The following is a 137004-nucleotide window of genomic DNA, read 5'->3' on the forward strand; positions in this document are numbered from 1 at the left end:
AGTTTCTGGCAAGTTCATATATACACTACATGACCAAAAGTATGTGGACATCTGTATGTGGACATCTGATCTTAGGCTTGTCTGCAGCTGCTCGGCCATGGAAACCAATTTCATGAAGCTCTCAACGAACAGTTCTTGTACTGACGTTGCTTCCAGAGGCAGTTTGGATCTCAGCAGTGAGTGTTGCAACTGAGGACAGACGATCTCTACGTGCTACACGCTTCAGCACTCAATGGTCCCTTTCTGTGAGCTTGTGTAGCCTACCACTTTGCGGCTGAGCTGTGGTTGCTCCTAGATATTTCCACTTCACAATAACAGCACTTACAATTGACCAGGACAGCTCCAGCAGGGCTGACATTTGCGTATTGACTTGTTGGAAAGTTGGCATTCTACTGCCAACAGGTGTGGCTGAAATAGCAGAATTCACTAATTTGAAGGGGTGTCCACATACACTAAATATACAGAAGTATGTCAAAAATATGCATATTTTATTGCATATCTAAGCATATTCCTTGAGCTGTCTGTTTCCTCCAGAAGAGTTGTTATTTTTTTTAAAGAAACTAAATATGGTTCTCTGCATCTCTGCTAAAATCTGGCTAAAAGATTGAAAGGAATGTGAATTATTCAGTACATTTTGTTATTGCTTGCTTTTCTAAAGTTGACCAATCTTACCAGCAGGCATGCCAGCTAAGATTGATAGCCTGACTTGACTTCTTGGTAGCTAGTTAAGAGGATGGGAGATTAGGAACCTATCTGGGCTAAAGCAAACTTCATAAAGTTCCTAGGTGGCTAGTATTATTACAGAGAGACAACAAAATGAACAACAATTATATATTTTTCAAACAGGACAAATCTGAGGGGGCCACTGTGCCCCCTATGAGCATGACGCCTTTGAGCGTGCATGCATACGTGTGTGTGTGTGTGCAGTGGGTGCGTACAGGGATGTATTAGTGAGTAGCAGTGGCGTGTATTCTTGGATGCCAAGGGAAGCCAGGCTTCCCAAAACAAAATTAACAAGATACAAAATAATTTGTTATTTTCTTTTATCTTTCATCTCTCTGTGTTTCATAAATGTCCTTCAATTCACAAGAGGCTGAATGTATCTCACCGGAGGAAGCATCCGAGTGAAAGAAACAGCGGCCCTCTGTCTCAGTACGTGTAGCCCATCTATCTGATGCTGTCTGGTCAAAAAGAGTATGACATGATTGTCGCTCGTAGCATTGAATGCAAGGAAAGCTAGCAAGCATTTGGCCTCCCTTGAAATTGAAAAATAATAATAATAATAGCCAATCAGCGTAGAGCAACAGAGACAACGTTGACAGCACTAGCAAACATTTGTAAACCGTTGTAGGAGGAATCATGGACCAAGAACAGGAATTTTGGAACAGGTAGACAGAAAGGTGAGTTTCTGAGGAGGAATGGAGGTGGAGTAAGTGGACGAAGACGTTGAAGAGTATGAGGAAAGGAGAGGTTGGATTTGAATCTGAGGAAGATGGCGATAAACATGGAGATGGGGTGTCGAAGAAGATTGGTGTCAAACAGAGTGACCCTTGTGCCAGACTTGAGTTCTGGAGATAAAATGGAAGTGAATGAGGGCAAGTTAAGTGAGGTGGAAGGTGTGGTGAAGACCTCGGAACCTGAGCCTGGCATCAATGAATAAAGAAGAATCTGGTCCAGTAGGAGTGACATTTTTGGAGAAAGTGGACCCTTGCCTTTTGGCGGATCCATTTGTGGTTACAGGGTGGGTGAGAAAGGAATTGGGTGCAATTGAATCAGTGAAGGTAACCTGTAGTGGACTTGTGATATTTGTTTGTGTTTCTTCTGACCAGAGGGAGCAGGCGCTCTGAGTCATGCAACTTGGGTCAAGATCAGTGCTGGGGATGGAAAATGTCTGGTGTGAGAGAGGCAGGTTGAAGTAGCCAGAGTCAGAGCAGTGGAGGAGGTGTAGTATGCTGTGGCAGTGAAGAAAGTAGAGGAGGATGGGTCAAGGGTCAGGGATCCTGAGATCCCAGTGAGTAGTAGATTTGTGCCAGCTTAGAGGGATAGACCAACGAGTGATATATGCTTCAGTAAGGCTGGCTTCTTAGCGTTCTGTCATCAGAAGAGTTACAGGGTGTGTTGAGTGGGGGTGTCCCATCCTCTCAGGCTATTGGCATGGTGCAGGAGCAGACGGGGTCAAAGTAGTGGGTGCAGGTGGCAGCTGCAGAGAAGTACCTGGGTGTATGAGATTTTACTGCAGATATAAGATGTTCTGAGGTATTTAATGTGTATGAAATAGTGGGGTATACAGTTGAAGTCGGAAGTTTACATACACCGTAGCCAAATATATTTCAACTCAGTTTTTCACAATTCCTGACATTTAATCCTAGTAAAAATTGTTGGAAAAATAACGTGTCATACACAAGGTAGATGTCCTAACTGACTTGCCAAAACTATAGTTTGTTAACAAGAAATGTGTGCATTGGTTGAAAAAACTGTTTTAATGACTCCAACCTAATTGTATGTGAACTTCCGACTTCAACTATAGGTGTAGGGTTGGTTGGTGGTGCAATTTTTTAAATACTTTTTCGGTTTTATTTTACTATCACAAATGGAACGTGATTGACACTACCACACAGTAGGTGGCAGCAAGCACAAACAAAATGTGCAACTGCCATGATACCAAAGAAGAAGATGGTCCTGGCTCACCCCCCAAAAAAGTGTCAAGGGAAGCCAGTTTGGATTTGGCTTCACATCAGTCACATCACATCAGAAACCAAACGTCATTGACAGAAAAAACAACAATAATTGTTGCATCTCACTTTGTCATTGTCCTCCGGTGGTTATCTAGCTAGCTAGCTAAAATTGTCCTTTCCTAAATTAGCCATGGATGAAGATAGGGATTATGGACTGTAGTTTTACTTAATTCTCTGTACTTGCCAATGATTATAAGGGTGATTCTGATCCAACCATAGATTCATACATTGTTCCCCTGGCCTGGGAGAATGGAAGTTCAACATGTAGCTAGATGTAAACTCAGCAAAAAAAAGAAACGTCCCTTTTTCAGGACCCTGTCTTTCAAAGATAATTTGTAAATATCCAAATAACTTCACAGATCTTCTTCATTATAAAGGTTTTAACACTGTTTCCCATGCTTGTTCAATGAACCATAAACAATTAATGAACATGTACCTGTGGAACGTCATTAAGACAGGCAATTAAGGTCACAGTTATGAAAAGTTAGGACACTAGAGAGGCCTTTCTACTGACTCTGACAAATACCAAAAGAAAGATGCCCAGGGTCCCTGCTCACCAGCGTGGACGTGCCTTAGGCATGCTGCAAGGAGGCATGAGGACTGCAGATCTGGCCAGAGCAATAAATTGCAATGTCCATACTGTGAGACGCCTAAGACAGCGCTACAGGGAGACAGGATGGACAGCTGATCGTCCTCGCAGTGGCAGACCACGTGTAACAACAGGATCGGTACATCTGAACACCACACCTGTGGGACAGGTACAGGATGGCAACAACAACTGCCCAAGTTAGAACAGGAATGCACAATCCCGCCATCAGTGCTCAGACTGTCCGCAATAGGCTGAGAGAGGCTGGACTGAGTGCTTGTAGGCCTGTTGTAAGGCAGGTCCTCACCAGACATCACTGGCAACAACGTCGCCTATGGGCACAAACCCACCATCGCTGGACCAGATAGGACTGGCAAAAAGTGTCTCACCAGGGGTGATGGTCAGATTTGCGTTTAACGTCGAAGGAATGAGCGTTACACCGAGGCCTGTGCTCTGGAGCGGTAACAATTTGGAGGTGGAGGGTCCGTCATGGTCTGGGGCGGTGTGTCACAGCATCATCGACTGAGCTTGTTGTCATTGCAGGCAATCTCAAATCTGTGCGTTACAGGGAAGACATCCTCCTCCTTTATGTGGTATCCTTCCTGCAGGCTCATCCTGACATGACCCTCCAGCATGACAATGCCACCAGCCATACTGCTCGTTCTGTGTGTGATTTCCCTCAAGACAGGAATGTCAGTGTTCTGCCATGGCCAGCGAAGAACCCTGATCTTAATCCCATTGAGCACATCTGGGACCTGTTGGATTGGAGGGTGAGGGCTAGGGCCAATCCCCACCAGAAATGTCCAGGAACTTGCAGATGCCTTGGTGGAAGAGTGGGGTCACAACAAGAACTGGCAAATCCGGTGCAGTCCATGAGGAGGAGATGCACTGCAGTACTTAATGCAGCTGGTGGCCACATCAGATACTGACTGTTACTTTTGATTATGACCTTGCCTTTGTTCAGGGACACATTATTCCATTTCTGTTAGTCACATGTTTGTGGAACTTGTTCAGTTTGTCTCAGTTGATGAATTTTATGTTCATACAAATATTTACACATTAAGTTTGCTGAAAACAAAACGCAGTTGACCGTGAGAGGACATATCTTTTTTTGCTGAGTTTAGTATGCTAATGTTAACTAGATGGCTTGCGCATCGTTGTCTATATTAAAGTAAGTTAGGCTAGCAAGCAAGCATTTTAGACAGGTAGTCTAGGACAATAAAAACTAAAAGTGTGTACTGTATGACAGTACACACTGCCTTATTCAGGGGCAGAGCGACAGATTTTTACCTTGTCAGCTCGTGGGTTCGATCTTGCAGCCTAGTCCAATAAGAACTGTTTTTATCTCTGTTGTTCTAAGTCAATAGCTGTTTAGTAGTCTGAAAATGTTGGGGAAACCGTGAGGACTAGAAAACAGCAACTATGGAAACTCAAAAATTGGGAAAAAAACGTTGGTAGGACTTGACTGGACAAGACGAACTGGCAACAGACAAACAGAAAATGCAGGTCTACAGTAAATACACAGTAGATATAAGGGACAAATGGGATACACCTGGTGAGAGGGGTGGAGACAGGTGAAGTAGATTACAAGATAGATTACAAGAGAATTGAACACTTTTATGTTTTGACAGGTGTTCACAGTGACTCTGCATTCTACCGTACTTCACCACAGTATGACCTCCCATGACCTCCTGAGGGTTTAAATGTACTGTGATGAGTACACACGGGGGTTAGAAGGCAGGAGATCAAAAGCAAATTGACTCCATGAACCCTGAAGGTGATGAAGAATACAACAAAAATCTGGGGTCAGTCTTACAGCACATACTGGTAATTCACTAAATGAATGGATGGATCAATTCAATCAAGTTAGTTACACAATATTGATATATGTGCTAGAATGCATGTACAGTTAGTGGATGGAGTAGGAGATATGAGATGAGAGCTATCTGATGGACTGAGACTAGTGGAGTCCGTGTTGTGTTGAGATTTTCCACATGAACTTCACTCTCCGTGTAAACTGACATTCCTTGGCTACTGGAGGGGAGTTTCATGACTTGGCAGCGTCTATGGTGGATTCTGTCTCGGCCTGTTTGGGGTGTGGCAGATAGGTTTTAGGGGGGTGGTAGAAGTGGGTAATATTCTAGATAAGGGGGGAAAGGAAGCAGATCAGATGACCCAAAGATCTGATAAAACAGTGAGGGATTAAGAGCACAGAGGAGAAGAACAGGCAGATACGGCTGTCTCTCTGGCTCTGTCTCTTTAGTGATAGCAATGTTTACCCTGCTAATAATACCTAGACCCCTACACAGAGCCATACTAGACACCATAACAGAGAGACAAGGGGTGGGCAGAGAAAATGATGGGAGAAATGGAGAGAAAGACCGAAAGAAAGGGAAGTGGGAAAAAATGAACAATCCCAGTTGGAGAAACTGTGAGTTGTAAGGAAAAAGTAAACATTTTTTTATTTTTTATTTTACCTTTATTTAACCAGGTAGGCAAGTTGAGAACAAGTTCTCATTTACAATTGCGACCTGGCCAAGATAAAGCAAAGCAGTTCGACAGATAGAACGACACAGAGTTACACATGGAGTAAAAACAAACATACAGTCAATAATGCAGTATAAACAAGTCTATATACAATGTGAGCAAATGAGGTGAGAAGGGAGGTAAAGGCAAAAAAGGCCAAGATGGCAAAGTAAATACAATATAGCAAGTAAAATACTGGAATGGTAGTTTTGCAATGTAAGAATGTGCAAAGTAGAAATAAAAGAAATAATGGGGTGCAAAGGAGCAAAATAAATAAATAAATTAAAATTAAATACAGTTGGGAAAGAGGTAGTTGTTTGGGCTAAATTATAGGTGGGCTATGTACAGGTGCAGTAATCTGTGAGCTGCTCTGACAGTTGGTGCTTAAAGCTAGTGAGGGAGATAAGTGTTTCCAGTTTCAGAGATTTTTGTAGTTCGTTCCAGTCATTGGCAGCAGAGAACTGGAAGGAGAGGCGGCCAAAGAAAGAATTGGTTTTGGGGGTGACTAGAGAGATATACCTGCTGGAGCGTGTGCTACAGGTGGGAGATGCTATGGTGACCAGCGAGCTGAGATAAGGGGGGACTTTACCTAGCAGGGTCTTGTAGATGACATGGAGCCAGTGGGTTTGGCGACGAGTATGAAGCGAGGGCCAGCCAACGAGAGCGTACAGGTCGCAATGGTGGGTAGTATATGGGGCTTTGGTGATAAAACGGATTGCACTGTGATAGACTGCATCCAATTTGTTGAGTAGGGTATTGGAGGCTATTTTGTAAATGACATCGCCAAAGTCGAGGATTGGTAGGATGGTCAGTTTTACAAGGGTATGTTTGGCAGCATGAGTGAAGGATGCTTTGTTGCGAAATAGGAAGCCAATTCTAGATTTAACTTTGGATTGGAGATGTTTGATATGGGTCTGGAAGGAGAGTTTACAATCTAACCAGACACCTAAGTATTTGTAGTTGTCCACGTATTCTAAGTCAGAGCCGTCCAGAGTAGTGATGTTGGACAGGCGGGTAGGTGCAGGCAGCGATCGGTTGAAGAGCATGCATTTAGTTTTACTTGCATTCAAGAGCAATTGGAGGCCACGGAAGGAGAGTTGTATGGCATTGAAGCTTGCCTGGAGGGTTGTTAACACAGTGTCCAGAGAAGGGCCGGAAGTATACAGAATGGTGTCGTCTGCGTAGAGGTGGATCAGGGACTCACCAGCAGCAAGAGCGACCTCATTGATGTATACAGAGAAGAGAGTCGGTCCAAGAATTGAACCCTGTGGCACCCCCATAGAGACTGCCAGAGGTCCGGACAGCAGACCCTCCGATTTGACACACTGAACTCTATCAGAGAAGTAGTTGGTGAACCAGGCGAGGCAATCATTTGAGAAACCAAGGCTGTCGAGTCTGCCGATGAGGATATGGTGATTGACAGAGTCGAAAGCCTTGGCCAGATCAATGAATACGGCTGCACAGTAATGTTTCTTATCGATGGCGGTTAAGATATCGTTTAGGACCTTGAGCGTGGCTGAGGTGCACCCATGACCAGCTCTGAAACCAGATTGCATAGCAGAGAAGGTATGGTGAGATTCGAAATGGTCGGTAATCTGTTTGTTGACTTGGCTTTCGAAGACCTTAGAAAGGCACGGTAGGATAGATATAGGTCTGTAGCAGTTTGGGTCAAGAGTGTCCCCCCCTTTGAAGAGGGGGATGACCGCAGCTGCTTTCCAATCTTTGGGAATCTCAGACGACACGAAAGAGAGGTTGAACAGGCTAGTAATAGGGGTGGCAACAATTTCGGCAGATAATTTTAGAAAGAAAGGGTCCAGATTGTCTAGCCCGGCTGATTTGTAGGGGTCCAGATTTTGCAGCTCTTTCAGAACATCAGCTGAATGGATTTGGGAGAAGGAGAAATGGGGAAGGCTTGGGCGAGTTGCTGTTGGGGGTGCAGTGCTGTTGTCCGGGGTAGGAGTAGCCAGGTGGAAAGCATGGCCAGCCGTAGAAAAATGCTTATTGAAATTCTCAATTATGGTGGATTTATCAGTGGTGACAGTGTTTCCTATCTTCAGTGCAGTGGGCAGCTGGGAGGAGGTGTTCTTATTCTCCATGGACTTTACAGTGTCCCAGAACTTTTTTGAGTTAGTGTTGCAGGAAGCAAATTTCTGCTTGAAAAAGCTAGCCTTGGCTTTTCTAACTGCCTGTGTATAATGATTTCTAGCTTCCCTGAACAGCTGCATATCACGGGGGCTGTTCGATGCTAATGCAGAACGCCATAGGATGTTTTTGTGTTGGTTAAGGGCAGTCAGGTCTGGGGAGAACCAAGGGCTATATCTGTTCCTGGTTCTAAATTTCTTGAATGGGGCATGTTTATTTAGGATGGTTAGGAAGGCATTTTTAAAAAATATCCAGGCATCCTCTACTGACGGGATGAGATCAATATCCTTCCAGGATACCCCGGCCAGGTCGATTAGAAAGGCCTGCTCGCAGAAGTGTTTCAGGGAGCGTTTTACAGTGATGAGTGGCGGTCGTTTGACCGCTGACCCATTACGGATGCAGGCAATGAGGCAGTGATCGCTGAGATCTTGGTTGAAGACAGCAGAGGTGTATTTAGAGGGGAAGTTGGTTAGGATGATATCTATGAGGGTGCCCGTGTTTAAGGTTTTGGGGAGGTACCTGGTAGGTTCATTGATAATTTGTGTGAGATTGAGGGCATCAAGTTTAGATTGTAGGATGGCTGGGGTGTTAAGCATGTTCCAGTTTAGGTCGCCTAGCAGCACGAACTCTGAAGATAGATGGGGGGCAATCAGTTCACATATGGTGTCCAGAGCACAGCTGGGGGCAGAGGGTGGTCTATAGCAGGCGGCAACGGTGAGAGACTTGTTTTTAGAGAGGTGGATTTTTAAAAGTAGAAGTTCAAATTGTTTGGGTACAGACCTGGATAGTAGGACAGAACTCTGCAGGCTATCTTTGCAGTAGATTGCAACACCGCCCCCTTTGGCAGTTCTATCTTGTCTGAAAATGTTGTAGTTTGGAATTAAAATGTCTGAGTTTTTGGTGGTCTTCCTAAGCCAGGATTCAGACACAGCTAGAACATCCGGGTTGGCAGAGTGTGCTAAAGCAGTGAATAGAACAAACTTAGGGAGGAGGCTTCTAATGTTAACATGCATGAAACCAAGGCTATTATGGTTACAGAAGTCGTCAAAAGAGAGCGCCTGGGGAATAGGAGTGGAGCTAGGCACTGCAGGGCCTGGATTCACCTCTACATCGCCAGAGGAACATAGGAGGAGTAGAATAAGGGTACGGCTAAAAGCTATGAGAATTGGTCGTCTAGAACGTCTGGAACATAGAGTAAAAGGAGGTTTCTGGGGGCGATAAAAAAGCATCAAGGTATAATGTACAGACAAATGTATGGTAGGATGTGAATACAGTGGAGGTAAACCTAGGTATTGAGTGATGAAGAGAGAGATATTGTCTCTAGAAACATCGTTGAAACCAGGAGATGTCATTGCATGTGTGGGTGGTGGAACTAATAGGTTGGATAAGGTATAGTGAGCAGGACTAGAGGCTCTACAGTGAAATAAGCCAATAAACACTAACCAGAACAGAAATGGACAAGACATATTGACATTAAGGAGAGGCATGCTTAGTCGAGTGATCAAAAGGGTCCGGTGAGTGGAGAGGTTGGTTGGTGATTTAGACAGCTAGCCAGGGCATCGGTAGCAAGCTAGCATAGGATGGAGGTCTGTTGTTAGCTACCTCTTGCGTTCCGTCAGTAGATTAGTGGGGTTCCGTGTGGTAGAGGGGATTAATCCAAATCACACAACAACAACAAAAATAAAAACAATAGATATAGTTATAGAGGCCCAAGAAGAAAACATAATAATAATAATAAAAAATAAAAATATATAAAAAAAAATTGTCCGATTGTCTATTCAGATAGCAGCCGGTAAGACAGCTAACGGTTAGCAGGCCGCAGATGGGCGTTCAGGTAACGTCGCGACGGAGGAGCCAGCCGAATAACTCCTTCGGGTAGATAACGTCGGCAGTCCAGTTGTGAAGGCCCGGTGGGGCTCCGCGAAAGCAGTAAAACGGGTCCGGATAGGTGACTGCAGCCCAGGTGTGATTGATGGAACTCAGGAGTGATTGACGGAGCTTGCTAGCTCCGGAATAATTGATGTTTGCTCCGGAATCGACGAAGGCCGATAGTCACACGGATAGCAGCTAGCTAGCTGTGAGATCCGAGTATGAATGTCCAGAGAGCAGTCGAAATCCAGGGACATGGAGAGAAAAATTGGTCCGGTATGTTCCGTTCCGAGCCGCGCTGCGCCGTACAGAACTGGCGATAGATTTTCGAGCTAAAGGATAGCTGATGACCACAAACCGTGGTTAGCTGAATACTAACGATTTGCCAGTAAAGGAGCTAACTAGCTTCTGAACTAGCTTCTGGATTAGCTTCTGGCTAGTTTCAGGCTAGCTTCTTGGAGTTTCTGGCTAGCTTCTTGGAGGATTACAGATCTGAGGTAAATAATACTTTTTTATAAATATACATTGGTGAGGCGGGTTGCAGGAGAGTGTTTAGAAGATGAGTTGATGGAAAATAAAAATAAAATGTATGTGAAAAAGTTGTAAATATATATATATACAGGACACGACAAGACGAGGACAAAAGACGTCTGAACTGCTATGCCACCTTGGCATACCATATATATACCATAACATGAAGGGACAAGGGAGAGAAAGTAGTAGAGGTTACAGTATGTGGGTCGAAATTGAGCTCAGGTGCATCCTGTTTCCATGGATCATCCTTGAGATGTTTCTACAACTTGATTGGAGTCCACCTGTAGTAAATTCCATTGATTGGACATTATTTGGAAAGGCATACACCTGTCCATATAAGGTCCCACAGTTGCCAGTGCATGTCAGAAAAACCAAGCCGTGAGGTTGAAGGAATTGTCCGTAAAGCTCAGACAGGATTATGTTGAGGCATAGATCTGTGGAATGGTACCAATAAGTTTCTGCAGCATTAAAGGTCCCAGTGGCCTGCATCATTCTTTAATGGAAGAAGTTTACGGCTACCCAGAGCTGGCCACCTGGCCAAACTCAGCAATCAGGGGAGAAGGGCCTTGGGCAGGTGGGGTGACCAAGAACCCGATGGTCACTCTGACAGAGCTTCAGAGTTCCTTTGTGGGGATGGGAGAACCTTCCAGAAGGACAACTATCTCTGCAGCCATCCACCAATCAGGCCTTTACTGTAGAGTGGCCAGACGGAAGCCACTGCTCAGTAAAAGGCACATGACATCCCTCTTGGAGTTTGCCAAAAGGTATCTAAAGGACTCTCAGACCATGAGAAACAAGATTTTCCAGTCTGATGAAGCCAAGATTGAACTCTTTGGCCTGAATGCCAAGCGTCACGTCTGGAGGAAACCCAGCACCATCCCCATGGTGAAGCATGGTGGAGGCAGCATCATGCTGTGGGGATGTTTTTTAGAGGCAGGGACTGGGAGACTAGTCAGGATCGAGGGAAAGATGAATGGAGCAAAGTACAGAGAGATTCTTGATGAAAACCTGCTCCAGAGCTCTCAGGACCTCAGTCTGCGGCGAAGGTTCACCTTCCAACATTAGAATGACTCTAAGCACACAGCCAGGACAATGCAGGAATGACTTCGGGACAAGTTTCTGAATGCATGTGTGCTAAGCTTGTAACATCATACCCAAGAAGACTTGAAGGATGTAATCGCTGCCAAAGGTGTTTCAACAAAGTACTGAGTAAAAGGTCTTAATACTTATGTAAATGTGATATTTCTGTTTTCATTAATTTTTTTATGAATTTGCAAGAAATTCTAAAAAACTGTTTTTGCTTTTTCATTATGGGGTATTGTGTGTAGATTGATAAGGGGGTGGGAAACAATTTAATACATATCATTATGAGGCTGTAACGTAACAAAATGTGGAAAAATCAAGAGGTCTGAATACATTCCAAATGCACTGTATAAACAAGAATTCTGTAGAGATGTCCAGCTCAGTCAGTTTACAAGTTTTACGTTTCCATCCTTGTGGTAAGATGTTAGGCACTAATTGTATCACCCTGTTGCAGGGGAACTTTCAGGAAATGTAAAACTTGTAGTGTATTTGAAGTTTGACAAATCTTCTGACGTTTGTAATTTCCACTTTGAAATTTCAGACTTGATTTTCAATACAAAAAAAAGATATATAAGCCCCCAGTTCAGCTGTTGCTGCCTGAACAGAAGCCTGTAGGTGCAAGGTCATGAGTTAGCCATGTTGTTTACAGCTGATAATCAGTCAGGCGTAGATTAATCTATCATCACCACCCCCCATTTACTGTGTGTGTGTGTGTATGTGTGTGTGTGGTCTTTGTGATGGTTGTATTAAACAGGTTAACACAGAAATAAAGTGAAAAGCACTTCAGATTTTATTATACAAAAATATAAACCCAACACATGAAAACAGATAGTGGAGAGTGGGATAAGTTGAGCCAAACGGGTTAGTTGTTTCTTTGGAAGCCATACACCAAATTAATCATTTGACAAAATATTTAGGAAGAGGTCATAATTTCATGGAGTCTGTGAAAAATGGTTCTATACATAATTTTGGGTCTCTATAAGCTTCAATATGAGGTCCTAAACCTAGCATGAAAGTGCATTCTTGTAGCTGTGTGGGCTGATTTAGTCAAAATGTTTGCCTTGGGGTAAGTTGAGCCAATGGCAGTGGGGTAAAAATGGTTCTATACATCATTTTGGGTCTCTATAAGCTTCAATATGAGCCAATGACAAGTGTTAAAAGATGCTTCAAATTATTACAAGACAAAAAAAAGTGATTGTGGTGGTGTTGAATTGTGTTTGGGAAACAGTTAGTGGTAATATTTCATTCAGTACTGAAATTTGTAGACGGCTTAACTTACCCGGCCCCCGGCTCAAATAAGTTGTGCCAAGAGACCCCTTTTTTTGGGGAAAATTACAATGTTTACATGAATTCAATTTATTTCCAGGGATACACAACATCCTGAAATACATGTAGACATCTTTGTTAGAAAGAATACTATATTTCCCTTGACAGAGTGATGCTGAATGTAAGAAATGGCTCAACTTACCCCACTTTCCTCTACAACAGTAGAGACTCACATCATTCTGTATGATCTGTTCACTAACTCTACCAGATACATCAGATGCTGTACTTCAGATGTCAACATTAACACACAGCTAGGTGGGCAGATCAGCTCAAACACTGTCAAATGACACGTTGTTTTAAATATATACGATAAGTCTTGATCATACAAGTAGTCAGTCTATATCAATGACTTGAGTCCTGACCCGGGACCATCCAGACATGTCAGCACACACAAACCTCCCAGTGGGCACACACTGGTTGAATCAACGTTGTTTCCACATCATTTCAATGAAATGACATTGAACCAACGTGGAATAGATGTTGAATTGACGCCTGTGCCCAGGTGGCTCCTTTGTCTGGGTTCCCAGTGTGGGATCATGTTGTACCGTTCTGTCCTCTCACCCAGGATTAGAGTGTACAAGGACTTCTGAAGGTCTGGAGGCTCACCAGCTCTCCATTCTTACGAAAGAAGAGGGATGGATGCCAAGGTATGTTGAGCCCACCCCTCCCTCCGTGCCCACTTTCTTGTTCCTCTCTACAGTTCCAATTCTCTTCTGCTCTCTCCCACTCTGTCCCTTTTGAAGAGTCTTTGATATCCTCAATACATCCTCATAAGCACATTGTTTGAGCATATTAAATGTCCTGCTGTCTCAATACTGTGAGGTGTCATTGCCATAATATGACAATGCTGTCAGAATGTACCACTGCACACAATGCGGTCAGAATGCCATACTATGCTGTGTGGCTTATCCACAGCTGGCTTTAGCCAGGCAGGGGGGCAGGGGCAGTTCATTCAGTGTGTAGACGTGACAAGGACAGTCTGGTCTTTACCAGTCAACAGGGAGATTAGTTGATGGCACAGCTGAAACACACCTTTCTGTCAATCAAAAGATGCCATCAGATCTCTAAGCAAATAATACCTTGTATAACAAACAGTATGAAATTGGACATGTCCCTAGTATACATGTAATACTAAATGAAACAGGAAAGGTATACACTGTGTGACGGCACTACTAGGGAATAGGGATGGAATAAATGTCACTAGGAATAAATCTATATACATCCCTCCATGCTGTTATCTGATGGGCTGAGCCCCAAAGTTAACCTTTCACTCTAACGTCCATTGTTCCTCTCCTCTTCCTTCACCCTCTCTGGGCCTCCTGTGACACGGAGCGGCCCAGTGCTTTGGGCGCCTTGGCGAACTCCATCCTGAGTGGCTTGGCGGGAGGCAGGTCCTGTGTGATCTCAACCACGGCCCTCTTGCCAGGGCAGGCACCATCTGGGATGGGGAAGGGACGGAGGTCCTCCTGGGTGTGCGGTGCTCCGCGACCCAGCCGGATGCCCAGCTGTGCAGGGGTGAAGATGGGCAGCGGCAGGGTGTTCCTCTTTGGCAGAAGCTGGTGCTCTCTCACACCCCTCTCCACAGTGCCCACTCTGTACACCCCCGAGGGACAGGCCTGGGCCAGAGAGCGAGCCTCCCACTGACGAGTGTAGGTCTCACTATGAGAGTCATCGTTCATGTTCATTGTCTGCCTGTGGAGAGATGAGACCGACACAGTTAGGAATGAACAGTTGGACATTGCTCAGTGATTTTCAAACTCTAATCTCTTACAGTATCAAGCAGAGAGTCCTACCAGCGAAACGAAAATCATTACATTTTACAGTCAGCTGATAGATTAGCCTGACAGTTATTATAACTAAGATACATTATACAGTAGGCTAGTCTTGAGTATGATGACTCACAGGGTAATATAGGAGAACGTCTTGCTTTATTGTTATTGGATATTTTATATAAGAAGAAATTACTTAATGTTGTTCAATATGTTCTATCTACCAGAAGTAATTAATACAGTTTGTCAAAAGGCTGTGTCTCACCTGTCCATGGCCCGGGTCTTCATATTAACACTGTTCCAGTCAGCTTTGTAGCTCTCCCTCCGAGCCTGGTTCTCTTCATGTACGCTGCAGGCCAGCTCAGCCCCCACCACGGCCCCAGCACGCTTCTCAACAACGGTACACACCTGCATTATCACGGTTCTGTGTGGGTGAAGTTCTGTCCTTATATCGGTTTTTATCACCTCAGTTAGCTTCTAGGACTCCTCTATCTATCTGTCTGTCTTGGTGTCTCTGTGTTTGGTGTTCTTCTCTCTGGATTATCTGTCTGTCTGTAGTTGCTAGCCAAGGTAATCTGTGATGGTTCAGGCAGCTCTCTCCTCTCTCTTGCCTCTGTGGTGATGGTGATGGTCTGGTGGTCTCTGCTGTCTGTGTCTGGGAACATGCCCGTCTATCTCCTTTATAGAAGCCCTGCTGCTATTTCTAAACCATGTTGTCACTCCACAGCTAGTGTGTGCTGACACCTGACACCAAGAGCGGCCCGTCCCTGACTTTGTCCCGGGAGTTAGAACTGACTGACTCAGGGCAGCTGTTGAGGAAGAGAGGAAGAGAGAGGGAGGTGGCTGGGGGAGAGAGGAAGAGAGAGGGAGGTGGCTGGGGGAGAGAGGAAGAGAGAGAGAGGGAGGTGGCTGGGGGAGAGAGGAAGAGAGAGGGAGGTGGCTGGGGAAGAGAGGGAGAGAGAGAGAGGGAGGTGGCTGGGGGAGAGAGGAAGAGAGAGGGAGGTGGCTGGGGAAGAGAGGGAGAGAGAGAGGTGGCTGGGGAAGAGAGGGAGAGAGAGAGAGGGAGGTGGCTGGGTGAGAGAGGAAGAGAGAGGGGTGGATGGGGGAGAGAGGAAGAGAGAGAGAGGGGGGTGGCTGGGGGAGAGAGAAAGAGAGTGCGGTAAAGAAATGGGAGTGGGTGTGTTACCGGTAATTGTACTCAGAATCCCCTGATACCCAAATTATACCCCCAATCCCCTCTATAATCACCCTGACCTAACATGCTAAATTGAGGGGCATCCGGTTATCAAATGAAGTGGCAAGTTTCCCTCTTAAGAGCACTATCAGACCCAGTGTTCAGAGACATGTAAACACACACGAGCACACAGGGGTGAGGCTTCTGAGAGCTGGCATCTGAATAGCGCTTAGGTCTTGATGTACATATAGCAACCGGTGGCAGAACACTAATGTGGAAAGAGATCAGCCCATGCTAATAATGCTGGGTGCTGAGGGGAAACTCTATTGCCTCAAAAGAGAATACATAGATTGAGCATAGAAAACATTAAGAACTCTTTCCATGACATAGGTGAATACAGATGAAAGCTATGATCCCTTATTGATGTCACCTGTTAAATCCCTTCGATCAGTGTAGATGAAGGGGAGGAGGCAGGTTAAAGAAGGATGTTTAAACTTTGATACAATTGAGACATGGATTGTGTATGTGCCATTCGAAAGGTGAATGGGCAAGACAAAAAATGTAAGTACCTTTGAACAGGGTATGGTAGCAGGTGCCAGGCGCACTGGTTTGTGTCAAGAACTGCAACACTGCTTAGTTTTTCAAACTCAACAGTTTACCGTGTGTATCAAGAATGGTCCACCACCCAAAGGACATCCAGCCAACTTGACACAACTGTGGGAAGCATTGGAGTCAACATGGACCAGCATCCCTGTGGAATGCTTTCGACACCTTGTAGAGTCAATGCCCGGATGAATTGAGGCCGTTCTGAAGGCATAAGGCATGTTTGGTATACTCAGTGTACATGTACATATACTGTACATAAACATACAAACAGATTTTGAAACTGACAGTTATCTTGATAGCTAGCAGTGTGAAACTAACAGTTACCTTGGTAGCTAGCAGTGTGAAACTGACAGTTGTCTTGATAGCTAGCAGTGTGAAACTGACAGTTGTCTTGATAGCTAGCAGTGTGAAACTAACAGTTCTTTTGGTAGCTAGCAGTGTGAAACTAACAGTTACCTTGGTAGCTAGCAGTGTGAAACTGACAGTTATCTTGGTAGCTAGCAGTGTGAAACTGACAGTTATTTTGGTAGCTAGCAGTGTGAAACTGACAGTTATCTTGGTAGTTAGCTGTGGGAAACTGACAGTTACCTTGGTAGTTAGCAGTGTGAAACTGCAGGGCTTAGGGTTGTCTCTTCCTGTAACCCTGGAGAGCCCTGGCATGTACGGCCTGGCTATATTTGGGGTAAAAGTTCCTTTTAGAGACTCAAGATCAAAGGTGATGTTCTGTAGGCAGGTGGTCAGTCTGTTTTGGATAAAGCAAGGCTATACGTGCTACAGAACAGATACCAGGCTAAGGCATTGACCAAGGGACCAACTCTTGTTTTGTATAAACTACGGTAAGTAGAACACAAGTCATTTTTATTTGACTGGAGTACAGTACCTTGTGAATCTGTTATCTACCTTATTAGCTGTGTTGTAACAGTGTTTCTTCAGTCATGGACTGTGACTTCTATCTCTGATTTATTAGTCTGATGACAGAGACCCACTCCAGCCAAGAGTCTCTCAGGTTACAGCCTTAAAGATTTCTCTCTCACGCACACACACAAAACGCACACAAACAAAACACGTACACACATACACACACACGCACACAGGAAATGTTGCCTAGGTGTCACTACCAGCCACTCTTTCAATGACTAACTCTTCCGCATCAGGCACTGATGTCATCCAATATATAACACTTGCATAGCAAGAATACATGTATCTTTTGCTTTCAAATTAATATTGAAACTAGATATTAATCTATTCTTCAATGTACACTATTTTACACAGCTGCACAGTTATCGGATAATACAAACAATTATTAAGTATTGGATTCGTTCCTCTCCCTCAACTTGATCTAATACATTAATTATGAGTTATTTGTTTCAATTAATATATTCATGTACATCATTTAGTTTAAATGTCCTCAAATAAAATCTTGTAAAAGTGTCCCCCAAGTACAGCAATATATTCCTATTCTCATATCTAAGACATGTACTGTAATGACACAATGTATGTAAGATATCACATTGCAGACGCACACACGCACTCACACACTATGTGTTATGCAGCCATGACAACCATAAAATGTCACTTCAGTTCAGGATTCCAATTGCAGAAACCTAGTACGTCTCGAGGCATACTTATGCAATGAGATCATTCTCCTTTTCAAAAAACAGAACTAAACACATTTTGACATTTAATAAGATAATCACTCAGTATCTGTTTAGACATTTGATACGATAATCACTTAGTATCTGTTTAGACATTTGATAAGATAATCCCTCAGTATCTGTTTTTAGACATTTGATAAGATAATCACTCAGTATCTGTTTATACATTTGATAAGATAATCACTCAGTTTCTGTTTAGACATTTGATAAGATAATCATTATTTTTTTACACTCATTCACCTAGCACATACAGTACATTAGTGACTGTCATATGAGTCAGTGTTACAGCTTTTTTTTATCGCTATGGTGCTATATTCACTAATATATGGTGAATTTGAAAAACTGTTATTACAAAACACCAAACTGGTAACATTTGTAATGCAAGTAAAGAACAAGAAGGCCTGCACACTGTTAAAGCTCCCAATTCATCGCTTTTATTGACAACGTTTCGACCCGAAACGGATCTTCGTCAGGACAAACAAACAAACCGAACACTCACATCCCAAAATATACAAATTTCACCTCACATGACCACTAAGCACTTGATGCACAGTGGGTGCAAAAACTATTTGTGTATCTCTAATAATTCGATATCAATGAGATGGGTACATGTAGTAGTAACAGAAAATAATAAGTAGGAGACCCAGAAGGCAAGACAAATCGAAGTGACATATTCAAGTAAGAAATGGTCTAATATCAAACTCTTGGTTCAGACCTCTAGGAGACATGGTACACAAATTGTGAGTCGAGTACAATTCTCTTCTCAATAATAGATGATCAGTATCTCCACCCCTCCTTGGAGTCTTACCATGTACGATACCAATGTATCTCAGAGAGCTAATGTTGTGACGAGCCTCCATGCTATGCACAGCCACAGGGTTTCTCTGGTCAAGGGTTCTGATAATACTCCAGTGTTATGCTATTCTTGTTTTCAGAGCTTGTTTCATTTTTACGTTAGCTTTTTAATGTATTTTACCTCAGACGATCTGGTAATAAGGTTGCTAACTAGCAATCCTAGCAGCTTACGCTAACATTTACTGTGGTAAGTTGATTTTGAAAAAAGTTGAAATTTTGAAAATTGTAGATGAAGTTAGATCAATAATTGATTTTTAAATATAGAAGTAGGAAAGCCTTAAGATAAATAATTAGTAATATGTTGGATGAGTGTGTTGGGGGCAACTCGCCACCCCTACTAGGGGGTAACTGGCCCCTGGGGGCTAGTTAACCCTTTATGGTTATGAATGTGTTTCTACCTGTCATTTAGACAATGACTGGCACAGTTAGCACTAGTTTATGCTAATTTGCTAGCTAGCAACTTCACTAGCAGTATATGCTAGTCAGCAAGCTAGTAGCATAAGCTGCTTGGAGTGCTAGCTTGCAACCTTATTACCAGATGGTCTGAGGTAAAATACATTAAATAGATTAAGTAACTTAATTGCAGTTGTAAATGTTTCCACTAGGGACGGATAGCTTTACAGTTAATGTTACAATATAGCCTTTTATCTATTTTACACCGCATTTTATGTCATATAGCTAGATAGCTACTTATGTTTTTAAGAGAGAGTTTTCCAATGGGCATCTATCTCCCTGTTTTCAGTCACAGGTGGGGACTGGATTAGGTGTGAGCAATGCAGGATGTGGATCATGCTCCAATTTGAATTGAGATAGTTTTTTTTTGTGACCTACATTGCATTCGGAAAGTATTCAGACCCCTTGACTTTTTACACATTTTGTTATGTTAAAGGCTTATTCTAAAATTGACTAACTGCTTTTTCCCCTCAACAATCTACACACAATACTTGTATTTATTTATTTATTTCACCTTTATTTAACCAGGTAGGCCAGTTGAGAACAAGTTGTCATTTACAACTGCAACTTGGCCAAGATAAAGCAAAGCAGTGTGACAAAAACAACAACACAGAGTTACACATGGGATAAACAAACGTAGTCACTTAACACAATAGAAAAAAAGTATATGTACAGTGTGTGCAAATGCTATTTACAGATGGGCTGTGTACAGGTACAGTGATTGGTAAGCTGCTCAGACAGCTGATGCTTAAATACTTAAATACCCCATAATGAACAAGGAAAAACAGGTTTTTAGATATTTGAGCAAATGTTTATGACATTTACATAAGTATTCAGACCCGTTACTCAGTACTTTGTTGAAGCACCTTTGGCAGGGATTACAGCCTCGAGTCTTCTTGGATATGACACTACATGCTCGGCGCACCTAGTTTCTCCCATCTGCAGATCCTTTCAAGCTCTGTCAGGTTGGATTGGGAGTGTTGCTTCACATCTATTTTCAGGTATCAACAGAGATGTTTATTTGGGCTCAAGTCCGGGCTCTGACTGGGCCACTCAAAGACTTTCAAAGACTTGTCCCGAAGCCACTCCTGCTTTGTCTTGGCTGTGTGCTTAGGGTCGTTGTCCTGTTGGAAGGTGATTCTTCGCCCTAGTATGAGGGCCTGAGCACTTTGGATTAGGTTTTCATCAAGGATCTCTCTGTACTTTGCTCCGTTCATCTTTCCCTCGATCCTGACTTGTCTCCCTGCCACTGAGAGACATCCCCACAGCATGATGCTGCCACCACCATGCATCACCGTAGGGATGGTGCCAGGTTTCTTCCAGACGTGACACTTGGCATTCAGGCCAAAGAGCTCAATCTTCGTTTCATCAGACCATTCATCATGGTCTGAGAGTGCTTTAGGTCATTTTGGCAAACTCCAAGTGGGCTGTCATGTGCCTTTTTACCGAGGAATGGCTTCGGTCTGGCCACTCTACGATAAAGGCCTGATTAGTGGATTGCTGCAGAGATGATTGTCCTTCTGGAAGGTTCTCCCATCTCCACAGAGGAACTCTGGAGCTCTGTTAGAGTGACCATCGGGTTCTTGGTAGCCTCCCTTACCACCTCCCTTGGTCAACTTCCTTCTCCCCGGATTGCTCAGTTTGGCCGGGCGGCCAGCTCTAGGAAGAGTCTTGGTGGTTCCAAACTTGTTCCATTTAAGAATGATGGAGGCCATTGTGTTCTTGGGGACCTTCAGTGCTACAGAAATGTTTTGGTTCCCTTCCCCAGATCTGTTCCTCGACACAATCCTGTCTCGGAGCTCTACATACAATTCCTTGGACCTCATGGCTTGTTTTTTGCTTTGACATACACTGTGGAATGTTATGTAGACCAGTGTGTGCCTTTCCAAATCATGACCCAACAATAAAATTTACCACAGATGAACTCCAATCAAGTGTTAGAAACATCTCAAGGATGTCAATGGAAACAGTGTCACGGCCGTCGTTGAAGGAAGACCAAAGCGCAGTGTGGTGAGTGTACATTACATTATTTTATTTGGATAACGTCACCAACAAAAACAATAAACAATACAAAACGACCGTGAAGCTTAAGAGGGCTATAGTGCCCCTAACAAAGATAACTACCCACAACGAAAGGAGGAAAAAAGGGCTACCAAAGTATGGTTCCCAATCAGAGACAATGATAGACAGCTGTCCCTGATTGAGAACCATACCCAGCCAAAACATAGAAACACAAAATCATAGAAAACAAAACATAGAATGCCCACCCCAAATCACACCCTGACCAAACCAAATAGAGACATTAAAAGGCTCTCTAAGGTCAGGGCGTGACAAACAGGATGCAACTGATCTTAATTTTGTGTCTCATAACAAAGAGTCTGAATATTTATGTTAAGGTGTTTTTTTTAATTTATTTGTAATAAACTTAGAAATTAGACATTATGGGGTACTGTGTGGAGGTAAAAAAAAAAATCTCCCAAACGTTGCTTTCTTGTGTCAGCAATTAGACATTGTTCTTAGGGGGTCTAGTACCCTAATGACGCCCTTATTCTTAATGGCCTTGCCCGTTATATGGTGATTGAACATTGTGCAGTTGTTCGTAAAGTTACACTGGGTACATCGGCCACATCTATAATTACCGTCCGGCACGTTGTCTAAGAATGTACTACGTGGCACTGGTGGAAGATCCGACCTCACCACCATTTGACTGATGTTGGGGGCGCGTCTGAAGACTGCCTGCGGGGGTTCTTTAAACGTCTTTTCCCGTTGTGGATCAGTGCTCAAGATGTCCCAGTGTTTTTTAATCATGTGGTCGAACTGTTTACCAAGTGAGGAGCACTGAAGGAGGCATTGAACGGGGTGGTTTGGGCATGAGGCTGTCATCTTGGGTCATATTTTTATAACGATCCCTTGCGTCATGCAGCCATTCCTCTGGGTAACCCCGTTGTCTGATACGCTCATCCAGACACTCGGCTTGTTTGTCATAGTCACCCTGTGTACTTCAAATCCTGCGTATGCAACTGTATTGGCTGAAGGGGTATGGAGGCTCTTTTTTAGGCATGTAGGGTGAAAGCTGTCTCCGCATAACAGGGAATTCCTCTCCGTCATCTTCCTGTATAGGTCCGTGCTAAAGCCACCCCCCTCTTAACTAAAAGGATCCACCCTTTTTCCCCCAATTTTAGCCTAAAATGACATACCCAAATCGAACTGCCTGTAGCTCAGGACCTGAAGCTAGGATATGCATATTCTTGATACCATTTGAAAGGAAACACTTTGAAGTTTGTGGAAATGTGAAATTAATGTAGGAGAATATAATACATTAGATCTGGTAAAAGATAACACAAAGAAAATAACATTGCATTTTTCTTTTTACCATCGTCTTTGAAATGCAAGAGAAAGGCCATAATGTATTATTCCAGCCCAGGCACAATTTAGATTTTGGGCTCTAGATGACAGCAGTGTATGTGCAAAGTTTTAGACTGATCCAATGAACCATTGCAATGATGTTCAAAATGTTGTATCAAGACTGCCCAAATGTGCCTAATTGGTTCATTAATAACTTTTCAAGTTCATAACTCAAATTTGACAGTGCAGTTAGATTTATAAGAATTTAAGCTTTTTGACAATATCAGATATGTCTATGTCCTGGGAAATGTTCTTGTTACTTAATTGCTAATCGCATTAGCATACGTTAGCTCAACCATCCTGTGGGGGGACCCACTGATCCTGTAGAGGTTTTAATCAGAATGTTAAGAAAACTTGTTTCATGTGCATCAAAGGTGAGGGCGAATTTCAAATGTTCACTAGTTGTATTGATGAAAGAGCGTAATCGATCCAGGAATGTAAGGAATACGTCATCAATGGAGCATTTCCAGAGCCTGATGTGGTGCAAGATTGAATTGTTAGGGCTGAAAAAATAGCGTTCGTCATACAGCCCCACATACAGATTGGCATAATTTGGTACCATTTTCACTACCCATAGCTCTTCCCTTCTGTTGAATGAACATGTCATTTTCAAACATGAAAAAGTTCTTAGTCAGAACAATCTCAGCCAGTTCAACAATATAGTTTGTGCGAGGGAGTGTACCAGTGAGTTGTTGAATAAGACAGTGTGCCAGTGGGTTGTTGACTAAGACAGTGTGCCAGTGGGTCGTTGACTAAGACAGTGTGCCAGTGGGTCGTTGACTAAGACAGTGTGCCAGTGGGTTGTTGAATAAGACAGTGTGCCAGTGGGTTGTTGAATAAGACAGTGTGCCAGTGGGTCGTTGACTAAGACAGTGTGCCAGTGGGTCGTTGACTAAGACAGTGTGCCAGTGGGTCGTTGACTAAGAGAGTGTGCCAGTGGGTCGTTGACTAAGACAGTGTGCCAGTGGGTCGTTGACTAAGACAGTGTGCCAGTGGGTCGTTGACTAAGACAGTGTGCCAGTGGGTCGTTGACTAAGACAGTGTGCCAGTGGGTCGTTGACTAAGACAGTGTGCCAGTGGGTCGTTGACTAAGACAGTGTGCCAGTGGGTCGTTGACTAAGACAGTGTGCCAGTGGGTCGTTGACTAAGACAGTGTGCCCAGTGGGTCGTTGACTAAGACAGTGTGTCAGTGGGTCGTTGACTAAGACAGTGTGCCAGTGGGTTGTTGAATAAGACAGTGTGTCAGTGGGTCGTTGACTAAGACAGTGTGTCAGTGGGTCGTTGACTAAGACAGTGTGCCAGTGGGTCGTTGACTAAGACAGTGTGCCAGTGGGTCGTTGACTAAGACAGTGTGCCAGTGGGTCGTTGACTAAGACAGTGTGCCAGTGGGTCGTTGACTAAGACAGTGTGCCAGTGGGTCGTTGACTAAGACAGTGTGCCAGTGGGTCGTTGACTAAGACAGTGTGCCAGTGGGTCGTTGACTAAGACAGTGTGCCAGTGGGTCGTTGACTAAGACAGTGTGCCAGTGGGTCGTTGACTAAGACAGTGTGCCAGTGGGTCGTTGACTAAGACAGTGTGTCAGTGGGTCGTTGACTAAGACAGTGTGCCAGTGGGTCGTTGACTAAGACAGTGTGCCAGTGGGTCGTTGACTAAGACAGTGTGCCATGGCTTCTAGGCCTCCCTGATGGAGTATGCAGGGATTAAACATCAGAGCAAGCCATAAGCATCTTCCCATTCATATTGTGCATTTTTTTAGTGTTAATCATGGTGTTAATCATGTCTTTAGAATCGCGTACATATGCAGGGAGTGACACCACACTGGGTTTTAGAAAGAAATCTACAAATATAGCAATATTTTCAGTCAATGAGCCAATGGAGGCCACAATAGGTCTCCCCTGGTGGCTTATCCAAACGTTTGTGGATTTTTGGTAAGGCATGAATAACGCTCTTGATTGGATTGTCTACTTTCATGAACTCATTATTTTTGCATAATGTCTCCACTTTCCACAAGAGACTTCAGCTTGCAGTGAATCTCATCTTTGTACAGTGGTGTGGGGTCACGTGACAATTTCTGATATAAAGTGGTGGTGTTCAATTGTCCCCGGATCTCATTCATATAGTCATCACTGTTTAACAACACCACAGCTCCACTCATCAGCATTACGCCCTATCAAAGTGGAATAATTTTAAAAAATCATTCTTTAGGGAGGTTGTTGTAGACTCTGTATTCTCATTTCTTATTCAGAATCTGAGACATCTTTTTCCACCAATCTGTAGTATGTTTCTTGTAAGGGATTTCTGTATCTTGGCAGACAAAAGGTGGATTTGTCTCGAAAAGAGGGACACGTCATTTTCTATTGCGTCATCCATAGCCTGAACACTTGTCTCAACCATACTTAACACATCCACATTTGGACTATTATCATTTATGGGATAGAAGAACTCCCTATGACCGACGCTGGAGATGAGAAGCAGGTATAGGGAGTCAACATTTAATCAGGAACAGACCGGTATGATGGTGGCAGGAGTGTGAAATGCTAGGGAGTCTGGCACCAGGGAGGGGGAGTGGGAGCAAGCATGACAGTACCCCCCCTCTAGGGGCACCACCCGGTGTCCCACCTGGGCGAGCCTGACGGGCCGGCCCGGGTCACAGGCACTGGACAAGCCGGCTGGGCGTAAACTCCAGACAAACCGGCAGAGGCATGGGGGGCCTGGCGAGCCGGCTGAGGCATGGGGGGCCTGGCGAGCCGGCTGAGGCATGGGGGGCCTGGCGAGCCGGCTGAGGCATGGGAGCCCGACAATCTGGCTGGGGTGTGAAAGCCTGACGATCCCGCTGAGGCGTGGAAGCCCGATGATCCGGCAGAGGCGTAGCAGCCTGACGAGCCGGCTGGGCGTAAAAAACTGACGAGCCGACTGGGCGTAAAAACCTGACAATCTGGCTGAGGCCAGATGTGGGATGGGCACCTTCCGAGCCAACCGGGGCACGAACCTCTCAAGCCAGCTAGGGCGTGACAGCCCGACAAGTTGGCTTAGGTACCCCCAGTTCCATCGGTGGTGGACCCCGGACCCAACATCACCACCACCCGGAACGCCAGCACTCCCCGATGCTTCGTATGATGGCTTCAGCATTCTGTAATGACCGACGCTGGACATGAGAAGCAGGTATGGGGAGTCAGAATTTATTCAGGAACAGACAGGTAACAAAACAGGAACAGCGTCAGCACACGGGTAAACAACGACAAACGACAATTAATGCTGAAGCCGGGACTAGAGCGGGGAACCAGACAGATATAAGGGAGGTAAGGACGCAGTTTACTGAGTCCAGGTGAGTGCAATAATCGCTTGATGGGGGAAGGCAGGTGTGCGTAATGATGGTGGCAGGAGTGTGTAATGATGGGGAGTGGCAGGGTGGGGGAGTGGCAGGGTGGGGGAGTGGGGGCAGGCGTGACACCCCAAGTCCCAACGTACAAAATTATTTCTGAAACTCTATTGTGGTGTCAAAGTCATAACACTTAAGGCCAACTCACATCAAGTGGTTATAGGACTTGAAGAAAGGTTCTCACACTCGTGGCATTTGTAACATTTGTAACGCAGCCAGTCTTACATTCAAAACCTTTCATTGTGCGTTCATTTTGTTTGGAGACTTCTTTCACCACACAACCATTTGATCCAAAATATAAGTTTACTGTGAAATATAATGAGTACATTAGTTTAATCACCTAAACACAACATAATGATATCTTCTCAATGTAGTTATTTTAACTACCAGTGAATCCAATAGAAAGAAATGTATTGATACATGTTTCAAAATTGCCCTTTGAATGTAGTATGTCACAGCAGTGTAAATTACAGTACATTATATTGTTTTCACATGAGGCAATACAGTTGTACCACCCATAGAAATTGACTGAACATCAAATGTTCATTATTTCTATCCCATGTGTGTTCAAAGGTGTGATCATTGAAGACATATGTCACAATGTAATCAAATGAAAGAAATTAAATAAACATCATGTTTAGCAGGCAGTAGTTTGCATCAAGCCTGCCTGGAACATTTGGCCATAGGTTCTCATCAAAATCGCAGTAAATATCCTCATTGTTTATGAACCTGAGGAAAAACATTTTGGCATGGTGAATCCAAGCCTGACATAGGTCTGGATTGAAATCATTGTATGCCTCATCCATGGCATGAATGAGTGTGGTACGCTCGTGGGGATGGCAATCATACATCTTCCACCTGTATTGCAATTGTGTATTGTATTTTACAGTATTGTATTGAACTTATGTATTGTAGTGGTCCTGTATGTGGCTCAGTTCATAAGAGCATGGCGTTGCGTCGGGCATAAGAACAGCCCTTAGCCGTGGACTATTGGCCATATATCACACCCCCTCTGACCTTATTGCTTAAATATATCACACTTTTTATGTTTCTACTTTACAGCCATACGTTTTCATGATGTAGCTCTCAAAATCTGTAGACAAACCAATTGACATGTAAAATGTAAAGAATCATATCAAAAGTAGTGTGAGCAATGCATTGTGAAAGGCAATTACTATATACGAACATGTATTGCAATGGGAAACAATTCAGTTCGGTGAAAAAGTGACCGTGTGATTTTATGTGTTGTACTTAGTCAATCGAAAATGCGCTTAGAGCTTGAATCAACTGACTTACTTGATGATCTGTTTTGAGTTTTGTACTAAGAATTGTGAAAATGTACAACATACTTCCATTTGAATTGAAAACAATCACAGCAAGTTACTTAATTGTATCCCAGAAATGCTTAGATATTGAAATAAAAATGGCCACATTGGGCCTTTAAGCACACAACAACAACACAAGTCACATGTCTGGCGGGGACGCAGCTGCCTGACAGTAAGTGTGATAGGCACCCGCATGGGTACTCAAAGTTCCTCTGTTCATGGATTTATTGTCACATCACTATTCTAATGAGGCCTTCGGTGTAGAAGTTTCCTAAGGGAGAGCCGTGATAAGGTGATCCTGGCAGGATGATCATTATGATCATTCCTTCCCCTGGCAGCCCCCTAGAGTGCCAAGGTGATATCTCTCTGTTACATAACTATACAGTCAGCCTCAGCTGCTGGAGGGAGGGAGGGAGGGAGGGAGGGAGGGAGGGAGGGAGGGAGGGAGGGAGGGAGGGAGGGAGGGAGGGAGGGAGGGAGGGAGGGAGGGAGGGAGGGAGGGAGGGAGGGAGGGAGGGAGGGAGAACAGCTTTTAAATATATCTATACCGCTTTACCGGTTCAATTGTCATTTAAATGAACGATGGACATTGATTCTTTAAGAACTTTTATGCCTTAGGAGTTAAGTACAACTGGCACACTGGTATATAGTGTCATAAGCCAAGAATTAAATACATTTTAGTCAATTGTGTATCTATTTATGGTCATTCGATTTTTTAAAAGAACAATCTAAATGTCTGTCAATCTTTGCATGTATAGCTCTGTCTATGAATTTCCAACTTCATAAAATTGATAAGTGGCTACGGAGGTAGGGTCTTAATTTGAGCCAGTTTGCTACAACAGGAATATAGTCCTGAGCAATATGAAATGTAAATTATTATGTGGATTAGGGGTTGAATCGTTTTTCATTAGGGCAAGTCAAGTCTGAAATTTCTAAGTGGAAATTCTAAACTTTAGAAGCCTTTCCTGTTGTGCAGGAAAATGATCAACATCGAAAGAGTAAATCAAATGAAGTATTACAGAGAAACAGCAAACATTTTGGTTTTATTTATTCATCAAAAAAGAATCAATAGGCCACATAGCTTGATTAAATTAATTTGCAAACATACCTCCTGCCCATTACTGGCAGCTAAAATCCAGTGTCACTCTACGCTCTCTCTCCTCCACTGACAATACTGCAACTATTAGACTCTAGAATATCTAGCATCTTGTCTAGGCATCTCTTTGCTCTGTGCAACTTGGAAGGAACCACTTACTTGGGGGAATAGAGGGGGGTACTCTTTGCCTGGTCCAGTCAGTGTGTCCCCTCCACAATATGCTGATTTTGTACATTTGCCCACTGACAAAGAAAGGATCAGTGTATAATTTTAATGGTAGGTTTATTTGAACAGTGAGAGACAGAATAACAACAACAAAAATCCAGAAAAACGCATGTCAAAAATGGATTTGCATTTTAATGAGGGAAATAAGTATTTGGCCCCTCTACAAAATATGACTTAGTCCTTGGTGGCAAAACCCTTGTTGGCAATCAATGTCAGACAATTCTTGTAGTTGGCCCCCAGGTTTGCACACATCTCAGGAGGGATTTTGTCCTACTCCTCTTTGCAGATCTTCAAGTCATTAAGGTTTCGAGGCTGACGTTTGGCAACTCGAACCTTCAGCTCCCTCCACAGATTTTCTATGGGATTAAGGTCTGGAGACTGGCTAGGCCACTCCAGGACCTTAATGTGCTTCTTCTTGAGACACTCCTTTGTTGCTTTGGCTGTGTGTTTTGGGTCATTGTCATGCTGGAATACCCATCCACGACCCATTTTTAATGCCCTGGCTGAGGGAAGGAGGTTCTCACCCAAGATTTGACGGTACATGGCCCCGTCCATTGTCCCTTTGATGCGGTAAAGTTGTCCTGTCCCCTTAGCAGAAAAACACCCCCAAAGCATAATGTTAACACCTCCATGTTTGACGGTGGGGATGGTGATCTTGGGGTCATAGAGAGAATTCCTCCTCCTCCAAACACAGTGAGTTCAGTTGATGCCAAAGAGCTCCATTTTGGTCTCATCTGACCACAACACTTTCACCCAGTTGTCCTCTGAATCATTCAGATGTTCATTGGCAAACTTCAGACGGGCATGTATATGTTCTTTCTTGAGCAGGGGGACATTGCGGGCGCTGCAGGATTTCAGTCCTTCACGGCGTAGTGTGTTACCAATTGTTTTCTTGGCGACTATTGTCCCAGCTGCCTTGAGATCATTGACAAGATACTCCCATGTAGTTCTGAGCTGATTCCTCACCGTTCTCATGATCATTGCAACTCCACAAGGTGAGATCTTGCATGGAGCCCCAGGCCGAGGGAGATTGACAGTTCTTTTGTGTTTCTTCCATTTGCGTATAATCGCACCAACTGTTGTCACCTTCTCACCAAGCTGCTTGGCGATGGTCTTGTAGCCCATTCCAGGCTTGTGTAGGTCTACAATCTTGTCCCTGACATCCTTGGAGAGCTCTTTGGTCTTGGCCATGGTGGAGAGTTTGGAATCTGATTGATTGATTGCTTCTGTGGACAGGTGTCTTTTATACAGGTAACAAGCTGAGATTAGGAGCACTCCCTTTAAGAGTGTGCTCCTCATCTCAGGTCGTTACCTGTAATAAAGTATAAAAGTGTGCCTTTGTTCCCCCTATGGGAATGATGCCACTGTCTATTTTCTAAGAAACATGCTGCTGCCCTGTTGTGAGATGTACCCTCACCAGTGTCCTTCTCACGTAACATTATAGACAGCTGACCATCAACCCATCAACATCCTCATCCACACACCCCCTGTGGACCCAAAGGGACGAGCACGCCCAGGACAGGCCAGATTGGGCCAGGTCAGAGGCTATCTCTGTGGGGCGTGGCTCACAGCAGGCATGGGTGAGCCACAGTGTTGGAGCTGTGACCACACCATGCCGACATGTGACAGGGAGTTTAGAGCTCCCCGTGGACACATTAACCCTGCCAAACACACACACACACACACACATAACTTGGCCTGCAGTATCAGGTTGCCACTTTATTTTCCATATCAACTTTACAATAGAACATAAGACACATGCTGCATCCCCTTCAACTCACCAAAACATCCCAAACACTCTCACAATCTTGACATGTACTTAAAGTGACCATTAGATACCCACATACTGCAACCTCCACTGTTCACACAGACACACACACTCATTCAAAGTTGTCATTTTGTTACTAAACTCATCTCTGTAAACTTCATGAACAAAAAATACACTAGTACCTCTTGATAAGCATGGTCCGTTAAATAAATGGACAACTCCAAATGATTTAATTGGTTTAACACACATTTATTCCAAGGTAATCTTAACTACTGGTTTTAAAAGACTGTCTTGTGACTTGATAAAACAAGTGCTGATAATCATGAGACAAAGTGCTGATGTGGAACAGGACAGCTGTGCCCTACGGGTTTCAGTGCTGTGTTTAACTGTGTCCACTGTGTTCCCTGGCGGAGACCAATAATGAACAGACCCAGGGAGTTGGGTAACTAACACTGTCTGGATGGATTTTAAAAAATGGCAGGGTGATAACCTCCAAAACTCTCCCTAATATACCTGAGACCCAGCTAAGTCTGCCTAAACAGAAAAACAGAATCATATTGGATCACGGTTCTGATGAGGTGAAAGGAAAGCTGTATATTTTTTGTTCAAACCTCGGGCTCTATTCAGTTTGTATGGCGGAAGTTCAGCGTTACAGCGTGATTGAAATGTGAAGGCAATGTTCCCGTGTTAGCAGAGACTGCATACACGGTAAACACGGCATATGTCTGTTCAGTCAGAAATTACCTTAACATTTCTATCGCACAATCTGTAACACTTCAGCAACACAGATTGAATAGAGCCCCTAGTGTTAGTGCAAATTGGGAGTGTATTTTCAACAGAGTATATTCAGAATCAGACATCCTAGTCCTTGTATACTCCCAACTCTGCAACATAAACAACTATTGCCCCCTGTCTACTGTCTGAGGTCATTGCAGCTCCTGTTCCATCTAGAAGTTGTCCTCCTCTCTTCCGCTCCCATCTTCCTCATCCAGCCTCTTGTCCTCATCATCGCTCCCTTCTCTGTTCATGGTGCGGTTCACTCTGGCCAGTAGCAACGGCAGGTTGACTGCTAATGGGTTGTCCTCATCTTCATCATCAGTATCACGCTTGGGGTAGAAGCGTCTAGCCTTCGCCAAGAAGTCCTCAGCAGCATCCAGGTATATGAGACGATCCTATATGAACAGGAGAGAGGAGGGGAAGACGGAGAGAGGAGGGAAAGAGAGAGGGAGATGGAGAGGTTGAAAAACAAAGAGTGAAGGAAGGAAGAGTAAACAGAGGAAGAGGGGAGGTATAAGAGTCATCATCATCATCAAACAGGAAGTGATTTGGAGAAGGAAGTGAAAGACATTATAACCATAATACAAAATGTCCCTCCTCTGTTAGTTTCTGTTCTCACCAGGATGAAGAGGTATCTCTCAGGTGGGGCCTCCCGGGTGTTAAAGATGGATGTCTCAGAGTGGAGCGTGTGCAGTAGTGTGCGTGACGCCGAGGCGTTCTTCATACGGTCATACGACGCACTGGCAGACACCGTCAGCAGAGACTCCGCCTCCGCCATGAATCCTGAGCCAATGAGAGTTCACGGTTGCTGAGATTAGATTTGATCAATTTTGTCTTCCTCTCCTTTTTCCCATTCATTTGTTCTCTATCACCCTCATTTTACCCTTCCATTTGTTCTCTATCACCCTCATTTTACCCTTTCATTTGTTCTCTATCACCCTCATTTTACCCTTCCATTTGTTCTCTATCACCCTCATTTTACCCTTCCATTTGTTCTCTCACCTAAATTCTCCAGGATCATCTTCCACTTGTCTCTGACCTCCCGACGCAGATCTCTCATACCCTCAATGTCCACACTCAGACGCCGGTGCGCCTACAGAGAGAAAGGGTGCAGGGTTACATACAAACAATATTAACCTAGTACACAACTATCACCACAAACACAGGTCAATCAACTAGAGTAAGCCTACTGTGAGATAGCAGCACATTCCCCCAACAAACAGAAGACAACAACGTTGTTGTTGGAAAATTGCCCTCGCTAGAAGCATGTGTTTCAGACATAAGGAAGTGGATGGCTGCAAACTTTCTACTTTTAAACTCGGACAAAACAGAGATGCTTTTTCTAGGTCCCAAGAAACAAAGAGATCTTCTGTTGAATCTGACAATTAATCTTAATGGTTGTACAGTCGTCTCAAATAAAACTGTGAAGGACCTCGGCGTTACTCAGGACACTGATCTCTCTTTTGAAGAACATATCAAGACTGTTTTCCATCTACGTAACATTGCAAAAATCAGAAACTTTCTGTCCAAAAATGATGCAGAAAAATGTATCCATGCTTTTGTCACTTCTATGTTAGACTACTGCAATGCTCTACTTTCCGGCTACCCGGATAAAGCACTAAATAAACTTCAGTTAGTGCTAAATACGGCTGCTAGAATCCTGACTAGAACCAAAAAATTTGATCATATTACTCCAGTGCTAGCCTCCTTACACTGGCTTCCTGTCAAGGCAAGGGCTGATTTCAAGGTTTTACTGCTAACCTACAAAGCATTACATGGGCTTGCTCCTACCTATCGCTCTGATTTGGTCCTGCCGTACATACCTACATGTACGCTATGGTCACAAGACGCAGGCCTCCTAATTGTCCCTAGAATTTCTAAGCAAACAGCTGGAGGCAGGGCTTTCTCCTATAGAGCTCCATTTTTATTGAATGGTCTGCCTACCCATGTGAGAGACGCAAACACAGTCTCAACCTTTAAGTCTTTGCTGAAGACTCATCTCTTCAGTGGGTCATATGATTGAGTGTAGTCTGGCCCAGGAGTGTGAAGGTGAACGGAAAGGCTCTGGAGCAACGAACCGCCCTTGCTGTCTCTGCCTGGCCTGTTCCCCTCTTTCCACTGGGATTCTCTGCCTCTAACCCTATTACAGGGGCTGAGTCACTGGCTTACTAGGGCTCTTTCATACCGTCCCTGGGAGGGGTGCGTCACTTGAGTGGGTTGAGTCACTGATGTGATCTTCCTGTATGGGTTGGCGCCACCCCTTGGGTTGTGCCGTGGCGGATATCTTTGTGGGCTATACTCGGCCTTGTCTCAGGATGGTAAGTTGGTGGTTGAAGATATCCCTCTAGTGGTGTGGGGGCTGTGCTTTGGCAAAGTGGGTGAGGTTATATCCTTCCTGTTTGGCCCTGTCCGGGGGTGTCCTCGGATGGGGCCACAGTGTCTCCTGACCCCTCCTGTCTCAGCCTCCAGTATTTATGCTGCAGTAGTTTATGTGTCGGGGGGCTAGGGTCAGTTTGTTATATCTGGAGTACTTCTCCTGTCCTATTCGGTGTCCTGTGTGAATCTAAGTGTGCGTTCTCTAATTCTCTCCTTCTCTCTTTCTTTCTCTCTCTCGGAGGACCTGAGCCCTAGGACCATGCCCCAGGACTACCTAACATGATGACTCCTTGCTGTCCCCAGTCCACCTGGCCGTGCTGCTGCTCCAGTTTCAACTGACCTGAGCCCTAGGACCATGCCCCAGGACTACCTGACATGATGACTCCTTGCTGTCCCCAGTCCATCTGACCGTGCTGCTGCTCCAGTTTCAACTGTTCTGCCTTATTATTATACGACCATGCTGGTCATTTATGAACATTTGAACATCTTGGCCATTTTCTGTTATAATCTCCACCCGGCACAGCCAGAGGAGGACTGGCCACCCCACATAGCCTGGTTCCTCTCTAGGTTTCTTCCTAGGTTTTGGCCTTTCTAGGGAGTTTTTCCTAGCCACTGTGCTACACCTGCATTGCTTGCTGTTTGGGGTTTTAGGCTGGGTTTCTGTACAGCACTTTGAGATATCAGCTGATGTACAACGGGCTATATAAATACATTGGATTTGATTTGACAGTCATGGTACCTAGTTGGATAATGTAGGCCTACACTATATCAGAGCGCATGAAATCAATTGAAATTACGTGGAGACAACGTTGATTCAACCATTGTGTGCCCAGTGGGTCCCTCTTAAAAACCCAAACTCTGTTGTCATACAGTAAGTGTCCCCTGTCCCCCTTCCCTGGCCCCCCCCCCCCCTTCTGGTACCAGCGAGCCCCTGCGTGTCTGGTTCCTGTTCTGGATGAGGTTGTACAGAATCCGGTCATCGTCTCTCTCGGAGTGGCTCGGGTCGCCTGGCTCACTCCATAGGTTCTGCTCCTGCTCCCTTCGCTTCTTCGCCTCGCGGTCAAAGTACTCCAAAGTGTCAGGACTGAAACAAATAGACCAAAATAACAAATAGACACTCACACACACACAAACGAACACAGGCGCGCGTGGTCTATCAGGGGAACATTGGGATGACTGTGAAGCTGTTATCAATTCAATAGATATAGAGAGGATCATTGTTGGTTGGTTCCACACCTGTGTATTACACTACTGTGACTAAATCTGAGGGCTGTGGATGGAGAGCATGACATTCAGTTGAAGTCAGACGTTTACATACACTTAGGTTGGAGTCATTAAAACTGGTTTTTCAACCACTCCACAAATTTCTTGTTAACAAACTATAGTTTTGGCAAGTCGGTTAGGACATCTACTGTATTTTTTTCCAATAATTGTTAACAGACAGATTATTTCACTTATAAATCAGAAGTTTACATATACTAAGTTGACTGTGCCTTTTAAACAGCTTGGAAAATTCCAGAAAAAAACTAAAATGATGTCAATTAGCCTATCAGAAGCTTCTAAAGCCATGACATCGTTTTAGTTTTTTGGAGGTGGACCTGTGGATGTATTTCAAGGCCTACCTTCAAACTCAGTGCCTCATTGCAGGACATCATGGGAAAATCAAAAGATGTCAGCCAAAATCTCTGACAAAATTGGAGGTGTAGACCTCCAATTGTCATGGTGTAGACCTCCACAAGTCTGGTTCATCCTTGGGAGCAATTTCTAAACGCCTGAAGGTACCACATTCACCTGTACAAACAATAGTATGCAACTATAAACACCATGGGACCATGCAACCGTGATACCGCTCAAGATGCAGACGCATTCTGTCTCCTAGAGATGAATGTACTTTGGTGCGAAAAGTGCAAATCAATCCCAGAACAACAGCAACGGACCCTGTGAAGATGCTGGATGAAACGGGTACAAAACGAGTAAAATGAGTCCTATAATCAACATAATCTGAAAGGCTGCTCAGCAAGGAAGAAGCCACTGCTCCAAAACCGCCATAAAAAAATCCAGAATACAGTTTGCAACTGCTCATGGGGACAAAGATGGTACTTTTTGGAGAAATGTCCCCTGGTCTGATGAAACAAAAATAGAACTGTTTGGCCATAATGACCATTGTTATGTTTGGAGGAAAAAGGGGGAGGCTTGCAAGCTGAAGAACACCATCCCAACCGTGAAGCACTGGGGTGGCAGCATCATGTTGTGGGGGTGCTTTGTTGCAGGAGGGTCTGGTGCACTTCACAAAATAGATGGCATCATGAGGTAGGAAAATTAAGTGGATATATTGAAGCAAAATCTCAAGACATCAAAATCTCAAGACATCAGTCAGGAAGTTAAAGCTTAGTCGCAAATGGGTCTTCCAAATGGACAATGACCCCAAGCATACTTCCAAAGCTTAATTCACCCAAATTATTGTGAGGAGCTTGTGGAAGGCTACCCAAAATGTTTGACCCAAGTTAAACAATTTAAAGGCGACTCTACCAAATACTAATTGAGTGTATGTAAACTTCTAACCCACTGGGAATGTGATGAAATAAAATAAAATCTGAAATAAATCATTCTCTCTCCTATTATTCTGACATTTCACATTCTTAAAATAAGGTGGTGATCCTAACTGACCTAAGACAGGGAATTTTTACTAGGTTTAAATGTCAGGAATTGTGAAAAGCTGAGTTTAAATGTAGTTGGCTAAGGTGTATGTAAACTTCCGACTTCAACTGTAACTCTTAAATCTATGGATTGGTGTGGAGAGACATGAGGGTGAGAAATCACATGAGGAATTGTGACATTGCTTGTTTATTAAGCATTATGTTGTGTGCCGTGATAAGTGTGTGCAAGTCACAGGAGGTTGGTGGCACCTTAATTGGGGAGGACAGGCTCGTGGTTACGGCTGGAACGGACTAAGTTCAATGGTATCAAACACATGGTTTGATGCCATTCCATTCCATTCGCTCCGTTCCAGCCTTTATTATGAGCCGTCCACCCCTCAGCAGCCTCCTGTGGTGTAAGTGTGTTTGGATGTCATGGGTTGTCATGGAGATAAGTGTGTATGTCAGGGTGTCATGGGTTGTCATGTTGATAAGTCTATATGTCAGTGTGTCATGTGTATGTCACTGTGTCATGGGTTGTCATGATAAGTGTGTATGTCAGTGTGTTGGGGTGTCATGGATTGTCATGGTGATAAGTCTATATGTCAGTGTGTCGGGGTGTCATGGTGATAAGTGTGTATGTCAGTGTGTTGGGGTGTCATGGGTTGTCATGGTGATAAGTCTATATGTCAGGGTGTCATGGTGATAAGTGTGTATGTCAGTGTGTTGGGGTGTCATGGTTTGTCATGGTGATAAGTGTGTATGTCAGTATGTTGGGGTGTCATGGGTTGTCATGGTGATACAGTGGGGCAAAAAAGTATTTAGTCAGCCACCAATTGTGCATGTTCTCCCACTTAAAAAGACGAGAGAGGCCTGTAATTTTCACCATAGGTACACTTCAACTATGACAGATAAAATGAGGAAAAGAATCCTGAAAATGGCACCTGTTTGAACTTGTTATCAGTATAAAAGACACCTGTCCACAACCTAAAACAGTCACACTCCAAACTCCACGATGGCCAAGACCAAAGAGCTGTCAAAGGACACCAGAAACAAAATTGTAGACATGCACCAGGCTGGGAAGACAGAATCTGCAATAGGTAAGCAGCTTGGTTTGAAGAAATCAACTGTGGGAGCAATTATTAGGAAATGGAAGACATACAAGACCACTGATAATCTCCCTCGATCTGGGGCTCCACGCAAGATCTCACCCCGTGGGGTCAAAATGATCACAAGAACGGTGAGCAAAAATCCCAGAATCACACGGGGGGACCTAGTGAATGACCTGCAGAGAGCTGGGACCAAAGTAACAAAGCCTACCATCAGTAACACACTACGCCGCCAGGGACTCAAATCCTGCAGTGCCAGATGTGTCCCCCTGCTTAAGCCAGTACATGTCCAGGCCCGTCTGAAGTTTGCTAGAGAGCATTTGGATGATCCAGAAGAAGATTGGGAGAATGTCATACATATGGTCAGATGAAACCAAAATATAACTTTTTGGTAAAAATTAAACTTGTCGTGTTTGGAGGACAAAGAATGCTGAGTTGCATCCAAAGAACACCATACCTACTGTGAAGCATGGGGGTGGAAACATCATGCTTTGGGGCTGTTTATCTGCAAAGGGACCAGGACGACTGATCCGTGTAAAGGAAAGAATGAATGGGGCCATGTATAGTGAGATTTTTCCATCAGCAAGGGCATTGAAGATGAAACGTGGCTGGGTCTTTCAGCATGACAATGATCCCAAACACACCGCCCGGGCAACGAAGGAGTGGCTTCGTAAGAAGCATTTCAAGGTCCTGGAGTGGCCTAGCCAGTCTCCAGATCTCAACCCCATAGAAAATCTTTGGAGGGAGTTGAACGTCTGTGTTGCCCAGCAACAGCCCCAAAACATCACCGCTCTAGAGGATATCTGCATGGAGGAATGGCCCAAAATACCAGCAACAGTGTGTGAAAACCTTGTGAAGACTTACAGAAAACGTTTGACCTCTGTCATTGCCAACAAAGGGTATATAACAAAGTATTGAGATAAACTTTTGTTATTGACCAAATACTTATTTTCCACCATAATTTGCAAATAAATTCGTTAAAAATCCTACAATTTGATTTTCTGGATTTTTTTTCTCATTTTGTCTGTCATAGTTGAAGTGTACCTATGATGAAAATTACAGGCCTCTCTCATCTTTTTAAGTGGGAAAACTTGCACAATTGGTGGCTGACTAAATACTTTTTTGCCCCACTGTACGTCTATATATCAGTGTGTCGGGATGTCATGGTGATAAGTCTATATGTCATGGTGATAAGTGTGTATGTCAGTGGGTCAGGGTGTCATGGTGATAAGTCTATATGTCAGTGTGTTGGGGTGTCATGGTGATAAGTGTGTATTTCAGTGTGTTTAGTTGTCATGGTGATAAGTGTGTATGTCAGTATGTTGGTGTGTCGTGGTGATAAGTGTGTATGTCAGTGTCGGGTTGTCATGGTGATAAGTGTGTATGTCAGTGTGTCGGGGTGTCATGATGATAAGTCTATATGTCAGTGTGTCATGGCGATAAGTGTGTATGTCAGTGTGTTGGGGTGTCATGTTGATAAGTCTATATGTCAGTGTGTCGGGTGTCATGGTGATAAGTGTGTATGTCAGTGTGTTGGGGTGTCATGGTGATACGTGTGTATGTTAGCGTATCGAGTTGTCATGGTGATAAGTGTGTATGTCAGTGTCATGGGTTGTCATGTTGATAAGTCTATATGTCAGTGTATCGCGGTGTCACAGATTGCATACCTGATTAAAGGCTCCTTCTCCTCCTCACTTTCATCATCACTAAAGCAGCAGCAACAACAGAACCGAGCACAGAACCTCTTGAAGGCAGCCCCCATCTCTGATAGAGAGAGAGAGGGAAGTAGAGCGGTAGAAGATAACGTGAGAGCAGTTAGAGGTCCAGATAAGGTCTGGTGTTCAGATATGGTTAAACTCTTCAAACAAGAGAGGGTATACAGTACCGTTTCTCAAGTCCTATCCAGCTACAGGACAGGTAAGAAGGAAAAAATGTCCTCTCCAACCGGTGAAGTTGGTCCAACGCACTATATCCACCTCTTTCTGTCTACCAGTTCCCTGCTGAGGATAGGTGACCCAGTGGTGTAGGATGAGGGTTCGGACCTGGAACCCTGGTCACGCCCTCAGAGTTTGATTCCAAAACAATATCCACAGGAGTAAAGAGAAAAAGTTTGTCAAGCACTCACAGAGCTGGTGAACACCCACGATTCTCACTCTGTTGATACCCTGCCTCCACGCTGACAAAAATGAGTTTCAAGAAAAAGATCCCGTTCAGACAGAAACCATTCTAAAGAGAGTCGAGGTCATTTCCAACAACTAGTTTCCAGATACAAAAGTTACAGATCTATGGGTTCCAATCTCCATCCGACATCCACGCTGTATATACTGGTGTGGAATCCTCTTCTCATTCCAGGTCCCGATGACTGAGGTCCAGAAGAGGTAGCCAGCTAAGGTCTCCAAATCCTGGCCCAGAGACTTTCCTCCTGGATCAGAGAAGCTGGAAGAGAGGATGACCCAGGGAATGTCTCGCCACAAAGAGAGCACTGAGTAGTCACTCCCCTCTCACTCATCACCACAGATCCAGATGCACACACAAGACCCAACTCAGTCACAGCCCAGTCATGTGAGCTGAACGATCCTCTGCCCCCCAGCAGCAATAGCAAGGCCCTAGCTACTGTACCCCCCACCTTGCAACCCACATACTTATCTCCTTCAGCCATCCATTTAAAACCACACACTCTACATACGAAAAAAGGCTACATATTTAAACAAAACAAGCTTCTTCAAAGTAAAATGGCCCCTAGGCCAATAACCTGGTGTATTCTACACGTAGTGGAAATGGTAAAATAGCAAATATATCAGAGAACCGTTTCATCAGTAAACAAGATAATCAGTTCTCCTATTATAAAAAGACTTAGATTCTATCCACGCAGAATGGACCTATTTAAAAAAAAATCCTGGACTAAAGGTACACTTGGTTCACAAAATTATCTTATATTCCACACTCATCCAAAAGGCAAAAAAAGGACATCATAGATTGTAGTGTAAATGTTAATGGAAAGCTCCCATGAGATGCCAACTTTAGTCAGTGTTATAATCATGATATAAACACAGCCTCAAGCACGAGCGCAGAGAGCCATGCAAATGGTAGACAGGGTGAGAAAGAGGGAGACTGAGAAATGGAGCGTGACCATGTTCATTAGGGAATGCAATAGGACACTTTTTAAAACAATAAGTGTTTCTTATTGGACAGCCTGGTCTCATAGACTAGGCGTAAGACAGTAAACGTAAATCCGGGATACTCATATTAGTATGACGTGTTACATTTGGTACGGTTACATAACACCCAAGGTTACTTAAGGCAAAAAAATAAAAAATAGAAAAAGTAGTGTGGTTGTCCCGGCCATATAACGTGAACATCTAGCAACCCAAAGGTTGCAGAGGACAAGTCCAGGTAGTCCATGTTCCAGTCCATTTTGTTCAGTTTGGCACCTAATGGACAAAACCCTGTGTGTTGCCTGTATCTACTCAGTTAACAAACACTCAGTGGTTTGTGTCACGTTCCCTGTGAAATTATCCTTATCAGAGGAGTCCCTCCTAATATCACAAGTGTACATTTTGTAAATCAGGCTTTTCTATGTAGGCCTACAGGATAACCTACTCAACCAGGCATCTTGGACAGTTTGTGTTACAGGGTTGAGGGGTTGGTTTACTGGAAAGGCTGAGAAATGGGAGTCAGGATGTTTCATCAATAACTATTTTCAACATTTTATTAGAGATTCAAGGCGGGCTAATCTTCTGTTAAAAAAAATACAATTCAGTATCCTGGTAAAATATTTGAAGACGATCGTAAATTGACACATTTTTTTGTAAACGATCAGCAGTTTGTATGATTTCAAAACATTAGAACAATCATAGAAATTAAAACATACCAAACTGAAAATAAAGCAACCTTTGCAACACATACCTTTAGCAAACAAGTGATATTCTAGTAATAGATAAGTCCTAACAGTTAAAGTGTGGTCACAGTGACACTATATGCCCATTTCTGTCACTGTGACAAAGGCACCAAACCAACCAACAGCTTTCTCAGCCCAATTATTAGTTAAGAGATTTACAGAACTGGTTTATGTGTGAAACTCCCACTCACACAGATGGCAACCTGTTCACATTATCTTCAGACTTTTTTTCTTCATCATGGAAATCAAAGACCATATTTTCACTTTCAGACAGCCCATACATTTTTTTTAAAAACATTTTGTTTCTTTGTTCAACATGTTTTGTTTCTGTTCTGATACAATAACGATGTAGCTAAGCCTGTTAATAACTAGGGCCCTAAAATAGAGTGGAGCCCAAAACAGAACAAGTCCGACTTGTATTTTTACAGGACTGCAAGGCATTAGAGGGGAACATGAGTTCTCACAAGCATAATGTTCAATGACCTGACACACCAGACATTCAGTACTGCATCGCCATGCACACAGCAGGCTGATAGCTGAAGGTTGTGATATGCAAAGCAGCATGCTTTGCCATTGAGGAACTGTCATATGTTTATTAGATACAGAGAATCAGAACTCTGATTATAGCCAATTTCAATATTGCATCCACCACAATGATACATGTTTAACATAAAGAATCACATAATTCATTTACTGCCACTTCTCCATCTACAGTATGTCTGCAGTCAAGGCTTATCTCAGAAGGCTGCGATACAGTTACAATTTAGATCAACCATCATTAAGGGCAGTTGGATTCCCTCTACCTAAAAAGGCCACTAAAGGCTTGGCACAGAAGAGTATCTGAAACTCTTTATGAACCCATGAGCGACTGATAAGTCATCACAACCACGCATCTTGAGCTCCATTAAGTAGGTTGTCTCCTATTGTTAGTAGATCTGTGGTGGTGTCGCCCTCTAGTGGCCGGAGGACTACAGCACTCCTACAGTGAGCTTCAATGGATCACAGTGCAGTGAGGGTCAACGAGGACAAAAGGGACACCCTGTGGGTTCATTGTGTTCCAACAGTTACATTTTTGTTTATGATGTGGTCATGTGTAGCGGTTTCCCAGGTTACCAAAGAATGACAGTGAAGACAGTGGAAAAACAACAAGAAAAAAGCATAACAGCCAGTCAATGGCTAACATAAATGTGCGGTAGAATAAGGCTCAGAGTTAGTGGTCTTCATCAAGTCTCATCAAGCGTAGTCCTAGTCTGCCCTCCATTACACGTTCAATACTGTTAGACTTCTTGGCTGGAGGGAGATGCAGCCAGCACTGGCATCAGTGAGAGAAACAGCAGAAAAGTTACATAAAAACGTGTGTAACTATGTTTAAAAACAACATGGAGTCCATGGGAGAGGAGGAACATCTCTTGACAGTCCCAGACCTCCTCACGTCTAAAAGACAGGTGAAAGTACAGACACACCAGTCTCCCATTCTCTATGCTGTTGACCTTCCTCTAGTCTAAGTAAGTTTGATATCCACCATAATCTCAAGTGCACTTCCAACTGTAGGTGTTCCCATAAATCTGCAGTGACACCACCAAACCTGCGGTGGCGCTGTGGGTTGCAAGCATCTAGCTTCCCGACAGGAAGTAAGTGAGAGGGCATCTAGCGAGTGGACCGTAGGTCACGGATGCGCTGGCGTAGATGGGCCATAAACTCAAACATGGTGGCAGCCAGACTCTGGTGGATAAGGTAGCGGGGCAGTCGACCCTAAAACAAAACAAGATCAGACATGTACTGCTTCTCCAGCCCACTGACTATACATCAAAGCAACATGCACACACAAACCATCCTCAACAGTCTGTTCTTACCTTGAGGTCTGTGTTGAGCACCCAGATAAAGGTACAGACCGAGGGGTTACTGCTGGACTTCAGGACCACAAACCCTCCTGGACCATTCTCACCTCTAGGGAAGAGAAGAGAGAGAGGGATGGATGGTAGGGAGGAGAAGAGAGAGTTAGAGGAGAGGGAGGGTAGTACCACACGTTGGCTAATTAACTAGCATGAATGGTCTGGTTGACATGATCTGCTTTCAGTGTTGTTTCCAGTGAAATGAGGCTGTCTAGAGGCAAGGCCAGACCTGACATAGCGACTGTGCGGAGGCTTGGCGTCGTGGTCGGTTGCCATGCCAGCGGAGACGTAGCAGTCTCGTTTGCGTTCCACCCGCCTCACATTCACAAAGTCCCTGAGGGATACAAGGACATGAATTACTTTTACATTCAAAACATGGACGAGGGCTGGCACCCTATATAAAATGGCACCCTATAGAATGTACTAATTTTGACCAGAGTCCTATGCGGGCCCTGGTCCAAATTAGTGCACTACATAGGGAACAGGATGACTCCATATTCGAGGTAGTCCATGTTGTGTTGCTTTACCTGGCAGACACTACCCCCCCTGCTGCCCCGGAAGAGATATCGTACGACACCAGGGTGTTGTCATCCACCCTCTGGAGGATCTAAAGGAACAAATGGAGAGCAATGTCAGCCTTTGGCATCGTATGGGCCACAACAACTGATCTGAATCAAAAACAAAACAGTTTACACAGTAGGTTCACTGTACTAGGTTAAGCCTGTTTGTCTGATGAGAAAAAGAGGAGAGGATAGTGCAGGTTACCTGGCAACCAGAAATGGTTTTGTTCCACTGGGCCATCTTCTCTGGCTGTAAGATCACCTCCTGGTACACCAGCTCTGCAGGACACTGCATGAAGGCCTGGGACAGACAAAACACAAAACCTATCAAACAGTCTAGGAAGACCTTGAATATACGATATACAGTGCCTTCAGAAAGTATTCAAACCCCCTGACTTGTTCCACATTGTTACAGCCTTGTTCTAAAATTGATTAAATCGTTTTTTCCCCCTCATCAATCTACACACAATACCAAAGCAATGTATTTATTTTTTACTGAAATATCACATTTACATAAGTATTCAGACCCTTCACTCAGTACTTTGTTGAAGCACCTTTAGCAGTGATTACAGCCTCGAGTCTTCTTGGGTATGACGCTACAAGCTTGGAACATCTGTATTTGGGGAGTCTCTCCCATTCTTCTCTGGAGATCCTCTCAAGCTCTGTCGGGTTGGATGGGGAGCGTTGCTGCATAGACATTTTCTGGTCTCTCCAGAGAAGTCTGATCAGGTTCCAGTCTGAGCTCTGGCTGGGCCACTCAAGGACATTCAGAGACTTGTCCTGAAGCTACTCCTGTTTGTCCTCAAATCAAATCAAATTTATTTGTCACATACACATGGTTAGCAGATGTTAATGCGAGTGTAGCGAAATGCTTGTGCTTCTAGTTCCGACAATGCAGTAATAACGAACAAGTGATCTAACTAACAATTCCAAAAAAAACTACTGTCTTATACACAGTGTAAGGGGATAAAGAATATGTACATAAGGATATATGAATGAGTGATGGTACAGAGCAGCATAGGCAAGATACGGTAGATGATATCGAGTACAGTATATACATATGAGATGAGTATGTAAACCAAGTGGCATAGTTAAAGTGGCTAGTGATACATGTATTACATAAGGATTCAGTCGATGATATAGAGTACAGTATCTACGTATGCATATGAGATGAATAATGTAGGGTAAGTAACATTATATAAGGTAGCATTGTTTAAAGTGGCTAGTGATATATTTACATCATTTCCCATCAATTCCCATGATTAAAGTTGCTGGAGTAGAGTCAGTGGCATTGACAGTGTGTTGGCAGTAGCCACTCAATGTTAGTGGTGGCTGTTTAACAGTCTGATGGCCTTGAGATAGAAGCTGTTTTTCAGTCTCTCGGTCCCAGCTTTGATGCACCTGTACTGACCTCGCCTTCTGGATGACAGCGGGGTGAACAGGCATTGGCTCGGGTGGTTGATGTCCTTGATGATCTTTATGGCCTTCCTGTAGCATCGGGTGGTGTAGGTGTCCTGGAGGGCAGGTAGTTTGCCCCCGGTGATGCGTTGTGCAGACCTCACTACCCTCTGGAGAGCCTTACGGTTGAGGGCGGTGCAGTTGCCATACCAGGCGGTGATACAGTCCGCCAGGATGCTCTCGATTGTGCATCTGTAGAAGTTTGTGAGTGCTTTTGGTGACAAGCCGAATTTCTTCAGCCTCCTGAGGTTGAAGAGGCGCTGCTGCGCCTTCCTCACGATGCTGTCTGTGTGAGTGGACCAATTCAGTTTGTATGTGATGTGTATGCCGAGGAACTTAAAACTTGCTACCCTCTCCACTACTGTTCCATCGATGTGGATGGGGGGGGTGTTCCCTCTGCTGTTTCCTGAAGTCCACAATCATCTCCTTAGTTTTGTTGACGTTGAGTGTGAGGTTATTTTCCTGACACCACACTCCGAGGGCCCTCACCTCCTCCCTGTAGGCCGTCTCGTCGTTGTTGGTAATCAAGCCTACCACTGTTGTGTCGTCCGCAAACTTGATGATTGAGTTGGAGGCGTGCGTGGCCACGCAGTCGTGGGTGAACAGGGAGTACAGGAGAGGGCTCAGAACGCACCCTTGTGGGGCCCCAGTGTTGAGGATCAGCGGGGAGGAGATGTTGTTGCCTACCCTCACCACCTGGGGGCGGCCCGTCAGGAAGTCCAGTACCCAGTTGCACAGGGCGGGGTCGAGACCCAGGGTCTCGAGCTTGATGACGAGCTTGGAGGGTACTATGGTGTTGAATGCCGAGCTGTAGTCGTCCTGACTGTGTGCTTAGGGCCGATGTCCTGTTGGAAGGTGAACCTTTGCCCCAGTCTGAGGTCCTTGACATAATTCTGTCTCGGAGCTCTATGGTCAATTCCTTTGACCTCATGGCTTGGTTTTTGCTCTGACATGCACTGTCAACTGTGGGACCTTATACAGACAGGCGTGTGCCTTTCCAAATCATGTCCAATCAATTGAATTGACCACAGGTGGACTCCAATCAAGTTGTAGAAACATCTCAAGGATGATCAATGGAAACAGGATGCACCTGAGCTCAGTTTCAAGTCTCATATTTCTTTCTTTTTTTCCCTTATACAGTTGCAAAAATGTCAAAACAACCTGTTTTCGCTTTGTCATTATGGGGTATTGTGTGTAGATTGCTGAGGAAAAATATGTATTTAATCCATTTTAGAATAAGGCTGTAACGTAACAAAATGTGGAAAAAGTGAAGGGGTCTGAATACTTTCCAAAGGCATATAGCCCAATATACTAAATACTTACACCAGACAAGCCACACGTTATGAAAGAAAAATACATACACAAAAATAAACAGTGATGACAGTGTACCTTGAGAATGAAGGTCTTTCCATGGAAGGGGATCTCCAGTGTGTACACAGAATCCCCCGCGTCCTGACAAAAGGAGAAAAAACGACATATTAGCAACATCCAGTAAATCTGTCACTATCAAACCATCTTGTGTCCAACCCAGAAACTAACAGCGTACAACAACAGGTAGCTAACTAGAAGCAACTGGAACACAGGTGTCACTCATTCCATGGAGGGCCAAGTGTCTGCAGGTTTTTTGCTCCTCCCTTGTACTTGATTGACCAATGATGGTCACTGATTAGTTAGGAACTCCCCTCACCCGGTTGTCTAGGTCTTAACTGTATACAAATTGAAAGTGAAAAAACAAACCTGCAGACACTCAGTGCAGCAGGTAGCCTAGTGGCATTGGGCCAGTAACCGAAAGGTTGCTGGAACGAACCGCCCCTGAACAAGACAGTTAACCCACCGTTCCTAGGCAGTCATTATAAACAAGAATTTGTTCTTAACTAACTTGTCTAGTTAAATAAAGGTTCAAAAAATTTTACAAAAATCATGGAATGAGTTTGACGCCCCTGAACTTGAGCCCCTCACATTGTTCTTCTCAAACTTCCAGTTCTCCTCCTGGGCCAGGATCTGTTCCACCAAGGCCATGGCCTCTTTACCCTGCCTCACCAGCGCCTTCTCCTGGGGGGAGACTGCCCTGCGACCCAGCCCCTCCTCATCCAGGTCCTCCTCAGACCCTGGCCATCATAATACAACAACACACACAGACAGGTAGAATGGATATTACAGTTAGGTAAGAGACAGCGTAAAGGTGAAACAAAGAGAAAGAGAGATATGGCAGACAAGGAAGATTGAGAAAGACATTGAGAATTACAAGGGAGATGTCGTGTGGTACCTGCGAGGGATTCAGGTGGAGAGTAGAACTGTCCTTCAGACACAGCGCGAGGGTAGATCATGGGAGCTCGCTCCGACGCTGCGTTCACTGCTGCTAGGTAGGCTGAGGGAGACAGAGACCATAAAGGGAAGAGTAAAAGACCACACATCTTCCTCTTCTCTTTGTTCATTCCATTATTGCAAATGTAACCATCTCATCATTCCATCCTACTTGTCTGTCCAATACAACCCACTTCCCGCTTCTGAGGGGATTTCCTGAGGGCCCAGACCTTATTTAGCATATTCATGTGCTATCTGGCAAAATGACAGAACAAACATGGTCAATGGAAAGTCCTGGACCATTCAAATGTATCCATGTCTCTGTGACTCACCTCTCTCATCACCAGCCTCTATGGAGAGCACCTTGAAGTCCAGGAACCACGTCTCCAGCCACGCCACCACAAAGGATGTGATGGGCAACACGTAGCCAAAGGCATTCTGGGATAGCAGCTGTGTGAGGAATGACATGTCAGTCTGAGACAAGTGGTGTATATATAGGCTACATCCCAAATGGCACCCTATTCCCTATTTAGTACACTACATTTGACCAGGGCCCATAAAGGGTCTGGTCAAAAGTAGTGCACTATGGAGGAAAGGGTGGCATTTGGTACTCTAACATACACATGTGTAGAAAGCCATATTGCATTTGAATAAGCACTACTGCTTCTGCCATTTTCAAGACGTGACGCTGAGCAGGTATCTTGACAAAAGCAACACTTTGTCTCGTTCCCCTTCATTATGAATAAATAGCAAAGAGATGGTAGGGGGTGTGGCTTCAGGCTGTCGACACGTCGCGTCGACACAGAGGGCAGAAGGCTTAACTCTGATCATAATAGATTTGAATGTATAATCCCCACCATGCTGAGTACACAGTAAAGGTCAACTGCGGACAAACTGACAATATACTCATGTTCTTATTGAATAGAGAAGTGAAAATGTGAAGTGGCTCAGAACAGAGACAAGTGTGGAGCTCAGTCCAAACGGTTTCTGGTAAGAGGAGAGGGGGAGGCACTCACATTGGAGAGAATGACTTTGACTACAAGGAAGGAGCTGGTCACTAGAGTGGTGATCTAAAAGAATGAAACACTGTTAAAAACAACAGCTGGTATTGGTTGAGAGCAGACAGCACATCAAATATGACCATCAGTCCATCTAGGTACCAGTCTGTCGGGTCTGTCTCAAGGAGCGCTCTTACCGCAATGACCCACCAGTGCCTCAGACGCAGAGCAGCATAGCCCAACTGGAGACACAGGAAACGAAACAAGGCAAGGAGCTGTGGTGGAGAAAAAAAGACAACTTGGAAGTTTTACTCTTTTGTGATCATGAGAGCAGGCCATGTTGACTTAGCTTTCAATCAAGGCAAGGGTCAGCATGCGAGTAACCTTGACAGTACGTTCAGTCAAACGTATGACTTTCGGACCGATTATTATAACTTGATCGTTTACACTCACAAAGATGTCAAAGAAGGAGGACTGGAAGCTGTACTTGACAACCTCCAGCTCAAGGCTCTGCCAAATGGAGTTCTGGATCTGCAGCGGGACAAAGCAAGAGTAGAACCATTCGTAAAACATGTAGCCAGAGGCAAGCTCTTCCTATAACATACATACATCATTATTAGGGAACGCTGTCATAATGAGACAACATAACTGACACACAGAGAGAAAATAACCCGAAAGTAAACTGTTAACAGCTCTGCTGGGAATCTAACAATCTTGTTCACATTTTTAAGGAAGTGGTAAAGTGATAAGAGTAATACACTGGATGTACAAAACATTAAGAACACATGACCGACTGACCAGATGAATGCTACGATCCCTTATTGAAGTCACTTCAGATCAGTGTAGATGAATGGGAGGAGGCAGGTTAAAGAAGGATTTTTAAGCATTGAGACATGGATTGTGTATGTGTGCCATTCAGATGGTGAATTGGCAAGACAAAATATTTAAGTGCCTTTGAACTAGGGCTGGGCGATATGGACAAAATATCATATGGTATTTTTCACTATTTTTTTTACAGTATTTTATGTTTTTGATTAACGAAGGTTCTAAATTTGCTTTATGGGTAGTACGTAACCCTAGGGTGGCAACACATATATTCTAAATTATTTCAAATGAGTCTCTCTCCATTCTGAATGTTTTATAGTGTTCAATTAAACTTCAACCCAAAATAATTTCCACACTGCCACGATATGGGCAAAAATACTAGGCCATATTTTTTTAACCAAATGTTGCAATAGCGATTTAGATCAAAACACGGGTGAACTTTTGGAATCATGGAAATTGAATGTTTATTATAATTCTGTAGTTAGAATATAAATAATAGTGGGCACTTTGAATAGTGTTGTTTGACATGACAACGAATGAAAATGCAATGGACGAGTTATTGTGACAGTGTAGGACCCAAAGTGATATTCAGTGTTTCCTAGGGGACCCTATAATCTTTAGCTACATTAAATATTTTTTCATATAGCCAACATATTCATGCTTCGCCTATTTCTCTTTGATTTAGAAGATACTGTTGCACAAACAACATGCTGATTTAAGCCTCCACCAGTACTGCTATCAAGCTGTATTAGCTAGCTACGTTTGCTCCTGACTCAGTACTTTTATTAGCTAGTTAGCCAGCTAACAAGTTATTAGCATTAGTGGCTAACACGATTTAGCTTAACTTGCTAAGAAAATACAAACGAATTGTTTGCAGATGTAAGAAACACAAACTGATATTGTAATTATAGAACGCTTGTGGATTTATATTAAGATCAAAGTGGAAACAACATCGTTGTCCTCAACATTGTTGCATGTGCTGCATTGACCATGCAGACTGAACGAAAAAAAATGTCTCGTTGTCAAGCAACAAGAAATGCGCTCCTTGAGTGGCAGGGGGTGGGACTAGAGCTGTGTTGAAAGTGGCATGGAGAGAGAGAGAGAGCGGAGAAGGGTGACTCAAGTAGCAGAGTAAACTATAAAAATGGACGTTACACACGGCACATTTAACAAACCAAACATTCAAATAGCTTTATAGAAGGTAAAGTAAAAACCCAAACGTCCGTGCATAAATACTGGTATATAGTAAAATACGGTATACTGCCCAGCCCTACTTTGAAAAGGCGTACCAGTTTGTGTCAAGAACTACAACACTGCTGGGATTTTCACAATCAACAGTTGAACGCTTTCGACACCTTGTAGAGGAATGGGATCTTAATGTGTGGTATACACACAATATACACAATTGGCATAATGTAGAACAGTGAAAGTAAGTATGGAGAGTGACACTGAGAAAAATAGTCAAAAACAAGGGGCAGAGACCAACAGGTGAGACACATAAGAGAAAGCAACAATACGTGCCCCCGAGCGGTCTAAGATACTGCATCTCAGTGGTAGAGGCGTCACTACAAACCATGGTTCCATTCCAGGCTGTATCACAGCGGTCTAAGATACTGCATCTCAGTGGTAGAGGCGTCACTACAAACCCTGGTTCCATTCCAGGCTGTATCACAGCGGTCTAAGATACTGCATCTCAGTGGTAGAGGCGTCACTACAAACCCTGGTTCCATTCCAGGCTGTATCACAGCGGTCTAAGATACTGCATCTCAGTGGTAGAGGCGTCACTACAAACCCTGGTTCCATTCCAGGCTGTATCACAGCGGTCTAAGATACTGCATCTCAGTGGTAGAGGCGTCACTACAAACCCTGGTTCCATTCCAGGCTGTATCACAGCGGTCTAAGATACTGCATCTCAGTGGTAGAGGCGTCACTACAAACCCTGGTTCCATTCCAGGCTGTATCACAGCGGTCTAAGATACTGCATCTCAGTGGTAGAGGCGTCACTACAAACCCTGGTTCCATTCCAGGCTGTATCACAGCGGTCTAAGATACTGCATCTCAGTGGTAGAGGCGTCACTACAAACCCTGGTTCCATTCCAGGCTGTATCACAGCTGTCTAAGATACTGCATCTCAGTGGTAGAGGCGTCACTACAAACCCTGGTTCCATTCCAGGCTGTATCACAGCGGTCTAAGATACTGCATCTCAGTGGTAGAGGCGTCACTACAAACCCTGGTTCCATTCCAGGCTGTATCACAGCGGTCTAAGATACTGCATCTCAGTGGTAGAGGCGTCACTACAAACCCTGGTTCCATTCCAGGCTGTATCACAGCGGTCTAAGATACTGCATCTCAGTGGTAGAGGCGTCACTACAAACCCTGGTTCCATTCCAGGCTGTATCACAGCTGTCTAAGATACTGCATCTCAGTGGTAGAGGCGTCACTACAAACCCTGGTTCCATTCCAGGCTGTATCACAGCGGTCTAAGAGGGGGTAGGCTGTCATTGTAAATAAGAATTAGTTCTTAACTGATTTGCCTAGATGAATAAAGGTTATATAAAATAAATTAAATGAGAGAGTAGAAATAGATTGACAATGAGTGAACTCACATTGAGCTCGATGATCCACAGCAGTGAGATGAAGAGGAGGTCAAAGGTGACAAAGAGGCAAAATGTGCGACGGACGTCCGAGATGACCTTCTTCTCCCCAGGGGGCACCATCAGGTAGTGGGGGGAGGGGAGGGATACAGTGGTGGAGTAGGACGCATTCAGAGAGGCGATGGCAGGAAGGCTCCCCCCAAACTGCCCATAGTCCACTCCGCCCGGCATTCCTACTGAGAGAGGGGCCGATCCACCTGCGACAGAGAGAGAGGGAGTAATGGTGAAGTGTGGCCAGTAAAAGTGCAAGGATAAGGGGGAACTCATGTTGGTCTGGTCTGCCAAAAGCGGTGGAGTTTGCTATAATTTAAAAGCTTAGAGTTGAACTATTTGACTATTTCTTGAAAAAAAAAAGTTTAATAAAATGTTATTTTTAAACCTTTAACATAAATGCCGATTTTTTTCATATTCTCATACACTACATGGTCAAGAGTATGTGGACAACTGTTCGTCGAACATCTCATTCCAAAATTATGGGCATTAATATAGAGTTGGTCCCCCCCTTTACTGCTATAACAGAATCTGGGAAAGCTTTCCACCAGATGTTGAATCATTGCTGATGGGACTTGCTTCCATTAAGCCACAAGAGCGTTAGAGGCCTAATCGTTTGACCTGGCTCACAGTCAGCATTCCAATTCATCACAAAGGTGTTCGATAGGGTTGAGGTCAGGGCTCTGTGCAGGCCAGTCAAGTTCTTCCACACCGATCTCAACAAACCATTTCTGTATGGACCTCGCTTTGTGTGCGGGGGGCATAACAGGAAAGGGCATTCCCCAGACTGTTGCAAGCACAGAATCTTCTACAATATCATTGTATGCAGTAGCGTTAAGATTTACCTTCACTGGAACTAAGGGCCCTAGCACGAACACTGCAAAACAGCCTCAGACCATTATTCCTCATCCAATAAACTTTACAGTTGGCACTATGCATTGGGGCAGGTAGTGTTCTCCTGGCATCCGCCAAACCCAGATTCGTCCGTCAGACGGTGAAGCGCGATTCATCACTCAAGAGAACACTTTTCCACTTCTCCAGAGTCCAATGGCGAGCATTACACCACTCCAGCTGACGCTTGGCATTGTGCATGGTGATCTTAGGCTTGTGTGTTGCAACCAAGGACAGACGATTTTACGCGCTTCAGCACTCGGTGGTCCCGTTCTGTGAGCTTGTGTGGCCTACCACTTTGCGGCTGAGCCGTTGTTGCTCCTAAACGTTTACACTTCACAATAACAGCACTTATAGTTGACTGGGGCAGCTCTAGCGGGGCAGAAATTTTACAAACTGACTTGTTGGAAAGGTGGCATCCTATGACAGTGTCATGTTGAAAGTCACCGAGCTCTTCAATAAGGCCATTCTATTGTCAATGTTATTCTATTGAGATTGTGTGGCTTTGTGCTCAATTTTATACACCGGTCAGCAACGGGTATGGCTGAAATAGCTGAATCCACTCATTTTAAAGGGTGTCCGGTGGACTCCAAGTTGTAGAAACATCTCAAGGATGATCAATGTAAACAGGATGCACATGAGCTCAATTTCAAGTCTCATAGCAAAGGGTTTGAATACTTATGTAAATAAGGTATTTCTGTTTTTATACATTAGCAAAATTTGGGGGTATTGTGTGTAGACTGATGAGGGAAAAAAATATTTAATCCATTTTAGAGCAAGGCTGTAACGTAACAAAATGTGGAAATAGTCAAGGGGTCTGAATACTTTGAATACTTTCCGAATGCACAGTACTGTATTCTAGTCAAGGCCATCCTATTCAACTATTGCTGTACATATACTATTGTATCCTATGTATTCTTCAGATATACTACATTTTCTATCCATATACATCACATACATGCACAATATTTTACTCCGGACTCAGACATGGCTTGTTCTAATGTCTATATTTCTTAAATCCATTCTTTTACTTTCAGATTTGCTTGTTGTGTGTATTGTTAGATATTACAGCACTGTTGGAGCTAGGAACTCAGAGCATGCGCAGACCAGCTGGCTGGCTGGTGTTTACGGACATATTCAATCAATCCCTATCCCAGTCTGCTGTTCCCACATGCTTCAAGAGGGCCACCATTGTCCCTGTTCCCAAGAAAGCTAAGGTAACGGAGTTAAACGACTACCGCCCCGTAGCGCTCACTTCCGTCATCATAAAGTGCTTTGAGAGACAAGTCAAGGACCATATCACCTCCATCCTACCTGACACCCTAGACCCACTCCAATTTGCTTACCGCCCAAATAGGTCCACAGACGATGCAATCTCAACCACACTGCACACTGCCCTAACCCATCTGGACAAGAGGAATACCTATGTGAGAATGCTGTTCATCGACTACTCAGCATATAACGCCATAGTACCCTCCAAACCTGTCACCAAGCTCGAGACCCAGGGTCTCGACCCCGCCCTGTGCAACTGGGTACTGGACTTCCTGACGGGCCGCCCCCAGGTGGTGAGGGTAGGTAACAACATCTCCACCCCGCTGATCCTCAACACTGGGGCCCCACAAGGGTGCGTTCTGAGCCCTCTCCTGTACTACCTGTTCACCCATGCACCCATGCACGCCTCCAACTCAATCATCAAGTTTGTGGACGACACTACAGTGGTAGGCTTGATTACCAACAACAACAACGAGATGAGGGCCCTCGGAGAGTGGTGTCAGGAAAATAACCTCACACTCAACGTCAACAAAACAAAGGAGATGATTGTGGACTTCAGAAAACAGCAGAGGGAGCACCCCCCTATCCACATCGACGGTCAGTAGTGGAGAGGGTAGTAGTTAAGTTCCTCGGTGTACACATCACGGACAAACTGAATTGGTCCACCCACAGACAGCGTCGTGAAGAAGGCGGAGCAGCGCCTCTTCAACCTCAGGAGGCTGAAGAAATTTGGCTTGTCACCAAAAGCACTCACAAACTTCTACAGATGCACAATCGAGAGCATCCTGTCGGGCTGTATCACCGCCTGGTACGGCAACTGCTCCGCCCACAACCGTAAGGCTCTCCAGAGGGTAGTGAGGTCTGCACAACGCATCACCCGCATCATCACTACCTGCCCTCCAGGACACCTACACCACCCGATGTCACAGGAAGGCCATAAAGATCATCAAGGACAACAACCACCCGACCCACTGCCTGTTCACCCCGCTATCATCCAGAAGACGAGGTCAGTACAGGTGCATCAAAGCAGGGACTGAGAGACTGAAAAACAGCTTCTATCTCAAGGCCATCAGATGGTTAAACAGCCACCACTAACATTGAGTGGCTGCTGCCAACACACGGACTCAACTCCAGCCACTTTAATAATGGAAATTGATGTAAAAATATATCACTAGTCACTTTAAACAATGCTAATTAATACAATGTTTACATACCCTGCATTACTCATCTCATATGTATATACTGTACTCTATATCATCTTCTGCATCTTTATGTAATACATGTATCACTAGTCACTTTAAACAATGCTAATTAATACAATGTTTACATACCCTACATTACTCATCTCATATGAATATACTGTACTCGATACCATCTATTCCATCTTGCCTATGCCGTTCTGTACCATCACTCATTCATATATCTTTATGTACATATTCTTTATCCCTTTACACTCACATTAACATCTGATAACCATGTGTATGTGACAAATACATTTGATTTGTTTATTTCACCTGTATTTAAACAGGTAGGCCAGTTGAGAACAAGTTCTCATTTACAACTGCCACCTGGCCAAGATAAAGCAAAGCAGTGCGACAAAAACAACAACACAGAGTTACACATAAACAAACGTACAGTCAATAACACAATAGAAAAATCTATGTACCGTGCGTGCAAATGTAGAAGATTAGGGAAGTAAGGCAATAAATACACCATAGAGGCAAAATAATTACAATTTGCAAGTAGAGATACTGGGATGCAAAAGAGCAAGAAGATAAATAACAATATGGGGATGAGGTATTTCATCCCCTATACACAATTATGTGTATAGGTGACCAATAACATTTGATCATCATCAATAATGACATTCTATTCTAGACAATAGATCATACAAAATGATTGCCTGATTATCTTCTGAATTTCCCAATACCCTGTTTGTAAACTTTTAAATTATATCAATCTCAACTGTTTATCTTTTCCAGTGATGAAGATATGGATGTCTAATGTTATGGTGGGGTATGCAAAAATGGGTCAACTTTGAGCACCTTTGGATGTTGGATGTTTTGGCATTCAGGTCCAAAAAGGCATGTCCTGACCACTTCTACCATGGGCAAATATGTATAGGTTTTGTTCAAATCAAAAGGGGTCCTGTCAAAAAGTGATTGAATTAAAATGTAAATACCTCACAAGGAAAACTTAACACAACAGTGTTTTCAGTAAAAAGGCATACATGCACGGAAAGGGCAAAGATGATAGATGTTGTCAATCAACAAGACTTGATCTTCCCTGTGATGGCCGGCCCACCCTCTAATAAAGTAAACACAAGTTACTTTGAACATTGGACTGTTAGAGATAACAATAAATGCTGTTGATTTATCTGATTCTGAGAAGGCCTATTTAGAGTATTGATTAGCTTAGAATGCATCAATTAGCATTGGGGTTGAAGACTGAACACATTAGGCTAAATTACCCTCCTACAGACAAACAACTTAACCCTGAGATCTGGCCTGTGTACCGCAAGCCACATTACATAAGTGACCAACTTGACCAACCAGTCGACACAAATCACTGTATTAGAAATGGTACGAAAACGGTACAATAACTAGGTAACTTATATAGCTAACTAGCTACAGTAGATAGCTAACCAGCTAGCTAGCTGACAGCTAAACTGAAACTGGCAAGGTACAACTGGTTTAGCAATACATGCAGGTTCCGTTTACGTACACACATGTACAATTAGTATATAATACTGGGGGTGATATTTAATTGATTTAGGCTTGCATTACAAGTGGAGAAAACAACAGTGCTAGCGCTTGCTTTAGCATTACCATTAGCGAGCTAACAACATAGCCACAGTATACACCCCATTCTCATGAATATATTACAATTAAACATAAATAAATAGGACACAAATGTCACATCTGAACAATGACCACGCGAAATTGGTTTGAATTTTATAAGGAGAACTGTAGTCCTGAGCCTTTAACTCACCTATTTAGTACTTCATCATCGACGAAACATATCTTCCGGGAATACCTTTTACATGAAAGGGGTCACTATTTCACTTCCGGCTTAGATTTGTGGTAATCTGGCTTTAATGTCTATGGTGGTACGATGTTAGCTATTTGTTTTTAATCTGACAACAGTAGCATTAGGCTACTTAATATACAAATGCAATATTAAAGGACCTATCATTATATTTGTCTCTTGTTGCAATAACTTATCAGTCCAAATAAATAAATTAGCATATTTTCTAGGAAGCCTATTTTTTATTTTGTCAGCTGACTTTGCCAGTTTTGTTTTCCATGCGGGTGTTTTCTGACAAACTCCACTTGACGGACATACTGCACTTCATGAACATACCATCTGAGAAGCAACCAGACAGCATTCCAAGTATCAGAATTCCTTCTGGAATGTGGGTAATGTTCATTCATTCCGTCATAGGCTGTGAAATACTGACCACTTGTTTTAATCATTTTGTGCATGCAGTAGTAACTATAATTAAGGTCATATATGTTATTTTAAAAAGTATATTTTCAAAGTTTTAGGATTAGTTTCACACATCAGAACAAATCGAATTCCTTCATCCAAACCGTGTCCTTCATCACAGACACACATACACACAAGGATTGCAAGCATAAACACACACACACACACAAAAAGTAATTTCAAATCAGGAAAATGTGTTTTAATAGATATTGTTATTGTGGCTCACATTGAAATGTCTACATCTTTAACAAGAACAGAAAAAAAGAATGAAATAAAGAAGAATATTATCGATTCGAGTTCATTCTTGCCATGGCACTCGCCTATTGACCGTGGAGGGTAGAGAGACTTGGAGAAGGAGAGGATGCTCACTCCAGCCAGACAGTGAGAGAATGGAGGGAGTAGGTGCCATATGTCTCAACACTTTAAAGGGCTGCCCAGCCCATACACCCAGGCAAGAGAAAAGAGCATACAAATGTTCAATTGTCCAAGAAAAAGAGAATCAAAACAATTACAATATATTAGCAGTTTGGTACAGATTGAGACATTCAGCTGTGCCACTATCAAAATGTATTCCGCTGACTCAGGCAATCCTGCAGTTGGAGAACAGATGTGATGGAAATGAAAGAAAACTGATTAATTAGACTGACATTATCAATGAGTATATGATGATAATGACATTCTGAGGGTGAATATTTTAATATTCAAATGTGTCATTCCATTTCAGCAGAAAGAGAGTCACTATGTATTGTATTGTCTGTGTTGTTTTCCATGAGAATATGAAAAACACAGTTATCCAAGTCATGACTAAAAGGTTACTAAATGTTGTGACAATTGTTCAGTAGAAAGAGACCATATACAGCTAAGTTGATTAATGCATCTTTACACAGGAAATTATTTAATCAAACAAACAAAACGAATCTGATTCTGCATACAAAATGAATACATTTTTTTCCCTCACAAAAAAAACTAAATTGGACTACTTTTACAAAAGCATGGCATCCTCACATACACCCAGAGTACATCATTGACACACATAGCTTTGATGGACACCAAAAATAACTTCAAATGCATCACAAATAAATGTTTCAAATACATTGCAAATCTAGATCATTTCAATTATATAGATGCATATTATCTGAAGGCCTATGCAGTGCACAGTTTATTGTATGTAAATCCATGTCAATATACACACGCTCTGGTTATTCTACATCCCCTATCTTGCCACAAGATGGCAGCAGCTGCTCACTTCTTCCAAGAACAAGATCTCAATATGATTATGCTGCAGATATCCAATCTAGGCCAGAGTGAAATTTGGTACACATTATACAGGTCTTTTGTGATTTTGAAAGGAACCCATATGGGAGTCTGTATTATCATATCTGCACAGTAACGGAGCAGCTTTAGAATATAGTCTGAACTGACAGTGAGAAGATATCTCCTCTGTGTGTGTGTGTGTGTGTGTGTGTGTGCTCTATACTGAAGCTGATCATCAAGCTGTTTGTCTGTTTGCAGTTATTTTGAGTGCCGTGTAATTATTTCCAGCCATTATTCCATTGCTTTGTAACATTAAAGAGCAAAGTAAGAAAGTGAGAAGTGAATGAATGGTTCCCCTGACATGGAAGAGAAGACTAGCTTTGCAGTGAGGGGGACCTCAAGGTCACGGTGACCTTGCCCTATCCACTCATCTCATTAGTTCTAAGGAGACACTCCTCACCTCTTCACAAGGGCCATATCTATTATACATTCTCTCTCCCTCTCTCCCTCTCTCTTTCCAGATTTTTTTGCTCACAGATTTGCCGACAGTACCTACATTCATTCATTTAATTTGAATACTTACCATTCAAACTTAGAAGCTCTCTTTCTCACTCACACGTTCACACATTAAAGTCACTCATTCATTCACTCAGTCGTTCACACATCTGCCACCATCCCTCTCCCTTCATTTGTTCCCTTCAAAGTAGTGTTAAAATTTTACACTTTTGCGCACTTTCTTTGCCTTCTCCTCTGTCTTTTCTTCTGTCGTTTCCTCCTCTTTCTCCTCTTCTTTCTCTTCCCCCTCTTCCTCTTCATCCGGCTTCTCTGATTGGTCTGTGGTGCTGGTCGCTTGGGGGTCTATGGAGACAAAGAGGTGAAGTCAAAGAACAGCAGCACACACTGGTCTCCTTCCAATCAAACCACTTACCTTCTACACAAGTCAGCTTGAAGACCGCTTAGATTTGTGGATTTCGACGTTGCATAAAATACATGCAGGGAAGGTAAACAAACAACACTAGGGAAAGAGGTTAATCTATTCACGGGACATCATAATAACTCTACTCCCAAACTAGTCTATGGTAATCTGGTTCTACTTGTCATTTCCTGGTCAGGCATGTGCCTCCTGTGAGTGTGTGTGTCGAAATACATGTGTGTGAAACATGGTATACAAAGTCTGAATCATACCAGTACATATGAAAGTGACTACTGCACGTGTATGCAGGCATAATTAGGCAATTGCTCTAGTGAGGATAATCACAGTCTACTTCAATGTATCTTTAAGAGTCCCTGTCTCGCGATGTGTGACACTACAGCCACCCTGCAGCCGTGTTGTGTTCAAACGACAGATTTACAGAAAAATGATGACAGTAGTAGCCAATGAAACAGCGTTTAACGATGCTACAGGAGGGATTTCACTCGGAAGCTCTGCCATCTGGGCTGGTAGCCCAGCATCAGTACTGATGCTACAGAGAGAGCAGACTGTTAGCCTGTTAGCTGTGGCTAGGCATCTCTGGCCCCCTGACTGGCACAGGGCAGGATGGCAGCACAGGGAGGTCTGCTGGGCTCTCTGATAGATTTGGTGGAGTGATGCTAATATAATAGCACAGCTACTTGTCTGCAGAGAGGAGTTTATCTGAGGCCCTGCTGTTTTGAACACGGCATAGTGCAACATTCAGCCCATCTGACTGAAAAGTGGGCACTGAATAACAATGGCTATACACACAGCTAATATGTAAGCTGGTCACACCATTGGTCAAAGCATCAATGCGATTACATGAGTGAGTGTATATGGTACTGCTTGACAGTGTATGGAATCCCTATCTCACCAGCAGCTTTGGTGGGGAATCTCTCCTCCCTCTCCTCATGACAGGGGTAGTCGTCATACTCCTCCCCTTCAAAGGGGTCTTCCAAGGGGGGGTAGACACCCAGGTTCTGCATGTGTGCCTCAGCCATCTTCTGGACGGCTGGACGCACACATACACATACACAGGATACACAGGAACACACACAGGGACAAACACAGGGACAACGGGAGAGAGGGATAGGTTGTTTTGGGTTTACCAGGCTTCAACACTGTCAACGTTGTCATGCTTCATACGGGCTTTCAGATGCATGCCAGACAGACAGATAAGCAGCCAGCCAACCAGACAGATAGACAAATTGAGGGGCAGAATAGCCAGCACTTCCATGTCTTGTAGTTTGTAATGGACTGGGATTATACATTTGTGTCCTTTTCTCTTTCCTGCATTTGTTTTTCGTTCTCGTTTTTCGTTCTCCTCTCTCTCTCTCTCTCTCTCTCTCTCTCTCTCTCTCTCTCTCTCTCTCTCTCTCTCTCTCTCTCTCTCTCTCTCTCTCTCTCTCTCTCTCTCTCTCTCTCTCTCTCTCTCTCTCTCTCTCTCCTCTCTCTCTCTCTCTCTCTCTCTCTCTCTCTCTCTCTCTCTCTCTCTCTCTCTCTCTCTCTCTCTCTCTCTCTCTCTCTCTCTCTCTCTCTCTCTCTCTCTCTCTCTCTCTCTCTCTCTCTCTCTCTCTCTCTCTCTCTCTCTCTCTCTCTCTCAGCCTGGCTGAACTAATGAAGGATGGTATACAGGAACACAGAGTGGATTATTATAATAAGACCCTACACACATACAGTAATCCCCTTTAATTAACATCTACTGACAAGCCTCCAAAGCTCTACGTTTATTGGCTATGCGTGCAACAACAAGTATAAAGCAACATTTAGAACTGTGTGCGTGTATCTGCAGCTGTATACACTCCTTTGGTAATCCCGGATAATCCAGAGCTGCACAGACTCACACTCAGTGTCTCACAGCTGTCACACTCTCTAATCTATCACTCTCTCTCTCTCTCTCTCTCTCTCTCTCTCTCTCTCTCTCCCTACTTCTCTCTCTCTCTCTCTCCCTACTGCTCTCTCTCTCTCCCTTCTGCTCTCTCTCTCTCCCTACTGCTCTCTCTCTCCCTACTGCTCTCTCTCTCTCCCTACTGCTCTCTCTCTCTCCCTACTGCTCTCTCTCTCTCCCTACTGCTCTCTCTCTCTCCCTTCTGCTCTCTCTCTCTCCCTTCTGCTCTCTCTCTCTCCCTACTGCTCTCTCTCTCTCCCTACTGCTCTCTCTCTCTCTCTCCCTTCTGCTCTCTCTCTCTCCCTTCTGCTCTCTCTCTCTCCCTACTGCTCTCTCTCTCTCCCTACTGCTCTCTCTCTCTCTCTCTCTCTCTCCCTACTGCTCTCTCTCTCTCCCTACTGCTCTCTCTCTCTCTCATTATGTGCATAGAAACAAAACATGTGTATATATTTCCATAGAGGAAATCCCTCTTGCACGTATATACAGTATAGTACCTACTCTTATGAAGATGCTCCAACTGATTGACATGTATCAATTGGTCACGTGCATCTTACCCCACTGCCCTCATTTGACAAAGAACATAATCAGGAGGCAACAGAACAGTAAAGCACAGTAGACACAGTATCAACACAGGGAGAATTCACCGTACAGAGGACATGTATACACTACTTACTCAGTCAGTTATACTCTTACCTTTCAGGGATGGTGGCTGATACACATTTGGGTTGACTCGCTTGGGCTTGAGTACCCCATTCTCTCCTACAATCCACTGTGGAAGGAAGAACAAGTTGAATGTGGCCTGCAATTTTGAAATAACGCAACCATTCACGTGACTATAGGGCAACATGCAGTTATCCTCTGAGGCACTAGGGGGCGCTCTGTTACCTGGTGGCTGGACTGATCATCCTCAGGGGAACACTGGTCTGCCACTCTGAACAGTGTTGCAGGTGTGGGCCGCCGGCGCCGGATCTAGACACACACGAGAGAGAAGTAGAGAATCATCAACATCGTTTATTTCTGTGTGAGGCTGTACTGAAGAGTAAACAACAACAAAGTCCCAGCCAACGTTGTCACCAATACCCTGAGTGACTTACGAAGCTCTTGATGAAGTGTTAAAACCTCACAAATCAAGTCTCTGTGTAGAACGTTTCTAACATGCAAATAGCAATTCGGTATTTTGGGTGCCAGCCATCTCATCAGGGCTTGTAATGTGTCCAGTTCTCCTAATTTGACTCCAGAGGAGGAGTCAAGTCTGAGTATTGTCGGGACAGGTCAGGGGTCAGAGGTTAGGGGTCAACAATTGCTCATCAGAACAGAGGACATCCAATTATGTCACGTAGATCCCTTTCCTGCCGTCGAATGACCAAAGCGCCCTCTAGTGGCCTTATGTGTGCAATGTTATTAGTATTTTTCATAATTTCATTATGAATACACTTTTTCCCCACAAAAAAATCCTGTGTTTCTATGTCAAATGGTTTTTGTTATGTTTCAGTCTTCTGTGATGTATATAGTGTAATATTGTGACGCAAACTTAAAATTGAATACATTTCAACTATATATCTGACATGGTACAAATGTCTTCATTTTCTTAAGCCCATAACCATGTGTGTGAGGTGTATACTTTTGTTTGAAAGTAGATTTAGCCCACTTAACAGAACAACCCCCCGGGAGAAATCAGTATCACTCTGAACTCTACTTTAGTCATTACATACACTGTACTTAGTACATGGTTGATATATACATTATATGGTACAAACATAGTTTACCAATCAGTATGCATGTGCCTGTGGGTATTCACTGCAGAACAGTAGTTTGATGCAAAACTATGTCACCCAAGCAAACAAGTCTATGAGCGTGCATTCATGTCTGCATATGTGCGAAACAGAAACATGTGGCTAATTGATTTTCCCAGTGAGGGCCCTGCATACCTACAGTACATGCAAGTGTACTGTATTACATGCGTGCGTTGATGCAATCTCCAGTTAATGTGTGCATGGTATGGGGACTGTATACCTTTCCCCGTCACAGACTTGAGGGATATGGAGGGGGGAGATTGGCGGAATCTAACCCCAGCATTAGGTTAGTGTTACTGCCCTCCTCTCTCCTCCTCTTTCCCCTCCTCTCTCCAGCCTCTCTAGACCAGTGGCAGGCAGACTGGAGCTCACTCCCCTTGGGCTTCCTGTTTACTATATATACTGTAGTACACACGCTCTGTTCCAATGGGTAACCTGCTACCCACTCTAACTAGGTGCTCACAGTATGCGACAGACGGGTTCATTCATTTGACAATGGAAGGAATGCAGAGAGAGGGTCAAGGAGAACGGTTTATGGGGCCTTCTGTTCTGTAGTTTTAATTCCAGGTAGACCCCACTGTGAGGGTTTGGCAACAAGCACACAGTCTCCAACAGTGTAAATATATCAAGCATAAAACAGTTTGCAAACTAGGTGTGGTAAGTTGTTTTGGATAAATGCATTCAGGTGAGATGAATAGTGCAGTACAATATGGATGGAAGCCTGGAAAGTCAAACAAAAAGGTCATGACAAGTCTCCTCACTGTGCAAGTTGATCAACGAGAGTCCAACCTATTTTCCCCCACTCAAAAAGACAACCAAAGGTTTGTTGAATTCCCAATGTGTTAACAATATTATTTTTAAAACAGGGGTTGTCAAATTGGGGTCCACCTCCAGATCTACATTTTTGTTTTTAAATATACTTTTTTTAACATACATTTTTTGGGGGGTAATATTACTCTCAACAGATTAAAAGACTTTTGGCCAAGTATCTGTGGAATAAGTTAAATAGTGTGTAAAAAACACTGTAAAATTATTCATTTTTACAATCAAATCAAATCCAATTTCAGATGCATCGTAAACAACAGGTGTAGACTAACTGTGAAATGCTTACAATGTACGTTCTTAATCCTGGGCAACACGAGCCTGGGAGGCTCACAGGGATATTGGTATCTACAGTACTCCAATTATACATTTTTCTATGTTTTTTTATTTTACATAAATGCACTGTAATTTAAGCTTTAAAACGGCAACGTTTTCTCTCGGTGTTGAATGGCAGGATGTCAGCTTCAAAGCAGCAACAGTAAAAAAAGATTTCTTTCCCCATGACAAAATGTGTAGAATTACAGGAAATTTGATTGAAAACTGCTAAATGTTCTCTCTGATGCCAGGAGGCCTTTAAATGTTCTCTCTGATGCCAGGAGGCCTTTAAATGTTCTCTCTGATGCCAGGAGGCCTTTAAATGTTCTCTCTGATGCCAGGAGGCCTTTAAAATGTTCTCTCTGATGCCAGGAGGCGTTTAAATGTTCTCTCTGATGCCAGGAGGCGTTTAAATGTTCTCTCTGATGCCAGGAGGCGTTTAAATGTTCTCTCTGATGCCAGGAGGCGTTTAAATGTTCTCTCTGATGCCAGGAGGCGTTTAAATGTTCTCTCTGATGCCAGGAGGCGTTTAAATGTTCTCTCTGATGCCAGGAGGCGTTTAAATGTTCTCTCTGATGCCAGGAGGCGTTTAAATGTTCTCTCTGATGCCAGGAGGCGTTTAAATGTTCTCTCTGATGCCAGGAGGCGTTTAAATGTTCTCTCTGATGCCAGGAGGCCTTTAAATGTTCTCGCTGATGCCAGGAGGCCTTTAAATGTTATCTCTGATGCCAGGAGGCCTTTAAATGTTCTCTCTGATGCCAGGAGGCCTTTAAATGTTCTTTCCCCGGGCCCGAGACTTCATAGTAAAACTCCTTGTAGGCTATTGTTAAAGCACTCGAGTTATGTTCTGATTATGAATGGGTCTCTGATGAATTTGCTAACACAAAAGGGGTCCCCGGCTCCAAAAGGTTTGAGAACCCCTGATCTAAAATTACAACCAAATTCCAATGAAAAGATCAATGCCTGATATTTGGTTTAGTTGTCACTTCAATGTGTTATCACTGGGCTTTCAACTATTTAAAAGCACATACAAGTTCAAATGGGAATACAATGTCAGATGTTTTGTTTGTTTCTACTTAAAGTACTTCATACTTGATTTATACTTAACTTAATGTGGTATCACTGTGTTTGATCAAGCATCATGTTCAAATGAGCTGGATTGCAGTTAGTTGAGATTACATTAAAGTACATGGTGCAAGGGATCAATGCTGTTTTAGATTCTATGCAGATTATTATAGCAATTGTGAACATTTCCACAGACCTGCTAACCTGAACATGCACGCTTTCTATGATTTCCACAGACCTGCTGACCTGAACATGCACGCTTTCTATGATTTCCACAGACCTGCTGACCTGAACATGCACGCTTTCTATGATTTCCACAGACCTGCTGACCTGAACATGCACGCTTTCTATGATTTCCACAGACCTGCTGACCTGAACATGCACGCTTTCTATGATTTCCACAGACCTGCTGACCTGAACATGCACGCTTTCTATGATTTCCACAGACCTGCTGACCTGAACATGCACGCTTTCTATGATTTCCACAGACCTGCTGACCTGAACATGCACGCTTTCTATGATTTCCACAGACCTGCTGACCTGAACATGCACGCTTTCTATGATTTCCACAGACCTGCTGACCTGAACATGCACGCTTTCTATGATTTCATAAGACATGTATTGTTACAGTAACCTCAAAATGTGGCCTATGATAAAAAATTGTACCTATGATAAAAATGTACCTATGATAAAAAATGACAGACCTCTACATGCTTTGTAAGTAGGAAAACCTGCAAGATCAGCAGTGTATCAAATACTTGTTCTCCCCACTGTACAAGTGTTTAGCAGGTGTTATTGCGTGTGTAGTGAAACGCTTGTGTTTCCAGCTCCAACAGTGCAGCAATATCTTACAAGTAATATCTAACAATTTCACAACAATACACATAAATCTAAAGTAAAAATGGAATTAAGAATATATAAATGTTTGGACGAGCAGTGTCAGAGTGGCATAGACTGAGATAGAATAGAATACAGTATATACATATGAGATGAGTAATGCAAAATATGTAAACATTATTAAAGTGACTAGTGTTCGTTTGTTAAAGTGGCCAGTGATTTCAAGTCTATGTACAGTATATAGGGCCTCTAAGGTGTTCTCCAGTAGGAGGTGCTGCCCAGACAACTTTTCTTAGAGTGGATAATACACTGCTCAAAAAAATAAAGGGAACACTTAAACAACACAATGTAAATGTGAATTCAAACTGTCCACTTAGGAAGCAACACTGATTGACAATACATTTCACATGCAGTTGTGCAAATGGAATAGACAACAGGTGGAAATTATAGGCAATTAGCAAGACACCCCCAATAAAGGAGTGGTTCTATAGGGGGTGACCACAGACCACTTCTCAGTTCCTATGCTTCCTGGCTGATGTTTTGGTCACTTTTGAATGCTGGCGGTGCTTTCACTCTAGTGGTAGCATGAGACGGAGTCTACAACCCACACAAGTGGCTCAGGTAGTGCAGCTCATCCAGGATGGAACATCAATGCGAGCTGTGACAAGAAGGTTTGCTGTGTCTGTCAGCGTAGTGTCCAGAGCATGGAGGCGCTACCAGGAGACAGGCCAGTAAATCAGGAGACGTGGAGGAGGCCGTAGGAGGGCAATAACCAAGCAGCAGGACCGCTACCTCCGCCTTTGTGCAAGGAGGAGCAGGAGGAGCACTGCAAGAGCCCTGTAAAATGACCTCCAGCATCCACCACAAGTGTGCATGTGTCTGCTCAAACGGTCAGAAACCGACTCCATGAGGGTGGTAATGAGGGCCCGACATCCACAGGTGGGCGTTGTGCTTACAGCCCAACACCGTGCAGGACGTTTGGCATTTGCCAGAGAACACCAAGATTGGCAAATTCGCCACTGGCGCCCTGTGCTCTTCACAGATGAAAGCAGGTTCACACTGAGCACATGACAGACATGACAGACTCTGAAGACGCCTTGGAGAACGTTCTGCTGCCTGCAACATCCTCCAGCATGACCGGTTTGGAGGTGGGTCAGTCATGGTGTGGGGTGGCATTTCTTTGGGAGGCCGCACAGCCCTCCATGTGCTCGCCAGAGGTAGCCTGACTGCCATTAGGTACCGAGATGAGATCCTCAGACCCCTTGTAAGACCATATGCTGGTGCGGTTGGCCCTGGGTTCCTCCTAATGCAAGACAATGCTAGACCTCATGTGGCTGGAGTGTGTCAGCAGTTCCTGCAAGAGGAAGGCATTGATGCTATGGACTGGCCCGCTCGTTCCCCAGACCTGAATCTAATTGAGCACATCTGGGACATCATGTCTCGCTCCATCCACCAATGCCACGTTGCACCACAGACTGTCCAGGAGTTGGCAGATGCTTTAGTCCAGGTCTGGGAGGAGATCCCTCAGGAGACCATCCGCCACCTCATCAGGAGCATGCCCAGGCGTTGTAGGGAGGTCATACAGGCACGTGGAGGCCACACACACTACTGAGCCTCATTTTGACTTGTTTTAAGGACATTACATCAAAGTTGGATCAGCCTGTAGTGTGGTTTTCCACATTAATTTTGAGTGTGACTCCAAATCCAGACCTCCATGGGTTGATAAATTTGATTTCCATTGATAATTTTTGTGTGATTTTGTTGTCAGCATATTCAACTATGTAAAGAAAAAAGTATTTAATAAGAATATTTCATTCATTCAGATCTACAATGTGTTATTTTAGTTTTCCCTTTATTTTTTGTAGCAGTATACATCGAAAAGGACGTTATTTCAAAGGTGAAAATTAAACATATTTTATACAAGGTTTGTCTGTGTTGAATATTGGTTACCATGATCACATAAGTCTGTGGTTGAAATTTGACCTTCAAAACAACAGTTTACATTGATGACTTAAAAAAAAATATATAATTTATTTTCCACGTAGACAACAAGTCACACAATACGTTGACACATGAAGTTGAAACAATGTTGTTTTAACCCGTTTGTAACCAGCGGGTTCTCTCTAGATCTAGACCAGCCAACCTTGGCCATAGCCTGAACCTTTGCTCCTCTCTGTTTATGGTCTCACACAACATCAGTAGCACTTCTCTATTTTCCATGAAGTTGCTCTCTGGATGTGTTTGTGTTTGACCTTGTGGATCTCATTCCTCTAGTTAACCAGGGCAAACAGAGTCTGCATCCCAAATCGCACCATATTCCCTACATATTCCCCAGAGACCCATGTGTCCCGGGCAAAACTCTGGTCAAAAGTAGTGCACTATCGAGGGAATAGGGTTCCATTTGGAAAACATCCTGGGTCTGGGAGCTGTGCGTCAGAGCAAGCAGGTCACTGTTGCCAAAGCACAGGCTTGGTGGGCCACACAACACATCCTAATCTCCTCATGAAGGTTCTGTATTTCTCCTCACTTCCCCTCTCTCCCTCTCATCCCCCACTTCCCATTCCACTTCATCCTCTCCTCCCTTTATCCTGTTCACCCCACATATCATTCTTCATTCCTTGACAGTGACATGACAATGTCCTCAATCCCCCTCCTCTGTTTCTTTACAACCTTCTCTCTCAACCTCCCCCTCCCTCTCCGATCGTTTTCCTCTTTCTCTCTCACCCATCACTCTTCCCTTCCCCCACATCCCCGGGCTGTGCCCGCCGGGTTCTGTAATCTCATCATGGCGCTCAGCTTGAATGCCGTCTCTCTTCTCCCTCAGTGGGAGACATCCCAGCAGGGCCCCCTCACTGTGTGACCCCCTACGTCTCCATCTCTCTCCACTGACCTGGCGAGGGGCCCTGGTTGTTGCTGTGACTGCTGCTGCTGGTCAGCCTGTCTGACACCTGATACCTCTGCTGGATAAAAACCAACCCCCTCGCCTGCCTGAGGTGGTAGTGGAAGAGTGGGTAAGACAGAGCACAGCAGACCAGATGCTAGCCAGGCCCATGTCCCAGCTACTATACTGGGATGTGTCTTGGTCTTATACGTACTACCAATCCAGATATGTCAAGGACTGATCTTCCTGGGGCTCTGGTTGTGAGCTCTGAGATGCCGTTGTTCTTTAGAGGAAGAGAGAGGAGAGAGAGAAGAAGAGCGAGGCAGACGGAGCAAGATAAATTAAAATAACAAATGTCAAGGGAGCTCAAAAAGGTAGAGAGCGAGAGGGTGAACGAGAGAGAGACAGGGGGGACAGAGCAAGCGTATGTGTTTTTGCCCTAGAGCTGAAAGGGTGTTGCTGGATAATTAAGGTCATTGTGGTATAACAAAATGATTTATACAGTATGTGTGTGTGTATGGACCCTCAGAGAGTGTGCGTGTGATGAGTGACTCAGCTCTTACTAACATCACAACTGGCCTCCCCATGTTAATGAAGAGACGATAATGTTTAACCCTAAACCTCTTTACTGCCACTACTACCTGTAGACTATTAGGGCTGCTAGAGTGATTCGGGACTTCGTGTAATGGACCAATGAATGGCGTCAAGTTGCTTCCAGGAAAAGGTCACCCTTGATTATAGAGAAGGTGAGTATATACAGCTATAAACGCATAGAGGGGTCAGGGTGAGTAACGGCTATTGTGACAGGCATCAATGCACAGTGATTATGCACACATGCCATTTCCAAAAATAATATGCGCCGTGTTTACGGGTCAACGCACAGACACACAGCTGGCATTTCTCGTACACACACACATCCGGCTGGGTGACGGTGGCAGCAGGGCGGATGACGGTGGGACAGGCCAGATGACATAACACACAGCCACTTGTAATTTTCCAGTCTTTCAATCGCCCCACTTCTGTCGTTACATAAGATCGTCTGTGACTTTCACATGGACGCTTTTATACAGGGGCACAGCATGTGAGATTACTCCTGCTATACTTTACCCCCCCCCCCCCCCCCACTCCCACTCTCCTCAGTTGCAGCCATTGTTCAGTATCCTTAAGTATCAGTCCCAGTGTTTCTGCCCTCTCAGCAGCTTTGTAAGAGCAGGAATGCATCCCAAATGGCACCCTATTCCATATATAGCGCACCTGGGGCGGGCCCTGGTCAAAGGTAGTCCACTATATGAGAATAGGCTGCCATTTGGGCCTCAGACGTGGGCTGTTGATGAGCTGTCACAGGGCCACTCATGGGCTCCACAGGTGGGGCTGCAGCCGTTATGTGTCTCCCCACGGGACTGCCTGTCCTCCACTGAGCCTACAAGCACAGGGGGAATATTACAGCTCTCAAGCTTCAAGAGAGCCAGGCCGTCATTATCAGTAAGAAGGTGCTTGACTCACCTGGTTACACTAAGGTTAAATCAAAAGGAGACCTTATTTTAACAGATGGTGGGTCACATATTTACTCCATTCCAGCCATTATTATAAGCCAGCCTCCCCTCAGCTGCTGTGTGTGTGTGTGTGTGTGTGTGTGTGTGTGTGTGTGTGTGTGTGTGTGTGTGTGTGTGTAGAACTGTAGTGATGGTGAGCGGAAAGAGAGTTTTGAACCTACTTTGATTTATGGGACTTTCACACCTCCCCCTTGGATGTTTCTCTTTCTATATATAAAACCGTTGGCACTAATGGGCTGTGTGAGTCGACTCAGCGATTGTATTTTAATCAGTAGCATAGGGGTATGGAAGACTGAACTGAGCTGGTAGGACCAAGTCATTTGCTCCGGACACAACAACCCTTCTCTGCTCTTCACTCCTGCATTCAATAATGTGTGACTGACTCACGTGGGATTCATATGACATGGTTCAATGGTTGACATTGTGTGTGTGCATGTGTGCATGTCCATGCATGTATAGTACCAGTCAAACGTTTGGACACACCTACTTATTCAAGGGTTTTTCTTTATTTGTACTATTTTCTACATATGAAATAACACATATGGAATCATGTAGTAACCAAAAAAGTTTTAAACAAATCAACATAAATGTCATATGTGAGATTCTTCAAAGTAGCCACCCTTTGCCTTGATGACAGCTTTGCACACTCTTGGCATTCTCTCAACCAGCTTCATGAGGTAGTCACCTGGAATGCATTTCAATTAGGTATGTCTTGTTAAACATTTAATTTGTGGAATTTCTTTCCTTCTTATTAATGTGATTGAGCCAATCAGTTGTGTTGTGACAAGGTAGGGGTGGAATACAGAAGATAGACCTATTTGGCAAAAGACCAAGTCCATATTATGGCAAGAACAGCTCAAATGAGCAAAGAGAAATGACAGTCCATCATTACTTTAAGACACAAAGGTCAGTCATTGCGGATTTTTTTTTATTTGCAGTCGCAAAAACCAACTGAAACTGGCTCTCATTAGGACCGCCAAAGGAAAGGAAGACCCAGAGTTACCTCTGCTGCAAAGGATAAGTTCATTAGAGTTACCAGCCTCAGAAATTGCATCCCAAATAAATGCTTCATAGAGCTCAAGTAACAGAAACATCTCAACATTAACTGTTCAGAGGAGACTAAGTGAATCAGGCCTTCATGGTTGAATTGCTGCAAAGAAACCACTACCAAAGGACACCAATAAGAAGAAGAGACTTGCTTGGGCCAAGAAACACGAGCAATGGACATTAGATCAGTGGAAATCTGTCCTTTGGTCTGATGAGTCCAAATTTGAGATTTTTGGTTCCAACAGCTGTGTCTTTGTGAGACAGAGAGTAGGTGAACGGATGATCTCCGCATGTGTTGTTCCGACCGTGAAGCATGTAGGAGGATGTGTGATGGTGTGGGGGTGCTTTGCTGGTGACAGTGTCTGTGATATATTTAGAATTCAAGGCACACTTAACCAGAATGGCTAACACAGCATTCTGCAGCGATACGCCATCCCATCTGGTTTGCGCTTAGTGAGACTGTCATTTGTTTTTCAACAGGACAATAACCCAACACACCTCCAGGCTGTGTAAGGGCTATTTTACCAAGAAGGAGAGTGATGGAGTGCTGCATCAGATGACCTGGCCACCCCAATCACCCGACCTCAACCCAATTTAGATGAGTAGGGAAGAGTTGGACCACAGAGTGAAGGAAAAGCAGTCAACAAGTGCTCAGCATAAGTGGGATCTCCTTCAAGACTGTTGGAAAAGCATTTCAGGTGAACTGGTTGAGAGAATGCCAAGAGTGTGCAAAGCTGTCAAAGGCAAAGGATGTCTACTTTGAAGAATCTAAAATATATTTTGATTTGTTTAACACTTTTTTGGTTACAACATGATTCCATATGTGTTGTTTCATTGTTTCATAGTTTTGATGTCTTCACTATTATTCTACAATGTAGAAAAGAGTACAAATAAACAATGAGTTTGTGTCCAAACTTTTCACTGGTACTGTGTGTGTGTGTGTGTGTGTGTGTGCATGCATGTGTGTGTATAGAACAAGAGAGAGTGTGAGGGTTAGCGCCCCTTGCATTGCTGAGTGGGGTGCAGGTCTGGCTGATGTGGGTCTGCTCTCCAGAGGTGGTCCTCGTAGATAGGCCAGCTAACGGGCCAGCCTATTAAAAGACAGCAGTAGAACAGTGTAAACTAGATCTGAGGACCCCCCAGGGGACCCTGCGTAGCAGAGAGAGAGGCTCTCTCTAGCTAATGCTGCTGCAGAGCTCTACTATGTCATACCAGCCATCTCTAAAGGGAGACGCTATATCCACCCGGCACCTGCAATGTCAACACAACACAATGACAGACACTCCCAAATGTTAGAATCCCCTGTCAACCCTAGGGGATGTCCTGTCCTGTCCCCCAGGTATAGGTACTTCTTCATTACATTAGCCCATCTCATTAGCCCAGCGTGTGGCAGATCCCAGAGATAGAGGTGGAGGCAGCACTTAGGGGCGGTCGGTCCGTCCTTGTCTCTCTCACTGTGGTCATTGGGCCATAATTTAACTCAGACGCACATAGATTTACAAGTGATTGATATACAGTACAATTAGGATGCCCGGCCTCACACAGACACTCATGAGCTACACCAACCGGGAATAGTGTTTGCGTATGTGCATGGCAACTTTTATGGAATTAAAAGTACACTTACGTGTGCAACCAGGCACGTACTCACGACTGAGGAGTGACTAACCACCCATCCAACATAACACTGTCAAACACAACTCATTAAAATCTCTCTCTCTCTCACACAAGCAGATCAATATCCCATCTGCTACTATTCTCTCCCTCTAATCCACACTTCCATCCCTGTACCCCCTCTCTCTCTTTAACCCCTTCATCTCTGCTCTGTCCATCTCTGATTAAGAGCACATAGCTGCAAAGCCTCATTCACCCTCTGCTATCACAGCTCTGTGTCTGCCTGAACTCTTAAGGCAGTAGGACTCACTCTATTCAATTCTCCCGTGGTATCACCCTTCCTCTCCGTGTCAGGCCCTGGGAGAGCCCAGACAAATTAAATGGTTGGACCTTTAGGTCGCACTAAGTGCTAAAGGCAACGACACAATAAAGTGAAAAGTAATCCTTCCCTTTGTGCACTGCGATTCTGTTTCTATTAAGAGGCATTAGCAACCCTGCAACACTTCTGTCAAGAACAAAAACATCAAAGGTTTAAATCAAAAGCCTGGTGGTGCTGACGTGGTTTGGAAACTCAGCACAGACCGAAAAGTAATGAAATTCTTTTGGTGGCAGATAACAAAATATAATAGAGAAATAAAGAACATCTCTCTCCCTACTTGAACAGAATGCTGCTGGTATTATGAGGTTATGAACTAAAAAGAACTGAAACACAAGAGACATTGATGATCATCGTGTTTGAAGGAAGAGACGTACAGCACATGCGGGCTGCATGTGGATCGAAGATAGCAGGTTGTAGCTTTGGGTAAACAAACCGAAATAGGGGGTCAGAGCATCCCTACAGCCAGAGCGGTGTTGGAAATTCCAAATTGTTTGCATAGTCAACTTACACCCTGCACTGACACACACACTTTGTAAGGATTGACGCAGGAGACGAGAAGCAGGTACAGGGAGTGAAGGCTTAATAGCTGACGGTCATGACACGGAACAGGAACAGTGTCAGGACAGGAACACATAACAATTGATGCGGACACATGAACACCACCAAGGAACAGACAGATATACAGGAGGTAATCAACCACGTGAAGGAGTCCATGTGAGTCCAATGAGTGCTGCTGCGCGTAATGATGGTGACAGGTACAAAAAAAAAGAAGGGTAGCATGGCGCCCTCGAGCGCCTGAGAGGGGGATAGGGAGCAGGCGTGACAGTACCCCACCCACCCACCCCCAGGGTGAGCCTTGCGAGCCGGCTGAGGCGTTGGAGCCTGACGATCCAGCTGATGCGTGAAAGCCCGATGGGCCGGCTGAAGCATGACATGATGGGAGCCTGCCGAGCCAACCAAGGCAAGGAAACCTCAAGAGCTAGCTAGGGCGTGAAAGCCCGACGAGCCAACTTAGCCAGCCCCAGTTCCATCGGCGGGCAGAATCCAAGCCCAATGTCACCAAAAACAAAAATGAATAACAATGGGCTGGCTGAGGCAATGTGAGCCCAGCGAGCTGACTGAAGCATGAAGTGAGATGGGAACCTGCTGAGCCAACCGGGGCAAGGAAACCTCTTGAGCCAGCTAGGGCATGACAGCTTAGGCTGGGCGGGTCCATCGGCGGCGGCCCCCGGGTCCGACGTCACCAACAAAACAAAACCCTAAAAAACTCCCTGATGCTTCTCATAATGGTGTCCGCATTCTGTAAGGATCGTCGCAGGAGATGAGAAACAGGTACAGGGAGTGAAGGTTTAATAGCTGACGGACATGAAACGGAACAGGAACAGGAACAGTGTCAGGACAGGAACACATAACAATTCATGTGGACACAGGGAGCACCACCGAGGAACAGACAGATATACAGGGGGTAATCAACCACGTGAAGGAGTCCAGGTGAGTCCAATGCCAGAGAGGGGGAGCGGGAGCAGGTGTGACACACTTACCCCACCAGACATGCCACCAGGGGTCTTTTCACAGTCCCCAGGTCCAGAACCAATTGAAGGAAACGTACAGTATTATTCAGAGCCATGAGTGTAAGGAACTCCCTTCCATCTTAAATAGTGCAAGTGAACAGCAAACCTGATTTCAAAAAACAAATAAAACAACGCCTCACGGCACAACGCCTCTCCCCCATGTGACCTACTTGTTGTGTGTATGTACTGACATGTATGTCAGTGGAGGCTGCTGAGGGGAGGATGGCTCATAATAATGGCTGGAATGGAGTCAATGGAATGGTATCAACCACATGGAAACCACATCTTGGATGTGTTTGATGTCATTAATGTTTCATGTTTTTAAATGTACATACATTGTAAAGTATTTTGTCTGTAATGTATTTTTCGTTATGTGTCGGACCCCAGTAAGACTCGCTGTCGCCATTGGCTGGATTCAAACCAGGGACTGTTGTGACACCTCTTGCACTGAGATGCAGTGCCTTAGAAAGCTGCGCCACTTGGGAGCTCTATCATGTCACACCTCTGTCAGATCCACTCACACTCATCCTAGTGTCACAGTAGAATATATGATGATATCAGACACCATTCACTGGGATTCGATGAGTAACCAGCGAACATCAGAAGAGACCTTTGACCCCACCAATGGTTAACTGAGTCAACAGATTGGTACTATGAGGAAGCAGCTTCTCCACTGACCACACATACAGGAAGTAATTATAGCTACTGGCAGTATGATGTCACACCTACCCCAGTACCCATCCTCACCCACCTGCCCACTACACTACCCCACTGCTCAGTTAATTAGCCATCGGTCAAGAGTCAGTCGAATACAAACACAGGACTGTTCCACTGTTCCACCTTCGTCCTTTCTTATACATACACTAAGGGGCCGATTCAATCCGCATCGCGGAAGATCCGCAGTATAGTGCGATTGAAATGGAAGGGTTATTTCCGATTAAGTTGACATATGCATCGGGAACATTGCCTTTAAATTCCAATCGCACTATACCGTGGATCAATCAATCAATCAAATGTATTTATGAAGCCCTTTTTACATCAGCCGATGTCACACAGTGCTTTACAGAAACCCAGTCTAAAACCCCAAACAGCAAGCAATGCAAGTGTAGTTGAACGGTGGCTCGGAAAAACTCCCTAGAAAGGCAGGAACCTAGGAAGAAACCTAGAGAGGAACCAGGCTCTGAGGGGTGGCCAGTCCTCTTCTGGCTGTGCCGGGTTGAGATTATAACAGAACATGGCCAAGATGTTCAAACGTTCATAAATGACTAGCAGGGTCAAAAAAATGATTATAATAAGCACAGGGGTTGTAGAGGGTGCAACAGGTCAGCACCTCAGGAGTAAATGTCAGTTGGCTTTCATAGCCAAGCATTCAGAGTTAGAGACAGCAGGTGTGGTAGAGAGAGAGAGAGTCGAAAACAGCAGGTCCGGGACAAGGCCACGCCTCGAACAAAAGAGATCTCAGAAGATCTAAGATTAAGAATTGCATAAAGCTGGAAAGGGTTACAAAAGTATCTCTAAAAGTCTTGATGTTCATCAGTCCACGGTAAGACAAATTGTCTATAAATGGAGAAAGTTCAGCACTGTCGCTACTCTCCCTAGGAGTGGCCGTCCTGCAAAGATGACTGCAAGAGCAAAGCGTAGCATGCTCAATGAGGTTAAGACGAATCCTAGAGTGTCAGCTAAAGACTTACAGAAATCTCTGGAACATGCTAACATCTCTGTTTACGAGTCTACGATATACAAAACACTAAACAAGAATGGTGTTCATGGCAGGACACAGCGGAAGAAGCCACTGCTGTCCAAAATAAACAATGCTGCACTTCTGAAGTTTGCAAAAGTGCACCTGGATGTTCCACAGTATTCTGTGGATGAAACTACAGATGAAACTACAGTTGAGTTGTTTGGAAGGAACACACAACACTATATGTTGAGAAAAAAAGGCACAGCACACCAACATCAAAACCTCATCCCAACTGTAAAGTATGGTGGAGGGAGCATCATGGTTTGGAGCTGCTTTGCTGCCTCAGGGCCTGGACAGCTTGCTATCATCGACGGAAAAATGTATTCCCAAGTTTATCAAGACATTTTGCAGGAGAATGTTAGGCTATCTGTCCGCCAATCGAAGCTCAACGGAAGTTGAGTGATGCAACAGGATAACGACCCAAAACACAGAAGTAAATCACCACAGAATGGCTTTAACAGAAGAAAATACACCTTCTGGAGTGGCCCAGTCAGAGTCCTGACCTCAATCAGATTGAGATGCTGTGGCATGACCTCAAGATAGTAGGTCACACCAGACATCCCAAGAATATTGCTGAACTGAAATAGTTTTGTAAAGAGGAATGGTCCAAAATTCCTCCTGACCGTTGTGCAGGTCTGATCCGCAACTACAGAACACATTTGGTTGAGGTTATTGCTGCCAAAGCAGGGTCAACCAGTTATTAAATCCAAGGGTTCACATACTTTTCCCACCCTACACTGTGAATGTTTACATGGTGTGTTCAATAAAGACATGAAAACATATAGTTGTTTATGTGTTATTAGTTTCAGCAGACTGTGTTTGTTTACTGTTGTGACCAGTTGTGATCAAATTGTATGACCAATTTATGCAGAAATCCAGGTATTTCCAAAGGGTTCACATACTTTTTCTTGCCACTGTAAACCCAGACCCATGTGAGCAGTTCTTGGTCCTGGTACTGACCCAACCCTCTGGTCCACTCCTGATAGGATCAGCTAGCATGACAGATCCAGAACCCCAACCACTGTTGTTTGCAACAGAGCTGTAAGATCGGAATCCTTCCTCTTTCTCCCCTCATCGGAAATGGTACTGCTGTTAAGGTCACAGCAGCAGGGTGCACTGCTGAGAGCCTGTAGCTCACAGGCTGACTGGCTGACTGGCTGGTTGGCTGGCTGGCTGGCTGGCTGGTTGGCTGACTGTCTGGCTGGCTGACTGTCTGGCTGGCTGACTGGCTGGCTGGCTGGAGTACAAGAGTGCACATGTGTAAGACTACCTACTATGTGGATGTGCATGTTTAGAATAGGGTCTGAGATTATGTAAATGAATGCATTTTACTGAAATTATATTCATAGCGTGGGGTAATCATTTCACAAGATATAATGTTAATTCCTATGGAGTTGACATTTAGGTAGGCTGTGCTAGGTGTGATTTATGGAGAGCGCTGTTGCAGTGCTGTATATGTGTGTACCCAAAGCCAACAGGCAACAGGGAACTCGTTTATCATAACACCGGGGTTGGGTGGTAGCATTTTAGCAGCGCACACACACACACACACACACACGTTACTTCATAATAAGCCCCCATGCTCTTGAAGTGCTCTCTGGTTGATCTTATGATGACTGCCTATAGTGTCATCACACCACAAATCACTCTGCCTACTTTCAATATTTGTGCTTTACCTGTTTATACAACACCTGCAGACTCACAGAGGACAGGCACGCACATGTATGAGCACATACAGTCACATAAAAGGAATAGGTCTTCTACACTACACAAGAGAGAAACATTCATATTGACTACAGTTAAATAATGAGAGAGAGAAGCCACATGGAAAACATTGATCATAGGAAGCATGTAAAGCCTGGGTTTATTTATAGTCTATCAATATGATTCAATTAAAAAGAGGAGCAGTATTAGTATGGGATTCACTTTCCTAATAGAACAAGATCTTATCTAGATATGCAAATGTACACCCTCACCCTTACAACCAGAGTTGGGGAGTAACTGATAACATGTAGTCAGTTACATGTAATCTGATTACAAAACAAAATCTGTTATCAATTGCCAGCAAAAAAAGATTGTAATCAGATTACAGATACTTTTTGAAAAAATAGATGATTACTTCTTGGATTACTTTTAAATTCTGAAAGGATGTTGGCGAAAAATTACATTTTGACACCTTTCTGTTTTCTCAATGACAATTAATTCAGCATTGAAAAATGGCACAAGTTTAAGTTTGTTCCACCTGAGCGAGCGTGACCACAAGTCACTATGATGACACACCAAAATAATGTGTTTGATGGATCCTTTTTGTCTTCTTCTAATGCCTCTTAAAGGGAAAGTAATCTAAAAGTAATCTTAAAGTAATCCGATTACATTACTGAGTTTGGGTAATCCAAAAGTAACAATTTTGGACAGGTAACTAGTAACTGTAATGGATTAAATTTTAAAAGTAATCTAGCCAGCCCTGATCACAGCAGTGTGCACGCAAAACCCCATACACGCTTGCACAAACACCTGCGCACACATACTGCAAAGTAAACACACACATGCTGAGGAAAACTTGACAGTTGTAACAACAGACACACAACCACAATACAACCAAATTACGTGGTCACTGTGGAGGGGAGTCGCAAAGCCACTTCCTCCTGATCTATTTAAAGGACGACCACACTTCGTGATTAGGCCTCACTTTATATTTGGTTAATAAGGAAATTCTAGGTGCCATGACTGAATTGTCTTGTGTGTGTGTCGCAGATTGGAAGAGTTAGGCAAATAATTTAGCCAATTAGCTTCAGCCGGCTGGTGTGCAATCGTAGCAAAATTGGTTTTACTTTGGATAGCCTAAATCCAGGACTAGTTAGGGACCGTCGATAAATTACACAATGTAAATTAGACAATATTTTCCTTGTAGTTTTCTCATGAAATGCTTTCAATATTTGTATATGAATTAATTTATTTATAGTTGGTTTGAGGTTTTAAGTCATTGAAATTTGGAGCTATTGGAATTTAATATATTGTCGTATGTACATTGTTAAATTTACCGATGCTCCCTATCTAGCCCCATACTGATATCCAAAGCTAACCGAAATTTACCACGATCGGGTCACCTGGTCACCAGCTACACTCCGAATTGTGTGCTGCCAGCTGTGGGCAGGATTGAAACAAACCCAACCTTCATTTACATTGTGATGCAGTCAAGACCACAAGTCTCACAAAACTCCTATTTACACTTTGTAGCGTGGTCAGTTTTGACAGTAGAATAACTGTTTCTGACTCATATTGACGCCACATAGAAAACAACTTCTCATTTAGATATTAGCCTAAGGGGCAGTTGTTCTTTAAGGTAGCCACACAGACACACGCTTCTCTCAAATGAACACAACAAAACAAAATGGTGCAAGTTTAAAAAAATAAGTCCTTATTGTTATGTGCATGATTAAGCCATTGTTTTCTACATTTTTTTGTGTTACTGTCAGACAATAGTTAACTATCTTTTTAATTAATTAACAGCTGTTACTTTGTAAGGTCATCCATAGTGCTTTGATTACACCAGCCCAATCAATTCCACTGATGCTGTTATTGATAGCGAGACAATCATCAACAAAGAGCTGGTGATGACCTTAGAGAGGGGGGAAAAAGGCACTGTCTTTTGTTGTGAGTGAGCTATAACTAATGGAACACCTAAATAAGCATAAAATATGGAATACACATCGTTAGAATCATCCCATTGGCAGATAAACTGCATCAACGAATCACCTCTGGATTAGAACCCAGTCCGGTGACATGGCACACACATGCAGCCTAAATGATCCTGATGTCTTACCAACCCAGCATGCTCTGTGCTCTGGGTCCCACGCTGAGAAGCTCTGGTTCGGAGTGCATATTGACAGTCCGTCAGATCCACAGTGTTACCACACAAACACTCGCTGAACCAAAGGTTGCTGTGTGACGCCCAGCCAGAGGAAGGGCACGTAACCTAGGAGAGTGAGGTAGGGTGAGGTTGTTCACCCCTTTTCACCCCAACAGAAGCTCTCTATTCCATTTACTGGATTAATTTAGATTGGACCTAAAATAGATGACTGGGTGGTTGTTGCCCTCTGGTGTACTTTGATACCCTTGGTCCCCTGAGTTTCTCTATCAATCCATAGGATCAGAGGTGGATTTACATTGGGATTAGTATGGAGAGGGCTCGTGTTGTGTGTTTAGTCCATAGACGGATGGGGCGGGCCGACTCACTGTGAGTGAATCAACTGGAGCCTCTCGGTCTGAACGATGACCCTAATCTGTGTCCATTATGAACATCTCAACCCCAGAAATGTCCCCAGATATGTCCCCGATTAGCCCTCAGAAAGAGAAAAGCAACTTTGGAGTTAAATTGAGTCTGATATTTCAATAATCCAACGCTGTATCCAACCAGATTTGCATGTAAAAATGTTATCTGTCCCTGTACCAAACTTGTTTGCTCCCAGGGCTTCACCATAGCCCTTTTATGAGAATGTTCAGGCAAACATTTGATCAGTGAAACATTTTAACCACGGCACCAAACTTTAAAATTACTAGATAGTCTAGCATGGGTAATCCATTTATGTGTTATAATTACATCAACTATTTGAAAGAACTATAGCGAAAATGTATTAAATATAGTTCCATGACATTGTTTTTATAATTTTTGGGCGCCGCTAGCCACAACAAAAATGTACCCGATTTTCATATCCAAAATCTGGTCACCTTACCGTGGGGCATGTTTCCGTGCTCTCGCTCTCTCTCTCTCTCTCTCTCTCTCTGTCTGAGTCAGGTCCAGGGCACACTAGGTGTCAGCTATGGGAGCCGCGCTCACATTAAAACCCCCCAGGGCAGAAATCAGGATCCTGAACGCACTCAGACGTTTACACATGTGCAAGCTAGTGCCTATGCAAACGACCCAGACACAAAGAGACATTTCTCCATTAAAACAGTGACCTTTCAGAGGTGATCTGTGACGGAGGCTGTGGAACGTTCGCTGTGCGGTCGGTCGTCATGGAAACAACCCTGTGGTATTATACTGGTCATTGTGACGGTGCTGTTTATTAAATCATGTTAGCTGTGCTTCCGGGTAAATGACTCCTATGGGCCTCTGCTAGATTAGTATACTAACTGTACTGCAGTCTACGTAGTTAGAGTTGAAAGCTGTCATTAAAACTGTGGCGCTAACATAATTGAAGTGATTTGTGTAGTAAACACTGGCCTTGAGTGTGTTTGTATACATGTGTGGGTATGTTTAATGCTGTGGGATAATGAGGGTCTCCTAAAAGTGAGTCGTAGTCATTAACTATGCCCACCCCAGTGTCCCTGGGGACCCAAAATAACCACTGCTAGATTATATCTTCTGTAATACAAACACATGCCCTCACACACACACACACACACGCACACACACACACGCACACAACCACACACACACATGCACATACACACACACACGCACACAACCACACACACACACACACACACACACACACACATACACACACACACAACCACACACACACACATACACACACAGCTGTAAAACATCCTCCACTCTCCCCACACTCCCTTTTTGTCGTTCCTGTGACAGTTTGTGTGGTATGGCAACTACACACACCTCAATACTTTCCCACACACACACACGCACGCACACGCACACACACAAACAAACAACACAACTCACAGACAGCAGTCCCTTCATGGAGCCTCTCCCAGAGGAGAGTACAGTCAGCACCATTTAACCTGCACCTCTCTGTAGATGTGAACGTTACTGTGGACTTTACTGTAAACTATCTAAACTGCTTTCAAATAAACCAGATGACCCCAGCCTCTGCTATCCGGATGGGGGTGCCAGCCAGACACGATGCCCCATGGAGGGTGGGAGGGGGGGAGCCTGCCTGCAGCTGCTCACAACATCTGATGTAAGGGGAGATTGAGCAACAGTTCCACAGAGAAAAAGGAAGAAAGAGAGCCATGAACAGAACAGAAAAACGTTGACTAAGAGACCAGAGGGTTTTAACACTTCTTTAAGAGAGAGAGAGAGAGAGAGAGAGAGAGAGAGAGAGAGCGAGGGTTTCAGGGCTGAAGCAGAGAAGGCCGTTGGACAGGGAGAGGAGAGGGTCATGGGTTCACGTCCCAAGATGTTTGAGTGCTGCAGTCGTGTCCTTGAGTCAGAGACTGCACACGGTAAGTGATTCAATCAGGCTAAAGCATGGAGACAGTGCCATGCCAAACTATTAGCTGATGTGAGATAGAGCTCTGTAACAGGGACAGCAGCTCAGGGATCTGACACCAGACAGGTGAAAGAGAGAGAAAACAGGTTGTGCCTTTTCTCTGCACTCCTCCATCGTATAGCGTTCTTGTCTTCCTCGCTCTCTATTTCTCTATCTCCTCTCTCTCGCTCTCTCTCTCTCTCTGCATCTTTTGGGGCTGAGCCACTGGCCTGGATCTCACACAGCAGCCAACCAACTCCTACTTTGACCCACTTTCTCCCGGACTAAAATAAAACACACTGTCGACAGGCTGCAGGGCCAAGGAGAAGAACCTGAATTGTCCCGTTCCATTTTTATATGACTACAGGCAAACAGTAGAAAAGAACCAGGCAAGACAGGGAAACAGACTCTACAAACTGAGTAGTGAATAGAAGAAGTGAAGTGAGAAGGGCTAGCAGTCCAAAAGAAGACAAATATTAGTCACTCGTATAATCATTCACTATAGTTCTGTGACTACAACGATATCACAAACCATGGTTGACTTTTATACGGTTTAACTGGCCAGAGTGACAACATTCAGCGACAACGGGACACGTAGTTAAATAGGCCAAAGAATAAAGTATCAGAAACAGCCGAGAAGGAGATACAACAACACTGTATTCTCAACCATGTATCAGAAAAAGACAGAGAGGGTCAGGCCACAGATCAAGATACAACAACACTGTATTCTCAACCATGTATCAGAAAAAGACAGAGAGGATCAGGCCACAGATCAAGATACGACAACACTGTATTCTCAACCATGTATCAGAAAAAGACAGAGAGGGTCAGGCCACAGATCAAGATACAACAACACTGTATTCTCAACCATGTATCAGAAAAAGACAGAGAGGGTCAGGCCACAGATCAAGATACAACAACACTGTATTCTCAACCATGTATCAGAAAAAGACAGAGAGGATCAGGCCACAGATCAAGATACGACAACACTGTATTCTCAACCATGTATCAGAAAAAGACAGAGAGGATCAGGCCACAGATCAAGATACAACAACACTGTATTCTCAACCATGTATCAGAAAAAGACAGAGAGGATCAGGCCACAGATCAAGATACAACAACACTGTATTCTCAACCATGTATCAGAAAAAGACAGAGAGGATCAGGCCACAGATCAAGATACAACAACACTGTATTCTCAACCATGTATCAGAAAAAGACAGAGAGGATCAGGCCACAGATCAAGATACAACAACACTGTATTCTCAACCATGTATCAGAAAAAGACAGAGAGGATCAGGCCACAGATCAAGATACAACAACACTGTATTCTCAACCATGTATCAGAAAAAGACAGAGAGGATCAGGCCACAGATCAAGATACAACAACACTGTATTCTCAACCATGTATCAGAAAAAGACAGAGAGGATCAGGCCACAGATCAAGATACAACAACACTGTATTCTCAACCATGTATCAGAAAAAGACAGAGAGGATCAGGCCACAGATCAAGATACAACAACACTGTATTCTCAACCATGTATCAGAAAAAGACAGAGAGGATCAGGCCACAGATCAAGATACAACAACACTGTATTCTCAACCATGTATCAGAAAAAGACAGAGAGGATCAGGCCACAGATCAAGATACAACAACAAAAAAGAGAAGTCACACTACAGCTGAGACTGACGGTCCAATATGGCGAGGTTTGTCCCAGTCTGGTAAACCACAAGTTCCAACCCTGACAGTGACCATGATCAACTATAAGTTATATCCCGCAGCTTGGCTGTAAGGTCGAACATCTGTAGCACATGTGTGTAACACGAGAAACTGAGATGCACACAGGAAAACACACTAGACACACAGGTCAGACGCAACACACACAGAACACGATGAACTTGCACGCTCGCACACATAGGTAACTGAGGACAAGCTAAACACATACGGACTGTACGAGCACAGACACTGTTATACCAGTTCTCTCACTTACCATCTCTACTTGCCGGGGGTCCAGTTGAGTGGGTGCCGAGGACTGCACAGCAAAGTGGATCTTCCTGCTCTCCTTGCACTCGTCTCCAACCTCATCCAACGCAGAGGGATCCATGGCTGTGTCTGTGTCCCAGGGAGGTCACTCTCTCACCAGGCACCAAGCTCTGCTCCACTACGCTCCCTGGAGGAAGGTCCCAACACAACACACTGTACAGTAGTCCTGCTTCTGCTGGGTCTACCTCTCTCTCTATATACCTCTCTGCCACTGTCTCCCTTCAAAAACAAAACAGATGAACTTCTCTTTGTTTAACTTTGTCCCTCTCCTCTTTCACTCACGGTCAGCTATTTCTCCTATCCTTTATCTCCCCTGTTCCCTCCCTTCTTCCTCTCTGCCTGTTTCTGTCTGACACTTACTCGTGTTTGACGTTGTAGGTGGAGTGTGTTTATCTCTCTTTCTCTCCTCCCTCTCTTTCCCTCGCTCACAACCTGTGCAACAAGAGTAATTGAGACACGTCCTTGAAGCTGGCAGAGAGAGAGAGAGAGAGAGAGAGAAGGGGGTGGGACAGAGGCAGGGAGGGGGCGGGGGAAGCTAGAGTAAGGGAGGGGAGAGAGAGGGGGAGGGATGGACCGGAGGGAGAGGAGTTGTGTTTTTGTATATATTAAAGCTGAGGTTGATTTGTAATCAGAAAAAAAAGATAATCTCATCCCATCAGCTGAGCCTCTTTTGGCCTCTGTTTGTGAATGAGAGATTTGTGCTCTCAGAGGGAGAGAGGGGGAGGAGAAAGAGAGAGAGCAGGGGGGGGGGGGCAAACAGGGAGAAATAGAGAGACAACGGGATATAGAGAGTGGAAAGGAAGAAAGAAAATACGGAAAAACAGAGGGGTGACCGGACAAACCTAGGAATAAATAATAATAAATGCAGTAGAATCAGCATCAGGCATGGAGGCAGAGAGGCATGTGCTATGATGGGCTGGCTAATTTAGTAAACAGCTCCTGCACTGTATATCTGATGGTGACTCAGGGCATGCTGGGTACTCATCTAACGATGAAGAACAACTTAGGGTGCAGGGAAAATGTCAACAGTCTCCTTCCTGTTCTGTTCCACAGAGAGCTGAGAATCAGGCGCAGAGATGGTTCCATGGCGAAGGTGCATAAAGATGGGAGGAATTCCCATATTGCGCCATTGTTTTTAGCACTTGGTCCACAGAGTTCTTCAACTACAGCATGCAACATGGTTCAATGTGCCGGTAAATGGTTCTTTCAGATTGCCAATGTCTTGGAGCTAGATTTGTGATGATGTATACTGCGCAAAAGCCAACACATAAAAAAGAGTACCGGAGAGCAATGTACAACAACCCGGACACATCAGCATATAGCACGGGGAGAACAATTTAATTAGGAACAGAACAAATAGTGTAAATATGAACCACAGAACGACACGCCTTTACTGTATATATGGTATTGCACATACTCCATTCAACACCATAAAGTTCTGACAGCTACAGGCAAGTCTAGAACGGTGAGTGGTGAGTGGGCTGGAACTTAAAGTGCCTTAGAGGACTTAGTAGCAGGGGAAGTAGCAACAACAAGACGAGGCTGACGCTTGGTAAAAGGTCGCAATCACAGCATGTAAACAAAAACAGCTGTTCCAGTGCCCAAGAGGAGAAAGGGAAATAGACAGAGTGGGGGAGAGGAGAGAAACTTGAAGCCAAAGAGACACATAGGACAGGATGAGAGAGAGAGAGAGAGAGAGAGAGAGAGAGAGAGAGAGAGAGAGAGAGAGAGAGAAGGGGTGGATAGAGAAGTAGAGGAAAACAAAATTAAAGGAGGGAGAGGGGGCAGTCCCAGTCTGGCCCAGGGTTATTTGTAGGGCCATTCTGCAATTTCACTCGCAAGGCAGGAGGGGCTTTGGAAAGTGGAGAGTCGAGTTGGATGGATTTGGCCCCTGGTCAGGGAAGGGCTTTGGCTGTATTGGGCTGGGAGTGTGGCTGTGATGAGGGAGACAGCACAGCGGTTGGTGGAGGAGGAGTGCAACTAGGTGAAAGGGGGAGGGGCAAACTTGAAACAGCAGGGAGAATGTTTATCCCGCAGGCAGGCTGGTCAGAGGAGGGGGAAGGCTGCCAGCCGTGTTATTCACTCTGACTTGCTTACATGTGGGAGGACAGATCGGGAGTTCATCAGTGGGCTTTAGAGCAGCGATTCTCAACTGGTTTGGTCATGGGAGGTTTTGAATAGGTCACGGGTGTCTAGGTAAAATAGAAATATATATACTGTACAAATACTGAACAAAAATATAAAACGATATTACTGCGTTACACTTCAGATAAGGAAATCAGTCAATTGCAATAAATAAATTAGGCCCTAATCTATGGATTTCACATGACTGGAAATACAGATATGCATCTGTTGGTCACCGATACCTTGAAATAAAGGTGGTCGGCGTGGAACAGAAAACCAGACGGCATGTTGCTCTTGCTGCGGGCGATTCCCTGATCCACCTCTACGCAGACGACACCATTCTATATACTTTCGGCCCGTCTTTGGACACTGTGCTATCTAACCTCCAAACAAGCTTCAATGCCATACAACACTCCTTCCGTGGCCTCCAACTGCTCTTAAACGCTAGTAAAACCAAATGCATGCTTTTCAACCGGTCGCTGCCTGCACCTGCATGCCCGACTAGCATCACCACCCTGGATGGTTCCGACCTAGAATATGTGGACGTCTATAAGTACCTAGGTGTCTGGCTAGACTGCAAACTCTCCTTCCAGACTCATATCAAACATCTCCAATCGAAAATCAAATCAAGAGTCGGCTTTCTATTCCGCAACAAAGCCTCCTTCACTCAAGCCGCCAAGCTTACCCTAGTAAAACTGACTATCCTACCGATCCTCGACTTCGGCGATGTCATCTACAAAATGGCTTCCAACACTCTACTCAGCAAACTGGATGCAGTCTATCACAGTGCCATCCGTTTTGTCACTAAAGCACCTTATACTACCCACCACTGCGACTTGTATGCTCTAGTCGGCTGGCCCTCGCTACATATTCGTCGCCAGACCCACTGGCTCCAGGTCATCTACAAGTCTATGCTAGGTAAAGCTCCGCCTTATCTCAGCTCACTGGTCACGATGGCAACACCCATCCGTAGCACGCGCTCCAGCAGGTGTATCTCACTGATCATCCCTAAAGCCAACACCTCATTTGGCCGCCTTTCGTTCCAGTACTCTGCTGCCTGTGACTGGAACGAATTGCAAAAATCGCTGAAGTTGGAGACTTTCATCTCCCTCACCAACTTCAAACATCAGCTATCTGAGCAGCTAACCGATCGCTGCAGCTGTACATAGTCTATTGGTAAATAGCCCACCCTTTTCACCTACCTCATCCCCGTACTGTTTTTATTTATTTACTTTTCTGCTCTTCTGCACACCAATATCTCTACCTGTACATGACCATCTGATCTTTTATCACTCCAGTGTTAATCTGCAAAATTGTAATTATTTGCCTACCTCCTCATGCCTTTTGCACACATTGTATATAGACCCCCCCTTCGTTTTCTACTGTGTTATTGACTTGTTAATTGTTTACTCCATGTGTAACTCTTTGTTGTATGCTCACACTGCTATGCTTTATCTTGGCCAGGTCGCAGTTGCAAATGAGAACTTGTTCTCAACTAGCCTACCTGGTTAAATAAAGGTGAAATAAAAAAATAAAAAAAATGTGGTGTGACCACCATTTGCCTCATGCATCTCCTTTGCATAGAGTTTATCAGGCTGTTGATTGTGGCCTTTGGAATGTTGTCCCACTTCTCTTCAATGGCTGAAGTTTAGTTGTTGCTGCTTCACAGGCCTTGGTCCAGGGGCTTAAGCCCCGGTGAGCCCCTGCATTACTCCGGCCCTGAGTTGATTAACATTCTTCATCAAGAATATCAGCAAACTTGTATTATTGGCAATGAAAGAGGTGGGAACGTTATTCCCATGTCATATAATTGCTACATTACTATCAATATAGCATTACAAATCATTTTCCAGGTTGTATTTTGATGATTATTTTTCGTGAAGCGAATATTGGGGTCCAACTGAGAACCTGATTCAATTTGGGTCCCGAGGTCGAAACAAGTTGAGAAGCATGGCTTTAGAGGGTTTGGCTTCATCGCCTTCTCTGCACACATCTACCTCCTGTGTCAGTGTAAGAGTGAAAGAGCCTGGGGATCTTGGAAGAATTCGAGCCAGACATCCTGGAAAGAGAATACATCAACAGAAACACACCATAAAACTCCTGGAATTGACTCTGGCAGCTGCAGGGCACACACATAAACACACACAGAGAGAGAAGACTGCATCTCCTATGACAGACTGGAGTATGTAACTCTAACCTCTCCTAAATGGGGCATCTCTGTCCATGTGACAGTCAAAAGGGCAGGGGTTGACAGGGCTTTTCCCCAAAGTTATTACAGCCCCCCCCAGAGGCAAGTTCAGCCCGGGCTCAGATCTGCTCTGGCTCAATGAGCTCAGACTAAGCAGAGTGGAGGTTTGAAAGCTGGTCCCATAGAATGACATACAGTGGCGTGCGAAAGTACTCACTCTCCTTGACATTTTTCCTATTTTGTTGCCTTACAACCTGGAATTATTTTTTTTTATTGTGAAACAAACAAGAAATAAGACAAAAAAAACTAGAAACTTGAGCGTGCATAACTATTCACCCCCTCAAAGGTCAATACTTTGTAGAGCCACCTTTTGCAGCAATTACAGCTGCATGTCTCTTGGGGTATGTCTCTATAAGCTTGGCATATCTAGCCACAGGGATTTTTGTCCTTTCTTCAAGGCAAAACTGCTCCAGCTCCTTCAAGTTGGATGGATTCGGCTGGTGTACATCAATCTTTAAGTCATACCACAGATGCTCAATTGGATTGAGGTCTGGGCTTTGACTAGGCCATTCCAAGACATTTAAATGTTTCTCCTTAAACCACTCGAGTGTTGCTTTAGCAGTATGCTTAGGGTCATTGTCCTGCTGGAAGGTGAACCGCCATCCCAATCGATGGAACAGTAGTGGAGAGGGTAGCAAGTTTTAAGTTCCTCGGCATACACATCACAGACAAACTGAATTGGTCCACCCACACAGACAGCATCGTGAAGAAGGCGCAGCAGCGCCTCTTCAACCTCAGGAGGCTGAAGAAATTTGGCTTGTCACCAAAAGCTCTCACAAACTTCTACAGATGCACAATCGAGAGCATCCTGGCGGGCTGTATCACCGCCTGGTACGGCAACTGCTCCGCCCACAACCGTAAGGCTCTCCAGAGGGTAGTGAGGTCTGCACAACGCATCACCGGGGGCAAACTACCTGCCCTCCAGGACACCTACACCACCCGATATTACAGGAAGGCCATAAAGATCATCAAGGACAACAACTACCCGAGCCACTGCCTGTTCACCCCGCTATCATCCAGAAGGTGAGGTCAGTACAGGTGCATCAAAGCTGGGACCGAGAGACTGAAAAACAGATTCTATCTCAAGGCCATCAGACTGTTAAACAGCCACCACTAACATTGAGTGGCTGCTGCCAACACACTGACTCAACTCCAGCCACTTTAATAATGGGAATTGATGGGAAATGATGTAAAATATATCACTAGCCACTTTAAACAATGCTACCTAATATAATGTTTACATACCCTACATTATTCATCTCATATGTATACGTATATACTGTACTCTATATCATCTACTGCATCTTTATGTAATACATGTATCACTAGCCACTTTAACTATGCCACTTTGTTTACATACTCATCTCATATGTATATACTGTACTCGATACCATCTACTGTATCTTGCCTATGCCGCTCTGTACCATCACTCATTCATATATCTTTATGTACATATTCTTTATCCCCTTACACATGTGTGTATAAGACAGTAGTTTTGGAATTGTTAGTTAGATTACTTGTTGGTTATTACTGCATTGTCGGAATTAGAAGCACAAGCATTTCGCTACACTCGCATTAACATCTGCTAACCATGTGTATGTGACAAATAAAATTTGATTTGATTTGAAATCTCTGGAAGACTGAAACAGGTTTCCCTCAAGTATTTCCCTGTATTTAGTGCCATCCATCATTCCTTCAATTCTGACCAGCTTCCCAGTCCCTGCCGATACAAAACATCCCCACATCATGATGCTTCCACCACCATGCTTCACTGTGGGGATGGTGCTCTCAGGGTGATGAGAGGTGTTGGGTTTGCACCAGACATAGCGTTTTCCTTGATGGCCAAAAGCTCACTTTTAGTCTCATCTGACCAGTGTACCTTCTTTCATATGTTTGGGAAGTCTCCCATATGACTTTTAGTGATCACCAAATGTGTTTGCTTATTTCTTTTCTTTAAGCAATGGCTTTTTCTGGCCACTCTTCCGTAAATCCCAGCTCTGTGGAGTGTATGGCTTAAAGTAGTCCTATGGACAGATACTCCCATTTATACAGCTCCTTCAGGGTTATCTTTGGTCTCTTTGTTGCCTCTCTGATTAATGCCCTCCTTGCCTGGTCTGTGACTTTTGGTGGGCAGCCCTCTCTTGGCAGGTCTGCTGTGGTGCTATATTCGTTCCATTTTTTAATAATGGATTTAATGGTGCTCCGTGGGATGTTCAAAGTTTTGAAAATAAATGTATAACCCAACCCTGATCTGTACTTCTCCACAACTTTGTCCTTGACCTGTTTTAGAGCTCCTTGGTCTTCATGGTGCCGCTTGCTTGGTGGTGCCCCTTGCTTATTGTTGCAGACTCAGGGGCCTTTCAGAACAGGTGTATACATACTGAAATCATATGACAGATCATGTGACACTTAGACTGCACACAGGTGGACTTGATTTAACTAATTATATGACTTCTGAAGGTAATTGGTTGCAACAGATCTTAGGGCTTTCATAGCAAAGAGGGTGAATACATAAACTCATCAAAAAAAGAAACGTCCCATTTTCAGGACCCTGTCTTTCAAAGATAATCCATAAAAATCCAAATAACTTCACAGAGCTTAATTTGTAAAGGGTTTTAACACTGCTTCCCATGCTTGTTCAATGACCCATAAACAATGAATGAACATGCACCTGTGGAACGGTCCTTAAGGTCACAGTCACACTAACAGCTTACAGACGGTAGGCAATTGAGGTCACAGTTATGAAAACTTAGGACACTAAAGAGGCATTTCTACTGACTCTAAAAACACACACAAAAAAAGATGCCCAGAGTCCCTGCTCATCTGCGTGAATGTGCCTTAGGCATGCTGCAAGGAGGCATGAGGACTGCAGATGTGGCCAGGGCAATAAATTGCAATGTCCGTACTGTGAGACTCATAAGACAGCGATACAGGGAGACAGAACAGCTGATCATCCTCGCAGTGGCAGACATGTGTAACAACACCTGCACAGGATCGGTACATCCGAAAATCACACCTGCGGGACAGGTACAAGATGGCAAAAACAACTGACCGACCAAGTTACACCAGGAACACACAATCCCTCCATCAGCGCTCAGACTGTCCGCAATAGACTGAGAAAGGCTGGACTGAGGGCTTGTAGGCATGTTGTAAGGCAGGTCCTCACCAGACATCACCTGCAACAACTTGTCACCGTCGCTGGACAAGACAGGACTGGCAAAAAGTGCTCCTCTCTGACAAATCAGGGTTTTGTCTCACCAGGGGTGATGGTCAGATTCGCATTTATCGTAGAAGGAATGAGTACAGAGGACTGTACTCTGGAGCGGGATCGATTTGGAGGTGGAGGGTCCGACATGGTCTGGGACGGTGTGTCACATCATCATTGGACTGAGCTTGTTGTCATTGCAGGCAATTTCAACGCTGTGCGTTACAGGGAAGACATCCTCCTCCCTCATGTGGTACCCTTCCTGCAGGCTCATCCCGACATGACCCTCTAGCATGACAATGCCACCAGCCATATTGCTCGTTCTGTGCGTGATTTCCTGAAAGACAGGAATGTCAGTGTTCTGCCATGGCCAGCGAAGAGCCCAGATCTCAATCCCATTGAGCACGTCTGGGACCTGTTGGATCGGAGGGTGAGGGCTAGGGCCATTCCCCCCAGAAATGTCCGTGCAGGTGCCTTGGTGGAAGAGTGGGGTAACATCTCACAGCAAGAACTGTCAAATATGGTGCAGTCCATGAGGAGGAGATGCACTGCAGTACTTAATGCAGCTGGTGGCCACACCAGATGCTGACTGTTACTTTTGATTTTGACCCCCCCCCCCCCCCCTTTGTTCAGGGACACAGTATTCCATTTCTGTTAGTCACATGTCTGTGGAACTTGTTCAGTTTATGTCTCAGTTGTTGAATCTTGTTATGTTCATACAAATATTTACATATGTTAAGTTTGCTGAAAATAAACACAGTTGACAGTGAGATGACTTTTTTTTATTGCTGAGTTTAAGCACGCACCACTTTTCCATATTTAAAAAAAATATATATATTTTCTGAAACAAGTATTTTTTTTAAATTTCACTTCACCAATTTGGACTATTTTGTAAACTCCAAATAAAAATCTATTTAACTTACAGGTTGTAATGCAACAAAATAGGAAAAACACCAAGGGGTGAATACTGTGCAAGTCACTGTAATAGTCAACTATAGAACCTCTGTGGCTGGTCCTATTAACAGAGAAGATCATACTATGTAAAGAAACGTAGGTGCCTACGTACATGGAGATGGCAAGGCTTTGGAAAGGTAATGGACCATTGAAACTATAATCCACACCCCCACTCAGTCGGGTCCAATCCTGCCCCACCCTAATTCCTCATGAGCGCCAGCCAAGTGTTCTGTTGGTAATAAGCTGAAGCATCTGGGGTTTGGACGTCAAAAGCAACGTAAAATGTGAAATCATTCATTTATAAGGATCACAGAGAGGCTTTGTCCCAGGACAGCAGGTGTTCTCGTAATTCATAGCAGGTCACACAGAAAGAGAGTGTTTATCAGTCCTCACTTCACTCATCCCTCTGCTCTCCACCTGCGTTACCTCGCTGACACATCACAGCTGGCAAATACTAACTATGTGTTCACAACATACAATGATTCTGGTCATGTAGTGGTTATAGGGTATGGGGTGGCACTGTGGGAACCAGATTTATATGCATACGGTCATGCGTGCAAGTAGAAACACACACACAGAAAGAGAGGTTGAGAGAGAGAGAGAGCGTGCGAGAGAGAGAGAGAGACAAGCGAGAGAGAGAGAGAGCGAGAGCGAGAGAGCGAGAGAGAGAGACAGAGACAGAAGGAGAGACAGAGACAGAAGGAGAGAGAGAGAGACAGAGAGAGAGAGAGAGAGAGATAGAGAGAGAGAGAGAGAGAGAGAGAGAGAGAGAGAGAGAGAGAGAGAGAGAGAGATTATTGTACCATAAGGACTGATGATGACAATGCCAGACACTGAGCATACTGAGAAAGTGAGTACTCTGGCTCTGGCCTGGACCTACATCCATCTGGAATGTGTTAGGACAACAGGCACACTCACCAAATGATGGGATAATCCCTGGGAGACGGAGAAAAAGAGAGAGAGAGAGAGAGAGGAACAGAGTAGGGAAAAAGAGAGAATCACAAAGCACATGTTGACATGGACCAGGTCCACTGTGAGAGGTGGATTACAGAAGAGGCAGGGGGAAGAAGTGATGAAAAGATCCACGGCAGGAACTCTTTGTGTCCAAAGTCCACCATCTACTGGTAGAAAAGGAGATGCAGCAATGAAGCAAACAGAAAGCATGCCGGGATGCAGTGTCACTTAATATCCTATAGATGTCGATCTTGCCTCATATTTTATCATGTGAATAATCCCCTGACACTGACATCTAAACATGGTACTGTAGCAGATGAAGGACATTATGACAGGAGAGGAGGTAGCTATGACTAGGGCAGTGATTTATTTAGGCCTCTCTCTCTCTCTCTCTCTCTCTCTCTTTCTCTCTACCTCTCTCACTTCCTCTTTATCACCCTCTTTCTGCCCTTCTCTCTTTCCACTTCTCTCTTTCTCTCTCTCCTCTTTTTCTCTCTCTCTCTTTCTCTCTCCCTCTCTAATCTCTCCCTCTGTCTCTCCCCCTTCTCTCATTCTCTCTCTCTTCTTCTCTTTTTCTCTCTTTCCTTCTCTCTCTTGAAATATCCCCTCTCTCTCCCTCCCTCTACACCCCCAAGCCCCTCACTCATATCATCAATAATCTATGGGCCCTTGTTTCCACTGCCACAATGAATCCTCTATCGTTACTATAATTAAAAGACAGAAATCCCACAAGAGGGTTCAGCTTGGCCGGGCATGGTCTGGCACGGGAACTGATGAAGAATCCCTGAGCCACGCACACCCTGTAGCCACACACACACAGAGACACACACACACACACAGACACCCAGTTAGTCAGGCAGTCTAACTAGACAGACAAACAGACAGACAGATAAACAGACAGATTGGGAGACACGTAAGCAAAGCACAAAGTAGTGTGAGTACCTTTCTCCACCTCCATACAGACACACACACACACATGGACCCACACACAGACCAATGTGGCTGGTATCCACGGCAGCCAGAGCCAGGCAGCGCAGAGACAGAGAGGTGGAGCTGTCTGATGCTGCAATTAGGACCACACTGTCTTGGTGAGCGGTGAGCGCACAGGGATGAATATTTCAGACCGGAGATCTCTATGGGCACCTATGATGTGTCCTGGCAGACCTACAAACACACAAACACAGACAGAGCTGCCAGGGCTGCTGTTTGCCTCTCAACTAGGCTGCATTACCATTAGCGTCAAACCTGATACATGAGCTGAACCACAAACTGACTGTATTCATAAACTCGCTCTTTTCTCTTCACTTCTTCAAACTTGTAATGATTTTTAGGAAGCTCCAGTGTACACACACTCTTATGGCCACATAGAAACACACACACATACACACACAGATGAGCAGTAGCAGCACTCCCCCTGGTGTGTGTTCATTGTGGATGCTGGCTGCACACAGACCTCCTCCTGCCCCTTCATCCTCGGCCCCATCTCCACTTGATTTATCGCTCTCTGATACCACTGCACTAATTAGTCAAGTAATTAATTAATAGGCATTTGCATTTGTGCATATGCAATTAGGAGGCTGGAGAGAGGAGAGTGCAGATGGGGTCTGGGAGTCTGGTGGGGGAGGGTGTGTGTGTGTGTGTGTGTGTGTGTGTGTGTGTGTGTGTGTGTGTGTGTGTGTGTGTGTGTGTGTGTGTGTGTGTGTGTGTGTGTGTGTGTGTGTGTGTGTGTGTGTGTGTGTGTGTGTAAATATGTGTAATCTGGTCAGAATCGTGGTGGGACGCTGGGAGGTGACAGGTACAGGGGTGAGGCAAAAAGACTTTGACACCCCTGTGGTAGACAATCTGACCAACCAATCCACTGCAGCCAATGAGAGTCACAGTGTTGATGTACATGTGAGTGTTGCACCTAAAGGACTACGCCTTTATAGAGCAAACATCCATTGAAGGGTCTCTAAATTATAGTTTATATTGGGTGGTTGTCAACAGACAAGGATAACACCCAGGTGGTTCATACGTGCGTACCACCGCACTTAACCATGGAAAGGTGACTGGGAATATGGCCGAATACAAACAGTGTAGTTATTCCCTCCGCAGAGACAAAGTGGAGTCGCACGTCAACGGCTCAGAAACCAGCCACGTCACCGACACCAACTTCTTGCTAAACACCTTTTTCACCCGCTTTGGTACCAAGGTCTTCTCCGTGGCTGACGTGAGTAAGACATTTAAACGTGTTAACCCTCGCAAGGCTGCCGGCCCAGACGGCATCCCTAGCCGGGTCCTCACAGCATGCGCAGATTATCTGGCTGGTGTGTTTACGCACATATTCAATCTTTCCCTATCCCAGTCTGCTGTCCCCCGGTTCAAGATGGCCACCATTGTTCCTGTACCAAAGAAGGCAAAGGTAACTGAACTAAAGGACTATTGCCCAGTAGCACTCACTTCTGTCATCATGAAGTGCTTTTTAGTCACAAGTCAAGGATCGTATCACCTCCACCTTACCTGTCACCCCAGACCCACTTCAATTTTCTTACCGCCCCAATCGGTCCACAGACGATGCAATCACCATCACACAGAACACTGCCCTATCCCATCTAGACAAGAGGAATACCTATGCAAGAATGCTGTTCATTGACTACATCTCAGCATTCAACACCATAGTACCTTCCAAACTCATCATTAAGCTTGAGGCCCTGGGTCTGAACCCCGCCCTGTGCAATTGGGTCCTGGACTTCCTTACGGGCCGCCCCCAGGTGGTGAAGGTAGGAAACAACATCTCCACTTTGCTGATCCTCAACACTGGGGCCCCACAAGGGTGCGTTCTCAGCCCCCTCCCGTACACCCTGTTCACCCACGAATGCGTGGCCATGCATGCCTCCAACTCAATCATCAAGTTTGCAGATGACACAACAGTAATAGACTTGATTATCAACAACAACGAGACAGCCTACAGGGAGGAGGTGAGGGCACTCGGAGTGTGGTGTCAGGAAAACAACTTCTCACTCAACGTCAACAAAACAAAGGAGATAATCGTGGACTTCAGGAAACAGCAGAGGGAGCACCCGCCCTATCCACATGGACGGGACAGCAGTGGAGAAGGTGTTCCTCGGCGTACACATCACGTACAAACTGAAATGGTCCACCCACACCGACAGTGTGATGAAGAAGGCTCAACAGCGCCTCTTCAACCTCAGGAGGCTGAAGAAATTTGGCTTGTCACCTAAAACTTTTACAGATTCACAATTGAGAGCATCCTCTCGGGCTGTATCGTCGCCTGGTACAGCAACTGCACCGCCCACAACCGCAAGGGTGGTGGGTCTACACAACACATCACTGGGGGCAAACTACCTGCCCTCCAGGACACCTACAGCACCCATTGTCACAGGAAGGCCATAAAGATCATCAAGGACAACAACCACCCAAGCCACTGCCTGTTCACTCTGCTACCATCCAGAAGGCGAGGTCAGTACAGGTGCATCAAAGCTGGGAACGAGAGACTGAAAAACAGCTTCTATCTCAAGGCCATCAGACTGTTAAACAGCCATCACTAACACAGAGAGGCTGCTGCCTACATACAGACTTGAAATCTTTGGCCACTGTAATAAATAGATCACTAGTCACTTTAATAATGCCACTTTAATAATGTTTACATATCTTGCATTACTCATCTCACATGTACAGTTTGGCAAAAAAGTATTTAGTCAGCCACCAATTGTGCAAGTTCTCCCACTTAAAAAGATGAGAGAGGCCTGTAATTTTCATCATAGGTACACTTCAACTATGACAGACAAAATGAGAGAGAAAAATCCAGAAAATCACATTGTAGGATTTTTAATGAATTTATTTGCAAATTATGGTAGAAAATAAGTATTTGGTCAATAACAAAAGTTTATCTCAATACTTTGTTATATACCGTTTGTTGGCAATGACAGAGGTCAAACATTTTCTGTAAGTCTTCACAAGGTTTTCACACACTGTTGCTGGTATTTTGGCCCATCCCTCCATGCAGATCTCCTCTAGAGCAGTGATGTTTTGGGGCTGTTGCTGGGCAACACAGACTTTCAACTCCCTCCAAAGATTTTCTATGGGGTTGAGATCTGGAGACTGGCTAGGCCACTCCAGGACCTTGAAATGCTTCTTACGAAGCCACTCCTTCGTTGCCCAGGCGGTGTGTTTGGGATCATTGTCATGCTGAAAGACCCAGCCACGTTTTATCTTCAATGCCCTTGCTGATGGAAGGAGGTTTTCACTCCATTCATTCATCCCATTCATTCTTTCCTTTACACGGATCAGTCGTCCTGGTCCCTTTGCAGAAAAACAGCCCCCAAAGCATGATGTTTCCACCCCCATGCTTCACAGTAGGTATGGTGTTCTTTGGATGCAACTCAGCATTCTTTGTCCTCCAAACATGACGAGTTGAGTTTTTACCAAAAAGTTCTATTTTGGTTTCATCTGACCATATGACATTCTCCCAATCTTCTTCTGGATCATCCAAATGCTCTCTAGCAAACTTCAGACGGGCCTGGACATGTACTGGCTTAAGCAGGGGGACACGTCTGGCACTGCAGGATTTGAGTCCCTGGCGGCGTAGTGTGTTACTGATGGTAGGCTTTGTTACTTTGGTCCCAGCTCTCTGCAGGTCATTCACTAGGTCCCCCCATGTGGTTCTGGGATTTTTTCTCACCCTTCTTGTGATCATTTTGACCCCACGGGGTGAGAACTTGCGTCGAGCCCCAGATCGAGGGAGATTATCAGTGGTCTTGTATGTCTTCCATTTCCTAATAATTGCTCCCACAGTTGATTTCTTCAAATCAAGCTGCTTACCTATTGCAGATTCAGTCTTCCCAGCCTGGTGCAGGTCTACAATTTTGTTTCTGGTGTCCTTTGACAGCTCTTTGGTCTTGGCCATTGTGGAGTTTGGAGTGTGACTGTTTGAGGTTGTGGACAGGTGTCTTTTATACTGATAACAAGTTCAAACAGGTGCCATTAATACAGGTAACGAGTGGAGGAGAGAGGAGCCTCTTAAAGAAAGAAGTTACAGGTCTGTGAGAGCCAGAAATCTTGCTTGTTTGTAGGTGACCAAATACTTATTTTCCACCATAATTTGCAAATAAATTCATAAAAAATCCTACAATGTGATTTTCTGTTTTCTTTTCATTTTGTCTGTCATGGTTTAAGTGTACCTATGATTAAAATTACAGGCCTCTCTCATCTTTTTACGTGGGAAAACTTGCACAATTGGTGGCTGACTAAATACTTTTTTGCCCCACTGTATATACGGTTTTTTATACCATGTATTGCATCTTGTCTATGCCGCTCGGTCATCATTCATCTGGGGCGGCAGGGTAGCCTAGTCGTTAGAGTGTTGGACTAGTAACCAGAAGGTTGCAAGTTCAAACCCTGAGCTGACAAGGTACAAATCTGTTGTTCTGCCCCTGAACAGGCAGTTAACCCACTGTTCCTAGGCTCTCATGGATAAAAAGAATTTGTTCTTAACTTACTTGCCTAGTTAAATAAAGGTAAAAAAATTTATATATTCTTACTCCCTTTCTTTACTTAGATTTGTGTGTATTAGGTAGTTGTTGTGGAATTGTTAGATGTTGTTAGATGTTAGATGTTGTTGCACTGTCGGAACTAGAAGCACAAGCATTTCGCTACACTCGCAATAACATCTGCTAACCATGTGACCAATAAAATTTGATTTGATTTGATCTGGCAAAATCCATACACACACACACAAGCGCATCATTTTGCATAAACTCTTCTCAGTATTCTAATTCCAGTCTACAGCCGCCATGTTTGTTGTCTCCTTTAGCCTGTCATTGGCCAAAACGATGCTGTTGACATTTGCCATTTATTTTGGCAAGGTGATTTGAAGGATGATTGGGACTTGTTGAAATGCACGGGTAAGGCAACCCGTGCCCAGCGTCCTCCATTCCCGCCTCCCCAGTGCCCAGTACTGCTGAGGTAGGGCACCGATTTGGCTGGCAGCAGGGCCTGACGTGATGCCTTCCATCCCCCACATTTGGAGGGGTGCCAGGATGCCATCCTCTCTCTCAGCCCGCCGGGGACTGGATGGGACACATTACTGAATGTGCAGAATCATGACCCCCATAGCCACAGCTGTTGCCACACTACTGCTGACCCCGCAGGTGACCCTCCCCTGGTGACTGTCTGACTGGGATCTCTGGGGAGTTGGAGGAGAACCTGGCCCAAGGACATGAACCCACGGCGCTATTTCCCTGCTTCAAAATGTCCCTTTGCCTGCCTCTCAATTGTCTGTCATTGCTGTGCCAAAGGACAGACACATGCATGCCAACTTGGACCTGGTGGTCACAGAGCTCGTTTTCCAGATTAACTTCACTAATGCCTGCCTAATGGTGAGATATTGGAGTTGGAACTTGGAATAGAGATAACTCAGGGATACCGATGACACAGGGAGTGGGGAAGAGGAAAGCAGGAATTCGCAGGCTTGCAGCACTCTTCTTTATAACGCCATTGATTTGGTTAGTGTGCCAACGCTCCTCCCACTCTGGGCAACCGCACAGATGCCAGCTCCAACCACCCCCGATCCCCTCCCTCACGGACCCCCGCCCTTATCCCGTCCCTGGTGGGGTTGCACACCTGGGCCCCATCGTTGTTGCTGTGCAGGAGGACTGGAGCTTGCTCGCCCCGCAGGCACCCCTCAGCGTCTTACTCTGAAAACACCAGCGCTCAAGCAATCTCGTCATCCCTCCTACCTGTGCCCACGTCTAATCTCATCTCACGAGCACCTGTAAACAACAAACAATCAATAGGGTCTCAATAGCCGAAATGTATCTGTCTATCCGTGTTTATTGAGAGTGAGTGTCATTGATCGTTCTGCCCGTAGAGTCTGCGCGCAATGCTATTTGTTTTGATTGTTTTCCCCCTGAATAGATCACTATAATGCTATTCAATTAGGTACATAAATAGATAAACAATATCGCCTTCTGTTCCCAGGTCTGCAAATGCACCCCAACCCCCTCTCCTTGATCACCGTTGTTTTATGCATGCTATCGTTTAACTTAACCCTTAGGTTAAATGTAAAAAATAATAATAAAGGCAAATACACCAATAATATCCGTTGTCTACAACAAACATTTTTGTTCGCCCATTTTTCTGTTCCCTCTCTTTCACTCGTATTGCCTCGTCTCAGTTTCTCTCTTTTTCTGGCTGTGTGAGCGCGAGCGCAGTGACAGATGGCGGGGCCCTCTTCCCTCGGGAAGACAATCTCTCCGAATGCGGGCGCATGTCAATCACCGGCTCTCATGTGATGGCTCTTGCCAGTGACGTGCCAACCATATGGCCTGGCATCATAGCTGGTATGTAACCCTGCCTAGTAGCGATGCCCACACTGTCTCAGAGCGCGCGCGCGGATAGCACACTGAGCACCCTGCCGCACCTATAGGAGCGTTTGCTCGCGGTCCCAGAAGATGGTCTGAACTCACGCGCTTTCCACCCCTTCAAGAGCTCTCGCGGAGGTAAGTTGGAGTGTAAACAAATCGACGAGTGACCTTCCCAATATGGAAAGTAATTAATTTAATAAATCGAGATTAATAATGCAAGGATAATTCGTGACCGTTTTTTGGTGGATGTTTGTGCCTCCTTGTAAACGTCTGTTTTGAGTTCACTCAGCTAAATGCCATTTTTGAACATTTGGATTATGGTGTAGCTATGGTTCTTCGTTTGGCACAATGTTATACTCCATTTGTCCTTCAACTTTTAACAGCGCGGACCTCCATTCTGTGTGTTAATTATAGGCTAGGAGTGCAATATAATATTTCTTGCTTATTTTGTTCAGAAAACAGCTATCCACAAAGGCAAGCTCTAGTCTACAGCCTATCTCTGTGGACAATCGGAAAAAAAATAGACAACCTTCCTCCGGAATTTAATTAATTTCAATAGTCAGACAGTATAAGGCATTCATTTGATTAGTGAAAAAAACATGGAAACATGAGAAACAGAGAGATTAATAGAAAGAGAGATACAGAGGGAGAGAGAGGGGAGGCAGAATTCTTATTCACTGTCAGCTAATTATTTCTGCGTCTCATGGCTTAGATAGAAGATTTATCGATGATTTTATCTGAGTGTTCATCTTGGAGAAAAGGAAAGGGTGGGTGGGGCGTTATTGAAAGCGAATGTACAGTAGGCTAATGCGGACATTATTTATTTGTGTTTGTGTAGTTTTATCTTCCACAATTATTCTTTCAACATGTTACATTCCAAATACATCGATGGCTTCCCTAAATCACGCAAGCACCGGCCATGCAAGAGGAGCTTATTGTTGCAATTAAATAAAAATAAAAAATCTGTTTTCTGAAATGCATTTTTTATATATTTTTTAAGGACTGCTAAAAGGATACAAAGCAATTTCCGTCTGTAAATGCAAACCTCTCCAACTAAAAGGGGTTTGGAATCGCTCCGTCGTGCATACTGAATTATGTGTGAAATATTTTTCTTGTAAGGTAGTCTACATGGTCTGTTAATTAAACGTTTTTTTTTTTTTTAATTGAGCAAATCTCCTGAGCCTGAAATTTCCAAACGAGATTTTGCCTCTGGCACACCCTGGAGATAATTAGCACCGTATTCCTCCTGGTTGACTTTGGGTCCACACACATCACGTAGCCCAACCACAGTTCTCCAGCCTACCAGAGATACAAGAGATTTACAGTGATTTAGGGTGACAATATGTTACTGATTTGAGATGGTTTAAACTGTCCATCTATCATATCTTTGCACTGGCTATTTACATTCAAATACCATCTCGTTTCTCCTTTTCGGGATAATTGATGCTATTTTCAAAAAGGCCTGGCTCAATCAACTTCGTATTTTAGGATTATAACATTTGGATGATATTCTAATTGGTGTTTGGGTAAGATATTTACCAATTAAATCTTTGTTGAGTGCCATAATAACAATGTACATTATTTTTTATTACTATCATTATTATTATTTATTGGCTATCAAAATGGATCTTTGTGGATAATATTAACCCATGTGATCCTATAGTACCTGATAGGCTATAAGGCTGAGCGTGATAAGACAACAGTGGCTCTGCAGGTGTGGTAGAAGTCATCTCAATGTCAAATGTGACCAAAAATAGGATAGCCTATTAATTAAAATAACTTCCGATATCCACACACAATATTTTGTGATCACCTTCTGACACGATGAGCAACACCAAGGTAGAGAAACTAAAATCAGAGTATAAATGTGCATGTCCTCTTGCCGTGCTTTTTGTGGAGGTGGGTGGTGCGGTGGAATAGTGCTGGAATGTAGCCAGAAGTATGTGAGCGTCGGGGGGAGTGAAAGTAGGGGCACGTTGCTTCACAGTGCGCCCCACGGGATCTGTAATGTGGCCTGTGCTGTTGAGACCCGCTGCGCGAGGGCAGGAGGGGGGGCACATGGACAACAGCAGGGAATTAAATAAGGGACCGGTTGGGCGATAGACCCGGGTGTTCACTGAAATGTTTCTGATGGCATGCTGTTTTAGTTCCTCCCAAACACGTCTAATTTCAGTCTTATTAGGCTACTAATGTCCTCTGCCTTTATCATGAAGAGATATTAATCCAAACTTGATTGAGAATTATCCCATTGTTGAATGCATTTCATTACGTTCTTGTTTTTTCCTTCAGCCCTTTTCTGATTTGAAATGTCCTCACTCCTCAGACAACTTTCTTTATCTCTTTCAGTGCCGCAATGTTGACTAGGCTGTTCAGTGACCCGTCGCTGCTTCCCGACATGCATAAGTATTCGGCCTGGGCAGAGGACAGCGAGAGCGAGGACTCGAAGACCAAGGATGATGAGGATCACTGCCGCGTGGGCGATGACGACATGGATGTCCCGGACATGAGAAGCAGCCGGGCACATTCTGAGATCGGCGGTGAAGACGAGGACGACGACGAGGCGGATGAGGACGAAGGAGAGGACGGTGCAGAAGGGGACGGTCCCAAAAAACGGGGCCCTAAGAAACGTAAAATGACACCTGCGCGTATCGAGCGATCCAAGTTGCGTCGTCAAAAGGCAAACTCACGGGAGAGGACGCGCATGCACGACCTGAACTCTGCGCTCGACAATCTGCGTAAAGTCGTGCCCTGTTACTCAAAAACGCAGAAGCTCTCCAAAATTGAGACTCTCCGTTTGGCCAAGAACTATATCTGGGCCCTCTCTGAGATCCTGCGCTCCGGCAAGAAGCCTGATCTTGTGTCCTACGTGCAGACGCTGTGTAAAGGACTGTCCCAACCCACGACCAACCTGGTTGCGGGTTGTCTGCAGCTCAACTCCCGAAACTTCCTAACGGAGCAGTGTCCGGAGGGGGGACGCTATCCCGGCTCCAACTCCTTCTCCATGCATCCTTACCCCTACCAGTGCTCCCGCCTCTCCAGCCCTCAGTACCAGTCTGGTTCCAACTCGCATCCCTTACGGACACACGGGTACTGCTCAGCCTACGATTCGCTGTACGGTGGCAGTGGATCTCCAGAATACAACAGCCCAGAGTATGAGGGGCCCATCTCCCCTCCCGTGTGCATCAATGGCAACTTTTCTCTGAAGCACCAGGGCACTACGTCCCCCGAGGTAGCCGAGAAAGGCTATCATTACTCTATGCATTACTCCGGCCTGGCCGGCTCTCGCCCCACTGCTGGCCACATATACGGTTCTTCAGGGGTGCGGAGCAGCATCCACTCCGAAAACGTATCGCCTTACCACGACATGCACCTGCACCACGAAAGGGCCCCCGTCCCCGTGTACGATGAACTCAATGCGTTTTTCCACAACTGAAACAGCAGTAATATTGCCATGCGTGGGAGTCTTCTTGCAATCAACAATCAATTAGTTGCCCACCTTTGGCAAGGCGCGTGCACGGTCACACCCCCTCCCCTAAAACTTAGTCCCAAAGGACTATGACACCAGACACGGATCATTGTGGAAAAAACGTTTTATTTCTTGTTTTTCTATGTCCTTTTATATAATTGTATTTATTTTGTATCTATTCTGTGACGATGGGATGCTGTGAAAATGTTGCATTTGAAATGGAATGTGTACAGAATTGACGGTGATTGACGTATGGATTATTATTGAAATAGCTAGTTAAACAGAGTTCAAATGCAACCGCATAGTCACGTTTATAACATTGTAACAACCGAAGATGCTGTAACTAATTTGGAAATAGAGGATTCAATTAAGAAGCAAGCAGTGCACTTAAAAGCAAGCATGTCGAAGAGATAGGAAGATATATGTTTTCAAATGTCGACAAATGGCAACAGATATGTCAGAAAATTAAACATATTTCACCTCTATGCAAGAAATAGCCTACGCCAAACAAGTATACAAGGACCAATTACAGGCTATATCTAAAATAGTGTACATTAAATTAAATTACATTAAATTAATTGAACACTTCTCAACAATATCATTTCATTGCTTCTCGGCCCCTATTCTGACTTACCATAACACACACGGGAGGAATTGCTTGGCGTCTATTTTTGTATTTATTGAGGGACATAGATTCAAGTGGAAACGTAATGACACAGAGAATACCATTTTCGATCCCTAGAATATCACCAATGGATAAGGAAAAGCAAATGAAAAGCAAAGAATATTTGGCAGATTAGGCCTATAAGGCTAAAGCCAACATTTAAAATGAGTGATTCTAAAGAAGCAGATATGGGCTACCAGCTCCGGCTGGTCAAGTCGTTCTAATGTTAACGATTCGATAGTGTTTACGTTCATTAGATTAGGCTACCTTTCATGGATTTGCAAGTTTGCACTATGTTTTAGATGTCATTAAAATGCAATTGAAAAGGGTTTAATGTAAGCCAATAGCCCTTGGCTTTCGTACATCTACAATCATGTCAGTGACGGAACGAAGAATCGGATAGGCCGAAAATAAAATAAACACAATATTTCATGTCATGCCACAGGAATAAATACGGCAAGTCAAGTAACTTTCTAATCAATCGAACACATTGACTTGTTGAATAGGCCTATTTCTAAAAGTGCAAGGGCCAGGATTTAGCACTCAATTTCGAAATAGTCGAAGTTATATCAGAAGGTCGATATATTGCACTGAAATGACAGGATGGTTATCGTGATTATTATTTACAAACAGTATTATTCCATGCATAATTTTGTCTATACTAACTAAATCAATGCAAATATTTCCACTAAGGGTCCCCCGAGTCGTCAACATGTGTTGCATTTTTCATTGAAAGCGAAAGTGAAAACTTTGTATTTAAACAATGTGTGTGTGTGTGTGTGTGTGTGGTAAAATAAAAGGATAATACATTAAATTGTGCTACATCATTTCATTTGAAACCTATATCCAAGTTGTTACTCGGTAAACGTTGTCCTTTCTCGTTGAAATCCAGAACCATTACATAATGTTAAAAAAAGTATCGGCTGTCTCGATGGTTAAGTTATCAGTCTAATCATCAACTATGTAAGAGCTATATTATATTCTTCCTATGATTATTCGTATCATTGGAAATGCTCTATGACATGATGATTCAGTGTGGCCTGGAAAGGGATGGGTTTAACATCAAACATCCCCATATCGCTCTGCTTTCGGGAAGTGCGTCAGGCTATTGGAAGAAGTAGCATCCCTTGACACGTGACTCTAACAGGTTTAGTATAGCAGATTTATAAGCTATGTCAATATGTTGCAGTAAATCACATTCTTCAATTGAGCCCGCAAAAAAAAGTGTTGTAGAATGAGTTCGAAAGCCATATTCGAAAGACTTCCACTTGTGGGAGACGATAAAACATTTCTAATGATTCGGCATAGAGGCACAAACGGGAATTCTAGGATCTAATCAACAGGCCAACACCATCTTTCCGGAACACAACGAACATATTACAAAGACAAACGTGTCAACAAAGAAGCCCTGCAATGGACTCTAATGAGTTGAACAGCAGGATCTGGACAGATTGGGAAAAGGCCCCCCGGTTCTGCAGGCGAGCCAAAATCCCTAACAGTTACCAAAGGGCCTGTCTGAAGCTTTCGGGGATTTCTAGGATTTTCAAATGTTATGGGAGCCGTTATAAGCCTAACGAATTCCTTTGAAGAGAGGGCCTGCTATGACAACTAACTTCTAGATCAGGGGTGTGCAACTCTGATGTGGGTGGGGCCACAAAACATCAGAACTCATCATGAGGGGCCGCAGTGGCTCGCGGGTCTGCGTACACACATCCATACCCAGATGCAGTCAGGGCCGGTCCAATTATTTTGGGGGCCCTCCCACCTTGCGAGCAATACATTTGTCAAGCGAAGAGAAACACTTTACGTTTTAGAGTTCATTTCCTGCAATTTTACACATTTTGCCAGACGGGTAGAACAAATGTTGCTGTTTTAAAGCAAGTTAGCTGCAAATATTCTTCCATGGGGTGATGACAAATGTTTGCAGTTTTGCGGTCTGATGATCAATGGTTGCCCATCCCGGATCTAGATCATGAGTTTGTGGGGGTTTTTCGGGCTACTTTTTCGGTTGTTACATACAAGCAACCGTGCTCCTGCTCCATTTGAGCGCAGGCCAGAATATTCATGGCATCAAAGGTAAACTTGACTCGAACGGACACAAGGATCACAATGCACGAGATAGAGCGATAGAGACAAACGGGTGTATATGAGATGATTTCTGAAACGCGGAAGAAATACAGAGACTATAGCCCTATTCGCTGACATTAAATCATCGATAATTGTAGCCCAAAAAAAACACGAAACATAAGGGATCCCTAACTAGCAAAGATATCATTTGTAATCAAAACAAGGCATTGGAAAGAGGCTAAAATATTGCGGGCAGCAGAGGACCTTAATCCAGCCCATGTAGTCCATATTGGAATGACAACCTTGACTTCAGGCTCATTGGCTCAATGGACCTTGACAGTGACGGTCATGTATTTTCCACAGCGCATTTCTTCAATCCCACCTGTATTTCTCCACAGGTAGCCTATCCTGATGGACTAAGCAGGACATCATAACTTATCATAACTCGTCATAACATCCATAACTCTCACACACACGCACACATACACACACCGAGAGAGAGAGAGAGAGAAATACACTTTTGTGAGTACGATGTTTACTGTTAATTTTATATTGTTTATTTCACTTTTGTTTATTATCTATTTCACTTGCTTTGACAATGTTAACATATGTTTCACATGCCACTAAAGCCCGTTGAATTGAATTGAATTCAGAGCGAGAGAGAGAATTCAGCAAAAATATTCTCCGTGTACAACGTAAAACACCAAATAATGCACGCAGAGCAGAATTAGGCCGATACCCGCTAATTATCAAAATCCAGAAAATAGATATTCAATTCTACAATTTGCTTGCCTTGCATATGCAATTCAATGTGTTTTCTCGTCAGCTATTAGGATAAAGATTTCTGAGATTCCCAAACCTTCCATAACAAAGCCATCACATGCAAGCGATGAACCTAGAGAAGACTCCCCCCTAAGCAAGCTGGTCCTGGGGCTCTGTTCACAAACACAAACAGACCCCACAGAGCCCTAGGACAGCAACACAATTAGACCCAATCATGAGAAAACAAAAATATAATTATTTGACACATTGGAAAGAATTAACAAAAAAAATGAGCAAACTAGAATGACATTTGGGCCTAAACAGAGAGTACACAGTGGCAGAATACCTGACCACTGTGACTGACCCAAACTTAAGGAAAGCTTTGACTATGCACAGACTCAGTGCGTATAGACTTGCTATTGAAAAAGGCCGCTGTAGGCAGACCTGGCTCTCAAGAGAAGACAGGCTATGTGCACACTGCCCACAAAATAAGGTGGAAACTGAGCGGCACTTCCTAACCTCCTGCCCAATGTATGACCATATTAGAGACACTTATTTCCCTCAATACAGAGATACACAAAGAATTCGAAAACAAACCCAATAATGATAAACTCACATATCTATTGAGTCATCGCAGCAAAATGTGTGACCTGTTGCCATAAGAAAAGGGCAACCAGTGAAGAGCAAACACCTTTGTAAATACAACCCATATTTATGTTTATATATTTTCCCTTTTGTACTTTAACTATTTGCAGATAATGTGACATTTGAAATGACTTTATTCCTTTTGAACTTTTGTGAGTGTAATGTTTACTGTTAATTTGTATTGTTTATTACACTTTTGTTTATTCTCTAGTTCACTTGCTTTGGCAATGTTAACACATGTTTGCCATGCCAATAAATCCCTTAAATTGAATTGAGAGAGAGAGAGAGATTTCCATTGTGCTTGAATTGTATAATGTATTTTGCCAGGCGTAGCTAATTCTCTAGGTCACAGTTACAGGTTTTCACTTTAATCAAAAGTGTATTGTGTGATTGTAATTCCCTTGATGCAAAACTTTTTTCGTCTGATTTTTGTTTGTCTGAAAATACAGTAGGATTATTGTTTCAACTGAAATGATTTGTTTTTAACGAACCTCTACACTAACCTTATTTGATTTTACACTTTAAAAACATGTATATGGTGCATTCTTATGACCAACATTGGGAGATTTTGATTAAAAATGCACTGAATGAACGTGTCTATGAATGTGCAAACATGCTTTTCAAAATGTACTATCAACTAGTTGAATGGCCTCCCGTGCGGGACTGCACTCAAATATTTATACATTTTAGTTTATAGCATAAGCACATTAACAACAGTAAAACATTCATATTCCTAAATAGATATATTTTTAAATTTACATGTCTCCAACACTAGATAATATCTCTAGGGATTTCATGGATAATATCTCTCAAGATTTCATGGAGCATATAAGACATCGACTAAATTCACCGAGGGGATTACTTCCTGACTATCAACTATAATTAAAAACACACTGACATGTGCTGCAATGTAAATATCGGAATGAGAAAATAAAATGTAATTTAAGAGACAACAGGCCTTAGTCCCAATATGATCGTGTCAGGCAGCTCGGGCGGTCTAATATTGTCGTCGCAACTCTTGAACTCTTCATGAAGCTTATTCAATGCCATGATAAACGTGAAGAAGAAAAAAAGAATGACATTCGTTTGTATTATTCTTGAACATACACGTATGATTTTGAGGCAAGCCTTCTAGGCGCACAATGCAAGGGGCAGCAGTTGCCCTCCATTGTACACGAGACGATGCCACCCCGGCTTGGTTTGGAGCGCTGCCCCGGGACCCATATGTTCCTCAAAATGTCCAGGGTGCGATTAGCTGAGGACACTCCGGCTCACAGAAGAAAGGGAGCTGGGCTTGGACCGTGGAGTGATGATGACCGGCAGCAATGTAGGCCAGCAAAGCCGAAAGTATAAATTGAGAACAGCCTTGTTAAAAATATAATAAATAAAACAACATATATATGGACGAAATTCATTTTGTAGCCCCAGTTTATTGTTGGCCATTTGCATTAGAGGCTAAACTAAAACTGGTGTGACATTTGGACAGCAATCTAAATTGAAAGTTTGACAAAAAAATTGAACATTTAGCTACATTTTACATCAATAGACTAAATATAAATATAAAAACGAACATAACTACTTATCGGACATCAGCCTATAAAAATAAACACAATTTTACTTAATCCCAAAAGCAGGCTATTTGCACGCAAGAGATTTTCAGGTGGATGAAATAGGAATTAGTCTAGGCTCAATCCATGCATTTATCTCAGTAATACTTGAGTTTGCTTATACAGTATATGTGACTAAAAACATCTAGGCTATTTTTTAGGCTAGTCTATTCCTTTCTCTCGTTTCAAACTGAACACTGAGCACCATTCACTCGAGCGTTTCATTATGCGAGAGGATGTGAAATAAACTCAAGTCTAGGCTACGTGGTCATTGATGCATTCCCTTACACGTGATTGTGATGTGACTAAATTGTGCCTTCACTCACTTTGGGATAATACAACTACCGGAACGATTTAGGCTATCTTGACACATTGAATAAAAAGTTATGTGCAGAAAGTTTAGTTCCGCATGATGTATTGCATAAAACAAGGTTAAATAGCGTATGATAATGCTATAGGCGTAGTCTATTCTTTAAAATGCATTTTTAGGCAAATCAGCAAAAACCCAAGTTTGTTGGTGTGTTTCTAGAGTCAGTGCAGGCGGAGGAGCAGGCTCGAGCCAGTGGGAGAGGGCATCTATCAAAATATTCCTTCGTCCGGCGAGAGGTGCGCGCTTTCCAGAGGCGGAAGTTGGCAGCCGTGCAGAGCTGTGCGTGCCAAGTTCCTTAATGTTCCCCGGCACCAGCACGAGCTCTGGAGAGGACACCCGCGCGCCTCGCCGCTGCCTCGTGCCAGTTTGCCCGGCCAAAGTGGCGCTGCTGGGAGGAGTCTGTATTTCTTTCCTAATTTCACGGCATCTGTTCATTATCCAGCACGTTTAAAACGAAAGTTCTTAGTCTGACTTCAAAACACACACACACAAACACACACACTGAGTAAATGCTGAACAAATCCTCTGGGATTTGCTCGACTGGTGAAAACTTATTCGTGCTGTGTTTTTATCAATTGACATAGCAGGAATTTATATGTTGGGATTGTTAACGAATGTGGTATCTGGCTAAAACTTTGCATTACAATATTTTTTTAATGATGTATGAAAATATTAAGGCCAACGTAAACTGTGGATTTACAGTAACTCCTCTGCCCAGGATGGTGTGTATTGTTGACCACCAGCAGCACAATCCTCAGCTCTGAGAGATGGAGGGAGTCAGTGCAACAGAAATTAAATAGAGATCGTATTGAAGGCTACGAACTTCACATACCAAACGCACAGTACTCCCGTGCCCTCTGCAAAGTGAGAGAATACATCTCGCTGTTTAAATTATCGTGTGTGCCCACTCTTTTCTCGCTAAACTTGGTGGAAGATATCAAAGAAAAGTGTTTGTCCGACATAACAGTCAATGTAGTGCGATTATCAAAATGTCACAAGTATCTTTAACTGGTGTGAATTCCAATTAACATGTCTAAATATTAGAAATGCAAATTAATTAAACAGGAAACATTTAAGAACATATAGGCCTACTTATAATACAGTGTGTATCAATAAAATACAAATGTACATATAAATCATTGTTTTATGTCATTATCATAAAAGCTACAGGAGAGGGCTTTTTTTTTAGAAGAGACCATGATGCTGACGGTAAGTAAAGTAAATCAACATCAGGTCATATCTAGTGCCATTGAACACACACACACACACACACACACACACACACACACACACACACACACACACACACACACACACACACACACACACACACACACACACACACACACACACACACACACACACACACACACACACACACACACACACACACACACACAAAGAGAGGGAGAGAGAGTAAGCTTACTTTAAATATCTTGCCTCTCACATAGTGAATACAAGCAAGCACCAAATCCGACACAGCCAGCCCCATGCATGCGCTGCTCAGCCCCAGTGCCAGACTGTACGCCAGACAAGGAGGCAAGGCTGTCACTGGCAGGCCGATTCCATGGAAATTCCACAACATCTGTTAGTTATCGCACAATGGGGCACGGCGGTGGGGCACGGGCGACGGGGGCAGGCGAGGCAGAAGCTAAACGGAGAATCTGCTACTGTTGGATTGAATGCCAGGGGAGGAACGAGGGGGACACAGGAAGGGTGAAAGACAGGGGTGGAGATTAGGAGGGGTGCCAGGTAGGTTTGGAACCTTGGGGGGGTTGCCACTTGCCACATAGGTTTAGAGGTTTTGGGGTTGCCATGTATTGGGGTTTTGCGCTTTTGGGGACAATGCAGGCAGGGGTGGAGATTAGGAAGACACCAGGGAGGGTGAGGCCTATAGGGGACAATGGCTTGGTAACTATAGTTTATTGTTTACTCTCTGCAGATGGATGCTTCCATCTGACAACTGTCAGTCATCTCTGTCGAGGGCAGTGTAGCTATGTTCTGGCTGGTCACCAGTGAGACCCTCCCTGAGATGGGCGTGTTTGAACCATGTTTAGGAGGTTAAGTAGGAGTGTGCATGGGGACACTGCTGGATCAGAGGGGTAGCTGTGGGTTGTTGCTGGTCTGCACAGATGGCATGTGTTATAGGAGTGTGCTCTTGCTTGCTTGTGTGTTTGTGTGTGTGTTTGTGTGTGTGTGTGTGATAGGGTTGGATGATGCCTCGGTCACATGGGCAGCAGTAATTGGCCTCCATATTGACCAGTTTGCAGTGCTGGGGGGCGGGCAGTCTCCCAGCTGGACCTGTCAGACAGCATCCCATCCACCTCACTGATCACCCCCCTGACGACCTCTCCACTATCTTCTTCTCTCGTCTCCATCCCCCCTGTCCTCCAGCACCTCTCCTTTCATCTCCTGTCTTCTCCTCCTCTCGTCTCCTCCCTTTCCTATCCTCTCCTAGCCTTTACCACCTGTCCGTTCCACTCCTCTCCTCGGCTCTACCATCTCAACTCTCCTCCTAGTCCTCTACCACCTGTCTTCTACCACCTCTCCACTCCTTAGTGTTCAGTTACATGTAGGTCACTAACAATCATTTAAACAACGTGAAATTAATGTTCCATGTATTACTGGACCAATACCGACGTCTCAGCTCTCTGAATACAGACAGGTCGTGAAGGTTTGCTATGAGCAGTCTCAAGGCTCATCCCCAGCTAGAGGAAGCCATGCCCAGGCTTGGCAGCCGGGAGTCTACAGGTACGTAGCAAGTCTCTCCATCGTCTCTCCTTCACTCTTATCAGCCAGGAAACATGGAGAGTTGGCACACACTCCCTGGGAAAAGGGTGGGAACAACAGGGGGTCGGGAAACACACACGCAACCCTTCCCCTCAGCATAGACATGGGAGCCGATGCTGTCGCTAGGGATTCTGGGTTGGCTGGCTGGCTCTGTGAGAGAGATGGGAGGACCACAGGAAAACATTGCGGATGCAATAACTTAACAACAGGCCCACATGCTGTGTTACCTTCTGAGAGAGAGAGAGAGAGAGAGAGAGAGAGAGAGAGAGAGGAGAGAGAGAGAGAGAGAGAGAGATTGAGAGAGAGAGAGAGGAGAGAGAGAGAGAGAGAGAGAGAGGAGAGAGAGAGATTGAGAGAGAGAGAGAGGAGAGAGAGAGAGAGAGAGAGAGAGAGAAGAGGGGAGACATAGCTGGCAGAATCATACCAAGTCTTGTGCCAAGCAAAGTGCACATGGGAGTAGGTGTGTGTGTGTGCTCTACATTTGCCTGTCAGTGTATGCGTGTGCGTACATGTGTGTGTTTCAGACAGTGTTCATGTGAATATGGCTACCGAGTTGCGCTATGTGCGTAAGAGTGAGTGTGTGTGTGTGTGATTGCACCAGTGTATCTGTATGTATGCTGTGTGTACATGTGCATGTGCAGGAAGTGGGGAGGAAGAGGGAGAGGATGGGGTGAGTGCACGTTTAAATTCTGTGACATCTGTTCATTACAAGTAGAGTGTGTTTATTTTTATACAGCGAGCCACAAGCAGAGAGCTCAATTGGCACCTCTGGTTAATGTAGCAGCCTGCCTCTACTGCACAGCAAATTAAATATTTAGAGGCAGACAGAAAGAATGAAGAAAGAGGCGAGGACGAAGGGAAAGAAAGAGAGACATGATAAGATAATATGTGACAAAAATGCACACACACAAACGCGGATAAGCATTGCCACGCACACTCAAAGTCCCTGTTCTAACTGAATTAAGCAAGGAACAGAGTCTGACAAATCCAGAAGTCACCCTAACACACTCCCATATGAGCAGTATGATGTGATGAGTCAGGACATACACTACGGTTTGTGGTGAAAACAGGCCAGCGTGGACTGAAACAGAACAAAGGACGGAAAATACTAAAATACAGTCTGTCTTCTTGATTTGCTTTCACATGATCATTCATATTCACACTAATTTACATGTGACTGATGCTCAACAGAGAGACACTACAATGAACTGGGCCTCTCCTACCTACTTCTTCCAGCTACAGGCCTTTCCTATAGGTGGATAGGAGCTGTTTCAATTGATGTTCCCTCTGCAGACTGGGGGACTGGAGAGAGGCCTGCTTGGCATGACTGAGGCTGATGCAAGCACCAACCACACCAGACAAACACTGTGGGAGTTGGGACATCTCTCCCTAGCTTGGTCCAGAACACACTCACTGACGGTGTGTGTGTATGTGCGCGCTTGCCTATGTGTGTGTGTGTGTGCGCGTGCCTATGTATGTGTATGTGCACATACTCATGTGTGTGTGTGTGTCTGTAATGATCGGGTACATCAATGGGGTTCTCTCCCTCCACTCAGGCCCCATCTACTCTAAGGAGCCTCTGGCCCCCCCCCTGTCCAGTCCCACTCTCCTCCTCCCATGGGATGGCCTGCTCTGGAATGTCGCTCAAGGGGAAGAATCTCGCTGCAGGCACTCAATATGTCACATGTGTCTCAGAGAAGGAGGAACGGAGAGAGTGAGAGAAAGAGAGACAACATAAGAAGATGATGAAGAAGATGAAGAAGAAGAAGAAGGGTTATGATACAGGTAGTACCCTTAAAGGACAATAATTAGGGCCGGGACGATACCAGTATCACGATACTCTTTAGTACTGTGGCAAGGAAACAAAACAGGAAGCAGATTTAACTTCTTTAGGAAAACAGCCCTAATGTTGGAAATCAACATCATTATGTTGTCATCCTACATGGTAGTAAACCTGCAGCCGCCGCATATGTGATGATTCAAAAGGGTTAATGCAAAAAGGATCGATGCAGATAGTCCAGGTAACTATTTAGTATTCTTACGGCTTGGAGACAGAAGCTGTTCAGGGTCCTGTTGGTTCCAGACTTGGTGCATCCGTACCGCTTGCCATGCGGCAGAAGAGAGAACAATCTGACTTGACCAATGTTTCTTTCTTTTTTTACCCCCTTTTTCTCCCCAATTTTGTGGTATCCAATTGTTAGTAGTTACTATCTTGTCTCATCGCTACAACTCCTGTATGGGCTCAGGAGAGATGAAGGTCGAAAGCCATGCGTCCTCTGAAACACAACCCAACCAAGCCTGCTCCTTTTTTACATTTTATTTTTCTGTTTCAAATATTTGTATTGAACTCACACAAGAATGGTGTATAGGTATACAAGACAGGTATACAGTTCTTATCTGAACATAAAAGAGCATACAGGAACAACAAGACCCAGAGTTCTGGGTACAAAACAAATAATACAAATCACGACATACAAAACAAGGACATGTAGAAAGACAGAGGGTAGATGTCACCCCCCCACTTATTCCCCCTCTTTAACCCCCCCTTATTCCCCCCTATTCCCCCTCTCCCAACTGCTCGGGTGGCAGGGCCAGCACTAACTGCCCAAAGGTAGATTAAAATATTACAATTGAGAGTGCGTTAATAAGTACAAATTCACAGCGCCGACTCGTCCAAGTAGGAGAGGAAAGGCTGCCAGATTTGATCAAATGTTGATCATTTATTGTTCAGAATATATCTAATTCTTTCTAAGTGTACAGTGTTTGCCAATTCACTGAGCCATAATTTGGTAGAGGGCGCTTCCCTCCTTTTCCAACATTGGTACAATGTCACCCAATCTCAGGGAGAAGGTGAGTGGACTGTGGTCTGAGATTATAATATCATGATACATTACAGGTATAGGGGAGTAGTCTAGCATCCACCAAAAAGTAGTCAATTCGAGTGTAAACATTGTGAACATGAGAGTAAAAGGAGTATTCCCTACCCGTAGGGTTAGCGATCCTCCATATATCAAATATATATATATCAATAAGAATTTTTTTATGTAGGTATTCAAGAATTCGCTTGAATAGGAGGCAGGGGTTCGCCGGGTAGAGGATCTATCCAAATATTGGTCTAGCACACAGTTAAGGTCCCCTCCAATGACCAGGTTAGTATGGGAGATATCTGGAATCAGGGCAAGGACTCTTTTGAAAAAAGAGGGGTTATCAATAGATATTACTGAGTTACTGAAGTAGAGTGGATTTCTCCTATTACGATCACATACCGACCCTCTTTATCCGCAATAGTGGTTTTATGTAGAAAGGGAATTCCTTTCCGTACCAGAATCGCTGTGCCTCTCGTTTTGGCAGAGAAGTTAGAGTGATACACTTGCCCCACCCACCTACAATTATGTCTGCTATGAGAGTTATTTTTCAGATGGGTTTCTTGCAAAAATATAATATCAGACGAGAGTGCTTTCAATTGGGCTAGGACCTTGCCTCTCTTAATTGGTTCGTTTAAACCCTTGACATTCCAGGAAGGGAATGTAAGCCCCGCCCTCCTCTCGTTTGTAGTTCCTATGGTGGCCTGCATAACATGTAACTTGATAAACAGGTAAGAAAGCGCACCAAGCCATCACGATCAGCATATGTAGCACCTACACCCGAGCAGTATCCAACCCACCTCTCCCCCCCTGCAAGCACCTTTACTTCCCACCCTATTCCCCTAATTTCCACAAAACATAGGCATGCACAAACAGGAGAGAGAAAAAGAGGAAAAATAAAAATAATAAACACATTGTCTGGCCGATGCCAAAGAAGCACGGCGCGACCTCGAACAAAAGGTAAAACAAAAATAAAATCCCAACTATACGTTAACCTCTCACTATCCTAGAACTTCTACTAACATATGAACTGAGGAGGCTCCCGCGAATAAAGTGTTCAGATAGCATCTAATAAACCTAAACAGAATAAGTTGCAACTTAAAAATATTGCGCACTTAAGCGTCATCCTGGGTCAATCCCAGAGATAAGCAAGATATATTGCTAAGAAATGCCGGTCAAAACATAAACCATCCGCAACCGACATAGACAGCCGTACCTTTACATACTGTGGGTCAAGAGATCGGAACAAGGATTTTGCTAAATTAAACGTACCCCTCAATAAAAAAATAAATAATAATATATATATATATACATACGTACATACATACCCATACATATATATATATATATATATATACATACATAAACATTTTCTTTCCTTTTTAAGATTAAATAAATAAAATATTTTATATATATATATATATATACATACATACACATACATATATACACTGCTCAAAAAAATAAAGGGAACACTTAAACAACACAATGTAACTCCAAGTCAATCACACTTCTGTGAAATCAAACTGTCCGCTTAGGAAGCAACACTGATTGACAATAAATTTCACATGCTGTTGTGCAAATGGAATAGACAACAGGTGGAAATTATAGGCAATTAGCAAGACACCCCCAATAAAGGAGTGGTTCTGCAGGTGGTGACCACAGACCACTTCTCAGTTCCTATGCTTCCTGGCTGATGTTTTGGTCACTTTTGAATGCTGGCGGTGCTTTCACTCTAGTGGTAGCATGAGACAGAGTCTACAACCCACACAAGTTGCTCAGGTAGTGCAGCTCATCCAGGATGGAACATCAATGCGAGCTGTGGCAAGAAGGTTTTCTGTGTCTGTCAGCGTAATGTCCAGAGCATGGAGGCGCTACCAGGAGACAGGCCAGTACATCAGGAGACGTGGAGGAGGCCGTAGGAGGGCAACAACCTAGCAGCTGGACCGCTACCTCCGCCTTTGTGCAAGGAGGAGCAGGAGGAGCACTGCCAGAGCCTTGCAAAATGACCTCCAGCAGGCCACAAATGTGCATGTGTCTGCTCAACCGGTCAGAAACAGACTCCATGAGGGTGGTATGAGGGCCCGACGTCCACAGGTGGGGATTGTGCTTACAGCCCAACACCATGCAGGACGTTTGGCATTTGCCAGAGAACACCAAGATTGGCAAATTCGCCACTGGCGCCCTGTGCTCTTCACAGATGAAAGCAGGTTCACACTGAGCACATGTGACAGACGTGACAGAGTCTGGAGACGCCGTGGAGAACGTTCTGCTGCCTGCAACATCCTCCAGCATGACCGGTTTGGCGGTGGCTCAGTCATGGTGTGGGGTGGCATTTCTTTGGGAGGCCGCACAGCCATGTGCTCGCCAGAGGTAGCCTGACTGCCATTAGGTACCGAGATGAGATCCTCAGACCCCTTGTGAGACAATATGCTGGTGCGGTTGGCCTTGCATTCCTCCTAATGCAAGACAATGCTAGACCTCATGTGGCTGGAGTGTGTCAGCAGTTCCTGCAAGAGGAAGGCATTGATGCTATGGACTGGCCCGCCCGTTCCCCAGACCTGAATCTAATTGAGCACATCTGGGACATCATGTCTCGCTCCATCCAGAGTTGCAGGAGCCTCTCACACACAGCCGTTCACTCCAACATGCTAGCTCCGCCCCAGCCGCACTGCTTCTTAACACAGCGTGCATCCAACCTGGAAGCCAGGCGCACCAGTGTGCTGGAGTAAACACTGTGCTCCTGGCGACCTGGTTAGCGTGCACTGCGCCCGGCCCGCCACAGGAGTTGCTAGTGCGCGATGAGACAAGGATATCCCTATCGGCCAAACCCTCCCTAACACGGACGATGCTAGGCCAATTGTGCATTGCCCCATGGACCTCCCGGTCGCGGCCGGCTGCGACAGAGCCTGGGCTCGAACCCAGAGTCTCTGGTGGCACATTGCGCCACCCGGTAGGCCCTGTATTTGACCAATTTTAAGGTCCTCCTCTGACACCACCTGGTATAGATGTCCTGGATGGCAGGGAGCTCTGTAGAGCCTTGCAGTCGGATGCCAAATAGTTGCCATATGAAGTGGTGATGCAACCAGTCAAGATACTGTCAATGGTGCAGCTGTAGAACATTTTGAGGATCAGAGGGCCCATGCCAAAAGAGGCATTGTCGTGCCTTCTTCACGACTATTTTGGTGTGTGTGGACCATGAAAATTCCTTAGTGATGTTGACTTCGAGGAACTTGAAGCTCTCGACCCGTTTCACTACAACCCGCCGATGTGAATGGGGGCCTGTTCGGCCCTCGGTTTCCTGTAGTCCACGATCAGCTCATTTGTCTTGCGGACATTGAGGGAGATGTTGTTGTCCTGGCACCACACTGCCAGGCCACTGACCTCCTCCCTATAGGCTGTCTCATCGTCGCCAGTGATCAGGCCAACCACGTGGTGTTGTCAGCAAACTTAACAATGGTGTTGGAGTCGTGTGTGGCCACAAGTGGGTTAACAGGGAGTACAGGAGGGTACTAAGCACGTACCCCTGAGGGGCCCCTGTGTTGACGGTCAGCATGGCGGATGTGTTGTTACCTACCCTCACCACCTGGGGGCGGCCTGTCAAGAAGTCCAGGATCCAGTTGCAGGCAGAGGTGTTCAACCCCAGAGCTTAGTGATGAGCTTGGAGGCCATTATGGTGTTGAATGCTGAGCTGAACAGCGTTCTCACATATAGTGTATTTGGAAAGTATTCAGACCCCTTGACATTTTCTACATTTTGTTACGTTACAGCCTTATTCTAAAATCGATTACATTCCTTATCAATCTACACACAATAGCCCATAATGACAAAGCAAAAACAGTTTTTTAGATATTTTAGCAATTAACAATTTATTCAACAACAAAAAAATACTATGTACAGTTGAAGTCGGAAGTTTACATACACCTTAGCCAAATACATTTAAACTTAGTTTTTCACAATTCCTGACATTTAATCCTAGTAAAAATTCCCTGTCTTAGGTCAGTTAGGATCACCACTTTATTTTAAGAATGTGAAATGTCAGAATAATTGTAGAGAGAATTATTTCTTTCATCTTTTATTTCTTTCATCACATTCCCAGTGGGTCAGAAGTTTACATACACTCAATAAATATTTGGTAGCATTGCCTTTAAATTGTTGAACTTGGGTCAAACATTTCAGGTAGCCTTCCACAAGCTTCCCACACACAATAAGTTAGGTGAATTTTGGCCCATTCTTGCTGACAGAGTTGGTGTAACTGAGTCAGGTTTGTAGGCCTCCTTGCTCGCTCACGCTTTTTCAATTCTGCCCACACATTTTCTATAGGATTGAGGTCAGGGCTTTGTGATGGCCACTCCAATACCTTGACTTTGTTGTCCCTAAGCCATTTTGCCACAACTTTGGAAGTTTGCTTGGGGTCATTGTCCATTTGGAAGACCCATTTGAGACCAAGCTTTAACTTCCTGACTGATGTCTTGAGATGTTGCTTCAATATAGCCACATCATTTTCCTCCCTCATGATGCCAGCTATTTTGTGAAGTGCACCAGTCCCTCCTGCAGCAAAACACCCCCACAACATGATGCTGCCACCCCCGTGATTCACGGTTGGGATGGTGTTCTTCGGCATGCAAGCCTCCCCCTTTTTCCTCCAAACATAGCGATGGTCATTATGGCCAAACGGTTCTATTTTCTTTCCATTGAACCAGAGGACATTTCTCCAAAATGTACCATCTTTGTCCCCATGTGCAGTTGCAAACCGTAGTCTGGCTTTTTTTATGGCGGTTTTGGAGCAGTGGCTTCTTCCTTGCTGAGCGGCCTTTCAGGTTATGTCGATATAGGACTCGTTTTACTGTGGAAATAGATACTTTTGTACTCGTTTCCTCCATCATCTTCACAAGGTCCTTTGCTGTTGTTCTGGGATTGATTTTCACTTTTCACACCAAAGTAGGTGCATCTCTAGGAGACAGAACACATCTCCTTCCTGAGCGGTATGATGGCTGCGTGGTCCCATGGTGTTTATACTTGCGTACTATTGTTTGTACAGATGAACGTGGTACCTCCAGGCATTTGGAAATTGCTCCCAAGGATGAACCAGACTTGTGGAGGTCTACAATTATTTTTCTGAGGTCTTGGCTGATTTCTTTTGTTTCCCCATGATATCAAGCAAAGAGGCACTGAGTTTGAAGGTAGGCCTTGAAATACATCCACAGGTACACCTCCAATTGACAGAAATTATGTAAATTAGCCTATCAGAAGCTTCTAAAGCCATCACATCATTTTCTGGAATTTTCCATGCTGTTTAATGGCACAGTCAACTTAGTGTATGTAAACTTCTAAACCACTGGAATTGTGATACGGTGAATTATAATTTAAATAATCTCTCTGTAAACAATTGTTGGGAAATTACTTGTGTCATGCACAAAGTAGATGTCCTAACCGACTTGCCAAAACTATAGTTTGTTAACAAGACATTTGTCTTATTGACTCCAACCTAAGTGTATGTAAACTTCCGACTTCAACTGTAAGTATTCAGACCCTATACTCAGTACTTTGTTGAAGCACCTTTGGCAGCAATTACAGCTGTGTCTTCTTGGATATGACGCTACAAGCTTGGCACACCTGTATTTGCGTAGTTTCTCCCATTCTTCTCTGCAGATCCTCACAAGCTCTGTGAGGTATGATGGGGAACGTTTCTGCACAGCTATTTTCAGGTCTCTTCAGAAATGTTAGATCGGGTTCAAGTCCAGGCTCTGGCTGTGCCACTCAAGGGCATTCAGATACTTGTCCCGAAGCCACTCCTGCGTTGTCTTGGTTGTGTGCTTAGGGACGTTGTCCCGTTGGAAGGTGAACTTTAGCCCCAGTCTGAGGTCCTGAGCGCTCTGGAGTCAGTTTTCATCAAGGATCTCTCTGTACTTTGCTCGGTTCATCCTTCCCTCGATCCTGACTAGTCTCCCTGTCCCTGCCACTGAAAAACGTCCCCACAGCACGATGCCGCCAAACACCATACTTCACTGTAGGAATAGTGCAAGGGTTCCTCCAGACGTGACGCTCGGCATTCAGGCCAAATAGTTAAATCTTGGTTTCATCATCCCAGAGAATCTTGTTTCTCATGGTCTGAGAGTCCTGTAGGTGCCTTTTGAAAAACTCCAAAGGGGCTGTCATGTGCCTTTTACTGAGGAGTGGCTTCCATCTGGCCAGAAATGTTTGGGTACCCTTCCACAGATCTGTGACTCGACACAATCCTGTCTTGGAGCCCTACGGACCATTCCTTCGACTTCTTGGCTTTGTTTTTGCTCTGACATGCACTGTCAACTGTGGGGCCTTATATAGACAGGTGTGTCCTTTTCCAAATCATGTCCAATCAGTTGAATTTACTACAGGTGGACTCCAATCAAGTTGAAGAAGCATCTCATGGATGATGAATGGAAACAGGATGCAGCTCAATTTCGAGTCTCATATGAAAGGGTCTGAATAAGGTTTTATATTTATATATATATATTTAATTTATATTTTTAATTTTTAATACATTTGCAAAATATTATAAAATCTGTTTTTACTATGTCATTATGGGGTATTGTGTGTAGAATGATGAGGAATTTTTATATATTTAATCCATTTTAGAATAAGGCTGTAACGTAACAAAATGTGGAAAAGGGGAAGGGGTCTGAATACTTTCCAAATGTTTTATTTAAAAAAATTTTTTAACTAGGCAAGTCAGTTAAGAACAAATTCTTATTTTCAATGACAGCCTGGGAACAGTGGGTTAACTTCCTTGTTCAGGGGCAGACCAACATATTTCTACCTTGTCAGCTCAGGGATTTGATCTTGCAACCTTTCAGTTACTTGTCCAACACTCTAACCACTAGGCTACCTGCCACCTCAAATGCAGCGTAAATGTTCCTCTTGTCCAGTTGGGAGAGGGCATTGTGGAGTGCAATAGAGATTGCATCATCTTTGGATATGTTGGGGCAGCATGTGAATTGGAGTGGGCGTATCCATTTCATGGCTACAGATGTGAGTGCTACGGGGCGTTAGTCATTTAGACAGGTTACCTTGACATTGTTGGGCACAGAGACTGTGGTGGTTTGCTGGAAACATGTTGGTATTACAGAATGGGCCATGGAGGTTGAAAATGCCAGTGAAGACACTTGCCAGCTGGTCAGTGCATGCTCGGAGTACACATCCTGGTAATCCGTCTGGCCCTGCGGCCTTGTGAATGTTAACCTGTTTAAAGGTCTTGCTCACATCGGCTATAAAAAGTGAGATCACACAGTCATCCGGAACCGCTGGTGTTCTCATGCATGGTTCAGTGTTGCTTACCTTGAAGCGATTATAGAAGGCATTTAGCTTGTCTGGTAGGCTCGCATCACTGGGCAGCTCGCGGCTGAGTTTCCCTTCGTAATCCGTGATAGTAGGCAAGCGCTGCCACAGTGTTGGAGGTCATTCGTAGAGGGATAACTTCTAACTTCTAGTGTCCTGCTCCTTGAAAGTGGTAGCTCTAGTCTCCAGCAGGTTTTTAAAGGACCAAAGGGTTTGGTCTGCTTGGTGTTTTTAATTTTTGCCATGGAAAAAATCTTGCAATACTAAATATAATAGGCGTTTATAGTCCTTACCTGATCACATTTCTAGATTAAATTGATTAGATTAAAAGGGTTACGACTTCACAGTGGCAAACTTCAAGAATCCAAGGACCATCGTAACATGTTAATACACCTAATGTGTGTTGGGGTAATATTAAAGAAGACAAGCAAGGCACCAATGAATACTTGTTCCCTCTTGCTCTCTTCTCACCCCACCCACACACTCACACACCTCCCACTCTCTCTCTGTAAATAAAAACAGGGCACAACCTGGGACTTCCCTCCCCACTCTCTCTGTAAACTTTCCTCCCTCCATTGTGTCTCTACTGCCAGCCAGGACAGGGAAGAGAAATGGGTTGAGAGAATGATGTGGAGACGAGGATTGACACCCCATCTCCCTGCAGCCCTTCTCTTCTTCAGAAAGCCAGATTAAGAGATTAGAGAGCAAGGCGAAGTGGTAAAGCTGGCTAATTCTCACCCAGACACAGAGAGCTAAACTAGCTAAACTACCCCGAGCCCCATGGACCCTCTCTGCACAGCGACATCTGTGATGGGATAGAGCATGTCCCCTTTACTCTCCAGGGTAGCAGGGAACCAACAGCCTTCATCCTCAATGCATTACTATCATGGGAACTTTGGTGCCTTATTGTCAGTTTCGCTCCATTGCGTTCTCTTGCTCTTTCAGACTGGTCCTGGTTTCTTTGACCCAAGCCAGCACCATGGGCTGAAGAATTGTATTGTCCTACGGAACATTAATGTCGGTGGGATATTTGCACATAAATTCAGGTTATGTGAGTGAGTGCATTTCAAGTTGTGATTCAATGTGATTTGGCCCTATGTCAGTTGAGTAGGCATACACACCGATGATGACCAAACAACCAAAACATTTCTATTTTTGCTCTTGTTACCTCAATGAACAAACCAGCATAAATAACTTTGAAAATGTATTCTTTTTGTCTGTCCTAATGAATCAGTTGAGTATGTCAGCTCACAATAAAGTAAATATTGGTGTAATGTTGGTATAGTATTGAATTGTACTAATAGAGACATACATATCAATTATGTGAGGGAGTGCAGAGATTCATTTTGGCCGTTTGGGAAAGTAAAAAACAAAAGAAACAATGAGCTACTGGCATCATCGTCATGGGAACAAGATTCCCCAACAGCACATAGTAAGGCACGCATATATATATAAACTTTTTGCACTTCAGAGACCAAAAGCAAGCCACAGCCATCCATCTCAGTAAGGGAAAGGGAAACGAGAGAGAGATCGAGAGAGAAGGCGAAAGAGAGAGAGAGGGAGGAAAATATATCAGTGGAATAGAGAAGGCCTGATTTGGGTGCCTGCTCTCCAGTCGGCAGAGGACAATGAAAAGCTGGAAGAGTGGGAGCATGGTGCCAGGGGGGAATGGAGTGCCACATGGTGCCCCCATGAGCAGGGCCAGTCTGGAGAGGGGTGAGGGGCGTGTGTGTGTGTGTGCGGGCGTGCGTGCGTGCTTGTGTTTATGAGAGACGGACCGTGTGCATCTGCGTGCTTTCTGTGTTATGTATGTATGATAATGTTGTGCATGTATGTATGTGTGAGACGTGGGGTGGGGAGAGATGGTGGAGAGGGAGGGAGAGTCCCAGTTGCCGTTTGCATATTAAATTCCTCAACATCTGTTCTGCTGAGCTCGGTAGTAGGAGCTGGTCATTTGTGTGTGTGTATGTGTGTGCGTTTGTGTGTGTGTGTTCTGCGTTCTGATACCGGATCTTTAATGAGAGGTAGACAGAGACTCATTAACAACAATAACACCAGGTAATCTGTAGTGCTTCTCAGACACACCAAGAGAATACAAACAGTACCATTCAACACCACGACACTGGGATCACCTCTGTAACAGAGTCCACAACCCCATTGACAGACATCAGACCAGAACCTGTAGTTATTTTCGATGTCTTCCCTGATTATCTCATTTCTGAGCCTAAATCAACTGTTCAACACATAAGTGCGGTAGTGTGTAAGTCTATTTGTGTGTGTGTGTGTGTGTGAACTAGAGTGGGTGAGAGACGCAATGATAGATGTGTGCGTACGTGAGTTCACATCTGTATGTGAAATTACAGGCAAAAGTTTTAACCATGAAATATTCAGCTGCTGTGTGTGCTGTCTCCTGAGTGACAAGTGACAGGGAGAGTTCACACACACACACACACACACACACACACACACACACACACACACACACACACACACACACACACACACACACACACACACACACACACACACACACACACACACACACACACACACACACACACACACACACACACACACTAACCCTGTGCCAACTCTGGGCAAATCTCATGCCACCTCAACACCAGACCTCTGCCAAACAAACCCAGTGTCAAATCCATACCCTCCACATGCCATCCCTATGCCACACACACGCCAACCTCGTGCCCCCTTAATGGCAGTCCTATATCAATCCTATGCCAGAGCACCCACCACCACCCCTCCTCTCTCCCAATCTGGTATGTGTGTATGTAAATCACTTGTTCTGTGGGGGTTTAAGACACCTGACTATCTGTACGGAGCTGAGAAGGTCAAAAGTCACTGGTGAGTTTGGATTCCAGGCAGATCAGATCTGTCGTTCTGTTCTCCTTCAGTGGAGGCAATTAGCCCTGAAATCCTCCACTGAAGCTCTAGTAAATCCCTCATTTCTGGGTTCAGCTTCCTGCTGCTGTCACCCGCTTCCCGCTCAATCTCTGTCTGTCTGTCTGTCTGTCTCTTTGTCACTCTATCTCCCACCAATCCTCTCGCCTCTCTCTCTCTCTCTCTCTGCCTCTCTCTCTCCTGATGCCTGCTGGCACTTTGGAAGCAGTGCCCCTCCAATCCCTGTGCCCCCCTCCCCCTCCTCTGGATGCCAGCCGACGGCCCTCACAGTGTGGCATGCCATCTGCTGCAACCTCGCCCCCCCCCATCCCCCGCAGACAGCTACCCACAATCCCCCTCTGCCTTAGCCCCACGCTGCAGCAGAACAGGAGGCTTTCGCACAGATCACTTCACCCCTGATGCCCCCGCCAGAAATGAGGGGTGCTGGGGGGGGGCACACACGTACAAAATTCTCAAGCTTTCACTCTCTCTTTCTTACACACAGTCTCTCACGCAAACACACACACGCACGCACACAGAACACACTAAAACAGTGAAACAGACAGAATACATGACTCCATTTTGCAAAGCGGCACGAAGCATGCACACAAATGCTGCACTTGGGTTGTCCACGAGAAGGATTTGAGTGTGATTTGTGATTGAGGTTTTGATTTTGATCTGGATCTTCTTTCTGTTATTTAGATTCGGTAGGGCCGGGGTGGAGAGAGAGAGAAAGAGAGACAGAGAGAGAGAGAGAGAGACACACAGAGAGAGAGAGAGAGAGAGATAGAGAGAGAGAGACAGAGAGAGAGAGAGACAGAGAGAGAGAGAGAGAGAGGGAGAGAGAGAGAGAGAGAGAGAGACAGAGAGAAAGGGAGAGAGAGAGAGACAGAGAGAAAGAGAGACAGAGAGAGAGAGGGAGGCTGGTCTTCCATCCATCTTGTGTGGGTAAGGAGCCTCGCGGCTGGCACTCTATCCATCAGTGATCGCAACATTAACTCTCTGGATCAGAACCAACATCCCCACATTCTCTTCATCTTTACACCCCTCTCTCTCTTCTCTTCTCTTCTCTCTCTTCTTTTAATCACCCCCTTTTATGAATCAATCCTCTTTTCTCTTTTTTTCTCACTCATCTTCTGCCTATATGTCCCCTCTTCTCCTCCTCCTCTCTTCTTCTCCCTCCCTACCTCTCCTCCTCTGCTCTCATCTCCTCCCTGCTTCTCTCCTCTCTTTGTCTCTCTCCCTGTTGGTGTTAATAATTTAACTCCTGAGCTGCTGCAGACCTGGCTCCTCTCCAGGCCTCTGATTGTAGATGTGTGTATGTATGAGTGTGTGGCCGGGCATGTGTGTGGGATGTGCAAAAGACAAGCATGGGGTGGGGAGGGAGAGAGGCAGAGAGAGAAGGAAAGAAAGAAATGAGACAGATTAGGGTATGTTAGGTTATGTGTGTGCATGGGGCCAGGAGTTTACCTCCTTACAGTTCCACCTGGTCACTTTGAGGCACCTCTCTCAGTCACTGCATCTCTACGTTCTGTCATTGGAGGGAATCAGAGTAGGCATTCTTGCATGCTTCCCCTGATTGGACACGGACAGTAAGGGCTTCCACAAGAGTGAGTGGGCAGCAAGGCACGCAGAGGGATGATGCCAATATCAAATGCCCCATAGAGCAGTATAAAACCATAGCAAATTTCACATTGCATTATGTCCTGATCTGCATAGTAAACCGACATGTGCAAGGTCGCGCACTACACTACCATGTTGAAATTGAACCAGGTCCTTTCACACATACTGTACATAAAACATAAACTAACCAATGGGTTCACACACACCAAACCTGCACTGTCATTAATGTAAGAGCTGGAGGGAGGTCAGTGTACCAGCAGACGGTGTATGTGGGTGTTTTCGCACGTTTGTGCATATCGGCATGGTGTGTGTACGTCCATGCACATGCGCTAGCTTCTAACTACTAATATGTGTGTGTGTGTGTGTGTGTGTGTGTGTGTGTGTGTGTGTGTGTGTGTGTGTGTGTGTGTGTGTGTAACCATACGTGCATGTGTAGAGTGTGTGCATGCAAATGGGAGTGGAACACAGACACACACACACACACTCCGTTGTGTTGACAGGTGGCTCCAGTAAAGAGGTGGTCCCTGAGCTGGGCTCTGCCTGTCTCTGGCTGAGAGAGAGAGAGCGAGAGAGAGCAAGAGAGCGAGAGAGAGAGAGAGAGAGATGAGAGAGAGAGCAAGAGAGCGAGCGAGAGAGAGAGAGAGAGAGAGAGAGAGAGAGAGCGAGAGAACGAGCGAGCGAGAGAGAGAGAGAGAGAGAGAGAGAGAGAGAGAGAGAGAGAGAGAGAGAGAGAGAGAGAGAGAGAGAGAGAGAGAGGAATAAAAAGCTCCCAGCAGCTGTCGCCCTAATTCCTCTAACACGCTGCTTGTGCTCTGATTATAAAACAGATCTGGCCCCTCATTTACTCCTGACACCAGCTAATGCTCTATATCTCAATCACTCCGGCCCTGCTAGCCACTGCCCTGCCAGGACACACACACACTTACATGTTCATAGTATCAGCACACAGCACAAACCCAAATGACAAAATCATACACATCATGTGAAGGAAAGGCATCATCCTCAGATATCGACAGACTGACACAGATTTTGATAGGCACAAAGAACACGCACATGCCTGCACGCTCACACGTGCACACACACACCTCCATAGAGACCAGCCATGTTAGAGTGATGACTCGGCGTGTTGGCTGAGCCACACCTCCTGGAGTTGAGCCCATTCATCTACCCATAAGGCAACAGGGTAGGCTAGCATATGTACAGTTGACCCCACTGGTGATCCACGGTCGGACTGCAATTGGTGAGACTGTGATTGGCTTAAAGGAAAATTTCACCGCTGCTCTATTCCACTATATTTACCCATTAATATGTTATTAACAAATTATATGTGTCACAAAAATGTAGAATTTTCCTCACAACATGCAAATACGAGCGTTCCTGCATTTCACCAGTAGAAACGAGACAGCTACATTTCCAGGTTATAGGCATACCACAATATCCAGAATTCATAGCGATTTCAGGACATAGTACCGCCCCATGGCTGTGTATCCAGTTGATGCGAGAAATATCAAAATGTCTGTGTGTGTAGCCAGCACTGTCAGCCAGAGGATTTCAAAACAGATGGGGCTGTCTCAACTGATGGGGTTGCCATGTCGTCAAATGTTGAAAAGTGATGCTATTCCATAGATTTTCCCCTTCACTTCAAAGAGGAAGGCATCAGAACAGCAGAAAATAAGTCAAGCGAAGGTAACTTTACATAGATAACTAGCTAGCAAACTACATTTGTCTAGCTGACCCAAAATCTAGCTAGCTAGCTTTCATAATATGCTGGCTAGACATTCAAAAGCATGTCAATGTACCTCGTCAGCTGCTATCTGGCCATGTGAATTGTAACTTTGCAAGCTAGCGTGTGCTTTGTTAGATTACGTTAGCGAACCGTTAGCAAACTAGCTAACTACCTACCGCAGAGGTCAACGTGACTATGTGTTCTATTTAGTGCCCTATCCCATCAACATCAAGCTCAGCACCAGTGACTAGTGTAAGACACTTTCTAAAATCTTACTAAAATCTACTAAATATTTCCATGATGAGCAAATCATTATACTGGAGCTAGGCATAAACATGGCCCGTGTCTTGCTGTCATGGTTGGTGTGTTTACAAGTAGGCTACAACTTCTACTTGTAGTTTTCTCTGTTCTTGCCAGGCTTGAAGTCTAAATTGGAGAAAGGGAGGTATTAGTGAGGAGGGGATGGTGTTGGTGACTGACTGGTGTCTGTTGGGAATGGGTATTGCGTGTGAAAGTGAGGGGTGTGGGTGGATATAGTACCTTGTTTGAGTGTGTATTGATGGGGACAAAGTAGTCAAATGTTGGCTAATTACCGACTACTAATCCTGCTGCTGTTGATGATGATCTTGACATCAGCGTTAGTAGTACAGAGCTTGTAGACCCATTGGATGAAAGCTTTCAGCCTGGAATAAGCTCAAGAACAACATCATCTGACTTTTAAACAAGCCAGGACAGGGAAAGGAGGATACCTAGTTAGTTGTACAACTGACTGCCTTCAACTGAAATGTGTCTTCTGCATTTAACCCAACCCCTCTGAATCAGTGAGGTGTGCTGCCTTAATCGACATCCACGTCTTCGGCGCCTGGGAAACAGTGGGTTAACTGCCATTTTCAGGGGCAGAACGGCAGATTTTTACCTTGTCAGCTCAGGGATTAGATCCAGCAACCTTTTGGTTACTGGCCCAATGCTCTAACCACTAAGCTACCCGCACAGCCAACAGTATTTATGAACGTGCAATAACCTCTTGAGAAAACAAAATCACCAACACACTAAACTGTGAACAAGACAAGAGCTCCTCAAACTGTTCCCACCTTTGCAGTCAGTTCTTTGGCATAGGGGAGAGAGGCTGTTAGTACACTATTCTAGCCTTTCACTGTATAGTTGGCAGTGCTTGTGGACTCCACAGCACAACTGCAGGTGCTCTTACACAGCAATGCACGACTATACTGTCTACAACTCAAGCCCCTCTCAAACTTTTCACATCTTTGCTAACAGCCCATCTCAATGCTCCATTGTGTAGCAAAACAAATACCAGTCTACTGTACCTTCTTTTGTTTAAAGAACATGGTTGATTGTATGGTTACGCATCCTCGTGATGAGTCTTCATGTTTTACGCATCCTTGTGATCAGTCTTCATGTTTTACACATCCTCTTGATGAGTCTTCATGTTTTACACATCCTCGTGATGAGTCTTCATGTTTTACACATCCTCGTGATGAGTCTTCATGTTTTACACATCCTCGTGATGAGTCTTCATGTTTTACACATCCCCGTGATGAGTCTTCATGTTTTACACATCCCCGTGATGAGTCTTCATGTTTTACACATCCTCGTGATGAGTCTTCATGTTTTACACATCCTCGTGATCAGTCTTCATGTTTTACACATCCTCGTGATCAGTTTTCATGTTTTACACATCCTCGTGATGAGTCTTCATGTTTTACACATCCTTGTGATCAGTCTTCATGTTTTACGCATCCTCGTGATGAGTCTTCATGTTTTACACATCCCCGTGATGAGTCTTCATGTTTTACACATCATCGTGATGAGTCTTCATGTTTTACACATCCTTGTGATCAGTCTTCATGTTTTACGCATCCTCGTGATGAGTCTTCATGTTTTACACATCCTCGTGGTCAGTCTTCATGTCTTACACATCCTCGTGATCAGTTTTCATGTCTTACGCATCCTCGTGATCAGTCTTCATGTTTTACACATCCTCGCGATCAGTCTTCATGTCTATCCAAGAGAGTACAAACAAATCTTCTGCAAGAGGTCCAAGCAGTGGGTGGGGAAGAAAGTGTACCAGAGGCTTGTCCGCCTGGCTATGGAGTGCAGAAAGGACGCTTGTCTACGAGGATCCTGAATCACAGCTCCCCAAACTCAACATCCCTGCCAACATCGCCACAGTGCCAAAGCCTGCTAAACCAGCTGCCATTACCCAACACAAGAAAAGGTTCACCAGCTGAAGAACATTCTGGAACCTGCCTGGAACATTCAACCAACACAACATCCATATTCAATTGGACTGATGTTGTAGTATAAGTATGAATGCCTATTATGCTCAACACTGCATTGTGGTATAGATATTGCTAGATAATGTACATATGTATATAATTGTGTTTTATATCATATTTTTTACAAGTGTACTGACAAGTGACTAAGTGGTTCCAGCTGCATCAGAAACCAATAGTGTTGACTTCAACATCTGGATCAATTCATTGTGATATTCATGAAATGTACACTCTTAGAAAAAAGGGTTCCAAAATGGTTCTTCAGCTGTCCCCATAGGAGAACCTTTTTTTGGTTCCAGGTAGAATTATTTTTGGTTACAGGTAGAACCCTTTTGGGTTCTGTGTACAACCCTCTGTGGAAAGGGTTCTACATGGAACCGAAAAGGGTTATACCTGGAACCAAAAATAGTTCTTCAAAGGCTTCTCCTATGGGGACAGCCAAAGAACCCTTTTAGGTTCTAGATAGCACCTTTTTTTCCTACGAGTGTATTTGGATCAACTAGCTTCAGTCTTACTGGTAAAACAAAGGACACAATAAGCAGGCTTGGCTTGTATTCAAGACAAAGTGTATTTGCTCTGGAGACCGAGGTGAGCTTACACAGCATTATGCAGTAACAGATATGGCAATGTATGACATACCGTGCCCTCCGTAAGAATTGGGACAGTGAAGCATGTTTTCTTCATTTGGTCCTATACTCCAAAAGTTTGGATTGGAAATCAAACAATGACTATGAGGTTAAAGTGCACTTTATGTATATTGTACCCCGATTTTAAGGGACCAAAGGTATTGGGGAAAATTCACCTATGTGTATTAAAGTAATAAAAAGTGTATTTAGTCCCATATTTATAGCACGCAATGACTACATTAAACTTGTGACTCTACAAATGTGTTGTATGCATTTGCTCTTTGTTTTGGTTGAGTTTCAGATTATTTTGTGAATGGTATGTCATTTTGGAGTCACTTTTATTGTAAATAAGAATAGAATAGTTTCTAAACACTTCTACATTAATGTGGATGCTACCATGATTACAGATAACTCTGAATGAATTGTGAATAAGGATGAGTGACACACACACACACACACAGACGCACAAATATCATAGCCTCAAGACATGCTAACCTCTCACCATTAAAATAACAGGAGAGGTTAGCATTTTGCTATTTGTGCGTCTGTGACTTTCTCACTCATCAATATTCACGATTCATTCAGGATTAGCAGTAATAATGGTAGCATCCACATTCATATAGAAACGTAAAGAAACATATTCTATTCTTATTTAGAATGAAAGAGACTCCAAAATGAAACAATACATGATTTACCAGTATTTACTTGGACACAGTTGGCAGGCAGTGGGGGGAGGAAGGAAGGTCAGGTGCTGTGACGTGGCTAGCCCAGTAGGGGGCAGAGGTGTGAAGGCTGGGAGTAGTTGGAAGTCAAACCAGACCTCACTGTGTCACACTGCACACAATGTGTCACCACCCTCTGACAAAGAGGGGGAGAGAGGGATGGTAAAAGAAAGGATGGACTGCAAGTGTGTTTGTGTGTACTTGGCCTTCTTGGTGCTGATGTGTTGGTGTATGAGTAATCAAACATGCCTGTTTGTAAATGGGTACAATTATATGTGTTGGTGTGACTGTGTGCATTGTATGTGTGCGTTAGATTGTTTGTATGTTCGACACAGCACATCTCTGGGTCGTCTCTTTGTGTGTGTGTGTGTGTGTGTGTGTGTGTGTGTGTGTGTGTGTGTGTGTGTGTGTGTGTGTGTGTGTGTGTGAAATCCTATTTTATTTCCTCTTTCTTCTCTCTCTATCCCCTGAATGTGTCTCCTGGGACTCACTTGGCATCACTCCTCACTTTTTATTCTCGCTCCGCAAACTGCTGCTGTCTGAGCACAAGCTGGCATACCACACACACATGTCCACACGCACATGCACACACACACACAGCCACACACACACACACACACACACACACACACACACACACACACACTCCCTGGCACACACTAAAACACAGACACTCCCTTAAGATCCCACCCATACACGTACAGATCTACCCACACACACACAACACACACTTTCAGTTTTAAACCACACACACTCATTCTTTCAAGCTCACATCACAGATAAAGAACAAGCTGTATTTTGACATGCAATCTCCCAATACAAACACCATCAAATACAAGTTCCATCAAAGACATTAACAGAAATACACAGACATCTATGCAAGCCCATGATGCGTGTACAGACTCTGAGGTAATACACACAAACAGTTCATCAGTGACAACAGCACATACAGAATCAGGGCCACTCAGAATACCAATGGAGAGAGATAGAGCGTAAACATTCACTCACACACACACAAACACACAAACACACACACACACACACACACACACACACATATATCCTGTAAAAGGAGAAGGTTCCACACGTTCAGAAGCACAAAAAAAGAACTGTCACAAGTGCTCACACAGTCATCCACACAAACACTCTCCCACAAACGCAGACTGACAGGCAGAAGAGAGAAACTTCAAAAAGCAACAAATAAATAAATAAAAGACAAGTATGTTAGAGATTAATTATTAACAAGGAGAGAGAGATGCAAACAGGAAACAAGAGCAAGAGAGAGGGAGTGGGGGGAGAGAGGGAGCGGGGGGAGAGATGGAGTGGGGGGGAGAGAGCGGGAGTGGGGGGAGAGAGGGAGTGGGGGGGAGAGAGAGGGAGTGGGGGAGAGAGAGCGGGAGTGGGGGGAGAGAGGGGAGTGGGGGGAGAGAGAGGGAGTGGGGGGGAAAGAGGGAGTGGGGGGAGAGATGGAGTGGGGGGGAGAGAGCGGGAGTGGGGGAGAGAGGGAGTGGGGGGAGAGAGAGGGAGTGGGGAGAGAGAGCGGGAGTGGGGGGGAGAGAGGGAGTGGGGGGAGAGATGGAGTGGGGGGGAGAGAGCGGGAGTGGGGGGAGAGAGGGAGTGGGGGGGGAGAGGGAGTGGGGGGAGGAGAGGGAGTGGGGGGAGAGATGGAGTGGGGGGGAGAGAGCGGGAGTGGGGGGAGAGAGGGAGTGGGGGGGAGAGAGAGGGAGTGGGGGGAGAGAGCGGGAGTGGGGGGAGAGAGAGGGAGTAGGGGGGGGGGGGATGGAGTGGGGGGAGAGAGCGGGAGTGGGGGGAGAGAGAGGGAGTGGGGGGAGAGAGAGGGAGTGGGGGGAGAGAGGGAGTGGGGGAGAGAGAGGGAGTGGGGCGGAGAGAGAGGGAGTGGGGAGGAGAGATGGAGTGGGGGGGAGAGAGAGGGAGTGGGGGGGAGAGTGGGAGAGAGCGTGAGTGGGGGGGAGAGAGGAGTGGGGGGGAGAGGGAATGGGGGTAGAGAGCGGGAGTGGGGGGGAGAGAGGGAGTGGGGGGGAGAGAGGGAGTAGGGGGGAGAGAGAGGGAATGGGGGGGGGGGAGTGGGGGGGAGAGAGAGGG

General features: G+C 44.5%; 5 protein-coding genes across 6 annotated transcripts; 1 reads left to right on the top strand and 4 right to left on the bottom strand.

Moving 5' to 3' along the window:
* Positions 1 to 12242: 12242 nt before the first annotated feature.
* LOC109898407 (telethonin-like) lies at positions 12243 to 15241 on the bottom strand. Its single transcript, XM_020493372.1, has 2 exons — positions 14836 to 15241; positions 12243 to 14493 (listed from the first exon to the last, which is right to left on the bottom strand). The coding sequence occupies exons 1-2, from the start codon at positions 14982 to 14984 to the stop codon at positions 14103 to 14105; spliced, it is 540 nt and encodes a 179-aa protein (XP_020348961.1). The 5' UTR covers positions 14985 to 15241; the 3' UTR covers positions 12243 to 14102.
* A 15498-nt stretch (positions 15242 to 30739) lies between these two features.
* LOC109897284 (melanoregulin-like) lies at positions 30740 to 40049 on the bottom strand. The gene is made up of 6 exons (XM_020491816.2): positions 39295 to 40049; positions 39077 to 39173; positions 34586 to 34748; positions 32291 to 32381; positions 31908 to 32071; positions 30740 to 31683 (listed from the first exon to the last, which is right to left on the bottom strand). The coding sequence occupies exons 2-6, from the start codon at positions 39169 to 39171 to the stop codon at positions 31459 to 31461; spliced, it is 738 nt and encodes a 245-aa protein (XP_020347405.2). The 5' UTR covers positions 39172 to 39173; positions 39295 to 40049; the 3' UTR covers positions 30740 to 31458.
* Positions 40050 to 41100: 1051 nt separating this feature from the next.
* Positions 41101 to 57257, bottom strand: LOC109898408 (stAR-related lipid transfer protein 3). Its single transcript, XM_020493373.2, has 14 exons — positions 57145 to 57257; positions 51952 to 52196; positions 48973 to 49050; positions 48717 to 48794; positions 48538 to 48591; positions 47854 to 47971; positions 47484 to 47585; positions 47177 to 47325; positions 46607 to 46669; positions 43965 to 44060; positions 43727 to 43806; positions 43429 to 43533; positions 43161 to 43254; positions 41101 to 43059 (listed from the first exon to the last, which is right to left on the bottom strand). Exons 2-14 carry the CDS (start codon positions 52168 to 52170, stop codon positions 42955 to 42957), a joined length of 1341 nt encoding a protein of 446 aa, XP_020348962.1. The 5' UTR covers positions 52171 to 52196; positions 57145 to 57257; the 3' UTR covers positions 41101 to 42954.
* A 559-nt stretch (positions 57258 to 57816) lies between these two features.
* On the bottom strand, positions 57817 to 86088 carry LOC109898409 (protein phosphatase 1 regulatory subunit 1B-like). 2 transcript variants are annotated; one of them, XM_031833985.1, is made up of 6 exons: positions 85975 to 86082; positions 85562 to 85741; positions 62622 to 62705; positions 62430 to 62505; positions 60723 to 60860; positions 57817 to 59754 (listed from the first exon to the last, which is right to left on the bottom strand). In XM_031833985.1, the coding sequence occupies exons 2-6, from the start codon at positions 85673 to 85675 to the stop codon at positions 59606 to 59608; spliced, it is 561 nt and encodes a 186-aa protein (XP_031689845.1). In that variant the 5' UTR covers positions 85676 to 85741; positions 85975 to 86082; the 3' UTR covers positions 57817 to 59605. The 2 variants fall into 2 exon arrangements, with proteins under 2 accessions (XP_031689845.1, XP_020348963.1); XM_020493374.2 differs by having other exon boundaries at positions 85562 to 86088.
* A 16331-nt stretch (positions 86089 to 102419) lies between these two features.
* LOC109897591 (neurogenic differentiation factor 2-like) lies at positions 102420 to 107402 on the top strand. Its single transcript, XM_020492103.2, has 2 exons — positions 102420 to 102598; positions 104810 to 107402. The coding sequence occupies exon 2, from the start codon at positions 104817 to 104819 to the stop codon at positions 105894 to 105896; it is 1080 nt and encodes a 359-aa protein (XP_020347692.1). The 5' UTR covers positions 102420 to 102598; positions 104810 to 104816; the 3' UTR covers positions 105897 to 107402.
* The last annotated feature ends 29602 nt before the right edge of the window (positions 107403 to 137004 follow it).

This window comes from Oncorhynchus kisutch, linkage group LG10, assembly GCF_002021735.2.
Source record: "Oncorhynchus kisutch isolate 150728-3 linkage group LG10, Okis_V2, whole genome shotgun sequence".
NCBI lineage: Eukaryota > Metazoa > Chordata > Actinopteri > Salmoniformes > Salmonidae > Oncorhynchus > Oncorhynchus kisutch.

Bases quoted from the DNA above. Each gene is read 5' to 3' on its own strand.
- LOC109898407 (XM_020493372.1), bottom strand. From the start codon at position 14,984: ATGCAGGTGTGTACCGTTGTTGAGAAGCGTGCTGGGGCCGTGGTGGGG. The intron at 14,494-14,835 runs GTGAGACACAGC...ATCTCTCCACAG, and splicing joins AAGACCCGGGCCATGGACAG to GCAGACAATGAACATGAACG.
- LOC109897284 (XM_020491816.2), bottom strand. From the start codon at position 39,171: ATGGGGGCTGCCTTCAAGAGGTTCTGTGCTCGGTTCTGTTGTTGCTGC. The intron at 34,749-39,076 runs GTATGCAATCTG...TATTTGTTTCAG, and splicing joins GAGAAGGAGCCTTTAATCAG to TCCTGACACTTTGGAGTACT. The intron at 31,684-31,907 runs GTGAGAACAGAA...CTGTTCATATAG, and splicing joins AGAGATACCTCTTCATCCTG to GATCGTCTCATATACCTGGA.
- LOC109898408 (XM_020493373.2), bottom strand. From the start codon at position 52,170: ATGCCGGGCGGAGTGGACTATGGGCAGTTTGGGGGGAGCCTTCCTGCC. The intron at 46,670-47,176 runs GTGAGGGGCTCA...TCCTTTTGTCAG, and splicing joins GGAAGTTTGAGAAGAACAAT to GACGCGGGGGATTCTGTGTA. The intron at 43,534-43,726 runs GTAAAGCAACAC...TGTATCCCTCAG, and splicing joins GGGGGGGTAGTGTCTGCCAG to GGACTTTGTGAATGTGAGGC.
- LOC109898409 (XM_020493374.2), bottom strand. From the start codon at position 85,675: ATGGATCCCTCTGCGTTGGATGAGGTTGGAGACGAGTGCAAGGAGAGC. The intron at 62,506-62,621 runs GTAACAGAGCGC...TTCCTTCCACAG, and splicing joins ATGATCAGTCCAGCCACCAG to TGGATTGTAGGAGAGAATGG. The intron at 59,755-60,722 runs GTGAGATAGGGA...TTGTCTCCATAG, and splicing joins ATTCCCCACCAAAGCTGCTG to ACCCCCAAGCGACCAGCACC.
- LOC109897591 (XM_020492103.2), top strand. From the start codon at position 104,817: ATGTTGACTAGGCTGTTCAGTGACCCGTCGCTGCTTCCCGACATGCAT.